This window comes from Balearica regulorum, chromosome 21 (assembly GCF_011004875.1).
Source record: "Balearica regulorum gibbericeps isolate bBalReg1 chromosome 21, bBalReg1.pri, whole genome shotgun sequence".
NCBI lineage: Eukaryota > Metazoa > Chordata > Aves > Gruiformes > Gruidae > Balearica > Balearica regulorum.
Window position 1 is genome coordinate 7,400,457 of NC_046204.1, and position 139,036 is coordinate 7,539,492.

Below are 139,036 nucleotides of genomic sequence, written 5' to 3' on the forward strand. Positions count from 1 at the left end.
TTGCAACCGCAGGGCTGGCGGCAACGGAGACTGAACGTGACCATCGCTGGAGCAAAGTCATTTCTGGGAGGGCTGGCGAAGGAAGCACAAAGCTGCTACTTTTCAGCAGCAGCAGATTTAAAAACAGGGATGTGGGTAGAAATAATGTTGTCTTGTTTCAGGGCTCCTGGAAAAACGACGGTCCTTTCCTCTACAAACCCCTCCACGTGCGAAGGCGCAGTGTGGCTGGCTTGGCCGCTGCCAAAAACACGCCAGCTCCGGGGTAAGAATCAAGTGGCGAAGGGGGCGTTTGGTGTGGGTAAAAATTTGCAGATGCCAAATATAATTCCCCTAGGATGCAGCTAGGAAGCTGGGGCTAACGCTCCTGCTCTGACGGCTGAGGTCGGTTCTGGTTCTTACACAAAGGGGAGTCTCTCCCTTTCATAATTATCACAAAAAAAGGGGGTTTCTGACAGCACGGCGCCCTTGGCAGCATGCAGGAGCAGTTGTTTCCAGCCTTTTCCCCATTTGCAGACCCGTAATATTTTCCAGGGGTCCCCGTCAAGCCCTCAGAGCCCACCGACGCTTCGGCCTGTGCAGCCCCCGGGCCAGGCAGCCCGCAGCCCCCCCAGCCCACTGCAAACCCGTGTGCTGGGGTGGCCAGCCCTCGGCTCCTGTGTCCCCCATTTTCCCCCCTCAAATGTGAAGCACCCAGGCAGCGGGAGCAGGCGTGGAGCGGAGTCAGACCCTGTTTTTCTAGGACTGGAAGAGGCTTTTTAGCACACAACTTCCAGCAAAGGTCTCCGCCCAAACCCAGGGCTCCGGGCACTGGCTCCGCGTTTCTCCAAAGCCGTAGTACCAAGAAGTAGCACGACCAGCAGCGTGCTCGAGGTGAGGAACACCGGTGCGAGCCAAGTTTGCAAATACTAACGCCCCTGTCCTCCGACGAGCCTTCTCGTGCCGGTGGGAGGCTCCCGGCCGGCAGATCGCTGCCTGTTTTGCTCACAAAAGACAAACGCGTGAGCAGCATCTCCTCACACAGTCGCTATGTCTTATCTGATAGTGATCCCATCTGGGTTTGGGAAGCCGGTTAGCCGATCCCTCTGCTGAGAGGCAACCGGGGCGGGGGGAACCCCAGCAATTAATTAGGCTAGTTTCTGCGTGCAGATATTCATCCAGCACGACTTGGATGAAGATCAACTTATTTTACAGAAAGCCAAAACGTCTTCAGATGGGACTAGCTTTTGAATTCAGTGCTTTGTTTAAAGGCAAAACGCTGTATTACCGATTGCCGAAGCCCCGAGCCACGTATTCCTCCGCAGAGTTTCAAAATATTTTTCCGCTTGTTGGTGCTGCGCTTTGGCCCTTAACGAAAGCCAGGTGCCTGCCGAGCTCAGCGTTAGCACAGCAGCCCGGTCCCAGCCTGGCCCGCGCGGCCTGCCTTCCTCTGCCCGTGCAATACCCTGCCGAAAATGAATGCATAAAGAAACGGTTGTATTCAGAACAGGCCAGGTAATTGTTCTTCCCTTGTGAAAAGTCACAGTGAAATTAAATGTTTTATTTATTTACGTAGCTTTTCCACGTTTTCATTAGTGAATGAAGCACATGATTTTGCTTTTTAGCAAAAACATCTGTAGTTTGTGTGTCTGTGTGAATATTTTTGATTTACCAGCTTCTCCCCTTGTGCTTGGCACGCTGCAGAGCGAGTTAAGCAAACAAGCCACCCAAAACCACTTTTAATCCTTTTTTTTTTTTTTTAATGTATAACAGTTATGCCTGAGTTACAGAGAGACACCTACAGGCAGCAGGTAGTTAAAGCAAATACCAGTTTCTCTTTCTACTATACTACTCCATATAGCTGAATAAATTATGGTGCGATTATATATATACACACGCACGCAGGCACTCACGCGCACGCACACATACTCACACGCAGGCATACACATGGAGCAAAATGGCTATGAGTCAAACACAGAAGCAACATATCCGCAGTTACTAGGAATAAGGAATGTCCTATAGTGCTATGTAGATATTCCCCGGGTGGGTATATGGAGGTGTTAGGGACGACGGGTTAGAAGCATTAAATACACAAAGTCTCTGAGCAACAGGAGCCAGTCTGCTGAGTTACTGGACACAGTGAGGAAATGTCCGTTTTGTGGTCTCAGGACGGCGCTGAGAGGCGAAGGCCGGGGCTCGGGAGGGGCGTGGGGAGGTAAAAGAAATCCACTCGGCGTTTTTCCTTTCCCCCAAGGGTGTCAGTTCTCGTCCGCAGGCATGGAAGAAATGTCGACCTGAGAGAACGGCTCTGGAGGGCGTCCCTTCGCTTGGTGGTTTGTTTGGATGAGGTGCGGAAGGATTTTTGGATTCCCAGGCACCCTCAGAGTCAACCAGGAGTTGAGTTATCTGCTCAGTCCCTGCTTGGGCTGCTTCGAGCGACTGCGACCGCACGTTCTTCAGGGTCCTGCTGTCCAACGCTTGTCTGCTGCCGATTGCTACTCTTCCATGCTCGGTTTTGTTTTGCCTTCAAGGCACCTCCCTCTGTTCTGTCCCCCCACTCCCCGTCCCACCCCACCCCCTGAGTTTCTCTCTTTTCAGCAGAACCGAGGTTGGCAATCCATAAAACAAAACAAAACAAAACAAAAAATGCTTTGACCTTCATACATGAACGTACCTTAAAACAAAACAAAGAAACAAAACAAAACAAAAAAATCCCCAAATCAAACCCATCCCACCCCAAAGATTCTGGAATGTATTTTGAAAACACACGATAGGCAAATTTCTACAGTTCATCCCCCCTCCCCCCCCCTTTTTTTTTTTTTTTTAAACTAGCACGGCACTCACTGTGGTTTTAGTATAAAAAAATGTCAACTTTCTATAAACATACAGCACATGACCAAATTTCCAACTAATGTACAAAGTGCGACCACGAGGGAAAGGTCAGAGAATAGCTATTTGCGCTAGCATGGGGCGTTTTTCATATTCCTCTAAGAACTCTATTTACAGCTGTGCCCAGGTGTTGACGGACTTTCTGGTGAAGGTAATTGGCAAATAGGTTTCTACAGCACTCCCTCTTTTTAATATTTTTTTTTTTTACTTTTGGGGTCCTGCACTCTGCGCTGAGCTCAGTCCTCCTCGACAACACGCTCACAGTGAGGACCGACTGTCCGCTGTTGGGGGACGCTTGGGAGACATGGATGCACACACGGGAGAATAGATAACGGCGGGGAGAAGAGAGCCGATGGGTTTTTGCGAGCAGGAGCAGCGGACAAGCAATTCTCATGACAAACTGAAACTTTCCTTCTAGTTTAGCAGGCAGCTAGGAATGCATTTGGTCAGAAATTTCAGTATAAAGAAGGGATTGCAAATGTCTGGGGCAGATACGGGGCCAACAGTCACCGCCTACAAACTCCGTCTTGCAGGGGCAAAGGAGGATGGAGATTTGAAGGTGCTCCCAGACTGGGTGATTATCGGCGTTTGGCTTCTTAAATACGATTAAGAAAACCATGTGCTCTGTTGTTTGAGCAGGCAGCTCAAAATGATACTGAGGCACAGGAGCAAATTCAAAGAGGTGCTTCGGTCATTAATCCCTACGCCAGTGTCTATCGCAGAGACGCCCGTGCTCTCACCCTCGATCCCCCAGTTCAGGTGTGGCTGAAGGTTACTGGTGTTGGGAATGACATTTATGTCAGGACTGGAATTCAAAAGGGACTTCTTCCTTAGATCAGCTCTAGAACATAAACAACATAAACCAGCATATTTGTTGCTTTCCGAGATCTCAAACTAGCGCAAAGCAGGGAGAGTGCTTCAGATAACGCGACCGGTCCAAGGCATTTTGGCTCTTCAGTCACCTCAAGAAAACTGGTGCCTTCGGCCTCACCTATCCATCCAGCTGTAGCTGCTAGATACTGCCCTGAGAAAGGATGCGAAGAATGCAAGCTTCAAGTGCTTCAAAAGCTTTTGTGGTCCAAGGAAAGTCTTTCATAACTAGAGGGAAGCTTTCTGTGTGATACAGCCGGACAAGCAGAGGCTGAATTGGGGATCTCTGGAGCATAAACGACAGCAAAACAGCCTCTGGATGCAGATGTCACCCCGCACAGAAACGTGTATGGGAGCATGTGAGAGGCAGCGTAGCCACACTAGTGTATTAATATGCTTTTAGGAATGTAGAGCAGGCTCTGTCAGAGCCATAAAGCAAAGCTGATGAAAGCCATATGTGGCTCTGATAGGATGCCGAGCAACATAGGAAGCAAAACTCTGCTGTGAGAACAGGTACTTGTCCACACGGCTCGAGAGAAAGCAGCTTGGTCGTTCATGATAAATGATGCTGGGGCAAGGCAGGGGATAGTGCCCCAGAAAAATGTTGTTTCAGCTGCAAAACCAAGATCAGATTATTTGAGAAGAATAGAAGCAGCAGCAGCAACAGAAGAGAGCACAAGAGAAGTGTCTCCTTTAACAACCTAGGAACACGTGCTAGACCAGAACTCATCTGACCATGTGGTCCCCTGTTATCACCAGTGGACGAAAGCAGACATTCATTATCCTAAAGCAGACATATAAAATAGTAAGTGTATTATAAAGCCTAACAGTCTGTAGACGACTTTAAGTAGTGCCTGTTGCCATTGGACTTGACCCACTGGCTGGCACAGACTCTGCATCAGGGGGGTTATCTCAGGGGCAGCTTTCCTTGCCCTCTCCAGGTCAAGTTTCAGTGCGTTCTTGAAGCGAGCCCTCTCAACACAGGACGGTGAGGGGAAAAAGGTCTATATCAGACATCGACTTAAGAATCATCAAGGATCATCACCACAAGCAAAAGGGAAACTACGTAAAAACCCATGTGGGTCATGACTTAGCAATAACCTCTTCTTGTTGGCTGCTTTTATCTGAGCAGTGTGATGAGCAGAATCGTGAGCCGATACAAAAGTGAGAGCGCTGGCTGCTACGGAAAAGCGGAGTGATAAATCCAGAGAACAAGATCTGGCTTAGAGAGAGAGGGGCTCTACCACCAAAATGAAAAGCAGAGGGAAAGGACTGAGAGGCTGAGTTGTAGAGAACAGTACACGAAATAAGAGGGGTGAGGGAAGAGCCAGGAGGATGGACAGGGGCAAGCATTTCTCCTGGCAGCTAAAGAATGCCATTGGTAAGGTACATCTTTTCCTGCAGTACAAATAGGTGCAACGTTGCAGCCGAGAGCACCTTTCCTTCCTAGCTGCTGTTAGAAAGACTCTTCAGGTCATCTCCCCTCTGACTCCATGGCCACATCCATCCGCAGTGAGAGGCAGCTGTGAGAAAGCACCTCAGAACAAGCCCCACTTTCTCTCAGGTGGCCCTCTACTTGTAGAAGAACCTGGCTTTGCATACTGACCTCTCCAAGCAGGCAGCTAACGAACACCTCTGACTCTTCCCTCTCTTGTCTTTGCTCTCATGGCCAGCTTCTCTCCCGCTGAGTGAAAGAAGGGCCACTGACAGTCCTCGCCCTTCTCGACTGGATGGGCAAAAGCTCCGACGCAATCGGGTGTATCTGACGCCCTTCATCTGTGCACGCAAGGCCAGCGTTCACTATTGCATCTCCTGCTGCTATCTGATGCCCGCATCTTTTCAGTGATAATCAGGTCTAAATTGGTCCCTAAGAAGAAAAGTAAATGTTGCTCGTGCCTGTGCCCATAATCTCCAGTCCTCATGCAGCAATTTACATTTACACTTTCCAAAGGTCCCAGGCTGGACGCATTTACATCCTGCCCCTGCTTAGCAGCAATCTGGCCTGCTTCGGCCCTGCTTTGGGAAGCCATCAGTGAGAACGGCAGGGTAGAGTGGGGTGGGGAAAATTTGCTGTCACTTTAATATATGCTTTTCTGGTTTTGTTTGTGTTTTGTTTTCTTTTTAAACAAGTTCTTATATTTGGTCCATAGGTCTTTTGTGGTCCCGAATTATATCACCCTTAATGATCAGCTTGGTTATTCCTTCCTATATAACATTCACCAAATTTACAGCAATGGAAAAAAAAGGAAACAAAACGAAACATTTCTCTTTTTTTTTTTTTTACAAAGGAAAAAAAGGATCAATTTGGCTTTGACTATGCCAACTACCTAGATCAAGGGAAAGTCCTTAAGTGTGGGCAAAATGCCATGGCCAGGTAAGTTAGAGGGAGGGCGTTAATAAATGTACCCGACCCGTTGTCTCTGGCCACAGGAGGAGTCAGGTCACAGAGGCCAGGCTTGCCTCTGAGAAGAGTGCTCTGGGAGGAGCTGGATACTTGGAGAGCCCTCCCCATCTTTCCCGTCTCCTTCACAGCTCAAGTTGGTGCGAGGTGGAAGGGAATTGGGAAGGAGTAGGGTCCGGGTGCAGGTAGATCCCTGGAAGGCTGGTGGTGTTTTCTCCAGTGGTACCAAGTTGCTGGAGTGGGTTGTTGGCACAGTCGGACTCTTCAGTAAGCTTGGCCTGTCTCTACTGGTAGGAGGCCCAGAACGGCTGAATGTTCTCCCAGCTTCATCCTACGCTGTGTAGACAGACTCACGTTCTTGGCCAAATAATCAACAGCGGCTGAAGAGGAGGGGAAAAAAACAGGAGGGTGAGAAAACAGCACAACATTAGCATTTAGTGGAAAGGAGGCATTCGGCATCAAAGGGTGTGTAACCAACAGACCCAGCCGACTGCCTCTTACAAAGAGAGGCCCATTGCAGTGGCTGTCACAGACACGAGGGTCCTGCTGCACTCCCAGTGCAAACAGAGTGCAAACAGATGATGGTCCTGCCAGAAACACCTGACAGGACAGACGCTGCTGGGGTTAAGCGCAGCTGCAATGTGCAGAGTGTCCTCTGCATGTGCTGCTGCAGTTCCTTGCATCCCTCCACGGACCTACTGAAAAGAGCTAAAATTCTACTTCTGCCATAGAAAATGTTGTTTCCAAGGGAGCTGCCTGAAGATGAGCCTGAGCAGAGAGCCAGAGGGATAAGCCTTCCAGCCTCACTGCCCTGTATCATCTCACAGTGGCAAAGCCAACTCCCGCACTCAGTGATGCTGGTGTAAATGATTCCAGAGATTTCAGTGGAAGCTCACCAAGTCTGGACAGGGCTTCGATCTGACTCATCTGCTGCGTGCTGACTCATCTCTGTGAGCTCTGCTGCCTGCCTTCATCCACCCTTCCTAAGGGAAACCGCTTTGCTGATCTCCATCTGGGTGAGAAACGCAGCCACAACTCCTGAGGCGATGCCTGAACCTGCATCCTAGCTCGCCTGACTGCCCCGTGGTCTGAGGGGGAAGAGGACTGGGGCAGGATGGTGACATTGCTCATTAGATGAGCTTCAGTCAAAGTCTCTCCTTTTCACTAGCTTTAATGTCTCAAATTAGATTAATAAGGAGCTGGCAGGAGACGTACAATCGGTGCCAATGAGTAAACAAATTTCAGCCATCAACGTCTTGTCAGACGCCTGCCCCAGAGGAGGTCCCTTCCAGACACAAATTCTTATTAGACTTGTCATATCTATTAGAATTCCTTTCACGCTTCTGCGTTCCATCACCGGCATCATTAACACAGCTCCGGCCTTTGGGAACCGCAAGGACCACATTAATCTGGCATCTCTGCTCCTCACCGGCTGGGACAGCGCAGGCTGTGCAAGTGCTGGCAGGCTGGCGCGCTGGAAGCGAGCAGGCTCGGCTCAGGGTGAGTTACCGGGGGCCGAAGCGAGGCCTGCTGGGGAGCACGGCTTCTGCAGGCGGCAGAGTCTGAAAGGAGCTGAGTTAAGCAAGCGGAGCTGGCACACTGGCTGGTGCTCCTCGGGGACTGGGCTCTGTAACGTTGTGTTGTGGTGCCTCTAGCTTCAAGGGGGGGTGTGCAGAGGATTAAACCCCAAGCTATGACTCTCATCCACACCTTATCAGCTTGGTCCCCTGATAATTTCAGGTAACCACATTAAATAATGGCTTTGAGAGGCTGGAGGGAAAGAGGAGAGTCACTCCTTGGACATGCTGCATGTGTGGTTGTGCTCTGGGTGAATTCAGATGGGTGCTCAGGAAAGGAGGGAGGTGAACGGTCGGGGCCAGTCATCCTGCTCTGGGCAGGACCCAGCAAAAGGGAAATCTGATGGCAATCCCATCCTAAAAAACCATGCTAAACTCAGTATTACTTTTTGTGCCAGTGGGAAGAGTTCAAAGGCACCAGGGTATCCCACGCCAGAAGTCAAAGACATGGTTTGTGGCTTTAATACAGTGGAAGCCAAAGTAAAACCAGAAACTTACTGAAAGGACTCTGGGTGTTTATTTGCTTATGTGAGAGAGAAAGTGTGTCTGGTTTTGTGTTTCTAAACCAGAGAATAAGGAGGAGAGAAGTGGGGAGAGAGAGGTTCCCTGCAGGCCAGGTCCAAATCCTACCAAAGCTACACAGCTCTTCTTTACCAGCCCTAGTTATGTCCCCAGTTATACAGAGCCTGCCCCCACCATAACAACCTCCCATCTTTATTATATCGGTGTTCACTAAAACGAGTTTTAGTTGGGGGTTTTTTTCTGCATCATAGAAGGAAGAAACATATGATTTGAACTGAACATTGACAAATGATCTTGTGGAGGTCGCCTCACACTAAGCAGCATTTAAATAGCATTTGAAAAGAAGCAGTGAAGAATTAAAAAGCAGGAGGAATCAGAAGTATCTGCTAAATACAACGTGCACTGAGAAAGACAAGCAAAAATGTTGTTATATCAAGGTCAACTTCATGTAAGTGCTCTAACAGGACTAATTACCAATGAAAACTGTTTCCTCACAGAGATTATTATAAATGGGGCTCATTATAAGAAAGGTTTATAGTGAAGTGGACTTATATATTGCCTGCAGAGAGCTGTAAATACAAATATCTATATGCATACGTGCACACATGCGGAATTTGCTGCTTAACATAGATCCCAGTTGGTTTGTGCTGCATCTGCCATGCATCACGGCATTGGCTTTGGCTGGAAGACTTGCCGTCCTGCTGGGTGTGACTCCAGCTCCCAGCACTGGGAAGCAGTGGCACTGTGGATGGCGTGTGATGGTTTCTCACCTACCTTCCTCACCCCAGCAGGAAAAACGCCTTCATGACTAGCTACCTGCGTGTCTCTAGGCATGGGACACATCTGGATTAACTCTGTCGACCACGCAAGGTTTGCTGCTGCGCACAGACCTGTTGGCAGCCCAGACTCTTGCGACTATTAACAGGGAAACTTTCCTGTTCTGAACCTAGCCTTGTAAATTGAATGGGTGTCCAGCAGAAAAGAGGGAGCCATGCGACAGAAATCAGGAAAGGGGGTAAATAAACCAACATAGACAGAGCTGCACGAGCAGTTTTTCATCAGCATAAGGAGAGGCCCAAGTAAAAATTCCTGCAGCAAACCAAGACAAACCCTTCTTTCTCTTTCCTTCTCCTTTGCTGGTCTCTCTCTCTCAGAAAACGTAGCTCGTCCTCCTTATTTTATTTTTTACACACATGGGTGTGACTAACGTCTTGCCCAAGGGAATCTTTATTGGAAATACATGGTATTGGAATTTGTTTAAGATTTTTATCAATAGCACGTGTGTCCAGCCTCACATCCAGAAGCGAGGGGAAGGTCAAGGGGTCACAGATCAAACTCCCGAAAAACAAAAAAAGGAGGGGTGGGGGGAAGCTGCTATTGATCCCGTCTGCTGCCACAGCCGGTTCTCATTTAGCAGTAGAAGTTAAAGACATTAAAGGGCTGTGACGGAGAGGGGAATAAAAAGCCACAGCCAAATGGAAGGAAAGGTCACTGAGGACAAGCTATGGGCAAGCAGCAGTGCTCCCGGAGGAAGAGGATGCACCTTTAACCCTCCACGGATCACTCTCTCACAACACCACACTTATTATTAGTTTAACACCGGCAGGTGAGCCCTTTGCCAGGCTCACTGGTGTTTTTGTGACCCAACCTTTCTGGAGGAGAAACAGACCCTCCCTGGGTCCCCCTGCCTTTGGGGTGTGAGGTTTGGGTTCAGGATTACAATTCCAGCCTCTCTTCACCTTCCGCAGAACCACGGCCCAGTTGACAGGCATTGGCTTAACATTTTTAGTAGCAAAATCCCTGAGCATGGACCCAGCCCTCACCTTACCGAGGGCAGGGGAGGGTGTGACACATACAGTTCTGCATCACTAAGAGGTGGCATTAAACTCCCAGCTTTCCTTTGGCTGAGCAGGGTGAAGATGTTGTAGGACTTTTGGAGAAGCAAGAATTGGAGAGGGAGAAGGAGAGAGCTCTGGAAGTTGTCCTTTTCTAACAGAAATGTTTTACCTAAAAACTGGCACTTTTGAATGAGACTGCAAGGGTATGGGGGAAGCTGTGTGGAGCAATCTCCATCTGTGTCTGATGAGCAGATTCCCTTTTTCTCTCTAGACGGACAGATTTCCATGGGAATCCCTTCCAATACAATATCCATACTTTCTTACATTCCCTCCCTCTCTTCTCCTGTTCCCTATGCAGGGGGAATACAATCAGTGCACTTACTTTGTCCGTACTGTCCATATTGGTAGCCAGCCACTGGGTCCACACTGTAACTGGTGGTGCTGTAGGTGGGAGGACAGTAGGACTGGGAAGTCGGGAGGCTGTCCACGGACTTGATGGAGTCGCTCCGCTGGCTGCAGCTGGCAGAGATGGAGTTGGTGGTATCCAAGCCGCCGTGAAGGGGAGAGATGGAGAAGTCAGCCTGGGGTTGTGGAGGAACCCCACTGGGGTTGCTCAGGATGCTCATCACCTGGAGAAACACAGGAAACAACCCGTCAATGTCTGGAGGAGAAAGGGTACGTGCAGCTGCCTTCATGCATACCAGGGAGAAACAGTCTATGTATAGTGGTGCTCTATCAGCATGATACACAATATCAATACAGGTTTGGCCAGGTTGGAGGATGAAGGTCTGCTTCCCCCTAGTAACCACAGACAGAGCCCACCATTGGCTCCTCTGTCTCTAATGCTTTATTTCAAAGACCTTCATAAAGGATAATTGAGAAGTTCTTTCACAGCACACTCAGTCTTTGGTCTTTCTTTGCTGACCTGCCAATGTTAGCAGCGCTGTTCAGAATGAACACTGGAGAAAAGAATAAACCTGGGACAAACCCACTCGACATGCACTGCTGTGACCTAGCACCCTCTCCCTTCTTACGCACAGCCCTCACAGAAGAGGAGACACATGAGACAGGGAGCAAAAATCTGTATTTTCAAAAAGAGACGCTGAAGACAGCCCTTTTCTTTGGAAGTTGGAGTGGGGCTTGGTTTGCAAAGGTCCCTAACCAAACCAGACACAAACTCTTTCTGGCTTTGATGCAGATTCAGCTTTAGGAACTGAAATGTCAAAGTTCTCTTTACCCTCAAATGTTAAAGGATAACAAGTCCTGGTTCGGCTCATTTCAGTGTAGTGCTTGGTTTGAAAATGTAATTAAATTTGCACACAAGCAATCTTCCTGCTTTGAGACCTCAAACAGATGAACTTACGATCTTACAATTATTTTTTTTTTCTTCTTTTGCAGAAAAAAATGCCAGATTTGTTCCTGCGGGTGAGTTTGGGGTAAGCTGCTGCCTACAGGCCTTCACACAAGGACTCTGATCCCACTAGCGCTTTAATGCAATTGCCTCCTGCAATCAGCAAAATTACCCCCGGGCTGCCAAGTTAAGAGTGTAAAGAGTTTGCAGAAGCGGGGCCGTGGCGAGGGAAGGAAGGGAACTCCTGATGCCTCTCGGTTGATCTCCGCAGCCGCCGCAGGCGTGCCTTGCCGTATTTGTGCTGGGGAAGGGCGGGGGGAGAGGGGACAGCCAGTCACCTCGGGGGGCCAGGCCAGCGCTCAGATGCCGAGCGGTTGAAAATCTCCGAATTTAGCATAACCTTATTGACATCAATTAAAGTGGCAAATTGGAAATATTTGGAGCCTGGCAAGTGGTAAAATGAGCCCTTTATCCCCCACCAGCGGCCTGGTGAGCTATTGTGCGGAGGATACATTCTCTAGAAGGACACAAGCGGGGTTGTATAGAGCGGCGTCTCCCCTTCCTGCTCACCCCGACACCTTCCCCGTCCCCTCCTCCCTCACCTTCCTGCTGGAGCGGGGGCTTAGGCTGAATGACCGGCTACGCGCTGGCCTTTGCTTTCTAAAGCTTCTCCTCCCCCCGGAAGGACTCAGGAGTCCTGCAAAGATGCTTTCTCTTGATGTGATGCCACCTCCCGACTCAGCCGGCCTGAGATCCTTCCCAGGCATTTGTCTGGGAGGGGAATTTGGGAGCAGGGGTGGCTGGACCCCCGCGGAGGGGGAGGCCGTAGGGAGGTACTGGGGAGGGGGTTAGTTAAAAAGCCTGGAAAATCAATCTAACCCTGACCACTGGGTTTGTCTGCAGTGTGGTACAGAGACACAGGAACGAGCTTGGAACAAGCTAAGTAGAAGCAGCGCAGTGGTGGCAGCACAGAGCCCAGACAGTGTTCACTTACCCTCTCCTCCTTCACGGTTTTCAGCCTGCACTGAGCTTCCAGTTTGCTACTGGTCCCCAAAAGTTAAACCTAGCTTAGCTGTCTCTACACTGCAGGGCGGACAGCGCTCAAGACAGAGCCTAAATTACCTCCAGCTCTCCAGACCCTCCGGGCACAGCTTCTTAATCACAGTGATTAAGCCTTGAGGTATCTAGATGAAGTTGTTTAGCCATAACGCTGTGCAGAACATGCCCATGGAACTCCCTGCCCCACGACAGCCCAAAGACTAAAAGAGAGGGGGATGAAGAAAGGAAATTGCATTTAAATATGCAAGACAGAGTGGCTTAATTTGAGAATAGGGCAGTCATGCTTTTCTGTGTGGATGTAATGTAAACCTCTCTGCCTCAAGGCTTATGCAGCAGGGAAATCACGGGAGTGCAGCCTGAAGGAAGGTTTTCCAGCTGCAAAGTTATTTGTAACCTTCCACTAAAGCCGGGTCACGAACTTTGATCTGGCTCAGCTACGAATCCTCCTTCTCTGCCCCTCGATCCCGCCGGCTGCAGACAGATCTCACAGCTTCAGCATCGCCTTAGCTGTAGGTGTTACACCCTGCACCCTTTTGCCCCAACAAATATTGCATATACAGCAGCCACGAGACATTATTGGATTTCATTTGCAAGCAGAATCAGATGTTTAAAACAATAAACATCCTTCTTGCATGTGCGAAAACACAGATATATGAATTATGAGTTATTTTGGGAAAGCTTCAGCTCGGGCAGCGCAAAGCTGGGCTGTTTCGCCTCTCCCTCCCTGAGCTGTCCAGGTCTGGCAGTGCTGCCTGCCTGAGGATGTGCTGCCCGCAGCGCCAGCCCCTGCAGATGCAGAAAAGAAATCGTGTGCTATAAAGTGAAGGGCAACTGGAACCACTCACAGACCGGAGGGTTTTGTAGTGCTCTCCCTCCTGGCCATCTCCCCAAAAGAGTCAGCTGCTTTATATTACTCAGAGAAAATAAAAGGCTCTTAAAGCAAGCAGAAGTCATATTAACACTTCCGCTAAGGCCCTTTTAAAAAGAAAAAGGGATGTAAAGCAACGTTGGTAAATGAAACCCAGATTCACACTCTTCAAATTCAGAGGAGCTGTGACCAGAGAAGACACTTGTGCAAATCCTACTAAAGACAGTAATTGGCTTTAATCAGTCAAAATCAGGACTGATTTCTAATCCCAGCTCTGCTACTGACTCACAAGGGCTTGTGCAAGTCACTTAAGCTAGGACTCAACTAACCTTAGCCATGTGAAGTTAAGTTTCTAGTCCCTGCTAATCCTCTAGAATCCCTCTACAGAGAGACTGATGCTTCTGAAGGACAATTCATCCCATCCTAAGACCCCTTTCTGAAAAAGACGGGCTGAATGTCCCTCTGGAAATCCATAGTGAAACATAAGGATGCCAATATTTCATCATGACGATGCCGGGGTGGTGAACGGATACTCTATGGAGGTTGGAGAGGGGAGATGCTGGAAGGTGGCTACGAGATGTACATCCCTGCCGGAGCTCCCACGGACGTAGGGTGGTCAAGTGCTGCAGATGAACCCTGACAGAGGCTGTGGGGCTCAACTGAGCCAGGACCCCCAAAGGTCTCTGTTCCCTCTTCAGCAACACTAATGGTGGGAAGTATCTGCCTCTTCCAGGCACGCTGAGAGCAACTGGGGGCTGGGGTCCCCTCAGACTCTGTTTGCACAGTTTTATCAGAGGACAGCATCGGATCTTGCCCAGCCCAGGACACAAAGGTGTTAGAAATAACAAGAATGAAATGGAGATTTCTATTTCCTCTTTGCTATGCAGCCACCCAGCACTGATAACCCTACACGAACCCTCCAGCCTCAGCAGGCCCGTGTTATCTGACTTCTTGTTTCAGCTGGATAAACTCGTTTTCCAGGCAACTTTTGAACTTAGGAAAGTCTGGAGCATCTGGAGAAATCCCCTCCTCAAGAATGCAAAGTCCTTTTACCTTTTCTTTTTGACCTTGCTTTCTTATAATTTATTACTTCTTGGTGCATTATCATGACTAACTAAAAATCAATACCCACTTCACATCTGTAAGGTTTTATCTGGAGGGAAATCTGCTACCTGTCCATCAGAGTGACTGACAGCCTTCCCTTTCCCCTCCCTCTCATCAGTTGGCGCTCTCCCCTTCCCCATCTCCTTTCCCTTTGCTGCTGTCCCAAATCAGTCACAGGAGCGGAGTGGGCTTGCACTTCGGGGTAAGTCAGTAACAGCCACGGTGCGAGGAGCCTTCAGCCTTGTTCCTACCCTTTCCGGAGGTCATTTGTCATGGGGGAGAGGGGGTAGGGGTCTTGATGTGTTGGGGAGACCAAGGTTAATGCACAAAGACACTCCTGGATGAAAGAGCCAGCCCCCCCCGCTCGCCTCCTGCTACTGCCTCCCTCCCCACCCTCATCTCTGCAGCTCCCCCCCTGTTACCCCCCCGGGACGTTTCATCACTCTCTCCCATACTTTAAAAGAAGGGGAGTTAAAAAAATGTAATTAATTCCCTCCATTTCTGAGCTGGCCCTCAGGGCCTCTGGCCGTGGAAACTGTAGCAGGGGAAATGTGCACCCTTTATGATAAACGAATGCGGCTTTGGAAAGGGAAGTGCAATTAGGGCCTTCAATCTGTGCAATCAGACCTTCAGATTTCAGGTTTGGGGGTTGGGGGAGGTACGGTTGGGTGGGTTGGGGGGGCAGGAAGGGCTCAAGGGGCAGACAAGTGATAGGGAGAGATACCGCTTTGATAGAGAAGGGTGTGAGCACATCAGGGAGGGGAGAGGGAGGGTAGCAGAGAAGTTTCATGACAAAACCCTTCCCCTGCAGACCTGGCCGCTGCACCTTGCTGGTCTCTGCGGTCCAGAGCTCTACAGGAAATACCGGGGCAAGCTCAGGCCATGCCGGACAGGCTATACATCCTCAGAGTCCCTACACCTCCTGCCCTGCATTATCAGTTTGCTTTAGGCTTGCTAAGATACCCAGCTGACAGAGACATCAGGCCTTGGACACAGCAGGCTTTAGATCTACGCTCAGTGCTGCTACACCGCCCCATGAGCAGGAGGGCCCAGAGGTGTTGTAAGGAGATCAAACCCAAGCAAACCAAACGATGGGGAGGCAGGAGCCTGCGGACAGCATTTTCCAGAGTGACCCCTGATTCTGTGGTGTCTCCATTTCTGGACACCCGATTTGACACAGCGCAAAGCATCCAAATCAGAAGCTGCCTTAGAAAAATGCTGCATTTAGAAAGTGCTGAGCCTGGCTAAGTTCCGAATAAAGGGAAGACGTAATGATCTGCAACTAGCTGAAGGGTGTTAACTCCAGAGAAGCTGCCGAGTGGTCCCAAAGGAATGCAAACTGGATACCAGGCAGAAATGGAAAAGGGAAAACTAGAGAAAAGGTCTCCTGGCAGTGGGTAGTATTCCTGAGGCTGTGGTACTGCTTTCCTAGAAATGGGTAGAAACCCCCCCTCTTTGGGAAAGGCTGGAAATGTGATCAGTTGGACTATTTGAAACAACATCAGGCAAAAAGCACTAGGAAGTTCTCGGTTGTGAAGAGTGTTTGTAGGCTGAAATCTCTCTTTGTTTCAGATTTACGCCCCTTCCTAGGGAATGGGCAGTCTGACAGGGGCCTGACAGCTGTGCTGGGAAACATGTTAGACCTTACAGTTTTATTAATGACATGGACCAAGCTAACGATTCGCTCCGAGTTCCTCCAGAAGGGCTTAGTCTCTGCCTTTGGTGGTTGATTCAGCTTCTGCTCTGGATAGGTCATGCTCTGTCCTTAGCTACTTGGTGGGTACCCAGCTTAATCTTTTCCATCTTTATTTTGAAGCCTGTTCAGCTAATCTTTTCCTTCTCTCTTGCAGAAGGCAACCCTTCCTCATATTAATGCTTTTTGATCTCTGTGGATTCATTTTCACTTGGTGGGAAGAGTCGATTATTCTATACATACATTAAATGGAAACAAAATGAAGAGGTGACTGTAGGACTACTGAAAGCCGAAGAAAGAGTTGGGAGGAGATAAATACAGTTTCCCCAAAGATCTTCACTTGAAAGGAGGATAAATATATGCAAATATGCCCCTAGGTAGGACTAAAATGACTTATGTAGCAATCACTAACACTCCACTCACAAAACCAAGCAATTAATTTTGAATATTTTCTAAATCACTAGACCCAGCTGAGTTGTATCCCAATATACCAAACCAATCCAGTAAGTACACCCATTAAATTTGATTTTGCAATCAGGCCAAGGATCCAGACAGTGCTTCACACTTCTTGCACCTAGGAAATGTCTGATCCGGGTAATTGCAGTCCCTTCCAGCTAATGTCACTTCCATCTAAATTCTGGAGCCCGGGGAGCAAACTTCATGTTAGCTGCCTTCTTTAAGGGTAACTTCACTGACTTCAAGGACAGTCCTGATTCACCTGCATAAATGAGCAGGTGACTTAACTCTCAACTTCTATTTTGTTGTGGGTTAAAGTTTAAGAAATCTGATGCTCCACTGCCCCAGCTTTACCTCATCTAGCCAGGCATTTATAATCCATCCATCAGCACATTACTAGTGCTACAGAGAACAGTGCTACAAATATGAGCTAACACAATCTCACAAGTCCTTCCTGCTACAGGACTTCAGGGCTGACGTGGCTGCTGTGATGTTTCATTTTCATAACCTTCCCTACTCCGTTGGAAAATATACGGAGGCCAGTGAAATGCCTTTCCCAAGGCCACGCGAAGTGTGTCAGAAGCAGAGCCGGGAATGGAGCGTAACGAGCCTGAATCCTTTCTGGTGTGTACAGGACAGATCATAGCAGATCCCTTTAAAGTGGTCAGAAACGGTTACTGCGGGCCTGTGCTTGAACAGTGGTACAGTTTGGCAGTGAACAATAAACCCAGAAATATCATCAATGCCTTTCAGTGACTTAAAACATCTGAAGGATGTTTCAGCGCCATAGGGGAGTGGTCTAGGACACAGCGGGTGAAATGGAGATGAGCTTTGTGTCCTAAAATGACCCTGTTCACTTAACGGATGAAAAACTGCCACACACTCATGATGGAGAGGGCTTGGGGAGATGCTGGGGATGAGATGGAGCTGGGGATGCAATGGTGAGCTGCAGCAAAGCAGACCAGTGCAGGCTGCACAAGGGGAGGATTAGAAAAAAAAAGGCGATGGGAGGTTATTACCTGATTGTTCAAGGCTATGGTGAGGTTCCACCTGGAGCACTGCATCTTGTTTTGGGCACCCTGCTTCTGTAGAGATGTACAAATTACGGAGAAGGTCTAAAGAAAAGTTTCTAAGCTATATAAAAGAATGGGAAGGTCTTAGCTATAAGGATAAGAGAAATTGCTTAAGTCTTGATGGTATGGGAAAGAGGAGTGGGCTCTTCTGCAATGGAAATACCGAAAGGAAATCAGAAGCACCATGGGGTTATACATCCATAATTTGGAGGGGAGGCATCACTGTGAATGGGAATTACATTAAAAACTGCTTGATCTAGAAACACGAGCCACCATCCCTGGTGTTAGGGCACCAAACTCTACTATCACTTAGATAAAAGCAGATGGCAAAGCTTTTAATAGTCTGGATAACCAGAGAGGAAACAAAAAGACATGTTGTGATAGTGGGGCTGTTTAAGGTAAAGGGGGGGTCCCAGTTTCACGGCCGTCGATTTCACTAACAAGCAGAATCAAAAGACATGGACTAACCCCTTCCAGAAATGGGAGAGACTCAAGCCAAAAGGCTAACTAGTGCCTTGCCACGTTGAAACTGCTGAAGGGGTCGGATTTTCATGCACTGCTGAGTATCTCCCCTCTGAAACGGGGCAGTTTGTGGTTTACTACCCATCGACATCATTATTCACCTTGTGTTACCTAAGCATGAAGTGTTTTTCCTGATTAAATTGGAATCGCTAAGACATTTTATATAGAATAACCAAAAGAAGGTCAATGCTTCCCAAATGTGCTGGTTGGCAAACTGAGCCATCCTGTCCTCCTTGTTTCCAGGCAGCAGACTGCATTAATAGAAGCCACCACAAGCAAAATCTGTCCTGATACTGTTTTCCCCATGAATATGTTTCTCTGTGAAGGCCAAGTTAATACATTGGAAAGGAAAGTTTCTATAGAAAAATCCCTTTGTTGAGATACGGAGCATCTCTGGGCAACTTTACACAGAGTATTAATTACAGGAAGATGAATCTTGCTTGTGGCATTTTGGAACTCACAAAATCATCTGGGAGGAGAAAGCAGAAAGGCACAACCATGGAAAACTGCAATTCCTAAACATTTCCAGAGTGGCAGAAGGACTCAGGTTAGGTTTGGCTTTGGAAATAGGCTGGATTGGTGATCACTTGAGTTTTTTACTCTGCACCTACTCATCCATTCTTGGGTAAGCTCGGACATGCTGATGGCAGGCAGGGAATGAAAAGGGCTTGGTGAGAGATTCAAAACACCAAGAAATAAACAAACACACACCAAGGTTTCCTGCTAAATCGGCCCTAAATCTATTGCAGTGCATCTGCCTGATGGAATAATGGCAGGATGGGGAGATCACGCAGCACAGCTAAGTCCTAGCAAATTAAAACTGTTTTATAAACTTCTGTCATTCCTCTCTTCAGCCGCCCCATGCTGGCAGAGGCTAACAAAGACAAACCAAAATTCCGAGAAAGGTCTCCTCTTCCCCTCCTCCCTTTCCATTTCTCTCCCTCTTTTTTTTTTTTTTTTTTTTTCATTTCTCAGCTAAGCTGATCTGTGCTCGCTCACTATCACAACCCCCCGCGGACACTGGTAATGGAGTGCGGGTGCTGACTTACTGCTTCGAAACAAGATTTCCTGAGATCCTTTGAGTCCACTCCATGCCCCCCCTCGCCTGCTTTTCTCTCTCCATCTCTCTCTTTTTGGAGACTGGAGGGGAGCCTCTATAAATGTGAAAGGAGCTGCACTACAAAGAATCCCCCGAGTGGCATATCCCAGCCCCAGGCGAAGCTGCTTGGTGCACTGATAGTCCTGCGTATCTGCTCTAGGACTCCTCTTTCTCTTCCCCTCCCTCTTTCTCTGATCAATCAAGGGCTGTAATCAGTTAAGGTCCAGCTTAACTGCAGTGTAAGATACACCAGTGAAGCAAAGCCAATGCCTCCAGGGTTCCCATCGTAAATACGGCGAGGTCATGGGGAGATGAAATAACCCTGATAAGTTCAGCAAGTGCAGTGGTAGCTAGGCTTACACCAAACACTTAATAACTTGAGCTGGCAAAAGAATGGAAGAAAGGGAAAATCAGAAGCTCTTCCTATTGCCAGCTCCTCTGCTGCTTGTTCGCTTGCACTCTCAGTTCCCTGCTTTCTGGGGGAGGGCTTGGTGCCTTTTTTAAGGTGAAGGTTTCTGTTTTCAGCTCACCCTAATGAATGAACAACACACACCCCGGTCCTGTCTGGGAGCGTCTCAGCTCAGTTTGGATCTTCTGAGGCTACCACAGGGATGAATTTTTAAAGTCCGGACCTCTTTTTCCCTCACCTGTAGGAAAATCACAGCTCCTGAATTCAAGGGAATGCCTTTTGCAGCCCTACATAGTGCCATGTGCTCTTTCTTCGGACTTCTCTCTGCTGCTAGGGAGCACTGTGGTATTTTCAAAGCTGCTTGCTTTTGCCAAACACGAACCCCAAAACTCCCATAGAATCTGAACTCAGGGACAATGGAGCTCCAGCCACCAAAGTGTGGAGTCCACTGGTGTGGAGGCATTAGTGTAAATGGAGAGGAGAGGAGAGGAGAGGAGAGGAGAGGAGAGGAGAGGAGAGGAGAGGAGAGGAGAGGAGAGGAGAGGAGAGGAGAGGAGAGGAGAGGAGAGGAGAGGAGAGGAGAGGAGAGGAGAGGAGAGGAGAGGAGAGGAGAGGAGAGGAGAGGAGAGGAGAGGAAGCCAGTTGAAAATACGGGCTTTAATAGAGGATTACCCTTACAGCTAAGCTGTTCTAGCTAAACAACTGCTTTCCCTGTTTTGCTCCATAATAAAGCTTTTCCTTTCTCTCCAGAAATGTCCATTTTCAGAGATGGTCCAGGGAAAAATGAGCCCTTTGTATTTATTATTTGTAATCACCTTTACACTAAGTTCATGCTGTGCTGGATCCAAACAGCTTATAGTTTCATAATGCACTTCTTGAAGAGGAGGCTGGGGACACCGGGCTGTCAAGGGGACTTCCCTGCGCAGGCCAAGCTACTGTCTGTCTCTGTTTCTGAAACCCCAGAGCTCATTTCTGCCCCTCAGATGTGAGAAATCTGGCAGGATTCAGTCACCGTCAAATCCTCCCCCAAATTCTACCTGGTCTTAATCCTGAACTCACGACTCTAGCTGAACACAACATGAGGTTTGGATCCAAATACCACTGCATCGGCTCCCGTCTAATTGGACGTTGGCCCACTAGGCATTACAGATAGGGAAAAAAAAAACATGTAGGATTTATTAAAAACGATGCAGACACACAAAGAGCAGAACAAAATCTTTAACCAGAAGCGATAAGAAAGCCCTAAAGGATTTGAGTTTAGATACATATCCCTCTTTGAGTCCTCCAGCTCTTTAAAAGCTATTTCGACTGGAGTTTTCCTGTGGTGTTATAGGTGCTTACTTAAGCAGGGGACGAGATTAATTCTTCCCTGGGTATTTTGGCACTCCTGCACGTGGGGTCTGCTGAGGACCAGCACAAACCTCGATAAGTTTGCATTTGCAATGATTATTTGAGTAGCCACCACAAACAGGTGAAGTCTTTGAACAATAAAGTGTAACAGTAGAAGCTCCTGGGCTAACACATCATTAACTGTGCTTCCTTCTTATTTGTCTAGTACAATTTGATTTTGGCTACATCTGATGGTACTCCAAAATAAAATATTTTTTAGCATTATAATATGAAGCCACCAAGAAGCGATCTCAAGCATCAGAGCAGCAAAATGCCTATTTCTAAACCTTGCTTTTCTTATGAACATCATTTACTGCCTTGAACTAAGTGATTTTTAAGAAGAAAAAGATGCACTGATGAAAGGTAACTGTCTGCTGGCAAAAGCTATGTCTGCGCTGAAGGGAAGGGTTGTTACCTCATTAAAATGAAACCTGTTCCAAACAAAAACAGCAATACATTTACTAAGTGAGTTTCTAAACCAGCACATAGCTTGCTCTCCTGTACCAATGCAAGCAAATAACTTTATACATTAACCCTCCAAATCCTGGCTCAGCTACATGCTCTCTTTTACGAAAATATCTTGATCAAAAGCCTCCAAAAAATGGCACATGCTATAATTTGCTGAGTTGTGCCCCTCACATGTCCTCCTCGCTGCAGGGCCAAGGGGAAGAGTGAAGGTATCACACTCCCGTATTACTCGAGCAGAGTTTTTAAGGCATCTCCTGCATGCAGAAGTTTAAAAGCATACAAGCCACTGCTGATCCAGAGATAAATGGTGGAAAAGGGATTAGAGATACTTAGCGGAGGAGAGGGAAGACTCAGGAAGGGCTGATTATTTTAAAGATATGACTATTTAAAGATAATGATTGCATAAATTTAATTAATGCATTTTCATGCTGCAAATGGCCGTTTTGTAATTAATGTATCTGGCCTCGCTAAGCATGGGAGATCACATCTCCCAGCCCCCCCTCCCTTCTCAATTCCCCCCTCCGCCTCTCGTTTAATGAAAGACAGAAAGCAGATGACAGAAACAATTTGTCAGCCAGTACGGGTGTCAGATGCCTAATTGGTTGCGCTGAGTTAGTGGAAAGTAAAGGGGGAGAGGGTCGAGGCTGGGGGGGGCTCTTTCCTCTTTATCCGAGGCTTCAGGGTGGGTGTCTGTATTGGTGAGGGGGAGCGAGGGGGCGAAAGTGTTTCTTGTTAATTGATGGAGATTAGGACACAGATTGGCTGTGGCAGGGACTGGGCAGTGACAAGAAGGGGACAGGAGAGGCTGGTTAACACCCGTGCAAACAAGCTGCCATATCTCACAATACGTTAAGTCCCGGCAGTGTTGACAACATCAATGGTTATCTCCCGTGCTCCCCGCTCCCGCTGCACCCCGGTACCCCCGGTCACGGCTGCCGGGGGAAGAGCTTAGTGCACGAATCAGTGGCCCTGGGCATGGCTCTCCCCCCGTTGGGTTTGCACCCTCTGGCTTAGAGAGGAATCGGGACCTTGGCAGAAAGTTTGGGACCCTGGGGAAGGGGTGCTGTGCACGGGAGGATGCAGAGCTGAGGCCATGGGCAAAGCAGAAAGACCAAAGTCCAAAACCAAGACCACTGCCTGGGTCTTACTTGCCCTAAGCCTTGCCCTGGGTTCAGACCAGCGTGTCAGGGTTAGCACCTAAGAGATCCTCAGAAAATCTGTGTGTCCCATCTCCTCCCACCCCTACCCCACTACGAGACTGTCTTAAAAACAGAGAGGTTAAGCAAAACCGGAGTTAATGTATGTACCAGCTGGTGCCTGAGCTTTGTGGGTGCATTTGGGTCACTGGTAATAAAGTCCCCATCTGATTAACTCTCCCCTGGTCGTTATGTGGAGAGAAAAACCTCCTGTCCACACAAAAAGGCCCAGGAGTCTGGAGCTTTCTGTATCAGGGAGCGGAGGCTCTGAGCCCCCAAACTCCAGCGAGAGCATCCCAACCCTTCAGACACTCCCCAAGAAAGCAACAGGACAGCTCGTGCTATCCAAAGTCACACCTACATAAAAAGCAGAAATACATCTTCTTTCTGCAAAGATTTCTGTGACCTGCTTAATGTATTTATCAGCAGCACAAGGCAGAGCAGAGCTGCCACCTCTCACCTTACAAGTGGAAAAACGAGCCAAATAAAGGCTAAAGCTCAGAAGTTTATGGAGCAGTAGGAATTTGAACATCCCAAAGCCACGGTGGATGTCCTCATTCCAGACAGCGTTACCTCTTCTCTTGTAATAAGTTAACCACAGAAATGAGGAGAACTTCAAAACGTTAGTGTCGTACAATGCTAATTGTTTAGTGTATCTACAGGCCTTTCCCTGGAAGATACAATAAAGTTTTACAAAGGTGGGAACAGTTTCATCAGCTCTGTTTCACTGCCACACACAAAACAGGTGATGGGTAGAGGGGCATTGGAGAAAGAACTAAGAATAGAAAATGCTGAGTTTCCACGCTGGGCTCTGATCAGATTTAAACATGCAGCTGGCAGTAATGAAAATACTACTGAGCTTCTGCATTATACTACAGGTCCCTCTATAAATGGCTTACAAAGGGTTGACGGGTGATGAATAAATGTGATGAAAAAGATAAACAACTTTTTCTTCTAGATAAAAGAAAGCCTTTCAAATAGCAAAAATGAAAATGGAAAGGAAATGGGTGAGGGATGCAAGTGCAAATACAAACTTTTGATGGAAAGATCACGATGCAGTAAAACATTGCAATTTGTAACAAAAACATATTGAAAATAAAATATCCAGTTGCAATAGTTTTGTCCCTTTGTTTATAAAGGGAGACAAAGAAAATCCCCAGAGTGTGTTGAATGAAATGAAACCATTTTGCTCTTTCCAAAATGTCCCAGCAACCCGTCCCCTCATCCATACTGATCTCAGCTGTCCTTTCCACTGCACCCTGAGCACATTACAGATGCACAACAGGACTTGATGATTTACAACTGAAGCCATTCCTATTGCTATTTATTTGTGTTGAAGTGCTGCAGTCAAGGAGCATGTCCCACTGCATGAGACTCTGCACAAAACAAGAAACAAAATCCAAAAGCCCCCAAACGCCAGATATTTCAGATCTGAGGACTGGCTGGCTCCTCTCAGGCCTGGTTCTCTTTCTACTCCCATCCCAAGAAAGCAAACCCAGAAGAAAAAGAAACAGGGGGAAGGCACCAGATTCCTGAATCTACTCCCTTGCAAAGTCAAGAGAGTAGGAGCCAACTCAGGTCCAACTCTAAGAATAAAAAAAGGGCCTAAGGTCCTGCAGGTAAAATGGAGGAATGGGAATTATTAATTAATCCCTTCCAAAAATTCACCATGCACAGGCACTGAGGATGTACTCAGCATTTACTTCATCCATAAACATGACATACCCTCTCCCCACACACACCCCAGCATAGTCCTTCAAACACCTAGCTTTTTCCTCCTGGTTTATAAGACGTGAGAGGGAATCACTGGACGGCAGAGCTCTGCCGGGGAGGAATATGCTCTATTGTGTATTAAACAAATGCTAAATTATTACAAGCACCATATTGGCTGAGAAAAAAAGCAAGCTGCGGTGAGTTGTGCCTGTCACGTCACTGCTCCTGCTTGGCAAGTAAGTTCTAATACACAATTGGTATTTATTAGATGACATACAACAACTGTCTCATTAAATCAGGGCTTGAGCGTAGGCCGGAAGTCTTAATTTAAAGTGTCACCAGCTATTGAAATCAGATGGTTTAGGCAGGAGCGGAGTGAAGAGAAGGGGGAAAAAGTGGGGCCTAAAGAAGTAGGAAACGGTCACTGGTTCTAACCCACCTTTTGAAATGGATTGCGATTTCTGTGCTGGTCTGGGCACTAGTTCAAAAAATATTTGTTCTGCATTTGCTTTCTCTACATGCACTTTCAAGCTCTCCCCCTAATAAACGGTTGGGCACCTTTCTGTGTGTTTTAAATGCAGCGTCGAAAGCAAAGGTTAATGCTGGAGATTGCATTCCAATTGAAAACGCGGCAACCGGTAAATTTGGTTTGTTTAGAGTGGAAATGCTTGAACTGCTGTAGATGGGTGGTGGGTGCGAGAGCGTGGGGAGAAGGGGGTGGGAGATGCTCCCCGCACCCCAGCTCCTCTCTGGACAAAATTAAATTTCAAAGTTTAATGAGTTGCGAAGGGCACTGGATTAAAAAGCCTGGTCCCTGCTCTGCCAAAACTGAAGCAGTGCGATGAAGAGAGAGAGAGAGAGAGAAAAAAAAAAATCCCACCAAACCCAAACGTCAGGGAACAGAGCAAGTGAAAAATGTCAGGGCAAATTGCTCTTGACAGTGTTAATATCTGCACCTCATAGCAATAATTACATGTAAATAAATAGTGAAATAGCTCTCAGCTGGAGTCTGTACTCTGAGTGCAGATGCCACTAACAGCCAGCTGGGGACCTTTCGCTCTTCGACTGCCGCTTTCCCCCCTTTCTTCCTTCTCTCCCCCCATTTCATCTATGCCAGAGCTGAGAGAGGAATTGCTAGCGACTGCAGATCTGTGCACAGCCCTCCCCCCTTTCTCATGGCACCGCATTCGCCCCCTCTTCATATCACCCTCCCAGCCAGGAGCTGCTGTTGGCTGTCAGGGAAAAGTACGTTGCTTTTAGCCCCTTGCCAGGGGAAAATAAGCTTTACTGGATTCACGTCTGGCCGTCGTGTGAGTAAAGCTGAGGGGATGGGAATGGCGTGGCTGACTATCCTTCCATCTCTGTGGGCTCCTAAAAATGTCAGGAGGGATGGAGCTATCTGTTTCAAGCACTGGGATTATGTTCTTCTTATCACCAAGGTTGTCTATATTTCAAAAGGACACCGGAGAACATACGGTTTGGCATCAGGATGCAAAAAGATGCTTCGTTTCCACAGGAGATGCATCACCCACTGCTATCAGTAGCATCCACAGAGATTTATAAGCCTGAGCCGGTGCCTCCAACCCTTGCCCAAGCAGAAAATGCACTTGTACAAATCCACATCGTTCCTTCCATGGGGGTCACTGCAAAACTGCCATGGCCCGAGCAAAGGGGGGGAAAAAAAAGCTACTGCACCATCAGCATTGCTGGTGAAGGTGGACTGGAACCAGTCAGCACTGTTCCTGGTTCCCCAGGCTCTGGGGATTTGATGGCAGCCTAAGAAATCACAAATGACACAGAGAGCGTGAATATAATCGACTATTCACCACCACTTCTAGAATAAGCCCTCAAATGAATGTAGCAGGGGTGAAATCCAAAGCAAATGAAGCGGTGTTTCACTCTGTGGAGAGTCAACCTGTGGGACTCCTTGCCACAAGAAGCAATGGAAGTTAAGCTGTGTGGATTGAAGAGGAGACTGGATAAGTACTTCCACTGAGGATTACCAGACAAACCACCTTTCTTAAGGAAATTCCCTGAGCTGAAAACAGTGAGAGGCCAGGAGAGCACCCTGTTCTTGATCCTCACAGGGAATCTGCTTGTGGTCGCTATGGGAGTGACCCAGTGGCTAGGCAGAGCTTGGTCAACAAGCTCTCGGCAGCTCCAAAGGAAAAATTCCCACCATCTCCCAGGCACTCGGCTAACATGGCCAAAGGGCTGTGGGCGTCTGAGCGGGGAGGGAGGAAGGGAGGACTCCAAAGGATTCAAAATAAACATACTACTGCATACAAATATGGAATTACTAACATGGAAACACTTTTACAGAGGAGGCCTTTTGGGCTAGCAATGGGCCTTGACAAAGACTCGAGCTCCTGCATTACATTTAGGCAGGATAAAACCCCTGTACCTCCATTCTTGGCCTTGGATAGAACCACCTTCCCCATGGTACTGTGAGGAGGAACACATCATAGGATGATGATACTCAGATATTACGATGAAAGTCTTAGGTAAAGTTAAGCTCATTATTTTAGTCCTATTCTCTTCCACTCGGTCAGTTTATCTCTCCGTGCCCTCAGTTTAGCTCCCAGCCCTGCAAGTCAGGGTCTAATTGTGAGCCACAGGGCTCTGCTAACCATCTAGCAGCCCTGTGATGCTGACTCCCAAATGAAGCTGGCATGTGCCCAGCCCCACCGCCGAAAGATGCCATGCTCTCACGCCGCCACAGCTCATTAGCCACTCCCTAATCAGCATCACTCCAGGGCCAAACTACTAGACCAAAGCAAATAAAAAAAATAAATAACCTGCGACTGATAGGAGGGAGACGCTCCTACTGAACCACTGCCTTGTGTAAGGGAAAAAAGCTTTGAGGTCTTTCCTTTTGGCTAATGAAATTCACAACACCACCCCACACTGCACTGAGCAATAAACACAGCTCCATTATTTGGAAAACAAATATGTTCTTTAGAGCTTCCTGGTTGTCAAACACCTTTTTGTTTAGCTCAACAACTAATCCACTTATCAGAGGATAAAGCTGCCAGTGAATCACCAGTATGATAAAAGCATGCACAAAATTAGCAAAAATTTGCCTATGGCTCCTGCACATTTAACAAACACCAGCTATGAGAAAAATGATTCCTTTTTTTTTTTTTTTTTTTTTAATAACTGAGATCCCCAGGAGAGATTCTGTCAGATAGCAGCTTTTATTTTGCTTGCAGTTTTTTCTCCCTCTTTCTCTCTCTCTTCCTATATAACCCAAGCACTGAGGCTGGGAGATGCTGGGAGCTGATATGAGATCCACGGAAATTGGCAGTATTTGAATAAGCAAGAGAGGCAGCCAGGCAAAATTTTAATAAGTTGGGATTTTTTTTAAATTTAAAAAAAAAAATAGTGCTCAGGCATTGGCTGCTTCCCTAGGACCTCAGCACCACTGGATGCTTTGCTGCTCATGAGGTTGTAACACCTATAGGATGCTGGATTTGTCCTTCCCTGCTCTTCAGTGTGTTTTGCAGCCCTTTGTGATTTTAACCTCTCCACATTCCTGCATGGCCGATCCAAGCTAACCCTCCCCGTTACATGGATGGGGAAACCACTGCAGACAAAAGTAGTTTGCCAGAGTTGGGCAACCAAGTTAGCAGCAGGGCACATGAGTCTCGTGACTTCCAGCCCTCTGCTGTCACAAACATTAAACCACCTCCCTCTCTTGAGCTTTTCAACTGAAACCTTTGGCAGAACCTTGCAGAGCATTAACTGGGTAAATGGGATTTACCTACTCTCTGAAATTCACTCAGCTACGTAAACCTTGGGAATTTCTCCAGCGTGGATGTGTGCAGAGATGTTCTGGTGATATTTCCAGCATTTCTGGACAGAGTTATAAACCCATGTATGTGAAAGAGGGAATGAGAGAGGGAAAGAGAACTCCTTAAACTTGGACTCTAGCAAAAGATTTGTTCCAATAAAGACAAAATAAATCTCTCCATAGTCCGTGGTGTCAACAAAGAGTGATTCAGCTTTTCTGAGGTCTGACCCATTTTCTGAAGATCCCTATCTCTCTGCACTCATCACATAGAGCACGTAAGATGACTGAGACCCTAATGGAAGTGTGTTAGTTAAGAGGAATGACTTTGGGTGATGTTCTCTCTTTGTTACCTTTAAATGATGACAGCGTGAAAGGGAGAATCACCACAGCGTGACTATGCTGCCTTCAAGATTACCGAAATCATGCTACCATAGCTATTACTGGTCAGGAACCAACACAAGCTGACCGACGCACTTAGCAGCGGCCAGACTTTGCACCACACAGAGCTCACAAACCTCTTTAGAGCCCACCTCCAAGGCTCAAGTAGGCTCAGATGATGAGGATGCTCCCTTGATCCCAAATCCTCATTTTCCTGGAGCGTATCAACCTCAGCTGGACATTTGCATCACTGTAGATTAGCAAGAAGATGCAGTTAGTTCAGAACTGCAGCACAGCAGCCAAGCTGGGAGAACGGGGCTCTTTGAAGGTTTCTGGCTGTACTTTGTAAGCACGCATCTTTACTTGAAAGTACTGTCAGCACGACAAGTGCTGGAGGTGAAGATCTGCAACTGTTCCAGGCCACGGTCCCATTGCAAGAGCCTGAATGGAGAGAACCTAATGCATTCCAATATTCTCCTCCTTTCCCCCCGCAACTTTGCCTAGGCTTGAACAGGACCATAGCACATGACGACGGGAGCATTTAGGGGAGCTGGGAATTAATCAAGAGGCACCCACCTGTCAGGCTGGTATCTGGAACTAAATGGAAACACTTGCTTGTGCTTGACCTCCTGCCCTCCAGACAAGCCTGCGGCTCTTGAGTGGTTTGAGAAACCCTCTTGCAGGGACCACAGCTCTGAGACCCCAGGTGAAATAAAGCAAGGGGAACAGGCAAGAAGAGACAGAGGAGCTGGGTTACGAGTGGTGGGGGAAGGAGGCAGAGGCTGTAGCTGGTTGGGGGACTGGCAATCTTCTGGCATGGCTGGGAGAATGTAGCTGGAGAGGTGGTGTAATGATGCGGATGAGATGTGAAAAACCAGAGCACACAATGGGTTGGCCAACAGGCCAAGCACAAGAGCTGTCTGAGGCTCAGTGCTGCAGGTAAAAGAGGCTGGACAGTAAAAGACACTGGAGGTATTTAGAGTCAAATATCCCCATGGCTTTCTATATATCCCCTGAATGGGGTTTGTGTTGGGTGAGATATATTTGATACATCTGTGCGTGCTGATTAGAGGTCCAGCACATGTTTCAGTGTTAAATCAGCCTTTCTTGTAGCTAATGGGGCCAAAACTCTGTACTGATGACCATTCACACAGTGAAACCTAAGGCAATGCTAACTCTGCTAAAGAGCAGAAGAAAGCCCTGCATGCATGCCAAGGGATTTTGAAATACCAATCTTAAGGTACAGGATTAAGATCTTAATTTTTAAAGAGATGTGGGGTACTTGCTCTTTAAAATGCATGAAGAGACTCTAAGCTGATGTAAAATGGTTTGGCCACTCTGATAGCATTGACCTCAGACTCAGATGACGTGACCAGAAAGATGCCACTAGTTCTGACTTTCAAATTTTCAGTTTTAGGACTTCTGGGGTGTCTGTGTAAACACCTGTGAGAAGGGAAAGGATGAATACTTCACAAAAACCAGCCCTCTCCACCTGCCCCAGTATTGAAGAGAGAACAAGATCTGAACCAACAGTGCAAAGGGTTGGGACATCCTACACCAGCAGCAGCATCCTGTAAGTTCCCATACTTTAACAAGCACAAGTCAGTTTGCCAGTCTAAAAGACTCTGATGTTTCCAACAGGCATCTGTTACACCTGCTTCCTCTGCATCTGAAATAAATACCCCTCCTTTCCTTGGCAGCAGAAGTCACTCAAGCATTGAAGTTACCGAGAGCCTTAAGTCTTGCCTGCAAGAAACCTAAATATTGGGGGTTCATTTCTACCGATGGCCCCTGGATCTATGTGGTGTGGACAGAGTTTATACTAGAAACTTGCTGGAGCTGGAACATACACCCTAACATTCTTTCCATAAAAGATGCCACTTTATAGATGGGCATAGAAGTGAGGTAGGGAAAGGGGAATGGACATTCATGGGAGCTGGGCAGAGACTGAGAGCTCACAGTGAGGAATTCATTTGCTTTGAGTTATAATGAGCCTATGGCCTAGTGATGGGAGCAGAAGGACAGAAGTGGCTGCCCAGAAGCCAAGAAAACATTTTCTGCAAGTGGTCCCTGCTTTTTCTTCTCTGTTGCTCCAAGCAGCGATGACTAAAAGTCTCAGGGCGAGCTCAAAGCCTCTGGTGTTGTACAGAAACGCACATTCCCCTGGGCTAAAAACCTAGAGCTACTGATTCTGCAGCGAGCAATGCTTTTATGGAGTCTCACACGTACACAAGATCAGGAAACAGAGCATGGATCCAGCCAAGAATGCAAAAATGCCTGGGACACAGCAAGTAGCTAAACTGAATGCCCTAGGAATATCAACCCTATCTGGCACTGAAACCACCTTGCTCCCTAGGAGAGCAGAAAGCACCATGAAACCACGCCGCAAACTAAAAGGGAGCAAATTCCTTCAGAAGCAGGCAGAATCACATGCCTTTTTCACTGCAATACCAGTGACCTCCTCCAGCCCAGCTCTCCTGCATCGCTGACCTGCTCTCACCACTGCTGCTCATTTTTAGGGAGCCCTTGTACCCCCTCAGGAAGCGGTTCCCAGGCTGCCTCAGCATCTCCTCCTTCTCGCTGAAGCATCTGAGTCCCATGGCAGGAGTTAGTGCCCACCTGGGGTGGCTCCTGCCCCATCTGCCAGGCCAGAGCAGGGCACGGAGGTGCTATTAGCAGCATGCGTGGCCCAGAGCTTCATAAGAGCCGGCGGACCCACACTCCCAACAGAGCTGCTGAATCCAGCGTTGGCTTTTAGGGTCAGGGAGACCCCATGTGGCTCCTAATTCGGGGCTGGATTTGTGCTCAGCGCGCACTCTAATCGCTAATTAAAGGTTTGCCATCATCCTCCAGCAGCTGTTCGTGTCCTACAGGTCGATCCCCAAGCACCACTCTGCTAAGCCAGAGCCACCAATTGGAAAGTTCATTGGATGGGCAGTGTCCAACCCCCTCCCCAATACACCCGGGTATTTATTTCCTCATCAAAAAAGGGTTGCAACATCAGACAATGCTCTGCTTTGCACCACCTCTTCTTCCAGTCAGCCCCCAAATATTTCTTGCTTTTCCCCTCTTGTTCATTCTTTTTTCTTTCTTTTCTTCTTTTTTTTTTAACAAAAAAATGTTATTTTGTGCCTCCTGAGCCTTGCCGGCTGGGCTCGGCGTCTGTATCAGCTGGAGGAGCTTATGAGCCTCGTCTCCTCGGATTTAGACTGAAATTTTTATTTTCTGCCGCACTCAGATAATGTGGAAATCCTGTTCCCCGATATTTACTGTTTATCAGTGCAGCACAGTGCAGTTCTGGGGGGGGAAGGGAATCTCTCCCTCCATGTGTCCCCCCTCACTCCCCTCCACCCCCCATCCTGCATGTTAATGGAGTTTGACTTCGGAGCAGACGCTACAACAATAGTCTAATTACTACGAGCAGAGGGCAAGAGGAACTCCCTGGCAAAGAGGCTCTGCGTCGCTGGGACAAACTCTGATCCCTGTCCCCACTACCTGAGCCAGCCAGAGCACAGGGCTGGTCCCTCATCCTGCCAGGGATCACTAAGCCATCTCCTCCTCTCTAGGCCCACACCTAAGCCAAGCTTTGTCACCTCAGATGGACCCCAGGTCCCCTCCAGCTTTACGAAGTTGAGAACGGGGAAGCGCAGGAGCATGGTGAGCCATGCCATATCTGCTTTCCCCCAGCTCCTCATCCGGATTAAGTGGTGCTGCCTCGTGCGTCCAAGCCAGGTTGCCCTCAGCATCACAGTCTATGAGGTCACTTCCCTGTCCCTTTTGCATCGCATTTGTCCTGGAGGGAGCCCATGTGTTTGGGGACCCCCCCTGACAGCCCAGTTGCAAGCACAGTCCCCTTCCAAGGCATGTATCCTGCTCCCCCATGTGCCAACACGCATGCCAAGTCCTGCATCCTCCAGTGAGGATTAGTGTCACTAAGCCCTTGCAAACTCATTCTTGCAAGCAACCCGGAGGCAAGAAGGGAAAGGGGGTGACACTTTCCTGCCTAAGTGACATGAACTAGGCAAGAAAAATAAAACAATAATAAAAATATCTGGGGCTCAGCAGCAGGGGAACAGCTCTAAGGACCACTTAAGTGGCCAGCGGTGCATAATGCCTTGCTATTAATGAGGCCTGCTGCCGATCCCTAAAAGGATTGGTTATTGTCAGATAACGTACAGGGCTTTCTCTCTCCCCTCCAGCCCCTCGCGGGGAAGGCAGGCATTTCCCTGTGGTTGGGATTGAGGTGAATAATGTCCTGGCCACCTACAAATGCACTGGGCTTTCTCTGTGACTGCATAATTAGAGGCAGCATTGGGGTAAGGCGGCAGAGTAACGCAGCATGTAGAAAGGAAGGAAAGAAAAATGGGAAAAAGGTGGGGTTTTATAAAAAAAAAAAAAAAAAAAAAAGAAGAGGGGGAAAGGAATGGAAAGGGAGACAGGAAACATGATAAAGCTCAGCCAGGCGCTCTCTGCTTGGCTGTTCTCTGTGCAGCTTGGCTGTTGGCTGGCTCTTCTGGTTTAAAGTGACTCCGCTTCTTATGGAAACGGAGAGGCGGTATTAAAAAAAAAAAAAAAACCCAAGACACAGAGAGCTTCCTTATCTCATGGAGACAGTTGTCAGGAATCACTTTGACTGAGTCGTTTTGTCTCCATGCTTTTTTTCGCTGTCAAGCAGGCCTCAGGACATGGATCAAAGGAGAGGCGCCGAGCGCTCGCTGAAACTTCTGATCCCTTCTCGGTACAGACGCGCGAGTGGCAGACAGCTCTCCTCCACATCAAATGGAAGGAGAGAGGAGTGGGAGGAAGAAGGGAAGGGAGAGGGAGAAGAAAAGCTGGGAGAGAGACAGAGAGAGAGGAGGCTGTGAGGGGCTCTCTGCCGCTCCAGATCTCAGGGGAAAGACAGACAACGGCAGCCTGCACTTTCCCTCTTTCCCATTCCCTGTCAGGAGTGTTCCCCCACCAACGTCCCTCCAAAAGGGCAGCTGGAGGGAGGTGTGGGGCATGCCCCCCAAACTAAGAGGTGAGCTCCCCACAGGGCCTGCCTCATCCCAGGCTTGGCCCCACACAGCCGTGGTCCCAGACCAACCCGGGAGGGCCGCTCGGACATCCCTGTTTCAGCTCTGCACTGGCTTGGTGGGTGAATTCCTACCCCAAAACAACCCCCTTGGTGTCAGCCTTCCCTCTTTCCCTTCAGTCTCTCAAAGCAGTTCCTGTGATTTTTCCTCTATCTGCTTGGCAAGCAGCTCCCCACCCTTTATCCTATGTGGCTCAAGATTCCCTTTCAGGTACTTATTCCCTGAAATAAGATCCCCCTCATCTCCAAACTGGATAGGCTTAAGGGCTGACTCCAGCTTACTGCGGCAAGCTAAGACCCTCTGCACCTTTGATCAGTTTACTCCTCGCGCACCCCAGACCCCGCTAGGATTTCTGATCTTGAGCCCCTGCTGTAAATTGATCTCGTGCACGCCTGTCTGACGGAGGCGAGAAGCAGCATCTTGCAGCAGGAGGCCTTGCCGCACCCAAGCCATCTTCCTTCGCATCCACCACTGTGCGAGGTGGAAACCCCTGCACAGCACGCACCCCACAACCTGACAGACCCCCATTATTTATCTGTTGCACGCGCAGCTATATCTCCTCTCCTTTGCAGTTCCCACACTCCCAATACACCACAGAAGCCCCTGCACAGCCTTGTAACCCCACACTGCTAAAGTACATATTGCACAGCCATATACTGCTCCCCCCTCCGCACGCAGTGCATCAAGAGTGCCGGCAAGATGAACGCTCTGCAAGCTGACGCAATACTCAAACTCCCTTCTATCTCACACAAAAGACCAGCGCAGCATCCCTTTAGGGTCCGTCTCCCCCATAAGCCCCTCCTGATGTTTCAGGACCTAACAGCTCCTCTGAGCAGCCCTCCAGGATGCTCCAGAGACGGATACAGCCCCCAAAGTCCTCCCTGTCCTCTCAGATCCACACGTCCTGCTTGCAGCCTTGGCCCCAGGATGCTGTAACCTGTCTGTCAGTGATCCCAGCAGCTGGCTGGCTTTGGGATGGGAGCGAACACCAGCTTTCTGCGTCATTAGCACACATAGATGGCAAAGCGAACAGAAAATAAACCGTACTGAATAATGACCCCTTTCAAAATACATCTATCAGCTCTGGGAAAGCTGGAGGTCACGGTGTATCGCCCTAACATGGAACTATGTGAGCAACACACATTCACGTGCCCATCTTCAGCATAGTGTTTCCTGACCTGGGGCAGGCTTGAGGCTCACAAGGAGAGCAATGGACCCATGTATACCTACAGTATACTGGCCCACCTCCTCTCCCAGCACGGTATCTCTGCTGTTCTGTCACACCCACTGAAGTTAATACACTTTCCACAACCTCTCTTTGTGGAAAAAAGAGGAGGGCAGGTTGGGGTTAATGTCTGATCCACTGCAAAGTATGTTGCTGTAGATTTTTCCTATCATAGATGGCTTTTCACAGCCAGGACACAGCTGGAGCACAGCTGTTACACCGTTGCTAGATTTTAACAGGCACACACAACGCATGGGCACACACACTGGTGTGCACACACAGAATGTACACACAGGCGTGCAAGAGCACGCACGCATGCCCCTGCCTCTGAATCCTAATTATTCCTTTTATTGCATTCCTCCCTTTTAAGCTTCCCCTCTATCTCATGTCCCTCATTCCTGGGCCGCCTTTCCCTGCTGCAGTCCCTTGATTCCTCTCACAGCTCAGCACCAGCTCCCCAGTCCCTGGGTTACTGCAGCTCTTCAAGCCACGCAGCAAAACACTCGCCTCAGTGCCAGAGGTCGCTCAGAAATGCCTGTCACCAGGCTGGATGCTGTATTAATTGTTAATCTCTCATTTTCTCTATCTGCCCTGCCTGCCTTGTCTCGAGTTCCCTTATTAATCATAAAGCAGGACAAATCCTGCATTTGAATTCTCCAAGTCTGTGTCTTTCGGCCAAGTCCCTCTTACCCTCCCGGGTGTGGAAAAGAGACAGAGGACCCAGAGGAGAGGTGTTTCAGACTGTTTCACCAGCCCTGTCCAGATTTCAGTAGGAATTACAGCTCCTGTGACACCTTTTCTACCCACCCGGCTTCAGCTTTGCTCCCACCACCCTATAAGCAGGCAGCAGGGGCTGGGTGGGAGAGGATATTTAAAGATTTTTGGGTACAGATTTCTGTGTCTTAGCCCTGGGTGTCTTAAATACGTGTTCCCTGTTCCGATGTCTGGGGGCTTGTCAGACACTTTCACACTGCCCTGCATTTCTTCTTCCTGCTGTCCTTGGTCTTGTCATTCTCCTCAATTACTTTTTCCCTGTATTTCTTCTCCTATTTACTCCTTATTCCCTTTTCTCTCCAATTTGTCTACTTCTGATGCTTGAGTTTACAAATCAGTGCCACAGGGGCTGATCCTGGAGCCACCGAAGGTAATGACAAAGCTCCTACTGAATTCAAGGCTCAAGAACCAACTGTTTGCTCTGAAATCCTTCAGTCTTTCTAATATTTTAATATCTCGGGAACACAGAGAACAACATCTGGAGTGGAAATCACATAGGAATAAACACAGTCAGGGCCACCCAGAGCATTAGAGTTAGGGTTAAGATGCTGCCTTATTTGTTTCTAATCAGTTTTCAAAGGGACCTGAGCATCCAAATCAATCGAGGAAACTTATGAAACCTCAAGATTGACAGAAAGCATTTTAGCCCCTCAGATATGAATTTTCCCCTTCCCACCCTACTCCTTCACTCACAGAAACAGAGTCATTAGGAATCAGGCAAATAAATAAGTATCCATTTTCACACGAGAAAAATGTTCCATTCTCCTCTTTTCCCGTTGCTGAGAGCAGAGGCGTCTAATTGACAACAGCAGATGGGCTTTGTTTGGTTAAATTAAAAAAAAAAAAAAAAAAAAGTAAGAAACTTTAGTGGAAAAACTACCAGCTTTCCTGGGACACGTAGGTTAAAAGTTTAGGGAGATGGGGCTGCATTTGACACCAAGCAAGGGAAAACGCCAACGCAGTCTCAGCAGAGCCAGTTTCTCCTGGAGAGAATCCTGAAGCTCCCATGCCCGCTTTCTGTGCCCCTGGCAAAAAAGGACATGGATTTTAGCATGTGTTCACCTCCTTCTCCAAAAATCCTGTGTGCAATCTGCCACAAGGTCATGGGGAGGAAGAAACAGGGTGCGAGGAATAATTGCAACTCAGCAAAGCGACGGCAGCCACTTTCTGAAGGGCAGGAACTTCCTTTGAGGGAAACGCGGTCCTCTAGAGAGATGGGGCTGCAGGAGGAACATGGAGGAGGCAGCGGGCAAAGACCACATTGGAAAAAAAAAACAGGAGTGGAAAAGGAGGGTAGAAGAAAGGGGAAGGAGAGATGGAAAAGGGAGGTAGAAGGACCCAGGAGGCAAGGTTAAAGAAAAGCCCTCGTGTGGGGTGGCACCCAAGAGCGTTAGAGGTTAAAGAATATTAGAAGAACATGTTCCTACACTAAGATAAGCCGGAGAAATGAATCCTTATCCGTCCAAAACCAACCCTTTAAAATTCGAGTGAGAGAAGGGTCTCCTTTCAGGGAAACGGGGAATCCTTAATGCTTCCTCCCTCAGCAACTGTAATGCCAGGATGTTCCCAATCTGCTTTGAGGGATGGAAAGATTAAGAATAATAAAAAAATTGCAATAAAATATGTGTGAACGAGGGGGTAATTGTGGACAAATGCAGCATTCAAATTCATTTTTCAGCTCTTTTACACACCATTTCAATCTTATTTTCTGCTTGTTAATGAGATCTTGTTGGTTGGGGTGGGCACGGCTGCCCAGTATCGCTTGGGTAATTGCACATAATTTTCTCTCTACTAGTGATTTGCATCAGATTTTTTTTTTTTTTAATTCTTTGCTATTTAAACCCCCTCCTCCCTTTCCCCCTCCCCCCCAAATCTCACCCTCTCCTCCCCCTCTTTCTTCCCCTCCCCTTCTCCTGGCCCAGCAAGACTCATTTTGAATGCTTATTATAGGCACAGTGTCTCCGACAAAAAAAAAAAGAAAAAAAAAGAAAAAAAAAGGAACCAGACAGAAGGGATCCATGTCACTGAAGGAAGGAGCGCTGTCTCGCTGGAGCCAGACGCTGCGATGCCTGCTCCCCTCTCGCCAGCTAACACTGTGTCCTTCCCAATTGCCAGGTTTCTCAAAATAAATAAAAAATTTAAAAAAAAAATTTAAAAAGGGCTCAGCTGGCTCTTCTCAGCTTCTGCCAGGATCAGTGTGCTCCTGACAAGGATTCAGATGCTCTCTAATCCCACCCCAATGAGGCTGAGGAAATTGTTACTCTGGACAGTGGAAGAGACTAGAGACCTGGGATGATGTCAGGAAAAACAAAAGCATGCTACGGTTGTGCAGACTAAGAAAGTCCTTGAGTTTAGGGTGTAAATTTGTGGGCAGAGCCTGACCTGTGGCCTCAAACGTCCCTCCAGGAACACTATCAAGAAACAGTGATAAACCAGAAATTGTAAAATCTGACTCCAACCTTCAGATACTGCCATTACACTGGGAATGAATTTGCTCATGGAGCAAAAAAAGGCACCAAAAGTCCTGAGAAAATTAAAGCAACAAGCATAAGATGGTGAACAAGTTTCTCTTGGGTCTTCGTATTTCTAGAATTGTCTTAATCTCTGGGTGATCCTGTGGGTTTGTTAAAAGATTCAAAGTTTTCAGAAATAACATGTTATCAACATATAGGAAACACCTGACTCTTAACTATACCTTAATATGTTCTCCAGCTAGACAGGGGCCATCCACAACAAACTAATGATCTTTGGCTTTTGAATAACCCCTTGCAAGACCCCAACATGCTACAGTGAACAGTCAGACACATTCAAGATACAGGTCTGGATCTAAAAGGGCAGCAGAAATTTTAGGAGGCAAAGCAGTGGACAAAATCCTCCTAAAAAACATGAAGACATTTTAAAGGGCAGAAGAGATGCGCTAGAGATGAAAGCAGCCCAGAATACAATATGACCCTACCGCTGTGCTGTTTGAAAAGCACCCAGGGAATTTCCCATCGTTGCAAACAGCAGAGGCATAGTCAAACGTGTGTCTCACTTTTCTCTTTACGTTGACTTGTAACGTACTGCTTAATTCACTTCATTCCCTCCCACCTCAGCCCGCACTGCAGCATACACGTTTCTTGAAGGGCTGCCAGATGCTGATCAGGACGTAACTGGACTTAATACTGAGTTTACCATTGTATTGGGCTATTTGTCACAAGCCTTACCCCAGCCACAGGCAGGGGCAATACTGAGCTGGCACAGGTCTGAACTTCAAAACAGACGGATGTAAAGTTTGTTCTCGCTGCCAGAGTGAAGCATGACCTGACTGAGGTTGTCTTGGTGCCTGGCCTTGTTCTAGTTGAGGTTGATAGGTAGTCTCAAATAAATGGGAAATGATTCCTCTGTGGGATGAAAAATGAGTTGGAAATATTTACAATGTATTTATGAAATCTCACCCACCCACGCACACACTTTGTTTACAACCCATTCTTGTGAGAAATGATGAGACAGAAGCTCCAGGGCCAGAAATCACACTCCGTATGACTGCTAACTGGTTACTCACTCTTCATATTTAACTTTGTTTTGAGTCTCTATATCTTTGCTAAGTTTTGGCACAGGCATTAATGCCAGCCTGGAGACAGTTACGGGCCACTGAGTCAGCCCAGCTGAATCTGTGACAGCTGCTGCTAACCCACGCAACCTTTGGGGAGCGATGAGGACCTCGCTGCTGCGTGGTCTTGCTCCCCAGAACTGAGCTGCTTTCTGATAATCCGTGACCGCTGCAGCCACCGAGAGCATCCTGACAGATGCAAGGTGACTCATCTGGCTGCAGCTGGCCAGCCGGTGAAGTTTGCTTTCTCAAACGGGCAACACTCAGAGCAAGATCTCTCTCCTACAAAGGCTGTCCCAGCACGAAACCATCACAAATGACTGCTCAGGTTACCCTGAGGTCTCTCCCTAAGGTCTGGGAAACAGTATGATATGAGAGATCATGCTAGGTAGTGGTTTAATCACATGGGACTATCCTTTGTACAACCAAGCCGGTGTTCTTGTATGAAGCGTCACAAAAAACATCATCATGGGATGAAGTAGCTGAAGACAAAATTTCCCAGTTGACTTCTCACTCCTCAGCAGTCTCAGGTCTGGAAGGGCCTCTGAACTGGGGAAACTGCCTGGGAAATGCTTTGGGGATCCAGCAGCAGAGCTGGACAGGCACAAGGCTTTGTGTGCTACAGGCTGGAAAACAAGGAAGAAATGTGGCCATTTCCCACGTGAAGTCTGGGTAACTTTCAGCAGCGCCTGCTTCTTCTGTCAGGAGGGGGAGGACTAAAGTGCGTGTGTGCGTGGGGGGACGGAGCCCGCAGAGGCCAAACGTAATCCCCTTTTCTCTGTTGTGAGAATGGAAATGCCATGCTTCTCCTCTAGAATTTCAGCTGCCAGCACCGAGCCCGTCTGGTGGATTCTGGCCGGGACACCCAATCCCGGGGTAACTGGATAGTGTGCCGAGTGGCAGCAAATGCTCGGAGCTCTCGGCCAGGCTGGCCCCCACCTCCTTGTCTAAACTGCAAAGAAATCTCCCTCCTGCTGCTGCTAAGGGATGAAACCAGAGAACTGTCTGTTTGCAGCTCAGACAAATTGCCATCATTTTAAGTTCCCAATTTTATTTTTTTTTCTATCTCCTGAACTCCCTCCTTCCCTATATACCCCTATATTTACCCCTGCAGAGAGCAACCAGACACCACAGATAGCTGGACAGGAGGATGAGAGAGTTGAGGTGCAATGGGTTTTACCTGTAATGCTGTGGAACAGCTGAATTACGCACAAATAAGTTACGCAGAGCATCCCATTTGAGACCTCGCAAAACTTTCACCCATCCCGCTACATAAAATAGGACACCTCTACGAGTTCTCGTTCATGCTGTAAGGAGTATTTCTTGCATCCTTCCACTAGGAACAGCAGAGGGCTTAGAAAGGCAGGAAGGTAGCAAGATAAGTAAATATAAAGCAGTCATCAAATAACCTGGGTTAGCCTTTCTATGCACAAAAGAAATAGAAGAATTTATATGCTGATAGCTTGGCCCTCACATGATTAAAAGCATTAGGAAAATGGGAATCTCCCCTTCTTGGGGGTGCAAAGCTCTCTTTTCTTCAGGACTGCCAGATAATGTATCCTCTCTTTCCCATACAAAGGGCTTATTGGCTCAGGACTCTATCTTCCCCTAGCCTGAGCCTGGGGGCAGGGTAATTTGGGATAGGGATAAGCATAGAAAAAGCGTTGGTCTGGTCATTTCAATGAGCTTCTGATTTAGGGAGCAGGACTAGTAAGTAGATGATGAAGCTACAGAAATGGAAATTGCATGATGGACTTGTATAATATGCCTAGTGCTTGTGCAGCTTATCACGTGGATCTCATCCTTAACTTATTCTATGGTGCTAAATTGCACTTGTGATAATCTGAATTAATCACGTGCCCTGGACCATCTAACCTGCAGTCTGCCTTTGAATTCCATACCACATGCTCGTCTCCCAAGCCCAGTGCTATTAGAAATGCCTTGTCAGAAAGATGTCTCCCTATTTCCCCCACAAATTACACTGTTTGAGGCAATATTCAGCCTCATGCCAGTCACACTTTTACATTTTCTATCTTATCACCATTCAAAGCTAGAAGTGAGATTTTTATACCATTTCAGAGAAGCTGCAAAATTTCCCTCTTTCCATTGACAGTCAATGTTTGTTTTCACACTCGAGAGATCACAGGCTATTGGACCCTAAAATCTATATACCTCTCTGATGTCCCTGTTTACTGGACTCTGCTCTAAACAGTTGTAGCCTTTTCATTTCAGATGCCTACCTAATTTCTCCCCATAGTTTCAAATTATTTTGCACTTCCTGTCTTAAATAGTGTTACTGGCCACTCTGCAACAACTGCTACAGTGCGCTTTCTGTGCCTCCATATTTCACAAGTGACTGAGAGCAAAAGTAAAACATATTTGCTACCCCTCCAGGATGGCAGGCACTACACAAATACAAGTCCTTACTGTTAATTTTCAGCATACAACATGTGCCTTGTTCCACTTAAAAGCAAATGTGCGTTTGGAAAACAGATTACATCAAGTAAATCAAGAGAAGGTTAAAGGCTTTATCTAATGAAGTGACAGAAAATTAGAATTCTTATCCCAGGACAGTGACAGAGAGAGTGGGCTGCATTCTCAGGTGGCATCTCCACCAACTTCAGTGGAGCTCACCAGCTGAGAACATAAGTCTACTCCCATAACACACACATAGCGCAAGCTCTGCTCTCTCTAGACCCACTGATGATGGAGGCTTTAACCTCTCTGCACTGCTGCAACTTGCTTTTCTGTCACACGCAGCACTGAAAAGCCATGCACACAACTGGCAGCAATCTGATCAAACCTGGGACGGGGCCTGTTGGAAGGCAGCTGGGCTGAGGCTTGGAGCACAGATCCCAGAGTCAGGTCATGGGCATTCTATTCTGAGCTGAGGCAGGGATTTTAAAATCAAGGGTGTATTACATGGGGAGGCCATGGCTATTACCTGGTAAACTTCAAATACACATGCTCCATTCTTTTACACAAACAGATAAGTGTGAAATGTATCTTTCCTCTTTTAAAGCTTACCTACACCTCTTACTCTGACCTTGGGGAAAGTATTAGCAGAATTGCTAACATGACAATTAGTTTCTCAAAAGTAAATCCCAGATGTACATCCCTGTGTTTTGAGGAAGCTCAGATCCATGGCACTTTCATAAGCAAGGGCTTCCCATGTTCCATCCAGACTTGGACAAGCTGGCTTCAGCTAATCACTAGATCAGTCGCCCACAAATCATGGACTACTTCTAAAAAGAGCCTACAAAAAGTAACTAGAAAAGTCAAACATGCTGTCATTAGGCTAAAATCCACAATCAAAGGGCCCACACCTGCACTGGAATCTTTTTGGAGGGCTGAGATGATGAACACCAATGCTCTAGGTCCTGGTGTTTGCGATTATAGTGTGCTAACCTGAATACAGGAACTAAGAGGATACAAATGCTCTGGCAGTACAGTGCTGAGCTCAGGATAGAGATACTGCCGATAAACAAATTAACTAATTGCTTTAACTAGGCTGCCTCCAAGAATTTGTGACAATAACTCCCTTGTTAATCGTAATACACTGTGATAGCCTGAAGCTTGCCCTGCTCTCAGAGGATCTGGACCAGCCAAATACTGTCATCCAAAGCAAGAGGATGGAAGCGGGTCACATACCTGTGGAGAGAGGCCATTGCTAACAGGATTCATGTGGTTGGCAGGAGCAGCAGCATTCATGAAGCTGTCCGAATAGCTGGAGAAGCTGTGTCGGGCCCCGTAGGCAGAGCCGGTGTCAGCAGCGGCGGCTGCAGCAAGCCCTCCCTGGTGCATGGTAGACGGTGGCAGGGGCTGGGGTCTGTGTACAGTGCTTCCCCCATCTGCGGAGAGAGCATTTGGAGGCAAACAGTGGCGGGGTGTTACAAATGGGACTGTGCAAAGCATGGATCGATGGTTTGGCTGTCCTGATCTCAGCTTCTCTGTCCCACCATCTCTGTGCTCCATCTGAACACAAGCATATCATGCAACAGTTTAAGCACAGTACAAAATATGCAAACCTGGGATGAAATACTTGAATTGTCTCTTAACTTTCCCCCAGATCAAAGCTGTAATTCCTTTGTAAAGGCCAAGGCCAAAGCCAAAGCCAACTGGAATTAGCAATACTGCATCCGCTGTACCCCGGTACAGAGTTTTATCCAGAACAAGGGATCGCCTATATGATGCTCACCTGGGACTGATGTGCTCTCCATTTCAAAGCTGAGCAGAACTACATTCATGAGACACACTGACACAGCAGAAAGGACCATGAAACGGAGGAGAAAACTGTGGAGTTTCCATTGACTTGAGGAAACACCTGACCTCCCCAACTAAAGGAAAACCACCTACTTATTACCAGACCTTCAGTGGGATGTCATGAATCAGAAAGGGAAGGGATAATGGGATGATGTAGGGCAAGAGAAAAGCAGTGCAGGCGAAGGGGTGCTCACCTTGGGAAATGGTGGTCGTTGGGTAGGTGGAGTCCGGCAGCTGGTACGGGGGGAGAGTCGGCATTCCTGTCGGCGGGAAGCCCCCTGGCAGCAGGTGATTGAAAGCCGCAAGTTGGTTCGCTCCCGCTTGTTTGCGCCATCTCGCTCTTCGGTTGCTGAACCACACCTGACGGGGAGAGGAAAGACTATGTGTGACTCACACGGAGCTGCTGTCTCACCTGGGTCGCTGATGGAAACTTATCCTGAATTACAGCACTGCCCAAAAATAGGTTCAGGTCACTGCCTGACACAGCCTTTGTGAGTATTTGTGTCTGTTCCTCAGTTTCCTTTCTCCCAAATGACAATACTACTACCACCCTGCCTCCTGGGTGAAGATACATGCATTTAAAATTGTTAAGGATACTACTAAGAGCGTGGGAGGGTGCTATCAGCAGCAGGGAGAGATGAAGAATAATAATTTAGCTTGTGTATTCCGAGAGAGTCCATACCAAACAGATGCATTGCTACCACCTGGCCATTCTGCCTTGTTATCTGACAACTATGTGAATTATGCTGAAGGATTAAGTACCATAATAGCAACACGGCTGCACTGTTAGGAGGGATAAATAGACAGATTAGCATCATGGTTTCTATGTTAGACAAGCTAAATAGATAGAACCAGACCGGAGGGAATACAGGGGTTTCTTAGCTTCTCTGTACTGCAGCAAATCACCGTTGTCTGTATGCTAAGACATGCTCTCCTTGCAAGAGGCACTGCAGCGTTCACTAGAATTGTACTGCAGCCAATTTAAATCTCTGTGCATTAAAATAAACCCAGTATTAATGCACGTGCAAAGCTGGGCTTGTGTTTCCTACAGTGCTAGTTTACCTGCAAGACTCAAGGGGAGATTTTTCTAAATGCATTTGTCTGCCCTGATGTGTTTTATCATGGTCAATCTCCCTTCTGCATAGTGGAAAGGGCTTCTCAAGCAGTCTCTTGGGCTTGGTTTACTTCATTTAATCAGAGAGGCTCTCAGGCCCGATCCCTGTTTGGGGTTCAGAAGTATGCGGATAAGCTTTCAAGCCAGATGAGAATGCAGCTGCTGGACTTTGTGAGGCCTAAAGGGCTAGAAAACACGATTAAATTTCACAGCAACGAGAAAAAATGGAGAAAAAATCAAGAGTGTAAAGCATTCCGGGGGGAAAAAAACCCTCCATCAGGCTTCCAAGCTGCTCAACCATCAGATCAGAAGCTGGGGTTACAAGGGTTTGAGGTGCTGCAGTTCAAACTGTTCCCACATCTTGTGAACCAAAACAAAACTCTCTGCCCCAAATACAGCAGAACCTTAGCTGATAATGGCTAGGAAGGACCTAGTCCTGGGCAGTCCTTCACTTCACGCTGTTATTTACATCTATGTACAGTGAAAACAAGAAAAGCCTCATTTTCTTTGGAAGAGCTGGTCTAAATTAAACCCCCTGAAATGTATACAGTGCTGATGTCAGGCCCTTGGCACTAACGGCGTCTTTTTACAGACCTGCTCTTACTGCACTACTGGCTGAAGCAGCATAACCTCTTAGCACCTTCCAAAAGCGTGACAGAAATAGGTCAGCTTACATCCGATCTGCATTGATCAACAAAGTCCATGCAGGTCAGAATCGCTGTGTCCATTTTTGGCACCAAAAGTCGCTAGCAAAATCTAGGACAGAGTTAAGGAGAGAGAAATGAATGAACATTAAGGGCTGTAGCACTTTACAACTCTTTTATACAGTTCAATCCATGGCACAGTTTCTAGGAGCAGTGAGCATCATGAATGAATAAATAACCTTCTGTTTGCCCTGGTCATGCAAAGAGGATGGTCCCATCTTTTTCTCATGTGTGGATGTATGCGTGATTCATGCTCATTAGGGATATGGAACTTTGCTCTTCCTCTCATATCATTTAGAATAGAATAAATTTGCTTCCACTTTCACAGTTAAGGACACAAAAACTGTCCAAATATTTCTGTTAGCTGAACATAAGGAGATAAATAAACCTTCTCTCTTCACAGAAAAAGGCCTACTCACAGCTGGAAGAGCTTCCACTCAAAAAAAAAAAAAAAAAATGCTGAGAATAACATATAAAATTCAAATACCTGAAAGGAAGACACAACCAAGCAGCTATGAATGCAGGAATCAAGACGGGAAGAGAAACTAAACTGCAAGAAAGTAAAAGCCACTCCAGTGATTTCTGACACTTTCCCGACATCGCAAAGGGTGGGAAAGTTCCTTTTTTATAACCAAGAGCCAGATGCTGGCAAATCCACTCAGGATTAGAAGTTCAGAAGAAACATGTGGAGTGAGATGCTCTAGTACAGGACACATTTCTCCAGCAATATCCCCACAAGTACTCAGCTCCCCTGTGGTGGTTTGTCAGTTGGCTTCGCTAACATATGATCAAACCACAACTTTGAAGAAATCTGTGTTGTCTTATGTCACACCACGTGAGGTTATTGTCGTCCGTGCACAAACACATATTTGCATTCACTGTTCAGAATTAAAATTCACACACGTGTGTACGACTCCTCCCGTCTTGCTTCTTCACATCCAGTTAAGGGCGTGTATTCCTTTATTTTTTAAGGGAGATAAAAGGACACTCTGGATCCTTTTACAACCAGGAAGAGTTGACTGAAAAGGCCTCTGCAGGGGCCATTTCAAGGTGTCTTGCACACTTGGGTCTACAATGTGCACGGGCTTGGGAAGAAAGGAAAGTTGATTTTCATGACAGTGAGCTATCACCAGAGAAAGAAAGTCAGTTCTTAATTATGCGATGGGCTCCTTCTGTGACTTCATGAAAACTATTGCTTTTCTGATCTGAAGTCAGTGGAAACATTGCTGCATTCAACAAATTTTGGTCCTCATACAACCCACGCACCAGATCACCACCTCTAAATTGAGGATAAAACCCACATTTTCTTCCATTTTAGTTTATTTCAACAATCAGCCATCTGAGATAGAGGCTCTCTTTAACTGCCATACCCAGCGCAGCAAGATCTCTGTCTTGGCTGGAGCATCATAGCAAAACAAATAATAAACGATAATAATAGTAAATACACATGCACCAAATGAGATTCACAACTACACGCTTAAACGTAGTGCTTCCTAACAGAGCCTGGCTGGAGAAACCAGCCGCAAATACACTGAAACCTTCCACAAAGAAATTGATAGGATTTATCTTCCCGTGCAGAGGAACGGACATTTCATGGCCCAAACAGGTTGATTCTGCCCCTTATTTATAACCCACAGAAAAAGAGAAGATACATTCCAGCTAATGACGTTAGCAACTCTTTCCCTTCCCCCGCCTTAAAGGTGGCTCAGGCCTTTATGCTTATAAATCATTTTATTGGTAGTTGAAATATAGAGGCTAGAGAATCTAACTGTAATGCGAGGCGCACTTCAAAGGAGACCTGCTTTCATTTCACAACAGTTAAGGTTTTATCAGCCACTAAAGATTCCCCCTGCCAGAGGATCCTGTTACACCATGTTAAGCCTGAGGTGAAGGCTATGGCTGCTAAAACCAGACTGGTGGGAAGATGATGAGGAAGAGGAGGAAGTTTTGAAGCTGCTGGTCTGCTTATGGAGACGTTCTAGAGGCTGCTGGGGCTGGATCGCACGACTGGAGTTTTACGCTGGGACAAATGTAGCCAGCACTTGGGGAAAAAGGCTATGTGAAGAACCCAACAGCAAAAAAACCCCACAGCATGTCAGAAACCTGCTTTTTTTCTTGAAAAGACAAGTTCTTTGCGATCATTTGTCTGTGCACAGCAAAAAGATCCTGTGCTGTGTAAATGTGCTGCTTTCCAAGGGTATGGAAGTATAATATAGGTCACTAAAGACAACAGTCTGTACCTGCTAAAGAAATTTGGGGCTTTTGTCCCTGTGAATTGTCTTCCAAAGAATGTATTAAGTAGACAGAAGATGTGCTACAGAAACTGCTCAGCTCTGCTGAGGGGAAGCAGATAGCTACAGAAATGCCCTCATGGAAAATAACTTGAAAGAAGATATCCAAGTAGGTTCTTCATGTTCTAGTCATGCTCAGGGTCCAGATAAGTCTCTCACTGTGCCACATGCACACTGCTCAGTAAGCAGGTACGCTGCTACATGGATACTGAACACTACATGTTCATCACAGAATATCACTCCATCTGTTACCTTCACCATCCCCTTCACAGACAGGAGACGGAGGCACAGCGAGACTAAGAAACCTCTCCAATTCATCACTGTCTGCCTCACAGAACCAGCTGATTTCAGAAGAGCCCATCCTCCCAGCCAGATTGGGTTTGGGGCAAAGGTTAGCACTGGTTCTTATTTAACCTGAACGCCCGCACCCAACCCTGCCAACGGCCGCCCCGAGATGTCCCAGCCACTTGTTCTCAACCAGCAGAGAAGGGCTACAGAGACAGCTGCCTGCCAGCATGGGGCTGGACTGAATTATCCCCGCAGCCGCTGAGATATGGGTCAGCTCCCACAATTTGTCAGACAAGGAGAGGAAAGGAAGGTCAAAAAGAGTCTCCTGTGGGAAAGAAAGCCTGTTGTGTTCCTGCTCAGCCTAATCAGGACTTGATGTTGGAGAAAGATAGATGGGATAAATGAGCTCATAAATGGAAACAGGGATGGAAAAGCCAAGTTGTACCTTTGCTCTCCAGTGGAATAGAAGAGATGCAACATGTGTTCGCTTTCGCAGGCCCAAGAGGTTGCAGAAACCAGGTGGAATAGAATCATATGGACATTTATGGCCCAAGCACACCAAAAAAATTCCACCAAAGTCAGATGAGGTCCCTCCCCAGGTTGCATAGAGGCGACTCTGCCAGATCAGGTTCTCCTTTCAACCAGGGCAAATCCCTGCAGTGCCTTGTCCACACTAGTCATAAACGCTGCAAATCCTGGGCTTCCCAGGATTCTTCTAATGCAGAAGGCTTTTAGACAGGAGCTCTAGCAGCAACAGTGATGAGAGTCCGAGGTAGTTATTGCTCCATCCCAACACCTTATTTCAGATGGTGCTGAGAGTCGGCCCTCCCAGACTGGAAAGGGCCGAGATGTTACAGTGAGTGGGGATCCTGTAAGTCCCTACAACAATTTAGTGATGATTACGCTTCCTCTGCCAGGTGCTGAGGAGTGCAAAAAACAGACGTCAGAGACGTACAAGCATCATTGAGGCTATTGAGGTAGTTCTGTAAAGAACAAGAGGAAAAAAAAAATCCCATGAGAGCGCACAAATTTTAAGCACGTAGATTTTTATCTGCGCACGTAGGGGTACGGCTGTATATCATGAGACTGGTTCAGTGCCTAAAACGCTGAGCCTCTGCCACTTGTGGGTGATATCGTTAAGATAAATATTAAACAAGGTTAGTGGAGCAGAACAAACGTCTCTTCACAAATGAGATTATCCAATGAATTTAGCCTATATTTCTCCTGGCACATCCAAGTTCCTGAAGGTGTTAGCTATTTATAACAATCTACTGAAGAATTTTAACAGTTTGTGGTATGTGGATTTTTTTGCAAACCACTTTTTCTTTTTTTTTTTTAAACCAACCATTGTTAGAAGTGAAATATTTGATTGTGACATTGATCACTTTACTCTTGCAATATACTTTCTAATCTTTGAGCGGCTGTCTAAGAATTAATCATGTCACAAACACTTCCTCAACCAAAAGGCCATCTCTACCTTTAAATGATCATCACAGGATGAACACTTCATAACTGCTAATGGATTTCATACTCCAGACAGGGAAACAGGAGGCAAGAGAAATGGGATAGATCTGTCCACTTTCACACTGAGACATCCTAAACCCAGGTATAAACTCATGGCTTCACAGCTCCAAGCCCAGCCCTGCCCTGCCCAGTGATGCGGCTTTACCACTTACTGTAATAGATGTTAATATTTTTTAATTATTTATAAATACTATGATCATTGAATGAAATAGCTATTGCATACGGAATGATTGTTTGCAAATGTTGTGTTTTCCAGCTCTATATTTTACAAACTAAGCTCCTCAGTGATTATTTCAGTTGTCAGAGAAAATTCTGGTAAAATAAAATTTAAAATAAAACCTCTGATTTACATATCTGTTTATCTCTTTATAAACCCCGTGTCCAAGGATGAATGGGACTTGTGGAAGCTGAAAGACATTAGGATGAGTTCACTGCTGTCAGAAAGCAGCTGCAAGGTAGAGTGGTTTATGAAGTGCTTTCTCTCTACTTGAACACTTGCTTCTTAGACGGCCAAGTCTTAATGGTGTTAGAGTTGCATTTAAACATTTTGGAACAGGCTTTGATGTTCACACCTGACGGAGGTGAATGAGATGTTGGGGAGTTGATTTCCTGCTGCTATTGTTTGGCTAGAGATACGCTGGACTTTAAGAGCAAACCAGCAGCACATCGATTGCCACTATCAGGATTTTCTTTGGAAAAGAAAAAGCTATGAGCTTTTAAAAATAGCTTAAACACGATGCGAAGCAGCTCAAAGATTAAAATACCCTGGCAAACCCTTCTCCCAATTACTAGAAACATTTTCAATTGTTGACCAAACAGAAACTACGTTGAACAAACAGAAACTATTTAATATTTCCCAGTAAACAGAAAGCCTCCTTAGCTGGGGAGATTGAGATCAGACGAGAGCCACGCATGCTGGCTGCTGGAAGCAAAGGCACGCTTCCTCACCAGCACACACTGGGTGATGTCTCTGCTAGAATCAGAGACTCAGCATAGAGCATACGAGCAAAGCGTATGAGAAACATTTTGGTCCACACCCTCGTTGGACTGGAAATTTTGTGATAAAGGTTCTTCTCATAAAACCTCTGGGAGGCCCTATTTGTTTTTAATACAATGGGACAGACACTCTGCTGCTATAAATCAGTGCAACTTCACTGACTTCCATTTAGACCAGCTGAGTGCGCAGTGTTATACACAACCGCTTCACCCAAGGAACTGGGATCTTGTTCATTGCTTTGGCCTCTGGGCCCTCTTTCCTTTGTAAGAAAATCAAATCATTACCACATTGTTTAGGGGATCCTTTTTGCAGCTTGCAACCACGAGGCTGGCAGTTCTGCTCCTTGGTCCAAAGCAGGCCAAGAAAAGCAGAATACAACAAACAATCAAACCCATCAGTTCTAGGTTTTGCATCTCAACACAAAAATCCTCAATTTTATCTAAAAATCATGTTTTACTGAACTGAATGGATTCCTCCATTTGCAGAAGCCAGCAAGTTCAAAGGAGCACTTTCTGTCATAAATTTGTCCATTTGTTTCATACAGATTCCCTGCCCCACACATACAAAACAAGCTGGTCTTGTCAAATTATGCTGCAAGTCCTGAAGTTTATATTCATTCCAGTTGATTTCAACCAATGCTTTGCCAGAAGGACTATAGGATTAGGCTTATCATTTTCATCTTCAGTAAAGTATAATATACTTAAGGAAATAGCGCTGACTCTCTCCAGCAAGATGCCCTTAGGCTTACATGGCTGGGACTGCGTCCCCTGTCAGTGGGACATTTCTATTTCCAAGGGGGTTAGTTACTGTAATTCTACTACGAATACAAAAAGTGCTGATGCTTTTCTAAGCAAACCCTCAGATACGGACATAGGACGTGCTTGCAATTTTAAAAGATCATCTCTGGCTTTGGCAAAGTTCGGGCGGAAAACGACTTGCCGCTGCAGTTTGGATACCTGGAAATTGAGTTTACAGTTTGTTTATTTTTTTATGTGACTAGTAAATAGACTGAGGGCTTATTTGGAGCGTATTAGCTGAGACAAGTACGCAACGGGTTTCTTTTTTTCTTTAATCCAATTCCATTTCGGTTTCTAATTCAGGCTGAAGAGATGTGAAGGAACAGCAGCGATGCCGTGAGACATCAAGCACCAATTCACAAAGCAAAGAGAAAGTAATGTTACAAGACTGCAACCGACCTCTCTCTCTCATTAGCAACATCCTTCTGCAGCAAGATCTCCATGAGACATGAGGGGGAAGCATCTGGACCCTCCTCACCATCTCGGCTCCATTCAGCGCTCGCTGGCTTTACCTTGCGGAGCTGCTTTTTGAAAGCTGGCTGGAACAGCGCGCTACCCTCGCCCCGACCTCTCCCGGGAGCTGGATGCCGCTTGGCATCGCACCGCTGGTCTCTCGACGTGCCTGGGCACACGCACCGGCAGCACCACTGCGGTTCTCACGGACCAGCTGCCACGGTGCCAGGGGCTGTTCTCGCTGTGGGCTGTCTATCTGGCCGCTCCGGTGTGCGAGAGCGTGGCTGGCCCCGTGCCGTGGAAAACAAAGCGTGCCAAGCCAGCCTCTGCCAACGCGAGCCCCAACTGCCGGCTCCTCTGCACAGTCTCTCAGTGCCCCGGCTGCTGCCAAAAACACAGGGCAGCTGTTGTGTCATAACCTCATCGCAGCCCTCTTCACAAGAAATGTAAACTAGTCGGACCCTCAGGAAGAAAGAAAACATTCTCAGCTGACCTTTAAGGGAGGGGGATTGCCTCAGAAGAGCCAGTTTGGACACATCTCAAAGAGTTTGGGAAGCAAAACACCGGGCAAACAGCATTAGGCTCCAGCAGCTTTGCATGACTCCAGTTAATGCCCAGAGCTGGGGGAGGCCTGCTTACCGCCATACCGTCCCTCCGTATAATACCTTCAGCTTCACAAAGCACCATCTCAGGGAACAGGATAGACCTTTGACCACAGTGACAGCTGGTGAAAGAGCACTGGGGTCCCCACTAGCCCACAACAGAGATATTTGAGGAGTTCCTGAGAAATCCATGTATTTTCTGGAAACTAGACTTCAGAGTACTGCTGGTAAATGATGGTTTTCTGCTTCTTTACATGGAAAACAGAATTGCTTTGTGAAAAATTTCAAGCAAAATTGAATTTCTCTTCTGGTGCTCCATTTGGCAAGTCTGAGCTGCTGCAGCATGATCTAGAATATGGCTGTTTGTTTACTACAGTTTGAAACTGTGTCATAAAATACGTATTATGTGAGTAGCCTAGAAATGCACCAAGACTTCAGAGACAGAATTGCTCTGAGCCTTTTTATTAAATGAAACATCCATTTTCTCTCAGGCAGAAATCACAATGGTATCCATCATAAAAATGATCAATAAAGCACTGGGTTGCGACTCCTGCTGTCTAGTTTAATTTTGTTATTGAAATAACGGTTTCTCAGTGCATGGAATTTCCTGGGGATTAATAACAGACATCAGCATCACAACGCACCCACCTCTTCGCGCTTCTTATTTATTTCTAGAAAGCACCCACTGCCCAAACCATAGGAACTGGGATTAATGTACTTGCTAGTGGTATGCGTGCTTATACCCAGCTGCCTGTGGTATGACCATCTGAATCACTCACAGGTGATGCTGAGAAGCAAAAGCTGCCATCTATTTTTTGGGAACAATTTTGGTAGATTTCTGGGAAAGCTTTATGAGATAATAGTTTGGAGCCTGCCACATCTTGGTCAGCACAAGGAAAAATGGAGGTGAGCTGCTTGTGTGGGAACCTATGCACTGAGGTCTATTTGTGAAAAAAACATTTTCAGTGCACAAATTCCTAAGTGACTTGGGACTACGGTGCTGACCTGAGGACAATTTGGGCATACGCATTGCTTTGTTTTACCTTACATTCCTTTCTGTTACCTTACATTCCTTTCTGTTTGTATTGTTCAAGTAAAAAAAAAAGAAATAAGCACTGAGGTTTGTTGGTAACTAGCCTTAAAAATGCAACACATTTGGGCAAACAGATCCACGAATGAGATCATCTAAGGAGAAGGATTAGTTTCAACTCCCTAGACCCATTACTGATGTACCTGGTGTCTCTTTGGACATTAGCATTGCTCTGAGAAGTCGCTTGTGCACCTGGACAAGAATTTCCTGACAAAACTATTTTCCTATTGAAATAACACCGTACTGACAAAGCTAAACTGTTTATGAGAAAAGGGTTGTTTTGAAAAATGTCCCTTCTCTAGAAATGCCAGAGAGAAAAGTTTCAAAATTATCACAGAATCCCATTTAGGCTTTTCTTTCCATATAAAAACTTTGACATCATCAGTTAGATAATTGCAAAAACTGGTGTAAAAACCTAAAACACCTTCAAGATCAAAATCAAAGCTTCCATTAAATTAGCTAAGTGAATTGCTTAGCTCTTAGACTTAATTTTTAAATCCATGAATGCTTGGCATTCAACAGCTTGTTTTCTGAAGGGGTGGAAATGGGAGCTTGCAGATGGTCAAGAATTTGTTCAGTACTGGACAATCAGTGTGGACACATGAGGCAAGACATTGCCTTGCACAAAAACAAGTCAGTGGGAATTTCCACTGGTGGCCTCTCTGGGCACGAGTTTGGCACTGTAATTCTGATCCTTCTGGAAATCCGTGGCAGTCTCATCCCTGGCTATGCTCAATTTGGGATTAACCTTTTAAAGGCTCAGTACCTTTGGGTATGTTGAAGTCTGAATGCGGGAATCCTGCATCTCAACCACACAGACACCGCAGTGACCTTGCAAAAATATTGCTCACCCTCCCATGATCTTCCTAGCAGATGAGAAACCGGAGCTTGGAACTGCTCCCCACACCACCCCCTCTTGTTGTCCAGCTTGAGAATTTTATTAGCTGTCAACGTGTCAAACTTCCACTTAGCTGGACAGCTGCACAACCAGCCAGACTCTGAGGCCTGCCAATAAAGTTTAACAGAGCTATCAGCTTTTCACGTGGAAGAGATTATGGTACATGAATACTCAGGTACCAGAAAGAACGAACGAGGCTTAGGTAAATTCACCTTTCACATGGTAAAGCAAAGAGGTGAGAAGGAGAAAGAAGCAGAAAGAGAGACAGGCCAACTTATTTTTGTTCAGTGCTTGCACAGCGATTAGCAAAATGGGATTCTCATGCAGGGATGTTGTGTATATGCAACACAGTAAGAAAGCCCGATAGCAACACCTGAGCTGCGATTCAGAGACTTGGTGTGATCCAGCTGCGCAGCAGACAAGCAGCGCTGAGATCCAGAGATTGATGAAGCAACGAGCAGATGCTGAGGAGCAGCAAAGGTTGCTCTCGAGTCTCTTTTGTGGCTATGGGTCACGAAATACTTTTCATACATCTGTCTGCCATTTTACATGTTAACACGATAAGCTTTTGGGGACAAGACAGATGAGTGGATGTTGGCATGGCCCTGAACACCCAGAAACCCTGATCTCGGCTGTTATTACAGCCATTTTTAATCCAAAGCATGTCTCTTGGCCTTAAAAACTCTGAGACGGGAATAAAACTCTTAAGGTGGTAGAAGATTCCCTGCTGGATGGGTACATGTGTGGATGTGTGTGGCTTTTTTTTTTTTTCCACAAGAACTTGATTGACTAATGTTTGTAGGTCCCGAGAGCCAGTAAAAGATCTGCTCTGATATCCAGAAAATTTTACAAGGGGCGGCAGGCTTAAAAGTGGTGGGAAGAAGCTGACTCTGCCAGGATGTCGGAATGAGAAAGCCATCAGGAATGTGCCTCGGAGAACAGCTGCTACTAGAGCCCTGGCAGGAACCTCCACGCAAGCTGCCTGGGAGCAAGTAGGGGGATTCGGAGATCACAGCTTGAGACGAGGGAAAGGTTCTCTTTATTTATTTATTTAGCTTTCCCTTTCTGTTTTTTGCCTCCCTCCTTTCTCCCAAGCCTTGTCACAGTGAGGTCAGAGCAGCTTGGAAAAGAGAGAACCTGCCTCTGGTTTTAGCACTCCCTGGCACTTCAGGGCTTTTCCCTTCCTCCCCAGCATGCCCACATCACGGCTCATGCAATGCAGGTTTTTCTCACCCCATAAAAAGGTGTTACCTAAACTCTGTTCTCCCCTAAACTCCTTTTTTTTTTTTTCCATCTGTTTGCCAGAGAATCATCTCTTTTTATTTCCTCCTCAACATCTTATGTCCATCTACAACAAGCAAGACCAATTAGAAACAGAATATGCAAAACAAAAATGGGGGAATTTATGCTTTCTAACTTTTGGTAGCTTCATCACCTAAATTAGCCACTTTCCCAGGCTCCATCTGTCTATGAATCTACATGGCTAGCAAATTAACGCTATTACTGTTGAACACTCTGGCACGGTCTTTTGGCTAAGATCAAAACTAAATGAGTTTAAAGTTTGCTAGATTTCCTTTTTGTGGTCTCCATAGCCAAATCTCGAGGGATGACGGATTGAAGAAAATCTCAAGAGAAAGCTGGAGGAGGTGGTGAGAGGGCATCTGCTGCAGTGCTGTGACTGGCTTAGCACTTCTTTGGGAAAGAGGGCTAATGGGAAAAGTCCTTAACCAGCGAATGTCCCAGGTGTGGGGGAAATATCCATTCCCAGACAGCTGGGGCAAAACAGCAAAAGCTTTTGGCAGTTTTGGCTTCTCAAGCATGTACATCAAGCTCATTATCCTGAGAACCGCAGAACAAAAAAGTCTGTTTTGTTTCGGAGGAGCTAGTTAATTGACTGTTTCCTTGTCACAAGCCTGGAGTACTCTTTCCCTCCTCTCTCAGTGCCGGCAATTCAACTCTCGGCTGCGTGCAGAGACCCCTGTGCTTAGCCTGAAACCTAATCACACTGGCCGCACGGAGGACGGACTGCTGGGGTCTCCATTTCACTTCTTTAACCTAGCACAATCCCCGATCCCTCCCCCTTTCCTTCCCTTTCCCCAAGGGACTCTATTATACCCCCCGATCTGTTCACACTCCTTATCCCTCTGCGTGTTTGCACACACTGCTGACCCAGCCTTTATCTGGAAGACATAAGGGTCTCTGTGTGGAGTTCCCACAAGGGCTATTAATCGTGTAGATGTCAGAATCCCCCAGCTCCAAACCCTCCCTTCCTGCTCCTCCCCTCTTCTTCCCTCCCCCCGCCCTTTTTGTACTCTCTGGAGATCGAGGGAAAAAAAGTTTTATGAAAATTCACACACAGAACTTGCAAACTTTGCAAAATATGATCTGCTCCCCTGGGCAAGGTTGGTAAATGGTGTGATTTCTCCTAAAACACCAAATACAAACATGCACACACACTGCTTCCCTCCTAGACAAACGGAGGAATTTCCTCCACCAGAAAACAGAGAGCTAAATGCCTTGCCAAGTTAGGGAAAGTTTGGCTCCTGGTCCCAACCTGGATGGAAACCCTCCAGCTGGTACCTCTGCAACGGGCCAAATCCAAAAGGCATATCTGCAAATCCATGGGAACGTGGGAATCTGCAGAACTGGCTTTAAGTCTCAGATCCTTCTGAATGTGGCCCCAAAGAGGAGGCACATCCACATTACCACCTCTCAACACCCTCAGCCCCAGCCCTGCCATCTCCTTCCCCAAGGTAAACAAGAAGCTGAGTCACCAGGCTGACTCGCGCTGGCTCTAGTCCTTACCTGAACTCGGGCCTCGGTGAGCTTGGTTCTCTGAGCTAGCTCCTCTCGTGTGTAGATGTCTGGGTAGTGGGTTCTCTCAAAGGCCTTCTCCAGCTCCTCCAGCTGCTCAGCGGTGAAAGTGGTTCGACTGCGGCGTTGCTTGCGCTTCAAAGGCAGGTCTGGTTCGGATTCGACATCGGAGCCTTCGTCCAGCCTGTTACCTGGGGTGGGAAAAAAGTGGGAGATGAGGCTTGTGTGGTTAAAAACCAGAGGGAGAAAGGCTGGATGGAAGAGGTAAGCAGCCCAGTGAAGTAATTTCGGTTCTACTGTGATGGTGTCCATCAAAACAAATACTCTGTCCACGTACAATACATCTACCAGTTTTACGCTATTTCTGTAGTTTCCTACTATTATTTTTTCCACATTGTAAAAAAATAACCTATTAAAATCAGAACTCTTTGCAGGAAAGGGATGGTTCAAAGTCCACTATTCAAACTGTTACAGTGAAAGAACTTACAGTTGTTGACTTATTTCAAGAAATTGCCAGGGTTTATTAGAAATGACTGTGAGTTGCACATTTTACACTGAAAAGATGTAGAAGCTGAAATGAGCACCTAAAAAATTCAATACATGATGCTTTGACTAGTGCAGCCTAATTTCCTCTTGCATTTTGTCAGGTATCAGTGTTTGAGAGTTCAATTTTTTTAAACCACCTCAGGAAGAAAAAAAAAAAAGAAATATTAGGAATTTTTAGAGCTGGAAAAAAAACCTTTCCAACTCCACATCACCTGTAGGTTGGGCTGCCCGCAGGATATGGTTCCTCTTAACTTCCCAAGTTTCAGCAGGAGTTTTGCACAAAGCCAGACTTCTACAGCATTAGGATGCCATGAAAGTCCTAATTGATCACTTCCTCCACCTCACTTGCCCTGGACCTCTGCCTTTCCTTTCTCCCTGCCTTGAGCCCTGGACCACATCTATTGCCTCCTGAGGCCTGTACCAAACCCAAGTAAGTATAGCTGGGATAAGTAAGCCCAGTTTTTTTTTTTTTTTTTTTTTTTTTTTTTTTTGCCTGGAGGTAGAGCAGAAAGCATCACATTGATATTCACCAAGTCTACAGTCAGACCCAGTGGGTTTTAGAGGGGACAGACCGAGAACAGCATTGCCTGTGAGTCTCATGTTTGCCAGAGGCCTCTCATGGAGCAAAGCTTGGGTTTCAAAGATGTGCGATGTGCGGGTTCCCTGTGGTGCAGATGTTGACGTATGGAGGATCTCAGCCAGGCCCAAACTTTATGTCTGCCTTTGCGACATTGAAAAATGTGCCACTGGTTCATGGCAGCAGAGAAGGAAGAATATGATATATGAAACCTTTCAGCTAGGTGAGAGATCTGGCCTCTGTCACCTTTTCCTTCTCTCTCATGAAAACAGAAGACTCCTTAAATATGTGCTCATTTTTCTTCCCTAGCAGGTTTGACTGCTATCTTTCAGAATAACTGCACAGCAGGCTGAGAGCCAGAATCTGCTTAAACAGTGCTTGCAGAGAAATGTTTTTTCTTTTGGCTAAACCTTTGCTAATTTAGGATTAGACGCAGGACTTACATATGCTCATCTTGACGATAAAGTTCCCTAAAGTTACTAATACTGTTTTTCAGTCCTCTCTTTTTGTTCAGCTCCTATACTATCATCATCCAAAAATCTGCCTTTTTCTTTTCAGAGCTGGGAATGGCAGCTGTGACTTCCCCAACAGCTGCTCGAGAACGGCAGCAGTTTGAGGAGTACGAGGCCAATATCTCATCGGAGCTCACTTGTTTATACTGAGATCACCACAAAATGCCATTGCACTCAGCTTGCTGCAATACAAAAATGCTTTTATGTCTTGGGGCTTCACGGGGAGGATGCGGTGTTGGAACTCAGCTAACTACAGTTGTGCTGGAGTCAGAGAAACTCTGCTGCAGAGGAGTGGGTGGCTTGTTTTTGGGAAAACATCACCTCAAGACCCTTCTTCTAGCTCTGGCTTACCAATACACCAGGTCTTTACACATGTTCATCTTTTTAAATCAAGAACCTTTTATTTCTCAATGAAGTCAGTGAGAAATTCACTTTTTTATTTCAGAGGAGCAGCATCTGTCCCACATTTTAAAGACAGTTTCACGATATAAGGCAGAAATTTGTTAGTAAACTAGCTTTTTGGTTATGTCCATTTTCAGGAAAGGTCTAGAGTCTCAAGTGGTGTAAAAGGAACATCTGTACTTGAAAATAACAGCCCTCCACATCTGGGTCCCAGATGATTCGGGGCAAGCAGAAGCACATCTGGACCTTGGAGTATCATGCTGTGCAAAAGCACATCTGGAAACCTATAGCATACAGTAAATTTCTTTAAGTTAATCACTTAAGTCACCGACTATTATTGGTTTAATTAGTTAGTATCCTTTCTGGAAATATCTGATATGAAAAAAATAAGGATGGAGGTGTGTTTTGGTCCTGGATGTGAGAGTGCCACTGTGAGGAAGGGGACGGAAAATATACTAAGTTAAACATCATTTAACTCTGCAGCTGAGCATATTTCTTTATAGTATTATATTCATTTCTATATAGCTAGTACACATGCTTAGTAGCAACTTCCAGTCTGCGAGCTCTTTAGCACAGAAATTGGCATTTGCAGCATGTTTCATACCTCATGCAACAAAGCCCCAACCTGCTTGGCGAGTACTATGGTGACACCAATGTCAAAATGGCTTCTTTTTTTTTTTTAAGATCTTCTCCTGCCCACTTGATAGCAGTGCTGTACCATCTACCTACAGCTCATCTGCTTGCTTGGTCCAAGTGCCTACACTGTATACGACAAACCTGGACCCAGTATCTCCCCAAGTGAGGAAAAGAAGTCTACAAGAGGATCTGTAACGCGCTGGCTACAGGGTTAAAAAGGTACAGAGCCAAACCTTGCCACATAAACTGACGTAACACTTTCTATCCACAAGTCTCCAAACAGCTCCCAACTGGCATTATTTCCATTTTACAACCGTGGCAGGGATGGCGGAAGTCATCCACCTACGGTCACTCTGTGAGTCAGGAGCAAAGCTGGGAAAAGAAGCCACAGCTCTTTGTGCCAAGTCCAAGGCTCCAACAACCCGACTACAAAGATGAAACCAAGAGAGCAAGAAAAATCCCAGGGTATGTCTGGAACCAGCTGGTCTTTGTACGATGCAGCTGCTCCTGTCAGACACAGATTCATTAAATAATATAGAAAGTCTTTCAGCTGAGACAGACTGCACTACGAGCCTATTATCTAATGCATCCCCTGTTATCAGGGGAGAGCCTCCCTTACCTGCCTAAGATGCAACTCAAGGATCTAACAGGTCTCCTCCATTCACAAGCAGCTGAAACCTGCTAGACAAACCACTGCCATAATCTCTGCAAAGTTTCTGTGCAATGAGAAGTTTTACAAAGCCGTGGGAGTAACTCAAGGAGACTCCTCTGCTAGGCAAGTCCAGGGGGATTCATCCAAAGGTTGAACACCTCATTTTTTTGCCCCACATCCCTGCACAAAAAATGGATGCATGGCACTGCCAGCAGCATGAGCAGGGGGAGAATCCTAGTTTGCAGCCTCCAGCACAACAGGGCTATTGCCATAGAAATAATCATTCGCATGTGCTGGTAGCATTTTACACTTACTCAGCACAGACAGCAGTGAACACCCTGTAAATACTAAGGTGGAGAAATATCTAGCAGCAGCTTCTTGTGTGGCTTACCAATCACTAGTTGCGATGAAGGATGGGAAACAGCTAGCTGTCCGATACGCAGCACCCCTAGGATATCATACTGGCTCAAGATTGACAGAAAAGAACAGAATGGATAGGTGAATGGAGGGGAAAATCTCATGGGAGGACAAGTCAGAGAAAAGGAAAAACTCAGAAAAAAGTATGTGTATGACAGGATACGCACACTGTTCCAACTGTATTTTTTCTTTTACGGCAATTCTATTTTTATTATTTAGTGTAACTGCTCTGTAGCTCAGAAAGAAAAATCCCTAGCTGCTCAAATCTCTTTGTTTCACAATACTCTTAGAAATAAAGAGACATAGGCTTCATTATGGGAATGAAAGCAAGTATGCCAGTGTGAAAATTCAGAAGCTCTTCCCTCTGCTCAAAGGGGGCTATTCAAATGTACAGGCACCTTCTTGAAGCAGAGATACAACATGGCTTGTGCAAGGGAGGAGAGACGACTGTGTGAAGGGACTTGCTAAAGGTTTGTGTGGACCAATGTCAAGTCCCACATCTTCAGGGAGCATCAGCTGGGGAAAACTGGTTTGTTTTCTCCCCATGGAAATCAGTGTAGCCAGAGCATGTGTGCAGGTGTGTGTACAGGATGGCATAGGAAAGGTGACAAATATAAGCCTGGGCTTGTCTTGGGACCCATTCTAGCATGAGAGAATGTGTAAATTATGGCCCACAAACTCGCATTCCTGAATAATGCTGCTGATTCAGGTTGGGGTACAATTAGCAAGAGCTGGGCAGAGCTCTTTGGAGAGGTTTGAAAGGAATAGAAGTAGACTGGAGCTCGAGGAAAGGAACAAGAAAAACCCTCCATAATTATGGACTGGATGCATCCTCCCTCTCTCCATTCCCTTTACTCCTCTATTTCCCTTCCTCCCCCTCTGCCTTTCTCCTCTCCACCTCCATTCACTGCTTCTGGGCGCCTCTTAGCCCTGAAGTTAAATTAATCAACAGGATTAGGTGGAATCGGTCACAACAAGACCCTCCAGGCTCAGACTGAGCCCTTGATGCTCTACAAGGACCTGCTGCCTTGTCTTGAAGCACCTTGGTGCCGTCTGGAAGGATTGGCAGACAGGACCAGACATGAAAACGCATTCATTAAAGTGGGGATCGGATTTTGTTAGAGGGTAAAGGGGAGCTGCACATTCTCTCCTTCAGTATTTCTCATCTCATTTCCTCTCTTTCTCTCTTGCTTCCAGCTGCACCATCCTAAAAATTAAATGTGTGTTGGAGGGGAGAGATGAAGAGGGGGAAGGGAATGGTTTTGTGAATAGCTTAGCTATAACTGCACTTTTTGTGCTGCAACTGGCTGTAGCAAACTCACCCATACTGCTGGAGCAACAGCAATGCTCCACCAAACCAGATCTGGAGGTGACTGGCCGGGAAGGTAATGCAGCCACAGGGGAACTTGGATTTAATGGCATGAGAGAAGTAAGAAAATCTGACTTTGAAGGTAGCAGCAAGATCCAAGCTACCCCACATTACAGCCCACACCAGGTCCCCCCTTCTTCACAATGCTCTCCATCCACCAAAGCTGTCATGCTGCTACCCCTGCATAAACATACGCATGCACATTTTTCCAGTCCCATATGTACCTGAAGTTCAGGTACATAAAATAACTTCAAGTTATTTTATGCTGGAGGACAATTAACGAGTCTCTCAAAGACCTTGAAAAGGGCAGTCTTCACCTGCCACGTGAAGCTTTTGCTGCCTGCCATTGCCTTAATAAATGGAGCTTCATTGCCACGAGACAGTGAAGAGGTACCCATCTCACAGGTGAAAATATTTCCGGATTCTGGGTACCTTGTCATGAGGGCCTAAAGTAATAAGATATGTTATAGCCGAGATCCTAGCCATGGACATCGGCTATAGTACATCTGTGGAGAAGAAGGGTGGGACTGCACACCTCGCACCTTCTACTCCCCCAAATGGGTGGGATGAACAAGGATCACAAAGATGCAGCTGTTTATTCACAGAGCATGTCCCCTGTGCTGGACCCTGCAGTCGATGGCTTCAGAAGCAAGAGCTGAAACTCTCCCTGACTTCTTAGCATCTGCCTTTCCCTCTGGCAGAAAGCAAACAAAACCCATCAAAATGCAAACAAGACTAAGAAAAGCCTGAGAGAAGGGCGACACAGTGGCAGCATCACAAGCACAGAATTGTATTGCCTTGATTTTTCTTTCCAACATGAAAACCAGAACGTCCTTTTCTCTCTCTTCTTGGAACATGATGAAGTCCTGAGTTCAAAATGAGAGAGAGGTGTGTACGTGCGCGCAGAATAACCCCTGCTCACCTCCAAACCTTTTCAACAACAGGTGGGACTGCAAAGGGGGACAGAGGTGTTTCAAATTCATCTCTCCCCTCCCTTTCCCCTGTGCAAGCACATTCCCAGACACAAGAAAACCAATAATCGACACAGCACATACAATAAAGCTTGGGTTTCCCCCTCCCTCCCCTTTCCAACCTGTAAACTCCCCATTCTCCAGCATTTGCTCGTGCCTGCGCAGCTGTATTACAGTTTAACATAGTTTAGAGGGCTGTGGTGTGGAGCAGCGGCAGAAAACGAATCACATAATAGTTGATATGCGTTTTAATCAAGTAATTCGGCCCAAGCAGAATGATAGTGCCTGTTGGTGGGGTGCCCTTGAATACCAAACAGACCGGGTAGCCGGCCTAGGAAAATGAAAAAGTCATTTACAGCTCAGCTGGGGACTGCAGTGTTCAGCAAAGCATTAGTGTGGGGGCCTTAGGAGATAAAGGTTTGGGTATTTTTCTATTATTTTTTTTTTTTTTTATTCAGGCACTGAACTGGCCAGCTGTAACCAAACCACAGACTGAGGTAATGTCCATTATGAGCTTTACAACTTGGAAATGATACTCACAGTGGAGCCCATGCTCTTGAACAGGAAGGCAGAGACAGTGTGTGTGTGTGTGTCTGTCGGGGAGGGGGAAGATAGAAAGGGGGGGTGTCAAAGAGAGAGGTGTTTCACAACTGGATAATTCCCTTAGGTCAAGATCTCTACTGAATGGGTGAGATCATATGTGGAAGGAGAAGCTGTAGGAAGGAGGGAGACAGGAAAGCTGGAGGTTTATGCATTAAAAGGGAGCATATGCAAAAGGCATCCAAGTATGCACACCTGCCCACGCATGGGTGACAGGACACAGCCAGCCAGCAGGATCACCACAGTGAGAACCACACAACCTGTTCTGGCGTGGAACATGGTATCCAACCATTTCTCCATGTCTGAATCCCAAGGAGGAGCCCCAGATTCACATGCTGGGCTTGAAGGCTCAAAGGTGGTGCAACATGTTTTTACCTGGTTCTGGCTGTCCTACTTCCCTGAGCACTCACTCCAAACTTACTTTCCTCCCAGCTATGCCTGAATTTGCCTCCTAACTCATGGATTGGTTTGGGGATTTTAAGAAAACTCTTATACAGGAGTATCTCACCTGGCACTTGGCCATGAAATACATATATGTCTCCAAACAGAAGAATATAAACTTCTCTTTGGTTAGAGTGCCAGTTTGGGATGCACAGAGGTACAAAATTCACTTCCATATAAAATCCTTACATCTCCTTGAACGAGTACCTTGGCCTTCTTGGCTCAGTTTTAGCTGGGTTCATAGGCACATCTGCAAGTGGGTCACTACAAGATTTTGGAAAAAAAAAAAGCTAGAAAGACTCTTTTCCTTGGGACAGTCATCCATCACCAAAAGCCTCTTGCCAATATGAGGACTTGCACTGAGTGAAGAAGACATAGCCAACATCTCACTCCATTCCTCCTGAATTGCGGCTGTTCCAGGTAACTCCATTCAGATTAAGAACGTACCTTTGCCTGGAAGCTCAACTAGATGAGGGGTTTTCCAAGCCCACAAAGAAGAAGGCATTGCATCCCTAACCAGATGCTCTTTCATAATCCATGCCACGCATATAGACCAAGCAAACTGCTTTGCTGACATGCAGTTCTGGTAAAAGCCAAGAAGCCGTACTCATTTATCTCGGTGAAGGGATCTGGTCCCGGAGGCTCCATCTACTCTGCATGTGAAAGTAGTAAGAGACATCAGGGCCCCAGCAAATCCTACCGCAAATCAGAGTCTGGCAGCATAGGTACCAGCTGCAGTGCCCCCACGCAAAGACACATGGTCACAAAAAACACAACATATTCTGTTCTTGCGAATAGTGAACAAAACCAAATCATCCAGAACATTTGGAGGAAGATAGGGAGGGAGGGCAGGCAAAAAGGAGCCTACGTCTCCAACAGCCTTTGTTAATTCCCAGCACTGGCCTGAATATAAACAGATGGAATATCCATCAACTCCAGTCGTCTTTTCTTTTCTTTCAACTTTTTTCTAGTTCTCGCCTCCCTGCCCCCTCCACCCCTAACACTCTTTCTTCTGGCTTTTGTTTGGCCTTTTAAAGAACCCCGAGGTAATGAGGCCTGCCCCAACTCCCAAGCACATCTGTGAAGTCCATAAAAGGCCCCTTTTTCACTTCAATATTCATAGCCGCGTGCTTGTGGCAGGCGCAGGATCCAGTGGAGGGCTGCACGAGAGGGACCGCAGGGGCTTGCTGGCTCCTCTACTTGAATTGAAACGATGTAGTTAGAGAGGCATCAATAGCGCTCCCAAAACTGGGAAGCAAAGGGAGACCAGCTGGGATACAGGGGGAAGAAAAGGTCTGCTTGCTTTCTCTGGAGTTTTCCTTTTTTTGCTTTCTTCCCTTTTCAGCTTCATCTCTCCAGCTCCCTTAAAAGAATTTCTCATAGACGTGGGGAAGTTGATGGAGCAGCAGAAATACATCCCACTTAAGGGTCTAAGTTGCACAGGAGAACTGGGGATAGGTACCCAGGATGCTGGAAGCCTGCTAGCATTAAGGATGAGAGATCTGATCCTTTGATAACTGCCTTGACTTACAACTCAAAGAAGCAGGCAAACCCAAGACAGATTACCTGGCCTGCAGTGTATGAAGCCAAGCCCTTTATCCAGGCAGGAAGCACTAGTATGTATACGGCACCTGGGGCTGAAAAAATCAGTGGTCAGTGACTGACCACAGGGTAAAACTAAATGTACATGTTTAGCTTGGTACTCTGTGTTTTGTTTCAGCACTGTTCCTGGCAGAAGTATTTAGCACTTGCCTGGGGCAGCAATATGGCCCGGCCCCAAGTCAGCATGTAGCCTTTCTCCCCAGTGCTCAGCTTGAGTCCCTGACTCTCACCCACTAAGTTCATGCCATGCCTCGACTAGGTTGAAGCTCCAGCTAGGAGCCAAAGAGATGCAAGGAAATCCCGGTGATGCCCACCTTGCTGTAACCTTTTGCACTCCAGCCATGCCTGTTTTCTCCCAGCAGCAAGCGTACATAACATCACAGCCACTACAGTAACAGGGTGAACCTCAGGAGCCTGTTACACCAGTTTGCCGCCTCATTCTGAGCATAATACAATATCTAACTGCTCTCCACGTGCGTTACGACCACCCTCTGAGGGTGTCTGGAGGTACAAATACCGTAATAGAAAAGACACTGTACTATTCAAACACCTTTGTGAAAATAACACTCAGATCCACAGGAGAGAGACTCAGAACTGACCCCAGCCAGACAACAGGCATCTCTGGGCAGTTTTGCCTTTATACCTTGGTTGTCATCTTCAGAAACCTGTGTTGTTCTATGCCAGTCCCAATCCCCTGTCCTTGACCTACTCCAGTACTTTTTACTCGGTAATTTCCTCAAAGCTGACGCACCAAGAAGCACCATAGGGTGATACCTAAGCAAAAGCTACCTTTCTCCAGTTCTGGGCTGGAATCCACTCGGTGTAACATGTTCATCAGCATGTCACGTATGCACAGACATGCCATCTCAGATGTCTAGCATCCTAGCGAGGCGCACTAATCCAGGTTTCACAGTTTCTCGTCTGTGACAACCTCTGCTCCTCCTGGCTTTGTCCCAGCACAGCTCTGCTCATGTACTTGAAGTACTGCCACCCCTTCTGTTCCAGTTCTGGGCCCCACATGTTCTGCCAGCACATCTCAATCTTGGCCGATAGCTGCCTTGCTATTCTTACTCTGGGGTCCCTGCACAGCTCTATCATTGCTCCTCCATCCCAAATTGCAACACCCTCTTTTATTTTCATCCTAAACACCTATATAGCTCTGCCAACAGCCCTTAATCTTGTCCTGTAGTTCCTCTGCTGCTCTAGCCCTGGGCCTCCCTGGCTGGATACATCAAGTTAAAGACCTTTCAATATAAGACTCTTTCAGGAAAGATAAACAAATTTAACCTCATAAACCTTTCCCAATCCTGAAAAACCAGCCCGTGAGAATGAGGCACCAGAGACCACTTAACCACACATGAGAAACACATTCCTCCTGCTGTTTGCAAGCCCTGCTTCATTTATCTGAATGTCAGACCAACCGCCTGAAGCCAAGAGGTGTGTGAGAGCGGGCACGAGCAACCACTTTGTTTCCTTTACTCTGTCCTCCACCGTGTCTGTGAAAACAGAGGGATGCAGCAAAAGTCGTTAAGGCAGGTGTCCTTGGAGAACATCCGATTCTTTTGCCCCTCTTCTGCTTCCTTCCCTTTCCTCTGTCCTTATGCTTTTTTTATTTACATATATACATAGACAATATGTATACATACATGTGTGCATATACACACACATCCTCTCTTGCTTCACTGCTACTTCCAGTTGCTTTCCTGTTCTCTGTGCTGCATTTCTGCAGGCTCCTCTGTCTGTCTCTCCGTATTTATGCTCTTCCCCTGCCTGCTTTTCTCCCAACAAACACAAACACTCACTGCTTTACATTAATTTCAGCCCATGGAGAAAACACCAAAGTACGTGACTGTAAAGAGCTTTGGGAGAAAAGGATCCACAAGCAGAGCATGTCCCTCGTCAAGTTGGCCAACAGCAACTCTGGCTGCCACTGAAAATGTGTTGAGAAGCTGGACTGTGACATTCGCCTGCAATTGAACCCCTCTGCTTGTCTCTGCTGCTCTCTGCTAGCCGAGCCGGGAGAAGAAAGAGAAGAAAGAAAAGTGCAGGGAGGAGAGAATGCAAGTGACAGAAAGAAGGATTGAATGAAGGAGTGAAAAGAAAGAAAGATATCCCTGCGCCGCTTGGTCCTTTATCAGCCCTGTCATCTGGTGCAGGGCCCTGTTCGCATTGTCTCACCTTGGACAAAACAAAAAGGCGTTTTTGTGCAGATTCCTTTAGAGCTGCCAGAGCCCGCACCTTAGGGGGTCGCTAAAGGCTGAATGTGCAGCTGACAGCCCTGCGCAGCCCGATGTGATATCAATAAACTCCGACACGTCAACTCTTCAGCACAGCTCATGTGGAAGGTACGCCTTGAATATTAAAACCTCCAGCGGCCGGGAAATAAGCTTGGGGTGGAGAGGGGGGAGGAGGTGGCTCAGAGCAAGACAAGGTCGACGAGCGAGGGGGCTGCGCTAGCACAAGCTAGGGGCAAGGCAGCCAAAAAGAGACACCATTACAGATCTGCTACCTGCTGTCTCACTAACTGTTCAGTGTCTTTTTGCTTTTATTCTTGACCACCAGTGAGGACAAGAGGCTTATATGACAGCTTTCACTACAGGTCCTGGGACAGGGATTCTCCTCGAGAACCAAACTGGACAGGAGCCCAACAGCCAAACCAGAACCTGCGTTCACCTGCTCAGTATTACATCCTGCCTCCTGCTTGGCAGACATTTGCTTCAGGGCAGGCATAGTGTATGCACAAGAGAGCAAATAAACCACCTCTTCACACGCTGCTGTTTATTACATGATGGTGCTCCAAGGCATCCACCAGTGACAGAGCCTCAGCTGTGCTGCCAGCAAAACTTCCAGTCCAGAGCAACAAGCCAGGCAACAGAAGTGCCTGTTTTGCTGATGGGACCCTAAAGCTCAGTAGATATTCTTTTGCCACTTCTGATACAAGATGCTTTCCCAGAAGAGCAGGCACAGCATCGTGATAGAAGTACTGCTGCTCTTTCATGCCTGTTAGCACTGACTATAAAACATTCTCCTCTGCTGACACTGTCCATCACTGGGTTCCAGAGTGAACATGCCCAGCTGAAATAAAAGAGACAGCTCGCTCCATGAGAACTAAATTGTGTTAAGCTCAGAGCCAAGCTAGGCTCTCTGAAGACTACACAATGTCCACAGCCTCCGTTTCCACTCAGATCACAGCTCTGAAGTTTTATTTTTGTCGTAAAAGTTAGAACATGTGCCCAAATTAAATACTTGCAGCCTCAGATGCTAGTTCCTCTGCCGGGGGGGCAGGGGAAGGCCAATCCCACCACCAGAGCAGAGCTGTGCTGAACACGTCCTTCAGCCCTGATCACGGCAGGACACAACTGTCCCATGAGGCCACGATCCAGACAAATTAGTTTCAAAGTCTCCAGCCCTATAAAGGAGTTTTTTTCAGGAGGTAAATACCTATATATGTGGATTTTATCTGCCAAGTATTTCTCAGGATACATGACTTCATTGTTTAAGTATTTCAAAATGTAACAAGGGATCTTTCAGGAGCTTGTGATGGTCTCTTTTCCTCTTGGATTGTGATCCTATGAGGCAACTGTGCCCTGACAGACACACAGCATAAGCTGAAACCTTTCACAGCTACTTCTTGCTTAGGAATTCAAGATGAACAGCAAAGTCAAAAACATTTCCCACCATCATTAAACCAGAAGGATGTGTGCAGCAGAGCTCTGCTCTCACCAAATGGAGAGACTAAATACGTGCAGAATAATGTTTTAGCCTGTCAGTCACAGATGGGAACAGGTATTTCTACCACTAGATCTATTTTTTGTTAGAACTGTGCAGATCTTGAGTTTTCCAGTTTGACACTCAAATCCCCCAAATGCAGGGAGGTGAGAGTGTTTCAGGATAGCTTCAAATAATTTCTGTTTGATGGGGCCATTTGGCTTTTTTAAACTAAAGAATCAAAAGATTTTAATCTAAGGCAGTAGAAACATTTCAGCTGACCTGAAATGAAAAAATCTTGATTTGTTTTCAAATTATTTGATTAATTTTTTTTTCCATTAAGAAGAGGCTCCTTTGCAAGATGAAGTTGGGATTTGAGAAGACATTAAAAGCTCTTTTTTTTTTTTTTTTTTATTCCCCTCCCACATGTGGCAAATGGGTCTGGGATCTTTGCAGAGGCCTCTGGTCTTGGTTTAATTCAGTTTTGACCATGTGCCCTTTGCCAGTCACAGAAATCAAGAGAGCCCCCTGAGTTGTTTAGAGATGTGATGTCTCTAATGTCAAACTGTTGGTTCCCCCATGACCACTACTGTGTAAAACAGAAGATTTGTGTGCCTGGCTCTGGGACCTACAGAGACACATGCAGTATTCTGTGGCAGGAGCTAATTTCTGGCAGTCAGGCCAGCAAGGTGGTGGGCGTGTGAAAAATATCCCATGAGCTACACACAGGACTGGCACTAGCAGTTAACAAAAACAGATTTGGAGCAAAACCAGCAAATAAAATAGGTACCAACAACTCTCACTCGAAAAAAAGAGTCAGAAACCCAAAGAAACCTACTTGAAAACCAAGCAGTGAAGTGTTACAAGAGGAAAATTCTCACCCTCAGCTTGAACAGACAGAGCAAGTGCACAAAGTGTCACAGGAAAAATATTTGTCCAGCTACTGATGAGCCCACATGAGAATCGCTCACCCTTCAAGGGGCCCAGTAATATGTAAGTTAGTTCCACGCCATGTACAGTTTTGAAAGCTGAGCACTGACCATGCAAAAGCCTAACCCCTTTCATCCACCCCTTCTTCCCAACCAAATTTTACAGACCAGAGAAAATTAGCTGGAATGTTTAATGAACCTTTTGATATTCATACTTCTTCAGCTGGTAAATAATTTCATTCTGCACGCTGAGGACATTCAGGGTGCAAGCATGGAGATTTTCCTCTTGGGATAGGGTAAGTTGGCTTAGCTAAATTAAGAAATTACCTCCCCCTGAAATTTGAAACACTTCAAAAATGCAGTTGTCTGAATTGTCCAGATTCTCTGTGTTTCAGAGTGTGAAACTGTATTAACTGTTATTTGTACTTCTGTAGTTCCTAAAGCCCATAACTAAGGTTAGGCAGGGGGTTTGCTCTGTACCAAAGCAAACACGGACAAACAATGGCAGGAGGACAAGGTGAGGGACCTAGGTGGTAGAAATTCATTTTTACATGTCTGAGTCAATACTGGAAATAAAATTTGCATGTCCTGACTCCCAGGCAGCTGCTGGGTCCACTGCCTGATCCTTTTTAGATTATAATGCCAAAAAAATTCATGACTTGTTCCAATTCTTTGCACCTTGCCAGATGTGCTGCACTAACTCCTATATCAAACTCCAGGTTAGGTAAAAACATACCTTTTTTGCAAGACATCACTCTGCTGAATATCACCTGCAGCTCTAACACATTATTCAACTAATTGATTAGCCTGCCCTTCTTACTTCAACACTTTCCTCCATGCCTAAAGATTCCCATTTCATGCTTCAAAAATCCCAGAGAGAACAAGCTCTTGGGTTGCACGATTTTGCTGGACAACCCTGGAGCTGTCAGCCGCAGTAACGAGGTGGACCCCTCTACTAACCAGCAAGCGGAGCATCCAGATGCCATCTAGCAAATCCAACAGGTCAGCGAAGGTTTGAAAGCGAAGGTGCCTTTTGAAAACGAGAGTGTTTATTTGGTTTAATGGATATTTTCTAAACAGCAGAACAGACAAGCCAATATCAGAACAACTTTCTCCACAGTGCAAAATTAACTATGCAGGAGGACAGTCAGAAGAGTAAGCAACAAACCTAGATTTGAAGCCTCAGCAAAACACATGCCAAAGAGCTAGACGGTGCTCCCTGGATATTAATTTTAACCCCGCGTGTGCTGTGGCTTCGGTGGGGAGAAACCCCACCAGGATATTCAAGCATTGGGCTCCGATTGGCAGCAGCGGGAGCCAAGCCCCGTTCTGGGAATGGCAGGGCTGCCCTGGGTCACGTAGCCACCGTTCCACTCCCCACTGCGAGGGGCCCCAGCGCTGGATATTTGCAACCGGCTTTAGCGTCACAGTGGGAGCTGGAGAGGACTTACCAGCCCTTTGTGATGGATACGCTTTTCGGTCCAATGCTGCCAGCGCTATCGCTATTAGAAATGCCACCAGAATACAGGATAGATTTTCCACTCCCTTCTCATCCATTATCTTATCTGTCTGTATTGTCCCCCGTTTGGTATTGGGCTCGGGGACAGCTGACACACACAGACACAACTCAAGAAGTTCCAGCAAGCCTTGAACCTCGTCGCGCGGGCCGCAACTGGGTCTTTTAAAGGCATGCTTTGCACACTGTGTCTCTGCGATCTGCGCGAGATGCTGATATTTCTGGGAAAAACTTTGGAAGTGCAGCATTTGCCCCACACCTACTTAGTATTAGGTGGAGGCACCCATCTCAAACCAGTGGAGATTGAGTACTCCCTTTGTACCTATGAACAATCTTCCCCTCGCATTGATTATTAAAGATAATGCTGACTCCATGGGAGTTTTGTCGCGATAGGTGCTGTACAGAGCCATGAAAGCACGTGGAAGTACCTGGTCCGCAAGCAAATACCAGCAAAATCGAGCTTATATACATTTTGACAGCTGGGTCAAAAACATTTGCACTCAGTTTTACTTAAGTTCATAACAACCATCCATAGCCAGTCTTAGAAAACCTGTAGGAACAGCACAGATTTTTCTTTACTACAACCGCAATCTAACATTTATATTATATTCTTGCAGAATTTCACTTGGATCAATTTCATTCCCAGAGGACAGAAGAATTTCTCTTCCAAAAAACTGAAGTTTCCATCAAAAACATGTACAAACTTAGAGATGCATCTTTTTTATATTTAAAAATGTAGCAATATTTCTAAAAATAAGAATTTTTAGGCACATTTAGATTTAAAATATTTTCTTAGTCCATAGCAATGCTACATTAAAATAATTCCTTATAATTTGTTATCAATTTTCACAAAAAAATAACTTCCTTTACTATTCCATACACTCAGACTTCTAAGTTTTTGTTGATGGTACTCAAGATATTTCCCAAACCTGCACAATGTCACCCTCTGCTGACGCATTCAAATAGAAGTTTTTATAACAAAAGAGATAAATGGTCAATTTAATCCAGTATCCTGCCCCTGACCGCTCCCAGTGCTGGATACTTCCCCATGGAACCACAGGCTACTCTGTAATTATCTCCTGCACCATTACTTCTGTTGAGCGGAGGGTAATCTTCCCAGAGCCAGTTAATTCATGTCTGACTTGGGCAAAAATCTGGATTGCTTTTTTCATTAAAAATAGTTATTTGGTAGGTAAGATCAAACTGGGGTAAGTACCTCAAAGTTCAGCTGCTATCTGGGACAATGTGAGCCTGAAAACCTGGGCTGGAAAAAGTCTCCCAAGAACCACAGAGAATTCAACATTTGAAAGACATTTACATAAATAAAGGGGGGGGGGAACCCCACAAACAGTTCATTACTGGCCAGCAAAATTCTGCTATGAAAACTTAAAGTCTGAGAGGAGTTAGAAGCTATCCAAGTAAGGCCACGAATAACTATTCTTTATTAGAAAAGCTGTTATATTCATGAGACAAAGCCTGAGTCCCCTTGCCGATCTTCATCCCTCCTTAGCTTACTATGCAGAGGTGCTCACTTAATTATTTTAACAGTTCATGTTTAAAAAGCACTGATTTAGAACCGGTCTCTTAGCACTTTCTAAGCCTTGTTCCATAAGCTTTAATTTGAGATGGAAATTATACTCAAATGCTTTCATCTGGTACTTACTGGGTCCAAACAGCCAGGTAAATTTAAACACAGCAATACATACGGCTTACTAGCAAAGGTACACACCTAAATAAAGATAGTGAAAAGCATGCTAAAGGCTAACAAGCTGTATACCAATAATACATGGACCTTCTTAATGTGTGCACGCGATATACCTAAAGATCAGGACAGACACGGAGAACAGAAACAGGACTGGGGTAAGTAACAAAAGGGATAAATATAAATTACAGGTATGTGAATGAAATTGTGCCTCCGAGGTTCTTTGTGACTTCTAAGTGCCGTTGACAGAAGCATTTATAGCGCTCGTCTTGTGTCCTGCTAGTGTTGAGCCAGTGGGCTCTGTGCTGATGCTTGTAACAGAGAAGTGAGATTTATCCTAATAAATGTGCTGGAGTTAGAAAGCCCTGCTCCAAGATAGCTGTCACTTATCAGGTGTGCAGTCAATGTAGGCAGAGACAGAGATACAGGGGACTACATGCCTGGTGGGTTGACAAATTATGGGTGAGTTTGCTTCTTAACCAAAAAATTGTCGCTAGATGGAGAAGAGAAAAAGTGGGAATGACTGAAGGCAAGAAGTGTACTTTCATCAATATGCTAGTACCTCAAAATAAAACAGGAGGAGAAAAAAAAGGGGGGGGGGCGGGGAGAAGTCTGGAAGCCCTTGGGTATGAGCTCATCTGTCACCACAGGCCAGCAGCGCTGTCATGAAATAAATAAATGGCCTGGATTGTCTGCAAGAGTGGCTACAAGTCAGTGACATTGATCCACATGTCCATCTGGGCAAGAACTTGTTTGTGGGCAGAGCCTTCACTCGGTGAAAAGTGCCTCCTATCGCTCCTTCTGCCCATCACTGCTTTCTCCTTTCCCTAAGTCAGAGATCATGAAGTTACAAAGCTCGCTAAAAAGCAAGGAGGATTTTTTCCCTAACCCTTCAGCTTCCTCTGAAACAAACCCAACAACAACTCAGCTGGTCCTCCTCTACTATTTTTGTTGGAGAGACTCCCCCTGCCCCTCCTTCCCTATGGATCTGCTGCTAATAAGAGTCGTGTAAGTTTGTTGTACACCTGCCAAATTTTAGGATGGAACCAGGAGCCAGCTCGTATGGTTGTTGTTTTTCCTGGACAAGAGAGCCTGCAAGGGCAGGCAGGAGTGCAGCAGCACCTGAACACTGGGCATGGAAAACGTGGCAGCAACTGTCCTACGCTCCACCACTGTAGTGGGAAGGAATGAAAGGGATGGAGAAGGATGGAAGAGCACACAAATATTAGCATTTGGTGAAGAATGCCCTTGGAGAGTATTAAAAAAGCAAACCTAGCCCCTGTGACACACTTTGGGGAGAGAAGCAGAGGCTGAACCTAATGCAGTATTTACTGTGCACTGCTTTTATTGCAAAGCACAGACACTTGGGCTGTGGTAGCGCCCTGGGCTATACAGATAGATGAGCACAGCAGCACATAAAGGGAAGGAAAGCCCAGAAAGGGCTGAACCAATACACCAGCAAACTCAAGACACCTCAGGGAAGCACTGCCTGGAGGCAAACAGCAATTTCAGCACAGACCACAAGAAAGGCTCTGACCTTGCCAAGGCTGTAGCAGGCCGCTGGGTCCCTGCAGGCTGCTGGAGTAGCACAACGCTATGGCTGGCTGGCTGTCCTGACCGCTGGAGCACACCACTCTGTGTGGGCTGACCACAGCAAGGCTGCTCTGCTGACTCACACCACCACAGCCACCTGACAGACCAGCTAGGGCCACCCGGACTGCCCACACCAGGGCTACCCTGACTGGCTACCTGCCCATATTAGGGCTGTTTTGACTGATTAATTGCCCAAATCAGGGCTGACTGACCCTGTCACTACCACTCTACCATACTTATGTACTTACTTACTAACTAACTCCACCAAGGTGCCTCAGCCCACAGCTGCAGCCCGGCTGCCTCTTGTGAGCAGCTCGGATCCCCTCAGGTGAGGGGGGGATGTGCTCCCATTGGCCCCCTGCCCTGCAGGCCCGCCCCCTGCGGGTAGCCCAGCCAATCAGAGCTGGGCAGGCACTGGGGTGTGGTGGAAGGTGCCAGAAGCGGGAGGTACCTCGGGTTCCCTGGCGGCCATTACTGTGGGGACTCGTGGCTGTTCCCTCAGGGACTTGGTGCCCGTGGTGGCCTGGAGAAGGGCTGAGGGGTAGAAGGAACTCTGTTTTCCCTTAGCTAAAAGAAGGCAAGGTCCTGCCTTAGCTTCCTTCCAGCCTGAAAGCAGAAAGGGGTTGGTAGCGCCTGAGGCGTCCATTAGCTGTGAGGGAGGGGAGGGCAGCCTGTATGTGCAGTACCTGACCTGGAGGGTGACAACGAAAGGGCCACAGCATTTTTATTATACGCACCTTATAGCGTCATACCTGTGCTGTTTCACAAGGTTGACTTGTGTGCATAAACCGTGGCCTCTGGGCTGCCACTCACATCCCAGTGGGGCTGGGGGGGGATGGGCAGCCATGAGCCGATGGCAGCTTGGGGGGGGCACGCCAGGTGAAAAAAACAGAGCAGGAAGAGCTTTTGGGGAAAAGCAGGTTAAGGGATTGATCTCTGAGATTTGGGAAATGGTTCACAAGGGGTGAAAGAAATGGGAGAGGAGAGGCTGGGGGGTGCAGGGAGCAAGGACAGGCGCTTATAATCAGGGTAGATTACACAGGTCCTTCTGCAGAAAGAGCAGGATTTGAAGAAAGAGACATGTTCGCACGAGGGCTCGAGGAGAAGATGGATTTTAGCAGAATAACTTCGAATAACCAAGAAGCCAGGGAGAAAGAAACTCAAAAGCAAGAAGAAGACTTAGTAGGTCATCTCCTGCACATGTCAGTCAGCACAGGGCTGTTCTTGCCAGTAGGAATTTTTTCTCCAAAAGTCGATAGTTCAGTTTAAGTCCCAGCGCTTTCTCTAGTGTCCAAATGCCACAAGAGAGGGAAATCCAGGCAGTCCGACTTCACTAACCGCTAAGTACTAAAATCTTTTTTTTTTTTTTTCCCCCCTGTCCCTATTTCTATTGATTCAGACAAAACTCCTCTGAAGTTGAGTGGACCAAATACGACGGCATTTACTCAAAGCTCAATTCAGATGTCACTGGGGGTAAATCTCCATAATGCCAGCTGGCGCTTGCTTGAGTGAGCAGTCATTACTCTCTAAGTCAGCTGCCCAGTAAAACCTGAATCGGGCCCACTGGAGATGTAGTGGTAAAGGAGCAAGATATTGAGGAAAATGGGGTTCAGAGCATCATAGACTTTTATTTAATTAAAGATAAACAGTTCAGTGTCTGCGTTTGCAAGCACAGTCCCCAGGGGAAGGCAGCTTGCTCCATAAATTGTACCAACTAAGATAACTCAGTCACAGCATCCCGATCTGGTCCGTTGAGTTGTCTGCAGAGAGCTTTAATTATAATTTACGGAGGCTAAGTGGCTAATAGCGGACCGGTTTAAAAATCACAAGCTCTGTTGAAATTAGCGGTTTGCTGGTTTGGAATGGTTAAAAATGTGTATCACAGGCTGCTAGGAACTGAGTGAGATGTCCTTGATGTTTTGTTTGGTTTTTTTTTCCACTCTGCAGGCAGGACCTCGTGGTTATTTCTTCCAGTTTAAGCAGTATAGGACACATTAAAACAGAACAAAGCAAAAAAGCCCAAACTGAAAACCTCGATGGTAGGAGGGGGGGAAAAGTTAGCGAAAACTCAATGAAGGCAACAGCCGTTTCTTCCCGCCTCAGGTCTGATTCAATCAGGTCTTTCAAAAGAAACTCCTGTCACCACAAACTGCCTTTTCATGCCAGATTCCTCCAGCTCCCCCTCTCTGCCCCATCCCAGCGACTTCCAACAGCACCGATCAATCTCCAAGCGACACCCTGCTCTCCCCCCTCTCTGCTCCCAGCTGCCTCCAGCCACCGCCGTTCCCAAGCAAAAAGCAGCTTCACCCAGGAAGGTGGTGGAAAAAATGTGGACAAATTTCTGATTTGCAACACTCTGGGAATGGGTTTATTGCCATTGTTTGAGTGCAAATGTATAAATAAAGCAAAACGAAGATTCCAGGGTGAGTCCGATGAAAAGCAGAAAACAAGAAATTTTATGGCCATAAGTGGCGTGGGCTAATGGTGATTTTTGAGGCACTGGACCATGGTAGTTACTTAGCTAAATGATTGCTGTGAAACCGGGCAAGAGGCTTATTTCTTAATTACTGTTACATATTATGTCAAGCTGACACTTCAAGGCGTGCTCGGGCACTGATAAAGTTAGCCAAAAAAAAAAAAAAAACCCAAACGCCAACCAAAACACCCTTACCATTCTGAGAGGCTGTTTTTAAAGCTTGGGGGTCACGGCTGGTGCTGGGAAAAGGCCAGTCTGGCCCCAAAAAGGGGTGCAGTGGGCTCAAACCCTCCTTACCTCTAGGTCCATAGGATAGGAGCGGATAAATCCCTGGGAACCTGGCAGCCTTTCAGCTGGCTGTGCAGGAAATCTATAGGGGACTGCAAGGAGCCAAGAGGACCAGTGGCACTAGGACAGAGGAAGGGGACAGTCCCTGCTGTCCGGCCGTTCAGAAAAAAGAGCCAGATTTTTCCTCTGGGTCGCACGGAGCCAGCCCACCGTTTTCGGAGCCCAGACGCTATAACCGGGAGCATAATTCAGCCCTGAGGAGGAACACGCCAGACCACGGAGGAAGGCAAAGCAGCGTATCGTCCCCGTCTCAGCGCAGCTCCTCTGATTTCTAGAGGCCACAGAGCTGACTCGGCTTATGCACAAAGCTCTCCAGAGTCCTGCCAGGACGCCAACCCCCTCCTTCCTCTGCAGGTCCAGATATTTGAATTCAATTTCCCCGGGGCCACCTCTTTGCTGCTGTGCCCCGAGAGCCGTCGCTGACAACCGCTTCTCTTTTGATCGCTTTGCCCTGATGTAACGTCGTGGGTAACATGGGGCATGAGCAGTTGAGCTGCTAATTCCCTGCTCCCAGATCTATCTATCTAGCCATCACCAATTACATTATACATATGCTTTGATCATGTATAGCCCATATGTAAAAAAATCTCGCTTGGAGGTAACCCAAATTTACAGTTCCTTATGTATCCCATAGGCTTACAGTCCCACAGGCTGTAGTTCTGTTACTTTTAAAGTAAATATATATGTACAGAGTTCCCAAGACACTGTCCTCTCCATCGCTCTTTGCCTAGTGCAGCAGGAGGTGTACAAATCCTGAGCAAAAGCATGGTCTCTGCGCTAAAATCTTATAATCTGAGTGCGTAGTTTTATCAGTGTATTTTCCTCCCAGTCTAAACCAGTGCACTCCAGGAGGAGAGAGAGAAATTACACATTTGCAATGCCTCGAAATAATCGGCTCACCACTGCCATGAGTTGGATATAAAAAAACCAGTAGAGAATATTAAGCTAGGAGAGATGAACAGAGCAGCATCATGGTCCTACATGATCCCTGGTTTTAATTTGATTTAATCGGCCAAATCAACACCTCTATCTCCATGTGACCCTTCAATTTGTGGCATGCAAAATCCAGATACTAGATTTACAGCTAGGTCAGTTTTACCCTATGTAAGCTGATTATACCCGACATTTAAAAATAAACCCCAACAAACCTCACTGTGCAGGAATGCTAATGGCAAAATGTATTCACAGGTTATTTAATAACCCAAACTGCATAATTGCAACAACTAAGCTCGTCCCGAGGTGTTTAACTTATACTTTGTGAGCAGAAAATTCTTCTCCCTGAAAAAAAAGAATGGAAAATGGAAAGCCCTCGCTGAGACTCCTTCTCAGACTGAGAAATTTCATTCCCTTGGAATCAGTTTCTGTCCTGAAAACTCCTCTGAACAAATGTAATTGTTTGTAAATCGTGGGGTTTGCTTCGCAGCTAGCTGGCCGTGCTCCCGAAAATGCATTGGTCGCCCATTGATGTTGCAGAACAAGTAAGGGCACTCTTTCAAAACTTTGGGATAAAAAAAAAAAAAAAACAACCCACAAAAAGTCGGGCTTCTTTTTTTTTCTTTTCCTTTCAGCTCTTTGGAACAATTTGCCTTCAAGAGCCCTGGATTTGCTCCAGTATTTTTGAGGTAGGAAACATGCAGAGGTTTAATTCTTTATTGACTTCATCAGGTTCAGGTTACATGTTGGGTTATAAAATTATAAACAAATGGGCGGCATTTCCATTTCTGAAGTGTTTCCAGTCCCCTCACCCTCTCGCCCCTCTGAAAGGTACATCAGAAGCAGTGCCGCCTGGGTAAGGGGAGCCAGGTGGCTTCCCCGATAAACAAGGCATCCTTTCTACCTTCTTCCTAGCAATGGACCGCTCTCTCCCTCAGGTCCCTGGCTCGACTCCGAGCTGAAACCCTACGTGCACCGAGCAGGTCGGTCTCAGGTGAGCCCCGAGGAAAGGAGACTTGTGTCTCAAACCCAGAGGTCTGAGCAGTTAGAATTTTATAGTCTCAGTAATGTGGAGAATAAGCTGTAAGTTGCCTGGTTTTGTGAGCAGGTCACCCCTAATGGGGACGAAAGAGAAGGAGTCCAAGAAATGGGACAGGAATACGCCCTTTGATTTTTACTGCAGCTCCCTCTGCATTTTCTGGGGAAACATTGATTCAGATCAGCTCGGCGAACAGCCCCAGAGGTGTTTTTTCCCTCCACTGAAAAGAATTGCCATCACTCGCTCTGTTGTCATATTTGTGACTGGGAAGTGAGGAAATGGAAATTGTAAAGTCGCACAAATCTAATCGAGGCTTATGGTTCCCGGAGAGAGGAGGGACAAAGTGACACCAGTGCCGCCGATGTCACTTTTTGTTCTAACGCGTTTCAAGTAGACAATCCTGCCCAACCCTCCGAGCCCCCCGCAAAGATCAGAGGCTTGAATGGCAAGAACACGCAGGCAACTGGAGGGAATGCTGGAATCAAAGCCAGCCAAGCCCCGTACAAATCACCGACAGCCCGAGTTTTTCCCTTGATATCACCATTTGTCATTAGTAGTCAGAAGTGCGGCATTTCTCACGACGATGTATAACCTTGATCATGAAACGGTAACGATGCCGCTTCACAATTAATATCAACGTGCTCCTTGCACATCGCTGCGTGACTGCAAAGGCAGCACAAGTTGTAGCAAGGGCTCATTTGAAGATCCCGACTGACATGTAGCTAGTGCAAGAAGCAAGAAAAGGAGTCTGACTGCAAGAGGGCAGCTTTCCATGAGGCAGACTCTTAAATACCCAAAAGGGCAACAAGGACCGATAATTATTAAGAGTGATCTCCTTGGAGCCTTGACAGGTACAGCATCGCTATTTCTGAGACGTGGTGAAGAAGTACTAGTCCAGAGTTGGTTCACATTCACCTCCTGAATTATTAACAGCAGCTCTTGCAGCACTTAGATGTTTCTTAGACATCCTGCAGCTTCAGGAGACTTTTAGCTAAACCAGAGCAGCAGTGATATGTGTTATTATTGCAAGAACAAGATGGCTTGGTCATTTTGGTTCCCCATTACGCCAGGCACTGAATGAATAAGAGACTACCCTTGGTCAGATAAGACGGAGGTGGGAAGAGAAACAGAGCCATGGAGAGGTGAAGCGGCTTGGTCAAAGGCAAAGGAATGAATGGCAGAGCTAGATTTTAAAAGTCTTCAGAGCCACAGCTCAGTTCCATACCGGTTAGACAAAACTGGGAGTGCATACAAAGGAGGGCTAGGTTGCATGTTTGCAGATTGACTAAACTGGTGGTGGTGAAATAAAAATCAGGGTTTGGTTTTTTTTTCAAAAATCAATATCTAGATTTAGCAGATGAAGTTCCTTACTTGATGCAAGCTAAAGTAAGTCCGTCAAATTCACTGATTTATGACAGAGTCTCTCCTTTAAACCTTGTATGTGAGCACAACTCTGCTGCAATAAGGATATAAGGAGATCCTGCACCCTGGGGAATGCTTATTGCTAACTGAGCTAACGGTCCCTTTTTCAGCTGTTCACTTTTATAGGAGGTGGTGATGGAAGTATCTTCTTAATCATATCTGTGTTTCGTACCGTGAGGCTACTCACATGTATAAAGTTAAATACGGACATAAGTAGTTGCAGATTTGGGACATGAGACAATAAGGACCAAATTTTCAGTGGCTAAGCCTAGGCCTCCAAAACTGCATGCCTGAAATTGGGAGATGCAGTTATGAATGATCACGTTTTCATATGCCCCAGAGCTCTAAAATACACACAAACGTATTTTGCATGCACCAGCCTAAGTTCTGAGCAATGAAACCCAGACCAAAAATGTACAGAGATGGAGGGGGAGAAGTAACCGATCCCTTCTCTGATCCAAATGAGGAATCTCCTATGAAATATCCCCGTTTCCTTGCACGTAAGGAACATATTTCTGTATCAGTCCTCCTGAGATTTCTTAGCTGTATCGGCATGGACAATTCTTACCAACACAATTGGGCAGAGAGGGGAATCATTTGCCAAATAATCGAAATGCTATGCCTAGAAGTGTATTGAAAAATAGGAGATGCAGAACTTGTGGATCACAGACCCCAAATACCAAAAGCCCCTCCTCAAATCCGCAGTCGGCGATCTACTCAATTTACGAAACTCCGTGAAGTGAAGCCCTTTGACGTAAGTTGAGAATGAGTGGGTTGAGCCTCGGCACAGAGATGATTTGTGAAGATGGAGGAGGCCGTGATGGAAGAGGGGAATTCCATGAGACACACATTCAGCTCTTTCTTTAATTCTGAGCTCCAAGTGGGACATTAAGTCCTATCTAGCCAGGGCTTTAATTTCCTTACCTATAAAATACAGATCATACCACCCTTCTTCTGGGCTACAGTGACCCAAAATCCAGTAACGCACTGGCAAGTATATGACATTTGTGTTCCCAGATAGATTTTTCCAGCTGGTCACATTTCACTGTGACCTTTTAAAACACTTTTCTCACTGCTACAAAATACGAAATGCCTGTTACTGACTAGAATAAACCAACGGACATCTATTCAGTGCTTGCTTGCAAATGAAAAAAAAAAAAAAAAAAACACCCACAACATTCAGAAGAGATACAAGTGCTCACAGGAGCCTTGAAATATATATTTTTTGGTTAACTGTGATGTTGCCTGTAGCTCTTTATAGCACTTTTAAAGCATCAAAGCTCAGATTTGTTATATTGAACCTGGAAAGCTTCAAAAAGTTTTTGTAAATTAAAATTTATAAAAAAAAAAAAAAGATACCAAAAGCTATGAAGTGGTATTTTTCAGATGGGAATGTGCTTTGATTTCAGTGGTTAATGCAAATAATACTTTCTCCTCCTCCTCTTCCTTCCCCCTGCACCCCCAACAGAGTTTTCAGTGCTGCAGACGGAAGGTGGGGAAAAACAAATATGACATAAATTGTCTTGGTAAACAAGTAAATAGTGTCACTTAACTCTTCCCCCTATGAGTCCTTGCTGGAACTCGGAATTACTTTATGGCAGGGCTCTGTCAAAAGGCCCCCCTCCCTGGAAACAGAGGTGAGACCTCAAAAGCCATTGTCTCTTTAGTTAATTAATTAAGGTAATATTGAGTAGAGCTTTGCTTCTAAGTTCAAGGAACCCAGCTGGGGGCAGCAGCCTCTTGTTTGATGCCATGAATACGAAGGAATGAGCTCCGGGCCCTGCATTAAAATCCAAAAATCATTTAAAACATGCCGGGGAGGAGGGGATGGAGGGAAGGAGCTGGCGGGGGGAGCCCGGTTTACAGAGCTTTACAGCAGGGTCCAGCCTTCTTCAAACGACTCCAGGGGGTCGCTCTGCATTTTACACCACCGCCAGCTAAGTGGCGACCAGTTCCTCGGTTCATGACTCTTGTCTTTCAAGCCTAAGACAGGAGAAGACTGTTTTAAGTTTTGCAGGGCTGATTTTTTTTTTCCCCTGCTCAGCTTCCTTTGGCTGGGGAATGCTTCTTACCGGTGCCTGGCCCAATCCCTATAAATGTCGTATTGGTCAATTTTGCTTACATGGGGAATCCTCTCACAGCCATGGGATGGGATGACTCATTTGGATAAAGTCGCCCACAAACGTAAGCCTTTGCAGGCCTAAGCTGGAAATGTGTTTTATTTCCAAGTAGTATCTAGTTGTTTGCTCTGTGAGCTGATTTGCCTCTAAAGAAAAAGCAAAAGCCAAATCTCCAGGTCCCTATTCAATCTTTGGGTAAAACTCCTGCAGATAGCGTGGGAATTTTCCTGCATAAAACCACCAGGTTTTGGGGGGGGGGAAGCTGTGGATGGGGCTCTGCTTAGTAATTTTTACACAAGGATCCAGTATTGGCTTTGCCACTGATACGCCATGTGAACCTGGGCAAGCTGCTTCACTTCGGTTATCCCCCGGCTCTTTTCTAGGCTGCAAGCTGGCTCTGGCTGTGCATCCATACACTGCCTAACACAACGGCTGCAAATCTCGGTCCCAGCCCGTAAAGCAAATAGTATTCATCCATCCCATCCGCAAAGCAAGGCATGATGCCCTACCTCAGTCCCTACCCTCGTGCCGCTGGCTCCCCGCGCGTAAACACAGATATATTTCTAAATAAAACGGGAACTAACAAGCTGACGGGTGCGGGATTTAATGCCTGGAGATTGCACGATCTTTGTGGATTTGAACCTTTCTTTTTCCCCTCATCCCCATATGCTGTGTATGAACGTCTGCCGCTGTGTTAAGTCTAATTTAGTTTGGTATCTTCTCAGGGGAGAGGTTGGCTCTCATCTGTACGTGGCTGCCGAGCACCAGGCACACCAGTGGCACTGTATAAATAACAGTGATCATAAATAGCTGACAACACCTGCTGGTTTTGAATCGGCAACAAGTGATAATCCTGCGAGCAGCTAAATGGGACTTTGGGATTGCGGGTATTGGCCTGGTTAACTGGCTCCTTGGTTTGATTATGTGATTGTGTTTTCCCATTTCTTTTTTTTTTTTTTTTTTGCCTTTGAAATGCCTCAGGGAGCCACTATGGGAACAGGAACGACCCAAAATCTGTTGATCTTTCATCGCGTCAGCTCCTCATCTGTTTCTTTTTTTCCTCTCCCCAGCCCCATTTGTGATGCTTTCAGGCAAATTTACCTTATGGAGACCCTAAAGGGAAATAATAAAATATTCCCACACTTGAAGGGCTGCAACGGGTCCCCTGTCCTGCAAAAACCTGGGCCCATCAGTAGATCCGTTGAAGCCAATGAGATTAGTCGTATCAGTAAAATCAAACGTGGATGCATTTGCTTGAAGGGTCAGAGGCTTAATTAATTCTAGCATGGGACTAAATTGTCGTGCTTCCCTGAAAACGCGGGCTCGGGATTGAGCACGTGTATAGGTTTATTCTGGAGCTGGTCCGAGGCGATGGGATGCTGTCACTGCGTGCATGCGTACGCATGATGTGAAAAGCATCACCGCCACCGAAACGCAGCTGAAGATGGGGATGCTCAAGTCCTCCCTTGGGGTTGGAAAGAGTTAAATGGAAGGACCATCACCAAAACCACACATCGGGCTCCTACAGTTCCCTGCAAACTATTGCCCTAGCTAATTAAGCAGGTATTTCCCTAATTGGGAAACTTCTAGTTTGGTGGTTGTTTTTTTTTTCTTTTTCTCAGTGTTTCTTCTCCTCCCTGTTGCTGTTTTGGGTTTGGGGTTTTTTTTTAACCAGATTGGTTTTGCCCTTGTGGCTCTGTCTTCATTCAGGTCACCTCTCCAGGAGCACATCTCCTTTAGAAAGTGCAAAGTACAGGTTAGGAGGGTCATAAGTCACATAACCCCCTTGAGGGAAGTTTGGCTTTAGCCAGCCATGAAATAGCAACTCTTCCGCTGCAGAGGGGAAGGTGAGGCTGGGGAAAGGGGGGTAATTTTATTATTATTATCATCGCTTGACCTTCCAACCCAGTCTCTCATTAAGGAGCGTGCAAAAAGGCTCTGCAAGCACCAGAGACCAGCTACACTGATCCATCACACGAGTTATCAGCCCCCAAAACACGCTGTGGCAGCCGGGCCGAGATGCTCCCACCTCGGAGAGATCCCCTCGATGTGACACAGGGACGGAGGGGACCCACAAACACCCAGGGCTGGGATGTGAAGGCGAGGATCGAGGTGTTTGGGTGGGCTGGAAAATCTCTGCGTTCAGGTTTACAGCCTGCCTGGGCTATTTGTTGCAGTCTGCACCTCTAGAAGTTATTTTGAGGGCCAAAGCGATGAAAAACTCGCTCTGTCCCTATTTTTTTGCACCATCCAATCAACGACATATCCCGAGTTCATAAAACTAAAACACAGTCAACTGCAAACACACATTAATACCCCCTCTTCCCTTCCAAGGCTTTTTAATAAAACTTTTCTGAATTAACCTCAGTGAAGGTGGAAAATGTCTGAAAGAGGTGAAGGGGAGGAACCAGGCGCTCGTACAGCTCATTGTGATTTTATGGGAGAAATCAAAGCTGGTGGGTATTACCCAAATTTACCCAAACGCTGCTCGACCCCGGCCCCTCCGGCTGCGACACGAGTCTAGAGCCGGCAGCGGTCGGTGACAGCGAACGGACCCGCAGCAGCAGGTTTGGGCATTAATTTTGAGACTTTTCCAGGCACCCATTGCCGGGTTTGCCATCCCCTGCCCCTCTCCGGGGGATGCTCGGGGCATTTCTCTCCACCGTGTCCTGACAGCGCAAGGCCGATATCCCGGGGAAAGAAAAAAAAATAAAATAAAATAAATCCATCAAAGCCTATTAGTTAAATTGCTCTGTGCAAACCTAATTGACCACGAGGGATCTCCTAGACAAGCAGGCCGTAAATCGCGATTTTAACAGCGGCAGGGGGAAGGAAAAGGGGAAGGGGGGGGTATAGAGAGAGGGAAGAAAGTTTGCGATTGCTGGGGATCATTTTAGGCGACTGCCTGGCTGGAGGCTGCGGAGAAAAGAGGGCTGATCTGCAGCATATGGTGCAAAGAGCCAGTGCTGGGGGTGGAAGAATAAAAACCCCCGAAGGCCGCAGATCCTAAGGAGCTATTTATTCCTCCCCCTGCAGATGTACATTAATGCAGGAGGAGTAGGGGGAGCAGATCTTTGGGTTGGAGAAAGAGAAACAGCGCTCCTTCCTTTTAACATGCTGTTGTCTGGCTTGATCTTGTCACTCCAAAGGGACCCATTCAGAGGTATTCATGCATCTGCCTCAGGGGGACAATGGGACCTTAGTTTATAAACTGTCTGTCCAGTTGCCTGCGGCCTTTAGTCCTTTTGTTTTCGCTTCTCTTAATAAACTTTTTGGGGGAGTTCATCAATACGCTTGAATAGCTGATGTTCTCATTCTCAGAGAGGGGAATAACAGAAGGTCTCGAAGGGTTTTTTTTTTTTTTTAATAGGGGTGGGGGTGTTTTGGTTTTTTTTCCCCTTAAAAGGGAACCGAGGCTTGAAAAGCGTCAGAATAAACCCTTTAAGAAAAAAAATCTGAATCAACCCCAAACAAAACCTCTATTCAAAAGAGACGGAGAAATGCGCAACATTTAATTGCCCCCTCCCCGAAAGCAATTTTCCTCCTGCCGACAGAATTAAGACGATCTCCGACTAATTTTACAGCTCTCAAAATATTTTGGGTAGGGGGATTGGGAAGGAATTTCGAAGACCAGGCTCATTTCCAGGGGATTTAGGGCTGAAAGCTGCCTCTAACCTTCCCCCCCCCCCCCCCCCCCCCCATTCCCCCGGCAATTGCAGAAATTATAGCCCAGCAGATAGATTTTCCCCACACGCTCTCAAATCACAGGGAATGTCCCCAAACCGAAGTCCCTCGCCCGGCCCGGCCCCTCCGGCAGCCGGCGGAGCCCTCCCCTTCCCCGGCGCCTCCTTTGTAGCCGAGCCCGGAGGCGGGGGGGGGTGCGGAGATGCCCCTATTTCTAAGGCACAGCCCCCTCCCCGTGCCGGCTCCCTCTCTCCTCCCTTGATTTCTCTTTTAAGGCGTTTATTTTCCTGGCAGCCCCTTTCTCCCGCCCCGCAAAGCCGAGGGAGCCCGGCTGCAGCCCGGCGCGGAGGCGATGCTCGGCTGCCCCCCTCCCCATCTCTCTTTCCCGAGGCAGCCCCCCACCAACCGCTCTCCCCAGTGACTCCAGTTCAGCGTTTTAAGGCCCTAATGAGTGTTGACAAGTTTAATGAGTTTGTTTTAAAGAGGAAAAAACTGGTCAAGTCGAGATTTCCGAGTCAAATCCATTAGGAGATCCCATTCAACCCCCTCCTGACAGCTCAGCCGCTCTCACACTTCCCCAGCCAGCGCAGGGCCGGGCTGCTGTGTGAACCCCATCCCCCTGCCCCACAGCGGGGGGGACACACACACACCCCACGGCCCCCCACGGCCCCCCACCCGGGATGCGGCCAGCCCGGGGTATCACTGCCCGGGGAGAGCAGCCCGTCCCCGGAGCCCCTTGGAGGGACGGACCCCGGTTTGCTCGGGATGGAGGATCGGGGGGAGGCCCCCCCCACCGGGGGAGGATGATGAGGATGGAGGGGGGTCACACACCCCCCCGGAGGGGGTAGAGAACCCCCTAAATCCGCCCTACAAGGCAAGGACCGAGAGCACCCGGGGGCCAAAGGGGACCGTCCAGCCACGCAATAACCTCGCATTTCTATAGGAAATTTCATTAAACGCCCCGCTATCCCCCTCCCGCTCCCTTTCTGTCTCCCCCCAACCTTCATATAAGCAAACAGCCCTGTGAAGCCGAGGTGGAGGTCACGTTAAGTCATGCAGTCTGACTTGGTGAACTTTGAGCTGGGTGATTAGGAGGGGGGTTCTCCTTTTTCAATTTCGCCACTTCCTAGGTCTTTCCATTGTTCCAATTCCAAACAGCTGCTGGTGCTAATCTTTCGGTTATTTGCAATCAGGAGGAAGAAATACCCACACCCTAGAGTGCTCCGATATTAGCCCTGCCAGCGGAGTAAAGAGACCACTGGAAGCTGGGGAGATGGAGGAAAACAAAACAGACCCAAGTTATTGAACTCAGTTTGACTCTGAGCCTTTCAGGTACCTCTCAATCCCAAATCCACGCTGGCAGAAAGCCATGGAAATCGGGCTTACAGGTACCACCACATCACTTAAGGCCAGACCCGATTTTTTTTTTTTTTTTTTTTTTTCCCCCCTCTCCTTCCCAAAGGTTAAACTCCTCCATCCACCCAAAGTCTGGCCAGGGCTGGCGGCGGGGGGGGGGGGAAATACCAACCGAGGGCGAGCTGGGAGGAAAAGAAACGACCATAAAAGCCCAGTTGGAGGCAAACCTGGAGAGCTACGCCCAGGAGGGCTTTGCTCGAGCTGGCTCTGAAGGATTTTATATTTTTTTTCCCCCCCAAGCTATTATTAAGAAGGGATGGAGAAACCGAAGGGTTGACGGAACCTGCGGTTTCCCTTGTGCAAAAAGAAATCGTCCTACTTACATGTGTGGAGGTGGCGATACACGGGAGTGCTCTGCCCCGTACGGGTGGGTAGGAGATGCCCTTCTAAGTCATTTATTCCCCTAATAAATAGGGCGATGGGTGCCGGGTAATGCTGGGTGCCTACCTCGAGGCATCCCAAAGGAGAGAAGGAAATCACCCCTCGCTTCCCAGACAGCGCGACCACCACCAACTCAAACCTTTGCCAAGAGCCTTAAGAACCCGGGCTCCTAAAATTGCTGGGCTGACCCCCCACGCGTCCGGGCCGGGAATAAACCGCCGTTTTCTCGGGGGTTTATTTAATATGCTGCCCTGGCTCTGCCGGGGGGGAGCCCATTAGGCCTTGATAGTCTTACACAGCCCCTGCCTGGCCCGCAGCCCTCTCACCAGCAACGCGGAGCCTTTATTGGTTTACTTAGGTGTTAATCCCTTAACAATCGAGTTGTCTGACCACGGAGCCCCGTCTCTATTCTTGTTTACATCTAATTACGGGGCTGAAATGCCACTTCCCTTCCCAACCCCCTTCACTCCCGAGCCTTCAAACCAACTTTCCTTTCACCCCCTTTAAGCAGGTAAAGCCCCTTCTCCCGGGGAAGCAATTGAAGATAATTACAGCAGCGGTGGCTCGGCAGCATCTCGGGCGGCTCTGCCGGGCGCAGATGGCTGCAAAAAAAAAGGAGGTTGGCCGGGGGGGGGGGGGGGGGGAAAAAAAGGGTATGAGCACCAAAAAACCCCCTGTGTCCCCTCCATAGCACAGCCCACCTTTGGAAATGGCGAGCATCCACCCTCTCCTACACCCCCACCCCCCCCGAAGGGGCTGCGGTCCCCAAGATCTGCAGATGAAAGGAAGAGCTCTCCCATCCCGGTGTCACAAGCATCTCAGAGCTTCCCTTAATTCAATTAAACCTCGTAACTCCAGGAAACCAGCGGAGATCCACCCAAGCAAGCCAGTAGCCTGGACTAACAAAGGACCTTTCTTTCCAGAGGGTGTAGGGACCCCGCTGGCCCCTGTGTCATCCATACCCGGCCACTCCTGCCTCTTCGGGGTTAACGATTCAGACACCACTGCGAGCTCTGGGACTGCAACTTGGCTTAGATAGCGTCTCAGCCCTGGGGCAATTCCTCTAAATCAATTTTCAAAACAATCAGTTTAGGGGCTTTTAATTAAGCTTTAAACCGGTGGTTAAAAATAGCAGTTTACTTCTTTGGGATGCAAACTAGGCTAGCGTAAAAATAAATCAGAGAGACGGGCCCGCTGCCTTTTGGGATTCAGGGAGACGTAGATTATATACATCCCAAGATTACGAGGGTTTGGTTTTTTTTTTTTCTTTCTGCTAATACTTATTCTCTCTCACAGCAGCTGCTCTTTCCCTGCCATCCGGTGAACTGTCCGTAGGACCGCAGAGCCGGGGGATGCCGCGCAGCTTTCCCAAAACAAAATTTCGGTGAGGAAACCTCGCCCCCCCCCCCCCCCCCCCCCGGCCCTAGGTCAGGTTCCCTGCCTTTTTCTATATATCATGGGGGGGAGAAATAAAATAACATAAAATAAACTATCCGGCTGGGTTTATCGCAAGGAGGAAAAGCCCAGCCAGCCCCTCAGCCCGGAGATGGGAGCGCTGCAAAGCTGAATTTCGCTTAAGAGATGAATTTCGGCTCCTTTTGTGCCTTTGTAGTTTAAATCGGATCCTCCAGGTTCTTCCCACCTCCCCGCCACTCTCTTGCTTTGTTTAATACTTTTGTGATTCCAGGAAAAGGGATGCTCGCAGGGCCCAGCCCGAAACACACGCTCCACACCTTTAAATCTCTTCAGCTGGAGCAGGTTTTTGGCTCCCCAGCCTCGGCCGGGAAGCAGATGCTTAAACGCAGCTCTTGCACCAAAAAGCAGCTCTTTAAAGGGACCACTGCGTTCGGTTGATTAAAGAGTAATTAAGGGCGGTGGGACTCCTTTGGTACCGCTTCTAGGAGTCTCCGTACCCGGAGGATTTCTCCCTAGGTGACCCAGATAAATTACAGATAGGGCTGAAATAACTTTTGTCCACGACGGGCCGGGATGAGCCTGGACCGTAAATCCCTGCCCAGCAGTGGCTAATGAGGCAGTCATGCAAAACGCAGCCAGTTAAACCTGAAAAGCAGCGGCGTGGGGTGACTTCTCCTCCCTGCCAGACCCCCCGGGGGTTTCGCAGGCAGGTTTTCCACCCACTCCCCCCCCCCTTCCCCATCCCTCGCAGCCCCTAATTCACAGCCCTTCTTGCGGGGCCGAGCCCGGGGAGCGAGTGTGGCTCCTTGGCCAAACGCGCAGCCGAGACCTTGACCCAGTTTATTCCCAGTTTGGGGAGAAAACCCGGGGTCTGACCCGCCGGGCTTTTGCCCCGTCTCCGTACTGCGGCGGAGAGGGGGGGTGGGGGATTTCCCCATGTCCTGTGCCCCCCAAACTGTGGTGGGAGACTATCTTTGGGGATACCCCCAGCTTGGGGAGACATGTCTGCGCCCAGTCCGGGGAGGATGCGCAGGTCGGCGGGGTGGGGACCCCCCACACCATCCTGGCCGTGTCCCCAAAAAGCAGGACTGGGGTTTCTCCCTCTCTTTTCCTCTCTTAGCGGGAGGAAAGACCCAAATTCCCCAATGAGGAAGAGGGTGAAGAGCTTTAAAAAAAATAATAAATCTCACCACGAGGGAAGACACACGGAGAGACAAGGGGGGTGTCGGAGAAGGAGTGGGACCTTTCCCCATCAACCTGCTCCTGGGTGGGGAAGGAGAAAAACCTTTCCGCAGTTGGATTTATTCCCCCCCCAAACTCTCTCCTTGCCATTCCCCGCTACTTTCAAGGACTTGCTGCTGCGGCTGCTTTTCCTCCGCTCCTTCCCTGAGCATCCCCCCCCCCTCCCCTCTCCCGCAAGCGCCTTCCCCCCCCCCCCCCCCCTTTAGATCTCAGCGTGTTTGCTCTTGACTTCATCCACTAAGTCAATAGTTTGGAGATGCCCTCATCCTCAGAGGCCCGAGCCCCCGTGTCCCCTCCCTGTTTTCTCCTGCGGATAATGGCAGCCTTTTGTCGTGTAATCAAGCTCCCGAGGGGTTGGGAGACAGATATAGATTCTTGGCATTTGTCGGTGAAAATGAAAGCTGGATTAGGCAGAGGCGGCTGCACACTCCATGGTAAAGGACAACAACTATTCCCCCATTGAAAGTCCCATTCTGGTTTGGTTATTTTATCTTTAAAAGTTGTTTGTATTTCTAAAGTGGCTATTGATGCACTTAGAAAGTGTAGCAAGCTGTAAAGCCGCGCTTCAAATGAAAGGCGGACAAAAAAAAAGAGGAGGTTAAGGGGAGAAAACAGAGTGAGAAAAAATACCGTCAGAAAAGGAGGGGGGAGAGAGGAGGGGGGGGGGTGGCAAAAGAGTTAAAAAGATCAAATTCAGCCTGGGTAAAGTTTAAAATCGGAGAGAAAAGTCACGAAGTCACAGCAGCCGGGAGAGGAGCGAGGGCGCGGGGGTTTCGGCTCCGCTTTTTCCCTTCCCTGCCCGTTTCCCTCCCTCGCAGGGAAAAAAATATTACAATAGTTAGGTTTCCCTCCTGCGCGATGAACTGACGGGGATTTTTTTTTTTTTCTCCGCGGGGGACACTTGACTCTTTGCAACCGAACTCGAAACCCGACCAGCTTTCTGCTCTGCGCTGAAGTTATTTTACTCTTTAGCAATTGATCACAACCACCACCCGATTTTTCTCCTTGACAGAGATTTGCTGAGACGCTCTTGCCAAGCAGAAGCTGGGAAGATTGTCCATCTCTGCACTATTAACCTTAGAGCAATTTCCCTTGAGAAGAACGGTGATTTTGACAATATATGTACATCATTTTCTCCCAAACATCACTTGGATTTAACCATCCTGGATCCCCTCGTCCTTTAGATGTATCTTAATCTGGGGCTGTACCGTCTCTCCCTCTTTACATACCCCCCAGTGAATAGGGGGTGGCAAGAACTGGCTTATTTTGTTTGTTTAAAAAACAACATTTGTTAAACTCCCTCCCAAAAAAAAAAAAACCAAAACAAACCCCAAACTTTTCTCCTCCTTTTGCTGCAGTTTCAGGGATGGAAATTGCAGTTTACCCGCTGCGAGCATATTCAGCCGCACGCACAAGGGAGGGTTTGTGGCTGGAGGGAGATTAAGGGGAAAACTCCAGGAAAAAGAAACAGAGCAACAAGGTACAAACCAAATATTCATATTCTCAAAAAAAAAAAACCAAAAAAAAAAAAAACCAAACCAAACCAACAGCTTCAAATAGCTCAATTTGCTGCTATTTAGCATCAAACAGGCATTTTCTCGAGAAGTGGGGCAAGAATTTAAAAGAATTAAGTTACTGCAGAGAAATAACGAATCCCTCTGGAAAACGCCAGCTTTTTACTAAAAACGCGCGTCTATACGTGGGTGTATATATGTGTGTGTGTATATATATAGTCTTTAAAATCACCGGCAGCTCCGGCTATCTGCCATCTCTTGGATAATTTACACCATACAAAGGTTGGGGCTATTAATCCCGTCCCCCCCAGCCCCCATTCCTATTCATGTCAGTGTTTCTTTCTTTTTTTTTTTTTTTCCGAGCAATCAAATGTGCCGGAGACAATTGTAGGGAATTTAAACATGACTGTCCCCTGAATATCCCTCGACATCGAAGTGTCCTTTGTACCTTCACCCTCTCCTTTTAAAAACGTTTATACGTTTAAAAATGCAAAATAATGCAGCCAGTGGATCTTTATTAAAGCGCAAGACGAGGCTTTGGTTGGGTTGAGTTTTCACAGGGAAAAAAAAATAATAATCTTTACGAAGTTGTTTAACAGTGGGAAGTTTCGCGGACGATTTAAGGACCCTTCTAACTTTAAACCAGGCGAAAATCACCCGAGTGTTTTTAACTTCACTTGGAGGGGAGTTGCTCAAAAGCAGCTTCTCGTTGAGCAATCCTGTCGAGTCAACTTTCCTCCCTCTCCTTTAATTCCCAATAAAAATGCAAATCAATTCGTCCCCATAATGGCAATGGAAAATAAATAAATAAAGAAATCACAGAATTGCGGTCGCTCCGGATTTTCCCCTCCACTCCAGATTTGGACGCAAATGGAAATGGCAGGAATGGAAATTCCCTTCGAAAATAGCAAAATAAGATGGGGGGGGGGGGATTCGGACACACACCCCCCCCCCCGCCGGGTTTGGGGACCGCAGTTTCATAACTGGCTTCTCCCCCCCCCCCCCCCGCCCTCTTCTCTCCCTCCTTTAAAGATGCCACCAGGTCACTTTGATCCGCGGTCTTTAGGGGCTCCGGACAAAGGCGGCAGTGAAGGCTGAAGGCTGCCGGGTGTCCCCCCCCCCCCTCCCTCCCCAGCTGCCCGCACCTCGCCCGGGAGGGAGCCCCGCCGGCCGCCCTGCCCTCAGCCCCGCTCCCCAGGGTCAGGCAGAGTGCTGCCTTCCAATTTTAGCAACAACAAAAAAAAACCCAACCCCCCCAAAAAAAACCCCAACAAACCATCCAACAACAAAAAAAAAAAAACCAACGAAGAGAAGAGTGAAAACCAAGAAGGGTTTTTCCTCCCTCTTCCAGAGAGAGCGAAAGCCAGCCCGGGGGCAGGGGACAGCTAACTTGAAGGGGAGAGGGGGTAAAAATAGTTAGCGCTTCCCCTGTCTCTGCCGAACCCCCCCGAAACCTCCCTCGGGGCTGCGGAGCATCCCTCCGTGGGGCTGCGGAACATCCCTCCGTGGGGCTGCGGAACATCCCTCCGTGTCCTCCCCGCGTCCCCCCACCCACCTCCGGCGGGGCAGGGCAGGGCAGCGGGGGACCGACCAGCCTTAGAAAGGCACCCCCCTCTTTGAACCCCAGCTTTTCCCCCCCAAAAAAAATACTTTTTTTTTTTTTTTACGTTGACAGGTAGAGGTGCCAGTGGAGCATCCCTCGGGTGGGATGCTGTTGAGGGGAGGGAAACCCTCCATTTCCAGCACGACCTCCTCGCCTCACTTGCCTTCTCTTTAGGAAAAAGTGGCTAGTCTTTTTTAGCTTTTTTTTTTTCTTTCTTTTTTTAAACAAACGCTTTCCCTCGCCTCAAGCCCCAAACCCTCCCGTAGCCCCAGAGCTGCTCAGCCCGGCCGGGACCGCAGCCGCACACAAAATGGATGAGCTAAGATGTCTCCCCAGCTACAGACTTCATGAATGAGCGACCCCCTTCCCCATCTCCGGCTATAGATTGATAGATATAGATATATTTCATGAATGAGCCGAGGGTCCTCCCCGCCTCCCCCCTGCCTTGGCTATCCCTGCAGAGCCTAGAAACAGCAACGGCCCTTTACAACAATTCATCACAGGACCCAGAGCCATCCAAGCAAGTAATACGTAGCCTCAGATCTGGTATGTCCCACAAGACAGAGCGCCTGCTAATTAATAGACAGTGATTCCTGCAAGCAGCCCTAGCAGTCTGTAATATGATGAACTTCCTTTGTACCGGTGTCACCACAAATGTTTCTGATAAGAAAAAGCATCCAAGGATCAAAGACTATAAGCTTCTCAATTTCCTCAAGCTGCCTCTACTTTTCCTCACCTACTTTTTCTTCCCCCCCCCCTCCCCCTTCCCAGCCCCTCCAAGGAGGTGCAATCTCCCCTCTCCCGACAGCCCTGAGGTCCGCTCAAGTGCAGGGGTCAGTCCCAGACCGTGCCCCCAAAATATCATCATCATCATCATCACTTGCACCTTCGTATTCTGCCTTAAAAAAAAAAAAAAAAAAAAGCCCCGATTCTGGTTCTCGCCATCCCCCGCACCTCCCCATCTCTTTCCCACTTCTCCCCAACTCCGGATGACAAATGTCTTTATAACCAGGCATTAGCTGACATCTAATTTCTTTTGTGGCGAGATCATGCGAAGTGTGAGCGCAGAGCCCAGCCCTCCCGAGCGAGTACCACCATCCCCGGGTCGGGATGAGCTGGGGAGGAGGAGGGTTTTTTTGGGGAAGGGGAGATGCGGGCAGGCTGCGGGGGGGGATGCAGCTAACCTCCCACCCCCGGGCACGCCGGCAGAGCCGCATCCCGATCCCAACCTCTCCTCCCTCCGTGAGCTGCACCTGCGCATCCCATCTCCTTAATTTCTTCTTTTTTCCTGGGTTGACCGGGGAGGAGGGGACAGAAAACCCCCCCCCCCCCCCCCAAAACCCACCCCCCGAGGGCTCTGGTTCCTCCACCTGCATCTTCATCCCTCCTGGGAGGGGGGGAGCGGTGCCCGGCCGGGCAGGAGCAGCTCCCGCCCGGGGAACGCGGGGGTTCCCCCTCCCCGTTCCCCCCTTCCCGGGGCTTCCCGGCCTGGGACCACCCCCCCAGCGTCTCGCCTCCCAAAAAACAGAGCCCAAATCAGACTGAAGTTCAGATTAAATTAAAAAAAAAAAAAAAAAAAAAAAGCCACTGGTGGAGAGAAGAGTAATGTGGCAGCTGATTGAAATGGGCTTTTTTTTTTTTTTTTTTCAGAATAGTCTCTATAAATATATAATATCTCCAAAGCTCAGGTCTTAAGAGGGTCCCTTATTTGCTTATTTCTTTTGTAGCAAACGTAATTTTCAGAAAGATACTTCCCCCCCCCCCGCCTTACCCTAATGCTCGAGTAAGTACCTTACAGCTTTAAGGCTAGTGTTATATGTGCTTTAAAATCCTGCCATGTAAATTCCCCTGAAAAATTTGGAAAGCTTCTCGGGGGGGCTTGGGGGGGGGGGGGGGGGAGAACTGGGAGAGGGGGAGGGGGAGAAAGGGGAGGTTAATCCGGGTTTAATGCTATGATGCAGTCACAGGACCAGGGCTAGGCTGATTGTGTTATCTCTTCCCAACATTTGGGTCTCCCATATTTCACCCAGCCAAATAGCTGCGAGAAAAAAGTGCGTATGGAGGCACTCCTGACGCCTCAGGAAAATATGTTATTAATATCTAAATAACTTCCCAATACTGTCTCTAAATCTCCCCTTCACCACTCCAGATGATGAATTCGTTTGAAGTGTTCTCCCGTCTCATCTTTTCAGTGTCTCTCTCTCTCTCCCCTTTTTTATAACCAGGCTTATTTCAAACTGGTAAATATCTAATTCCTTTAACCACACTGCAGACACGTCTCTCCCCTCTTATATACAATTCTCATTTGGAGAGATCCATATATACACGTCTCCATAAAAGAGAATAAACCCCAACACAGCCTTCAACTACTTCTTTAAATTATTTGGGGGTTAAGAGCGGTAGGTTGGGGCGGGGGGGGATCTGTTTGTTTCCGAACAACCCCTGCACACACCTGGATCACACATTTGCCTCACAGCCTTCCTGCCGCTTAATTCAATCTCTGCCTCCTCTCTCCTACCCCAATTACGGGCGAAACCTCGGATTAGAAATCGACCTTACAGCTTCCTTCCTCTTCTCCCCTATCACGGCATCCATCTCCCCCGCATCGCCAAATATCTACTTCCTAACCCTCCCAGTATAACCTAATCTACCATCCACCTTCAAATCAGAAATCCTAACGGCTGGAGTGTGTTTCCTTTCCCTTCCGAGCTGAACCCCGGGCACCCCACCTGCCAGCCAGCGCTCCTGATTCCAATATTTGCCTTTTATTTTCCCCGGTCTATAATTGAACCTATTCTTCGCCCCCAAAGAAGCAAGGGGGGGGGGGGGGGGGGGGGGGGGGGGGGGGGGGGGGGGGGGGGGGGAGGGGGGGGGGGGGGGGGGGGGGGGGGGGGGGGGGGGGGGGGGGGAATGATGTAGAAAAAGAAAAAACCACAAACAAACCCTGGATCACAAACATCTCCCTTATATTATTTCACTTCCTACTGTATAATTGAACCTCTCTCCCCGCATCCTTGTCTTAAGTTTGTTTTTTAAAACGCCTTGTATTAGATTATACTCGTTTATTCCCCCTTCCAACCTTATCTCTCCTCCTCTCTTCTCTCCTTCCCGTCACACTTGATTTAGGAAGGAGTTTATCTTGCAAACATTTGCCTACTTTGTTTATGTAGACCAGGTTCTGCAGCTACTTGTTCCCAAAAGCCACTGTTTGCCTTTGTAATTGTTATCTGTGTTTATTGTTGTACCTCATTTGTCTCAGCTTTTTTTGTGACATGTAAGCTCCGTGTGTGCTCACATCCAGCCCCCCCTTCCTTCTCCCTCTCCCTTTTTTTTTTTTTTTCTCCCTTTCTCCTCCTTTTCCCTCTTCTCTCTCCCTGAAATATGCACAGAATAACTCAGCCTAAAGCCAATGAATTGCTTGACACTACCCTATCTCTTTCCTGCCCCCCATTATTAGAGCTGATCCCACTCGCAACACTCACAAATCCCGCCTGGTCTCTGTTTGATTAGATTGCCAACCTTTCGTAATCCCCTGATTTGATGAAGTGTCTATTCCTCCCCCCCCCCCCCCCATCTCCCTTCTAAACATACATTTACAGAAAAAGCGCTTGTTGGTTTTAAATCGATGCAGATTGTTTGCTGATAAATTGACTCCATAGCCCCTCTCCCCCCCCCCCAGCCTGGGAAACAAAGCCCCTTTCCAGGTGTGTGTGTGTGTGGGGGGGGGGGTCCCCCCTCTTTCTCCCTATCCCTTCCCTCCCCCGAGCCTAATTAAATTTGGCAGGACCTTGTAGGGCTGGTCCAAACATCTTCCTCCGGTCTCCAGCCCCCGCGAAAACTCCGCAGAAGCGGCAGCGACTGCTACTAAATTAAATTGTTATCACCTCCAAGTGTCCAAATATCCCCCCCCCCCCCCAAAAAAAAAAGTGTTGTTCACACCTGTACGCGCTTCCCACCTCCGTTAAAAATAACCCCCTCTGCTACCCTCGGCTTTCACACTCGGGTTTCCCCCTCCCACGCAATATTTCCGCGGGGCGGGGGTGGGTACCGAAGCCAAATCGTTCGGTGGAAGAAACTCCGTGTAATAAAGCAGGGGAGAAAATGAATAAACCCCCTCGTGTTTTCACCCCAGATAGAAGGCCACGGGCCCCCCCGCTGCCCCGTACCCTGCGAGCACCGCACCAAACCCTGAGCATCCTCCGCAGGCATCCTGCCCTGCATCCCGGGGCGGTACAGGGGGCAGGACCGGCTGCCCCCACCCGTGGCCGTGGGGTGACACGCTGCGGGAGGGGGTGCGTGGGCGGGGGAAGAGCTGCTGAACTTCCCTCTCGTCCAGTACAAGCAGATCGCCTTCCCCATAACCCCACCGCTTCCCCCCCCCACTTCACCCGCGTCTGGTTGCAATTAATGCCTCGCCAGGATGAGGCCTCGCCCCTCCCGCATTAAACGCTGAGCACCTTCCCCAGCACCCCCTTAGATTTGGGGTTCCCCAAATGACACCCCCCACACACACCCGCCTCCATCCCCACCGAGCACCTCGAATCTGCGGGGTACGGGAGAACAGCGCATCACCCACGCGTGACCCTCCCTAATAAACCCCACCAGTCATAATAAATAACAACAACCCAAAATAATAATAACTCGGCCTTAACAAGGATAAAAAAAAATAATAATAAAAAAGAAAAAAATAAAGTGAAGCCTCATGAATATATGCCCAGGGCTAGCTGGAGTGAGCCGTTTAAAGATGAAAGTGCAAAGAAATAAAGGCTCAATTTAATCTGCCTTAAAACCCTTCAACTTAACGTTTGTGCTGGGAACTCAGAGAGTGAGTACTGATTGGGGATAAATACATTTCTTAGCATGCCTTGGAGCTATTACACCCTTCTCCAACACAGCTCCCTATTCAACAGCCACAGTTTTCATTACCAGCTCTAATAAGTCTTAACATTATTAAATGCCAAGCAGACGATAGAAAGAAACAGGCGCAGGGTGGAAGCTTTCTTTCCCACTTAAAAAGAGAGAGCATTTAGGGCTGTCTTCCTCCGGCTCCCCGCAAGGAGAACCCGCAAATGGAGCAAAGGCGTTTGTCAAGAGGAAAAAGGCCAAAACAAAGTTGGTTTTTTTTTTTTTTTTCATCCCCCCTTTCCCCCAGCCATAAGAATAATAAAAATGCGTTTAAAAAAAAAAAAAAAAAAGGCACAAACCTACACACCCAGGCAGTAAAAGCAGAGCTGGAGAACAAGTGTCAAGAGGACGGTAGTATTTTTATTTTATTGTAAACCTCCCAGGAAAATTAGTAAGGTGTGTGTGTGGGGGGAAGAGATCTCGGAAGAGTTGTATTATTTCCGAGCGAAAAATAAAAGGAAAAATACACAGCGCACGCTCACCGCCTCTGAGTGTTTTACAAGTTAAATCATCAATTACCTTAATTGGGGCCGTTAAAACTTTTCCAGACGTGAAAATATACATTGACGGCGTTAATATTTTCTTTTTAATTATTTTTTTTTTTAAATTGCTCTCGATTTCGTGGCGATCGCGCCAGCGCTCGGATCCAACCCGGTGCCAAATCCCTGTTTCTGCCCTTGATGCTGCGGCCCCCCCCCCCCCCTCCCGCTCCCAAACCCTAAATCCAACTCTTTTGGGGTGTTTTCTCCGCAAATCTACGGAGTCAGGACGCGATTGCGGGGGAGGGGGAAAAAAAAAAAAAATTAAAAAAAAAAAATTAGGGAGAAATCGGCCTTGATCTCAAGGGATGGGAGAGGGAGCGGAGCCCCGGAGGTAACGCGGCGCTCCGCGGGCTCCGGCATCAGGAATTTGCCCAAATTAGCACTCGATTGAAAACGGGCTGGTTTCATAAAGAAATGGGGGCTCGTGTTTTATTTGTCGACGATATTACCCATGAAGGAGGAAGAGAGCGTTTTGTTTTGCTTATTGACACGCACTTCTGCATGTTATTAAGGAATAAAAAGCCTCCAGCTCCTTCGCTCTGTTTTGGGGGTGGCGATGGGGAAAAGACGCGCGGACAAGGGGGGGGGGAAATAAATTCATTCCGCAGCTTAAAAATTATATATATTTTTTTTTTTTTTTTGAGCCACGAGGCTCGAATAAAATAAATCTCAACCCCCAAAATCTCTTCCCCCCGACCCCAATAAAATTAAAAACACCCCAAAGTGATGGGGGGGGGGGGGGGGGAAGCTTTTCGCGGACACAATAGCCCCGATTTGCAAATGAGCATCGCCTCTTTCCAAATCACAAGCAACATTTTGCAACGTCCAACGGCTATCCTTTTTCCAACAGACGGTCCTATAATATTACAAAACTATCTAACAGCAGGGAGTTTTGAATAATTTATCTCCCTTTCTTCCCTTCCTTGGCCCTTTGTCCAAACTTTTTCTCCTCCTTGCAGAATTTTGAATGAGAATAGACAAGCCCTCCCTCCCCCATCCCTTTACTCCATTTTTAAGGCAGCCTAGGGTTTTCCCCCCTTTACCCCCCCTTTCTTTTTTTTTTTTTTTCCTCCCTTTTTTCTCCCCCCCCCCCTTCTTCTACTGTTTGCTTTTGTGGTCAGGAATCTTTTGCTTATAAAGCTTCAATAGACTTGAAGGTCTTTGTAAGTGAAGTTCATCTTCAAGGTTGGAAAAAAAAAAACCCCAAAAAACCAACAAAAAAAACCCAAACCAGGATCGGCTCCTTAAGAAACCCCTTTTGTGCACCTTCATTTAAAACTCCCAGTAACGTTTGATGGTGACACGGAGAAGCTTTTTTTTTTCTGCCCCAAATTCCCCCCCATTTCAATATTCCCTCACTCACCCGGCTTTGTCCCAAAATGGGGAAAACTTCGCAGCTAGTGAGAAACTCGGTAAGCGATCCCCCCCTCCTCCCCAGCCGGCCTGGGCACCCCCTCCGCACCGACCCCAACTCTTGGCCCGACCCCGACGATATCGCAAATCCCCCGAAACTCCAACCGACTCCACCCCGACAGGCCTGGACCATCACCATTTTGCCATCAATTTTGGAAAAAAATACCAAACCCGAATTCCCTGAAGCCCATTCCCCAAGACTTCTACAATTGCTGTCTTCCCCCCCCCCCCCAAAAAAAAAGCACTGAGCTCTGTGACACGAGGAAATAATTTTCTGCCTAAACTGAGACAGCAGCTCCTCCCTCCCGTTGCTTAAAACTTCCCCGTGTCTGAAAACGCCCTCATTGACAAACCTCAGTTGGGCACCCTAAAAATGTCACTTTTCCGCCTTTTTGGGGGAGGAGAGCCCCCAAAGCCCCCCCCCCGAGCTTGCCAAAACTAAAATTACAAGCGCCGCAGTGGCCGGCTCCGGCCGTGCCTCGTCCCCCACCCCCCGTTTACAGCACAAGAGCTTTAAAAAGTTTAATTTTCCCTCGCACGAGAGGAAAGCGCCAACCACGGGAGATGATAACAAGGCCCCCCGCTCCCCCCCACCCCCGCCTGGCCTCAAGCCTTTCATCAGAAACGCCAGATTTCTTTTTCCTGATTTTATTTCGGGGTGCAGACCCCCCCCCCCCCCCCCGTTCCCTCTGCTCCCAGGACCCCCCATCTCCCCTCGGCACCGCTGGCTCTGCGGCAGCCCCAGCGCAGCACCGATCCCGGCTTCTCTAATTGATATTGATTGGCCAAATCGGTCAACTGTCAGCCAGAGTTTCAGGGGACCACTTAGAGAGCAGGGGAGAAATCTGTTTAACAAATTCATTTAGGAATCAGAGATGCCTCCCCCCAGCCATCTCCTTTCCCTCTTTATAAATAATTAATCCAGAGGAAAAAAAAAACAACCCAAAAAACCAAAAAAAACCCCTAACCAACAACTCTTCCTCCTGGGAAAGCATCCTCAGCCTGAGGGGCTGGGTACCACCTTCCCCTCCCAGGGCCCTGCATCACACCTTCGACTCCTGCCATCAGTCATTTTCGGAAAGGACAAACGCAAGAGGCTCTGGAGCCATCCCCTGTCTTACTCTTGGTCGGGAGGGACATGTCCCCTCTCCCAAATGTCCCCTCCAGCCCACCTCCGGGGCACGCACGGCCACCTTTACCTTTGTCGCCCAGGATGCCGTCTATGCTGTGCTTGGCCTTCTTCTCCCCGTCTTCTTCCTTCTTGTCGCAGTCCTCCTCTTCCTCTTTCTTCCCGAATTTGATGCGTAGCACACGGCTAATCGAACTCACTAAACCTCAGACAGTCAAAGACAAAAAGGCAAGTATAAGCTGCCTGGGAAGGCAAGGTGGGAGCCGGCCGGGAAAACCCAAGCTGGGGCCGCATGACTTGGGCAGGAGGCCTTACACACCCACAAAGGGCATCCGCACCCCCTTTTCCCTGGGGTACACACCCCTGTGTTCACCCTCACCATCGCACCCAGCTGCCAAGCTGGACACCCAAAGTTGGACGCGCTCGTCACCATCCCGCTGAGACACCCGGCACCAGCAGCACCCAATTGTGCACAACACCCCAGGGAGCATCGCAGCTGGCGCAGCACCCCGGGGTGTGCACCCCCAGCGTTATCACCTGCTTTGTAACAGGGAAAAGGCCCCCCCGATCCCCAGCTTTCACCCCAGTCCCATTTAGACCTGGATTTAGACCTGGACCCTGTCCTGGATCCCGCTTCGGGGGGAAGGTGCACCCTGCAGAGACGGCTCAGCCCCCCGCAAACCAGAGGGGAACTCTCAGCCAGGACATGAAGAGCACACACCCCCCCCCCGCAGACCCAATTTTGGGGTACAAGGTCACTTTCCAGGGGCAACGGGGATCTCTGGCTGACAAACACTGCTCAGCAGCCCCCACTGAGCCAGCGAGTCCCAACAGGGCAATGGGGGTCCCCTTTAACCCTGGATTTGGGGTCTGCCTCAGGGCCCCCCCTGCTTTCAAGGGAGTTGGAATAAAATTGGTTTGTTTGTGTTTGTTTTTCCACCAGACCGCAGCGCGCCCAGGGCACAACCCCCCCCCCTCGCCTGCTGTTTATTTTCTGCTGTCAGTTTGCTTGGGGTGATTCCCCCCCCCCCCCCCCAAAGGCCAAGAGGATGCTTATATCCCCTGGAAACATTTTTAGTGGTGAGAATAATTTCCCTCTGTCTTCCTCGGAGTGTCCTTCTTGCCAAGCTGCCTTCTCACCTGAAGGCACGGTGCTCCGGTCGCAGTGCCCATCCTTCAGGAGCCTGTCTCGGATCTCCCAGCTAAACATCCCGGGATTTTCCCGTTTGTATTCCTCGATTTTCTTCTCCACGTCGGGAGTCGCAACCTGCTTTTGTGATCAAGGGACACCGGTGCGTGCCCGCGTGTGCAGAGAGAGGGAAGGGGAGAAGAGAGAAAAAGAAAAAGAAAAAGCGCTTTTAATTGAAAAGAAAAGCTGTTCGGCTCAGTTCAATCTTCCTCATCCTGGCTGGTAGTTTTGGGGCTGAAAATAGGGATTTGAAGGGGGGAAAAGGAGGGAAATAAAGCTGGGGAAAGGCCCTCCTCTCCCAAATGTTGGCCACCTGAAAAGTTGAGTCTCCGGGGGCCGAGGAGATCAGCCAGAAGGGGTTTATCCTCAGCCCCAGGGGGGCAAGGGGGCAGGGAAGGGGTGCAGGGGATGCTTTTGGGGGGGGGGTATTTACACCCAGAGATTTATTATTCCCCCAAACACCCCGGATTGCCTCTTCTTCCCCACACACCGGGGCCGAAGCAAATGCTTGAACGCACGCCACTTGTTGCACATGGGGAAAAAAAAAAAAAAAAAAAATCATCACTTTAATTTATTCATAGCCTTCAACTCGGCACCAGTTTCTACCCATCTGAGCCCGCAAACCGCAGCTTTATTAAAGCCCCTTCCCTTCCTCTCCCGCTTTCCCTGAAAAACTTATACCCCCAAAAGAAATCTTAATTTTTTTATTTTTTTTTAAACATAAGGAGGGCGGTTTAGCACATCCCCCGCATTGCACTCACCCTGGGCTTGCTGCCTCCGATGGCTCCGGGACGGATGGAGCCTGTCTCCTGGTACCTGCAGAGGATTTTGGAGACGCAACCGTGGGAGACCCGCAACTGCCGGGAAATCACGCAGGGCCGGATCCCGTGGTGAGCCATCTCCACGATTTTATGACGGATGTGGTTGGGCAATGGTCGACCGTTGATGAACACCCCTCCGAGCTGGTTCACCCTGCCCTGGCCCAGCGGGGTGGAAACTGGAGAGCAAGGAAAAAAAAAAAAAAAAAAAGAAAAAAAGAAAAAAAAAAAACAACCAAACCCACAAAAAAAAAAAAGGAAGGGGAAAAAGTTAAAAAGGGGGAAAAAAAAAAAATCCAACAAAACGGGGCACATCCCTCCCTGCACCTACAGCTTCTCTCCCGGTATTTGAAATTTTAAAAAGGGGAGAAATCTCTCGCCAGGCTCCCGGTCTCGGTATTTATTCCCCGCATCACGGGGAAGGTTTTTGCCCATCGATAGTGGAAAATAAAACCAGCCCGTGACCCGCACGCCCATCACCCCGCTCTCCGAGGTGGCCGCTGTGTTTGTGTCTGTCTCTACATATTTTTGGCATTTCACACCTATGCTTTAAATCACAGCCGACATTTTTATAGGGAAAGATTTAAAACCGCATGGCAAAACCCCCGAAAAGTTCCTGTTTCCCCCCAAAACAGCGCACTCCGCTTCTTGCTTCAAATTACGGGGCTATCTGTTTTCCAACAAACTTTTGGAAATAACGCCTTTAAATATCCTCGAGGGCCTTTTTTTTTTTTTTTTTGGGTATTTGGGGCGCTGCTTTTTTTTTTTTGTTTTTTTTTTTTTTTTTTTTTGGTTTTGGAGGATTTTTTTTAAGCGGTTCGGGGAGGTGCGGAACGAGCGCGGATTCCCCTCCGCGGCCGCGGCCGCTTCCCCGCCACCTTGCGCGGCGCATCCCCGCCCGGAGCGGGGAACCAGCGGTTCGTTAATCCCCCTCCCCAATTTATTTAATATCTCGCAATGTAGATCTTGCAGATTAATACGATTTCACAGGCTGGAAATTAAAAAAAAAAAAAAAAAAAAAAAGGCGGAGGGGGGGGGAAGAACTCAGCTGGGTAATTTGCAGAAAGGCTGGAGGGGGCGAGGGACAGGGAAGGCGAAGGGGGTGATTTTTCTCTTTATACAAAGAAAAGTCGATTCCAGAAATTGCCTCGCGATTTAACAAGAATCATGCACCACTAATTCCAAGTCACTTGGCCAGCACTCCCTGGATATATCATTATCGACAGATAACACTCGAGTGGCCAATTTTACATTCAAGAGGTACTAAAACCGCCGGCCGCTCTCTCTTTTCATTATTCCCAGTCATGTTGTGCAAATATTGTTGTAATCCTTTGATCCTTTCCCTTGCCGTCTGTTTTACTTCATTTGCTACAGAAAAGCACTTCAACAAATCCCCCCAGCTTGTGTGTTTTGCAGCCTGCGTGGTTTTCCACAGGTTTGAGTTTCGCCACTTGATCACGGTCAGGATGAATTTTTCCTGTTTAATAAATGCGGGGAGAAGGGTCCCGCTCTAATTTTGCCCCCCCCCCCCCCCCGCCGCCTTTTTTTTTTTCTTTTTTCTTTTTTTCTTTTTATGCCTAGAAATAATAACCCCGTAACACAAAGGAAGAAGCAGACGATGGGGAAAGTTGATGCGCTGCGAGATGGGGATGACACTTAGCGAGGTGACAGCTACAAAGTCCCCCCCCTTTCCCCTCGCCAGTCCCGGCCAAGGACATCTCGGCTGCCCGCAGATAGCGGATCCATCCAGCTTAGAGTTATTTTTCTTATTTTCCCCTCAAAAAAAGTTGAAAACAATCAATTTGGTTGGTTTTCCCCACCTTTTCGGGGACGTTAAATCGTCGGGACATTTGCAGGTTTAAAAAAAAAAAAAACCAAAAAAACCCCAAACAACCCCAAACCATGAGAACCTGCCCCCCAAAAATCTGTGGGATGAGTGAAACTACTTTAAATAAGGGGTGGGAGGGGGGGGAAGGCAGAGCCCGGTAATTTCGCGGGGACGGAGCAGCTCCAGCGGGAAGAGAAGGAGCTAAATATTGGGGAGAAGTTGGATGCTCAGATCGGGACCCCCCCGTTCCCCAACTGCAAAGTTTAGCTGCATCCCCACCCGGAGCAACCCAACCCGAACCCCCCGGGGGTTTTACCGAGGGAGAAGAGCGGTTTCAAGAGGGTTTTCCCCAGACCTACCTTCCAAGGGGAAGCCTGTGCGAGGGTAGTTTTGCCCCGGAGCCGGGCGCATCATCCGAGGCACCGTCCCGGGCAGAGCTGCCATGGTACGGGAGGGTTCGGGGCGGCGGAGAGGGTCCGGTCCAAACCGGGGGGGGGGGGGGGGGGGGCTTGGGGTGGGGGAGCACCCCTTGGCCCCGGGAAAGCCGAGAGAATCGGGGTGGGGATGGGGTGGGGGGGTGGGGGGGGCTGCCGGGACGCGTCTCCTCGGAGCCGAAGTCGCTTCACTCTTCCAGCCCGCGGCTGCAAAACAAGGGAGAAATCTTTGCTCCAAGGGGAAAATAATCATGATTTAAAAAAAAAAAAAAAAAAAAAAGTAATAATAAAGGGAGGGGATGGGGAAAAGGGGGGGGGGGGAGGAGGGGGAAATCACCCACCAGAAATTCCTCTTAAAGTTTTAGGGCTATGTCACAACCGGCCTGAGCGGGCGCTCCGGAGGAATGTAACCCAGACTGCCGGGAGAAGCAGACACATCCAAAGTTGCCTCGGTGCTGGGCTGGGCTTAGGGCGGAGGGGGGGGGGGGGGAAGCCGAGTTTCCCCCCCTTATTTTGTTATTGCCTTTTTTTTTTTTTTTTTTTAAGTGGTTGGTCCCTGTCGCTTAAGGGATGCTCGTGATGGGGGGGGTGGGGGGGGGGGTGGCTGGGAGGAGGAGGAGGAGAAGGGAGGGGTGTGGGTGGTGGTGGGGGATGTCAGATGGAGGGTTTGGAAGTTGTTAAAGCGCCGAAGTTGGGGCCGTGGGGAGGACGAGCGAGCTGTGATAGGCTCCGGCTCCTTTCTTTTATTCATGGCCGGGGAAGGGGGTACCACGGCGGGGCCGAGGGACCAATAAGAGGCAGCAGCTTCCCAGCGCTCAGGCAAAGCTATGGGCTCGCCTTATTTTTTTTTTTTTTTTTAAGATATTATTCATTACTAGGCTTGGCTTCCTTTTGATGGAAAGCTGGGGTCCCCCTCCCCCGGTTTGAAAATATATTGGGGTGAAAGGAGCGAGGAGAAAGTTTAGGAAAGGTTGGTTTTGGGTTTTTTTTTTTCCCGAAGTTGGGCGCGCCTAGAGCATCCGTGCGGGTCCCAGGGGGGTAAGGCCGGCCGGGGGGCTGCAGCATGGATAAAAATAAATAAATAAAATAAAATAAAATAAAATAAAATAAAATACCCTCCTCGGCTGCCCGCCCGAGCCCGGCACTCACCACCTTGCAGCCCGCTCCCCCGGGAGGGGGTCGGAGCCGCTTTCACCCCCCTCCCGGCAGCTGATGGGGGGCGGCTCGTCCTGCCCCGCTTGTACCTGGGCCGGGCCCCCCCCGACCCCCCCCAGCCCCGCTACATGGGGCCGGGTTTGGGAGCAGCTGAGCACCCCCCACCCCCCCTTTACCGAGCCCCAGGTATCTCTCTGAGCGCCTCCCTCGTTAACATCACATCTTTAATTAAGAGACGGGCTCCCAGCTGGTACCACTTTTTTTTTTTTTTGGGGGGGGGGGGGGGGGAACAGCCTCGGGGGGTGACTCCGGTGCTCCCCGCGGTTCTCCCGCAAACTGTCCGCTCGCTCGCTGACCCGGGACGGGCTGAACAAATAGCCAGTGTTTTCCCCCCAAAACAGGAGCGGGGCAGGAATCCTCCTCGCAGCGGGGCATGACGCCAGGGCTCACGAACCCTTTTGTTTGCAGCTGTAAAAGGACTTGCCGTGCAAACCGCTGGAAACTTCTCTTCCCCCTCCCCTAAAAGCATCCTGAGGGGGGAATAAAGCAGCCAGCGACACTTCTGACCCGTCTGGACCCAAAATACGGTCCCTAAATCTCCTCCCTGTCCCCGTCGAGGGCATCGTCACCCCTAATTCCCCCCCCCCCCTCCCCTTTTCTCCCGGTGTTGGTGGTTTTTGCTTTGAAATTAAAGCCCTGGCTGGAGCCCTCCCAGTCCGGCCACATCTTCATCGCTCACCCTCTTCCTCTCTCCCCGCAGCCGCAAAGCTCAGCCTAAACCCGCCTCGCTGCACAGCCCCGATTTGGTTTTTCTCACGTTTCCACACCTAAAATTTACCCAAACACCCACCCACCCCCCCAAAAAAAACCCTCTATGGACGAGGAGAAAAAGAAAAAGCAACACTGAAATTCTTTCCAAGGTGTCAAGTTGCTCCCAAAGTCCCCAAATCTCGGCGCAGCCCCGACTTTGGGGCTCCAGCAAACGAAAATAGAGAGACTTGCCTCCCATCCGCCCCAAAAACGCCAATTCCCGAAGTTTTAGGCAGAAAAATAACGGGCAGAGCTGAGCGGGACCAGGTCGGAGCCCCTCACAACCGCATTCCTCCAGCGCGGCAGTAATTCAATTATTTGCCTTTCATTTGCTTAGATGGGGGGAAAGAGCCTGGGAATAAAGTTGAAAATTAAATGTTTCTGCTCTCCCAGCACCGGGGGAAGATTAAACTAAAGAACCCGAGCCCGGAGTCCCTGCCTTCCCCGCCGCTCTAGGGTTACCTCGCCGGGAGAAAAATCTCTCACATCAAACACAGCATTTGTTTTCCCTCGCCCCTCCTCGAATTGGGGTAAGATTTGACACTTTCAGGCAAAAAAAAAAACCACTTCACTTTCTCCTCCAGCACTTGCTGCTAGCTCCGGGCAGCCACTAAGCAAAGAACTACCTTTTTTTTTTTTTTTTTAAATTATTTATTTAAGCAATGCGGTGGGATGTGGCAGCAGCCCCTAATTTTGTTTGGGGAGGGGGGGATGGATAAGGGGACAAGGGGGTGACAGCGGACTGTCACAGCCGGGGGGGGGGGGGACGGGACACGACACTCCTGCTGGAAAGCAATTTCACAAATCATTTTTCTAACAATTAAGGAGTGTGCAGGGGTGAAATGGCGATTTCACATGCAGATCTGGGGGCCGGGGGGTGTTACCTGCGCACCCAAGCAGCCGGCTGAGAAAGGGGGAACCCCTTTTTTAATTTTTTTCCTTTTTTTTTTTTTTTCTTTTTCCCCCTACTGCTCTGCTTCATTACCCATGTTCACAAAAGAGAGACCCCTTCTTTTCTCTCCTGGGAGCAGCGAGCAATAGATTAAAACAAGCATCAATCAGGAAAGGAGCAAGTAACTGCTTAAAGGAGCAGGGGCAGAATTCCTCCCCGCTTTCCCCTTTCCCTGCGCATCTCCATGGTTTCCTAAGGTATGTTTCTGGTTGATAAATGCCGTATATCGCTATTCCCTTTGGAGAAACGGCTTGTAAATCAGCGCTGAAAGCCAACTCATAAGCAGAAGGGAATGGGGTTGGCTTTTATTTATTTATTTTTTTTTTTTTTAGGAGCATCTCTCACCCCCAGCATCCATCCCCTGCATCCTTCGTGGGAGGAAGGGTGTGTTGTGTTTTGTTTTTTTTTTTTCCCCCCCAAGTGCAAGGTGTTAGTTGTCTCCTTGGAGGGGGCTACCACCACCAGGTTGGGGGAGGGGAAAAAAAAAAAAAAAAAAAAAAAGGGGGCTGTATATCCAATTCTTGACTTGAAAAAGATGCACACAGGTTAGCTAAGCCTGCCCGGAAAAATCACCGGGGCATGAGCTGCACCAGAAACGAGCAGCCCCAATCATCCATTATTATTAATTATAATTCTCCTCAAATGAAAACCCAACTTTTTTTTTTTCGGGATATCATCCCATTTCTAGAGCAATACAGATCTAGAAAAGAGAAATCTGCTTAGAAGATAAGCCAGATGCACCTCATCTGGTCAAATAAAACCTGAAGAATTTGATCACGATTTCCCCCCCCTCCACAAGTAGGATGCAAAAAAACCCAAAAAAACCCAAAAAAACACCACCCGGGGATGAATTACTTAATGAAAAGTTGCTACCTTCTGCAATTACAAGAAGATTACTAATGTGGGAAGGTTTTCCATTTGAGATCCTGGAGTAATAAGCATTATTTTTTTAAGCGATTATCCAATAAATCTCTCTTTAAAGGGCGATAAATCCACCTTGAAAACCGGGGATTTAAAAAAAATATTTCTGAGGGACTTCTGCATTTTTTAAAATGACCATTGAAAAAATCGTGAAAGGAAGAGTAACACATTCAGCCTGAAGTGTTTGTTTTTGCAGAAAACCCATAAAGGAGCGAAGGAATATTTGCAGCAAAGGCAGGCTCGGGAAAAACGGGCCGCGTGGTTAAAAAAGTGGCTGAGAATTGGAAAACGCAGCTCCCAGTCCAGGAGCAGAGAAGCCAAGTCCACCCACCCTCAACATCACCAAAAAAAATTTAATTTTTCTTATTTGCATTAAAGCCCAGAAGCTGCCAAAGAAAGCAGATGGGATTTGAGTGCAGATATTTGGTACCTGATCCCGCTCAAGCCTCTTGCGGCATCCCCGGCCCGCTGATGCAGAAGTGCCCTCTGATGTCGCAGAAGACCCCGAGCGTCCCCAGGTATCAGAGGTCCTTGGGCAAAGCAGCTCCTGAAAGGGCAAAAAATGAACTGTGTTTATTGCGAAGATCTGCTGTGGGTTGCAGGTGGGTTAGAAGAAGCAGAGGCGGGGTAGGGAAGGGAAATTTAAGGTCTTTGCTCGGTTCCCCAGCTGCAGAGCACGGCCCTCAGGTGGCATGGAAAGCATCGTGCTGGTCTCCAATTCTCCTCCTTCCTCCCCTTTCTTAGGGAAACAATCTCTGCTTATTTGCCGGAGATGCTCTTAACTTCATCGCTAAAGAAGGAAAAAAGTTCAGTGCAATCAGACCATGGGGTTTTGGAAGCCCTAAGTCAGGAACAAACCAATTTCCACTTCCAAGACTATTTCTAAAGGAAAAGGTTGCACTTTTTTTTTTTTTTTTGATGCAGAGTGCTCCTGCACCAACACAGACCCTACAACTTTGCAAGGAACCAGGTTAGCCTGCTGTTAATTTGTGCATGTAACAGGAATTAAATTTTTTTTTTTTTTTTCCCCCCAGGGAAGGCAAGACCCAAACCCAAGAATAAACCTCCTCCAACTCCATTCCCCATCAGGATGCCGAACAAAAGGCGGAGTGTCACAACACCACCGGCCTCCTCGGCTCTGCCTCTCCACTGGGTCAGGTTTAATTTGCCCAGAGTGCAGTATTAATAGGATGTAAGCTGCGCCCTTGAACAATTACCTTATCAAAGCATAACATCTATGGAATGAGCAAAGTATTTCCATTAAACAAATCAAAATAATAAGGCTGGCAATGGCCTTGTTCATTCTTTGAACCCATAAGTGGCTTTAAAGATATTCAACAGTACCGCACCAACTTCTATTCCACTGGTAGTCCCTGCTTAGTTTTTCTAAAGAAGATTAACTACTCCTGGCTAAAAGGCTCAGTTCTACTTTTGTCAGGGTGCACAGACTAATTGGGTTTTCCCTGCATACAACGGGATTCCTGTACTCCCGCTACTGGTCTCGCTTCCCATTTCACGTGGCTTTTCGAGACAGGGAGAACACTTTTCTCCGAGCGTTTGATTTGTTCAGGCTTAGGAATAACACACTAAAATAGGACCTGGCCGCGCAGGGAGAGCGATCGCATCGAGATGCTGCTGGAGCAGAGTAAGGGTGCAAACGAGAAGGGATTTTCTTAACTCGCACCTTCCCGGAGTTCAGCAAATTACGTATTTCGAGGGAACAGGTTGTAGGAGAAGGCGGCGAAGGACACAGCTAGTCCCAGGGGAAAATACCGATGCCGAGCAGCTAGGGGTCAACGTGCTTTAGGAGGAGACTCTGGGAGCAAGGGGGATCGCGACTTTAGGGTGCTTTTGAGACACCCAGCTTCAGGCATGCAAAAGATGGATTTGCAAAGAAGAGCAGAGCACCTGCCCTCAAATAATTCAAGCTGCCTCCACACTGGCTATACATCCAAATCCCTTGTTATCTGGCTCATAACTCACCTGTTCCCAGATTAGTCCCACTCCAGTACTAAGGGCCAGAACATTTCTCACCCCCATAAAGACATCACTCTTCCTTCCTTCCACTGGGGGGGTTAAAGAAAGTACACCCAGATGCCTGTACCTAACAGCCCAGTTACTCTCAGGGCTTCCACAGCTGTCTGGATTTTCTGGGAGCTGAATCTACTGCAGCTACAGCCCTTTATGTAGGCAAGGAGGACATCAAGCTTGATGAAGCCCTTAGAGCCCTGTGCTCCGGTCTCCCTGGCTCTCCATCTCACAGCCTGCTCTGGCCCCAGGAGGTTGCCAGCATGAGAAGATCGCGGCAGCGGCGAGAAGTCCTGGAAGAAGTCGTGAGCACGGAGGGAAGGAAACACGAAGGGTTTGGTTTGGTCTTTCCTGAAGTGGAAGGAATCAGATGGAGCCAAGCTGCATATTTGTCTGGGTGAATTAAAAGCACAATCCTCTCTTCCCAGAGGGAGCAGTTGCTTCATATTTATACATTTAGTCTTACAGGTGTAAAATAGCTTCCCTTTATGCTTATATAATAATTTTTTCATTTGAATTTCAAGGCTTTATTCCCTTCTTTGGATTCAAGTCTCCTACCTGAGCCTGATTCTCCATATTGCCATTAATTCCTTCGTGACAGAAATGAATTCCGTTTAATTCTCTATAGCAGTTGTTAAGGTAGATCAAAAAGTGCATTTGCAAAGGTTTCTTCCCCTTCTCCCTCATAGTTTCCAGCTCACCTGTGTCCTGAAAAGACTTGAATTTGAAGGCACACCACTCTTCACCATCAGCTCCTCTCGTTGCAGGGGAGAAAGGGATGGACAAGAGAAACCCATTTTTTCTCTCCCCTCCCAGGTCACAGCTAGGCTATTTCAGCCTGACTGGTATTAATGAGGTTAATTACTGATACCAGCTGCAGATACAGCTTACCTGTTCCACCAGGTGAATTATAACTAGGTAAGAGCTGACCCCAGTTGAGCTGGAAAGCTGAGACACCAGCAGAACCCTGGGTTTCCACGAGGAAGAGAATAAAGAGAAGGAAAGGGAGATTGAAGGAAAAACTTCACCAAACAAGCAGATGGATGGTAGCAACACCAGATCTGCTCTCAGGAGCCCCATTTAGGCAGAGCATCTCCAGGCAGCTCGTAGTGAGACACCAGGTAAGGCTTCCCTGACGGTATCAGCTGCTTCCCTTTCTGCTGGGGAAAGGCTTTTCTCAAAAAAAAAAAAAAAAAAAAGAGAAATTAATACACAGACAGCGATTCAGGACAGCTAGTAAATGAAGGAAGAAGTTCAGTGCTGTGTTTTTTCACATCTACATGTGTGTAGCACCCTGAAACCAGCACATTTTTACACCGTGTTGTACAGAAGCACAGCGGGGACCGCTCGGCACACCAAGGCATTGATAGAAATCGAGTGATAACGAGAGTCTGAGGCTCACACAGACCTTATCAGCCTTCAAGAAAAATCACATAATCGTATCAGGCTTGCTGCTGTAACTCCAGCATTATCTAAACTAGTTACTCAGAACTTCCTCATTTAAAGCCCTCTATTTAAGATTGCTTGGCATCTCAGTAGAAAATTTGCTTTTTATTTCTGTTTCCGTTTAGGTCAGGCATTTAGCTCCAGCATTGTATAAGCAGAACTGCTTTATTGCTAAATCTAACACTGTGCAAACATATTGCTATAACAATAAAAAAAGAGCCAGAAACCCTCTTCTAATGCTTAATTACAACATTAAAAATAATAATAAAAAAATCCCCACAACACAACTTCGCAGCTCAACTACAGCCAATAAACCTCAGGATTAGCACATAAGAAAACAACATTAGGATATTATTTTACTTAACTAGCTGAAGGTATAGAGCAAAGCACATAGCAAGGGGTGCAGGGTGGGATGGGGAGCAACTGCTGCTTTTTCTGTCGCCGGAGCCCCCCCCAAAGGAAGGGGCACGGCACACCTGGGCTGCGTGAACCCCGTGCGTGGCTACTCGGGGGGCTGCTCGGGGCCAGGCTCCGTTGCTTTGGGGCTTGCAAGGAGCACAAGTAGGTGAGGAAAGCTCTTGAAGAGTGTTTAGTATAGTTCTCAAATTAATTTTTAAGCCTGTTAGAGAAGAGGTATATGTAAAGCAGCAGAAGTGATCAAGCCTTGCAAGTTCTGGACAATTTTTTTTTTTTTTTTTTTTTTTTTTTTGTGGGGCTGGTTTCTCCAACCTCAAGGTACATGTAATTGCTTGGATTTTTTTTCTTCTAAAAGCTGATAATTTTACAGTTGTGTTATTTGTGTGTTTGGCCTCTGAACTTAAGGTAAACCTTATATAAAAACTCTGTTGAAGTTGTTAAGAAATATTATTAACGTTTCTTTTGAAAGGGATGTATTGTTCTTTTGTTATCCTGAATTTCATGTGGCTGAGCTGGATGTTTATTGCCCTCCCCTTGGAGGGGTTTCTGGGGCGGGTGGTGGTGGGTTAGTGCTGGGAGGGCAGCTCAGGTGAGGGAATATGTTGTAGTAAGTAACCCTACCGTGAGTAAGGTAGTAGTAAGTAAGGTTAGGTCTCTACAGGTGACATGACTTCAGACAGGCTGGAAGAGGGTGATCCTGAGCATCAGCAGCACAGATGGAGTTGTGGATGCAGGAATAGACCGAGCTCCCTAGGGATGTTTCTTCTATATCAGCTCTGTATTTTTAATATTCCGCTAAAGATCACTGGGTGAGTAGCGTGAGCCAGAAACAAGTTGGTTTTAAACCACCGCAAGCGGTTGTTGCAGAATGTGATTTACTTCTAGGGATGCTGGTTTGCAAACTTCCCTTGTGGTGGTAGGAGAGAGTCCTTCTGGTCGAGGGATTTGACTTTATCCTTAAAATAACTGGTTTAATTCCTCTTTTTTTTCTATAGATTTTTTTATTTAGCTTTTGTGGGACCTTTTAGTAAAAGCAGGGTAATATTTCTGTTATCTCCTTGCTGTCTTGCACATGAGCTCTATAGGGCAATGATGGTTTGCAGATCCTCCCAGGGTCTGCTCCTGAATTTCCAAAGAGTTGTAATTCTGCAATTTCCCTGGTGTGATTTACGCAAAGCTATGCATCCCTTCCTCAAAGCCAGTTTAAATTTTCAGTGTGCCGAGGAAGAGAGAAGCAACAAGCGCAGGGAAAGAAAAGGTTAAATCCCACTGTGCAAACCTCCAATTCCCCTCTTTCATTCCCACCAGGTAGCTTCTAATTACTCCAAAAGGAAAAGGGTCAGGAGGTGGGAGGAGGCTGCCACAATAGGGAGGAAAATGTTTTATTAGCTACTAAGTTAAGGGCTCCCACCCCCTGCCCAGCGAACCCCTGCACCCCGCTACTCTCTGCAGGCTTAAGACTCTCAGCAATGCCGAGCTATTTCTTATAGGTGATACCTTTGATGGCCAGGTAATTTTTGAAGTGGGGCAAAAAAAAAAAAAAAGAAAAAAAAAAGTCTCTATATCGGTTGGCTTTGTGTAATTTTAATGCTAGATCCTGATTTCCGTATCAATTTGGATTAATGCAATGCCATTAGCGTGGGCAATATTGCATGGAGCAGGGCAGCTCTCTCTGGTTGTATTAAATGGTGCACGTGGAGCCTGAAAACTCTGTCTTCGCCTCTGCCCAGAAGTGCTTGGGACAAGGGATTATTTTCCTCCCGTGCAGGCGGTAGCCGTACGTTCTGCTTCTGTAAGGTGTTTTCTCCGAGTGCCATTGTAAGACCCTGCTAAATTTGAGATGAAGCTGTTTGCTTTTCTAATGTGAGACTCGGTGGTGTTTTGTCTTCCTTTTTAAAATGTATTTTTTCTAGCCCTTTTTTTATCATCCTATAATAGTGATTACACCAATTCACAGTGAGACAAAACATTAAAGGGGGGGAAAAAAAAAATCCTGGTCTAAGAAATGCATAATTTTTTTGTCTGAAGGAGATAAGTCTTCAGAAACACAGAAAGAAATTTGCACGCGGCTCAGCCTTGTAGTGCTTAATCTCATGCAATAATCGCTGCTGCTTGGGGTGGCAGAAGAATAATTAAACAGATATTAAAATTGCAATCGGCTGTCACTGAAATCTAATAGGAACCCTGGGAGATCAACATCTGAACTGCTGTCTGGGGAAGAGAAGTCCAGGGGAGCTTTCCCTGGGTGGGTTTTCCCCATCCCTGGTCCAAGAACCTGGATCTGGAGTTGGAGAGCGGTGGTGGGGCTTGCGTCGGCGCGAGCTCTGCAGCTGTGGAGTCCGTGGGAGCAATCAGTAGGATAAAACCTCTTAAACCATCTGAAGTTTATATATATCACTGGGTTGCTTGCGCGTAGCCAGGCGTGGACGCGAGGTCTCTGATCGGCGTTACGCCGCTGGACTGCACGACATCAGAGATGCTCTTGACTTAGTTGAAATCTCAGCACCGGACTCAACTGGGTACAAAGTCCCCGAGATCCTTTGCAGACTGGCTTTAAGTCTGAAAAAGTGTTTGGAAATGGCAAGAGAGGGAACGTTATGTTATATTTAACATTAAGGAAGCGAAGGATGGCCTTTGGCTCAGAAGAGCCCCTTGGTGCGCGGCTTATGGGGGCTTGCTTTAATTTGGTGCTGACTTTTAAACGTTATTTCTTTTAGTCGAGACCAATTCAGGGGCCTGAGATGAAAGACAATCTGGTCACTAATGCACCGTAAAGCTGGGGAAAAAAATCCACTGAAAAGCCCAGTAAATAAGGCAAGAGGGTATCTTTTCCAAGAGTCAATTCTAATTTCCTGAATTTTCATTAGAAAGGAGGGGAGAGGTTTTCTTCTTTCCTCTTAATTCCTCTCCATAATCAATTGTTTTGCTTTAATATTTGACATAGGTGACAAACTGTTGAAAGCAGGTAATTTAATTGTTTTGCTTTCAATATGCTTAAGTATTTGAAGAGCGGCCTCCAGTTTCTGGCACCATTAAAGCCAATGGAGATGTCCATCCCTGCGCTGGGAGAAGTAAACCGGGGCACGGTACTACGTGACTCCTTGGACAGCAGCGATGCGGGATCAGGTTCCCATAACACAAACACGGGAGGAGATTTTGATCTGAATTATTTTGGCCCAAATCCAAAGTAACCCGTTGACTTCAGTGCAGTTCCACCGGCTGGATGGACGCCCGGTGTAATGGAAAGCAGGGTCGGGGGCCCTCTCCTAAAAGCAGATATTTAACATTCACAAGTTACTTCTCAGCATTAAGAAAAACAAATTAACAAGCCTCCAAAAGGATTTCTTCTCCTGGAACAGGAAAATTGCTCCTTCCCCACCCCCCCCCTTTTTTTTGTCCCTTAAAACTAAAATCTTTACTTCTTCAAGACACTTTTTTGGGGTTTTGGATTTTTTTTTTTTTTTGGAAGCCATTACCTGTATAACTTTTTAAGCCCATGATAATATTAGCCTTGGATGATGCCGTATCTGTAAAAGAAGGGTCTTTTGCTCTAACACGCCGGCTGCACTTGACTGTTTCCTATTGATAGGAGATAGAGCAGCATGGAAAATAGCCTGTGCAAGGCCAGGTAAAGGGGGGGGGGGGAGTTAGCAAGGCTGCTCAGCGTATAAACCCCCCCCCTTTCCCTTATCATAATCCATAGACCCACTTTCCTAACATCACCTCCGCTCTTCTGGGGAGAGGTAGAGCTATCTTCCCAGGCTGGAGAGAGCTAGATAGTAGACGAGCCGCACACTTATCGCCCAGCGCAGCGGGTGTAATGGGAACCGAAAATTGCTCTAAAATAAAGTTGCTGGGGAATTAACTTCTAAAGGGTGGAAATCCTTGGAGGAGGGGGGTTGGGATCCGTACAGAATTAAAATCAGGCTTGTGCTTGGTCTTGCTCTGTTCCTGGGGAGTTGAAAGCCTCAGGTTGGCCAAGTATTTTTTTTTATTATTTTTTTTTTCTTCCCCCTGAAGACTTCAAGCTTTTGTGCGGTAGCTCTGATGGATCAGGCCCTGGCAATGGGCTCCTGATGGCGGTGAGAAGGGCGGTGCGATGCAAAGCTGCGTCGCAACCCCTGGCCGCTTTGGAGCGTGTCTTTGGGCTGACCTTGCTGGGCTGTGCCAATGCAGAAAGCATCCAGCGCCTTGCTGCGTTCCTCTTCGCTGTTGAGCGAGACTGGCAGAGCTGAAACTGTAGCGCAGCTTTAAGCTGAGCCTTCTAAAGCCGGCTCCTGGACTTTGACGAAACCACGTAGACCTCGCACGGACACTAGAGACTTCTGCCTTCTCCTCGCGCTGGCTCACCAGAGCGTTCTGCCTCCATCCCTGCTCAGCCAGCAGCTGCGGATGCCTCCAGGGTGTCCTCTGAAATTCATGGGGGTTTAAGCTGTGCCTAAAGCAATTTTAACTGAGCAGTGGAGGGAGGGAGGTATTTTGTGGCTGCGGGGCATGAAGGAAGGAGCGCTGCTGGGAGGAGACAGTCATGTAGGGCAGTCGGGATAGCCAGCTGCTCCCTGTAAATCCAGTTTTTTCCCCAACTTTTTCTATCTAGAAGGTAGGCTTGCTTTGTTATCAGTTGGCCTGGCTCTATTGCAGTCCAAAGCTGACTTAGTCCAGCATTTCATCTGTTTTACTTCCTAAGATCAGGTTTGGAAAGAGGTCTAGAAAAGCACCCTGAAGTGTAGGCTTAATTCACTGGAAAGATGCTTTCTTGTTTCCTGAATGGGACAAAGAACAATGTCTAGGAAAAAAAAAAAAAAAAAGAATGATCTGGGAGTACATGTACCATATTGTAATCTCAAGGAGGTCTTGAGATAGAGCTGGTTTCAGCACTGGAGCTGCTGTGATGCTCCTTTCCCCTCCAGCAGCAGTCGCCTAGCTCCAGCGAAGCCAAAAGACGTTGTTATAACCAGTGCGTTGAGAGCGGAATAGAAAATAAATTGCGAATAAAAACTCTAGGGGATGCCATGTGAATGGGAATGGAAATAGAGCCTGGCATCCGTTTTTATTGACTACAATGGCATTGCACCGTGTTGTCCCCACACTTGCTTTTGGTAATAAATTACAGCGCGTTTCTGACAAGGGGTGGAATGATTAAGCTCAGATGTCTTATTAAGATCTCTCCTTTCCAAAATGTCACGTTGCCTTGATGTTTAAAGGTCTCTGTTGTGCAATAAGCACGGCATTGTGGCGAGCAGCAGGCTCGCTGGTGCGGGCGGGCAGGACCCGCGTGGGTCTGTGCGGAGGGGGAGGGTTGGCAGCTCCCCTCTTGCAGCCAGGCTCTTGGCTGCTGGGGTCCAACCCCACCGGTGGCCCCGAGAAAAGGACCAAGGGGATGAGTGGTGTGGGGCCTGGGGGGGAATTTCCTGGTGCCTCCACGCCTCTGTCTTCTCTGCTGACTCGACCACCGGTGCCTTCAAGTACACAACCGAACTTCTCAAAGCCGGTGTGCAGCTCCTCAGTATTTAATGTGACTGCACAGGCCATCTCCAGCCTGATGTCCTTGCCCTGTCCCATATAGCTACCTGAGGGATGCACGTACCTGGAGCTGCAGCTCGTGCAGGACCAACGTGTGGTCTGAGAGCTGTGCCCTCAGACACAACTCTCCATCAAGGGATGGAGGAATGTCTGAAAGCCTCTGTGAGCCTCCTGCCTATAAGGTCAGCCCTTTGCAGAGCCTGGGACAACTGTAGGCTGCCATAGTCTTGCTGCCGCTTGTTGAGCGGTGACGACGGGGCTCTAGTTCAAGTCCCTCTGTAGCATTAAGAAAATATCGGTGTCCTTTTAATGGTACAAGCTTAGCACATGGTGAAGCACCTGGGGACATCAGCTTGTCAAACCTGCTCCTGAGAGCAAACTGCTCCTCTGTTTCTCACCTATGGATTTTTTTCGGAGGGGAGGATGAGCGGAGTTGGTGCAGAGCATCTGCTGGTCCTCAAGGGCGCCGGTCCCCGCCTGGGTGCTCGGCTCTCCATCAGCAGATGCCTGCTGCCACCCCGTGGCCTCGGCCGGGAAGTTTCGGGGAGCGATGCCCTCCTGCCTTGCTCCCAGCCATCCTCATCCTCCTGGGCAGCTTCAGGCTGGACCTGGGTCAGTTCTGGCCCCACCACTGGGACCCAGAGCTCTGGGGTGTGCTGCTTGTGTCTTCCCAGGTGTAGGGAGTCCGTAGCGGTGAACAAGGAGATGTTTTGGAGAAAGTGGATTTCACGGAGTTCTTGGCATCTTTGGAGCAGGCTTGGTGGGCGTGATTTAGATTTAAAGCTGAGCTGTCTGGGGGTCCCATGTGAACCAGCTCCTTCAAGGCTTATTCTTGTACTTTTGCTCCAGGTGATTCCTGCAGTCTGGAAAACAAGTGGAAAAACAAACAAACAAAACAGGCAGGGAAGAAACCTGATGCTTTCTATATATATATATATTTTTTTTTTTTCTCTCCCCTGAAATTTTAGTGTGATTTGGTGACTTCATTTGCTCCAGACTGGTTGAGCTTTTTCTTCTGCCTCTGGCTTGTCTGTCTCCTCCAGCTGCAGCCCAGGGACCTTTCCTTCTATTTAACGGGTTCTTTGGGGTGGCAACAGGGTCAGCTGCCCCCAAGCAAGTTTTGGGGGAAAGGGAATTTAGGCTGACTACCCTTGGGACTGGGATGCAACTGCTCCTCGGTTAGGCCATTGGAATAAGGACGTGTGAATAGCCTGGTGACAAGGTTTTTTTCTTCTCTCCCCAAGGATTTTAGGGGTTTGGGTTGAGCCTATTTCTATTTTATGCTTTTTTTTGGGTAATGGAGCACACATTGACTCCTAGCTTTCCTTTAAAAGCAGGTCCTCGTGTGCGTTGCTAAATTACAAGCCAGGCAAATAATGCTATTGTTTGGAGCTTTTTATTTCTGCCAGTTGCCATGCGGTCTCCTCTTGCATGCTCCATGCTCCCTCCTTGAATTTGACAGAAGAAAACCTCGGTGCTTTTTCTGCTTCTCACAGTTTGATGCACCAAACTAATACTGCGGTTCAGAATAGAGGGTGGGAGGGGGCCAGGACCTCCCCTGGTCCCGATGCTTCTCCTTCCATGTGCCAAAATCAGCTTAGAGGGGCTCTGTGTGGGTGCTGGGTGCTGTGGCATGGGGTGGTCACCCTTCCCTCCGCCTCGGCTTGTAAATGAGGAGCTGAGAGTGCAGCGAGTCCGCGGACGAGCCGCGAGCTTGGCTCACGTGCGGTGGGAAGTCACTCATTTCCTGCCCTGGGCTCTCCGGGGAGAGAAGCCGCTCTTTGACAAGCTTCTTAATTAGCCAGAAAGTTGGGTCATAACCACCGCTGCGTCTCCCCTTGTCATGGTTAGACTCCAGGGTGTGTGAAAAATCAAAACAGTACAATGAGCATTTAGAGGAACTCATGTTAATTTTAGAGAATGAAAGGAGGAATTTATTCCTCCCCCCCCCCCCGCCGTTGATAATGATTTTTCAATACCCTCAGGAAAGGAAGAGAAAGGGGTCTCTTTCCAAAAGGCTTTGGAAACTTCTCCCTCCAAAGCGCCGGTGGTTTGGGAGGGAGGCGCTTGGCTCCTGGGCTGGTGCAACGGGCTCCCGTACGGGACGTTTGGGGCTGTGGAGCTCGGGCTCTGCTTGCTCCGTCTCAGGGCAATGCACCGGAGCCAAACGCGAACCATTTAACCCTTCCTCATCCTTTGGCAGCCCAGAAGTGGTGCATTTAAATCATGACGCAGGAAGGTTTGGGCAAGCTCTTGGCTTGGGATCCAGGTCAGCAGCTTCCTACAGACCCTCATGCGTGGTGAAGCATGTGCTGTGATTTCTGGTTTGATCCCACTGTATTTAAAGTTGGGGTTTTTCCCCCCTACTGGCATTTTGCAAGGTACGAGGCATGCTTTCCTTGCAGCCAGGAGTTTGTTGGCAAACCTGAGGACTCACTGAAGTCTGTTCTGGTCTAGGAGGGACCAGTTATGACTAGAACAGGGTGGATTTCCAAGGTAATCATCCAGACTTGACCGGTGACTTGCTTCTTACCTTTTTCTTAGCCTGTCTTTTGCTGAAAAGAAGCTCCTTAAGACCGCAGCAGAAACCTGAGGTCACCGAGCCATTCGTGGGATGGGTAGATGGCTCCTTTTGCACTTTGCAGTGCCCTTGGTACGTCACCTGGGTATTTCCATCACTGATGTCCCTAAGTGTTAAAACATGCTCCTGGTTGCTCAGCCCCTTCCTGCAGTGCCTGATAGGCTGGGTGGGTTGACACCCATGCGCAGTGAAGATGGGCCAGGGCTGCTCTGCGAATTGTGGGGTGCGGTATGCAGCGAGGATTGCTCTGCCTTCTCCAAGATTGTTGTTACCAGAGTATCTGACTGCAGTAGGTGATAGTGAAGAAACGTGCTTGGATGTGCTTTAAATCCTCTCAGTGACCGTAGGTATGCGTGAAAGCCCTGAGAAAGGGTGTCTTAGGCTAAGGGTTTAGTATTTTGGGTGTGAATGAGATCCGTCAGATTTTCCTGCGGTGCCAGTCGCATTGTGGAGCTGGAGGATGCTGGACTTGGTGTAATTTGACATGTTGAAGCCTCAGATCTTCCTCCTCAGAGCATAAAGCTCCTGGTTTTGATGGGCTAAATATCACTTAAGTCCTTAGTCCTTTGGGCATCCTTGTCTGGGTGACCTGGAGAGCACGTTGTGTGGCCTCAACTCTTCCCCAGACCCTGTGTCTAGGTAATGAGACCTTGATATCAAGGCTGACGAGGCATCACTGGGTGCTGAGCGTAGTTGTGGCCTCTAGCAGGAGCTCCAAGCAGAGTTTGAGCATGCATCAGCATCTGATGTACTTGCAACACGGAAGGGAGCTGCGGCTGAGAAGGTGCCAACCTCTGCAAAGTGAGGAGCTGAGTGTTGTGGGACCTGTTCGTCCAGCTTAGCTGCGTTACTCTTGGCACGGATGGCTGCGCGAAGGGTTGCTACAGGTTGTTTGCAACCCTGCTCTGTTAGCGGGTGATTTGGAAAAAAGAGAGCCAGTTCTTGCTCAGGCCCTTTAGAGATGCAGGAGGAGGCAAAGCATGATGCATGACCAAGCTTTTATTCACCTAAGCCCCAACCCTCTTCTTAAAGCGTCTTAGCCGAGTTATTTCTGGAGCTTGTGCCTCATTTAGCTGCTATAATGTTGAAAGCTTTGCTTATATAACAAGAGCAGTTAAAATAATGGTAAGAGTTACGCGTGGATTTTTCCTCAAAGGCATGGGAGTCCAGAAAAATCTGTGTTCATTCAAAAAATAATAATTACACGGAAGGTTTCGGCAGCAGTGAAAACAACCCTGCAGTGTTTCAAAGCTGGAAGTCTGTGCCAAGCTGCTGAAGGTGAATGAGTCAGGTAGAGCGAGGCTGTCTCATTGCATTTCTGTTATTGGCTTACCCTGCCCTGGGCACGCTGCCATGCCTCTCTGCAACGTCAAGCTCATGTTCCCTCCGTCTCCAGAGCCATCGAGCTGCTGTGAGCACGTCCTGCCTGCCCTTGGGTCTTCCTGGGTCAGATTTGGGTCAAGGTCAGGTTTGAACTTTCTGGATTCATGGTCAACCTCCACCAGTTAACAGGATTCCTTAAAGCAAAGTCCACGTACCAGGAGGTGAAATGCTGCTGGCTTCTCCTTGCTTTCTGGATTTTATCTGAGTGGGAATAGCTGGGATGGAGCGTGCTGGAGAGCCTTGCTTCTCTGGCACAGCAGAGCTCTTCAGTGCTGCAATGAAGGCATCAACACGCAGGAGTCATCAAAACTGATAGCAAAAAGCTGCTTACACTAAGACACTGGTTTTTTTTTTTTATTTAATTTTTTAGAGCAAGTGTATCATAAGGTGCACAAAGCCAGAAAGCAGCTTTGTGGTGTAGAGTGCTTAAGATCCAATAGATATATCAGCTATGGGTGAGGGCTGAGGCTCAGAGGAAAGCATATCTGTCCAGAAAGCCTGGTTTGGTTGGAGGAGATACAGGTTCATTGCTCCAGCCTCTTCTGGAGTTAATGGGTTGACTGATGCCACTGTTAATGCAGTAAATGTCAGACCCAGAAGGTCTTATGTAGAAGCTAGCTCTTCGTTAACCTCCTTTAATGGGGTTGGAGCAGGAAGAGAGCTGCCTTGTGATGGAGCTCTTCTCTTTGGCACATGGAGACGTGTATGAGTGCCAAAAATGGGTGGGAAGTCCATGTGGGTGCTCTGAAAGCAAGTCACACCTACTGCATCTCCATTGTGTAAGTTTTGGGTGCTATCCCCTGACTTGAGGAGGTCTCAGCACATGAAAAGGCAGAGGAAATGCCCCTTAGGGCTTTCCAGTTATTTCAGGGGGAGATTATTTTATACTACATAGGAAAAGGGGAATTCCCCTCATCTGGGTAGACCTTTTCCTCTATTAAATACAGGAAAATGAATTCAAGGGGTGAAACCTTTTGCCCAAGCTCCCAGTGTTAACAGCAGAGCAGAAAGCATCTTGTGGGTAAATGTTAAGAGTGGAAATGGAAGAAATGCCCACTTACCTCTTGCACTGTGGGCTAAAAGCCCTCATGTGGGCATTTCCCTTCTCTGAAGGCTGGCTCACATGAGAGCACTCTGCTCAGGGAGGTAGTTTGGAAAGAGAAATGTAACAACTAGTAATGAAATGGGACTGGCTTCCAAGGGCAAAGCTTCTTTCAAACGATGTCTGTATGTGCATCTCTTCTCCTGCCTCTTTTTGCTAGAAACCTCGCTTGAGTTGGTGCTGTGCATTCAAATGATGACTTTGTCTCTTCAATTTCTGTTAAGAAATGTCCTAAATACTGGAGAGATGTCAAAGGCGGAAGCTTTGCCTGATACCCCTTTTCCAGACTGACCTCACTTTTCCTTGATGGTCACCAGATTGATTTTAAAACCTTCATTCCGTCTTGACCTTTCAACAAAAGCCAAATCGTGAGTCCCACAACATGCTTGTGGACCAACACCCGCCACCAGACCCACAAGTGCTCTAGTGCAGGAAGCCTGGCTTGTGCTCGTTGCTTTCCAAAAGGCCGAAGTTCAGCAACTTTTGATGCATTTGAGATGTTCGACCTAGTGCATTTAGGAGCTGTGTCCTTCAGTGTGCTTCTGTCGCCTTTTAAGATGGATGGCGCCAAGTGCAGTGAAGAAATAACATAGATGTTGGTGAAAACCCCCTCAAACCTTGTAGCGAGCCATCTGTGTGGGTGTACAGGTAAGGAAGGAGCAAATGAGGGAGGTGGATGGTGGTGGCAGCTGGGATGGAAAAAGGGCAGCTCCTCTGCCAGGAGAAGTGGAGCAATGGAAGCCGTGCAGCAGAGCAGCAAGGCAAGTCAAGGAGCAAGGGCCTGGAGCCAAGACTGAAGTGGCTGGGAGGGAGCCAGCTGCCTCAGGGCAGGGGCTGAGGGAAACTGGTGGATGAGCTCCCTTTGCAGTGGGCCAGGAGACGCCTTGCTGGTGCATTATCTCCATCGCTTGCCGTCAACCAACGACGGAGAGAGGCCTTGGGGGCAGATGTTGCTGGAGATGCAGGACTTGTCGCCTTGGGTAGCTCCATGAAGGAACGTGCATCAAGGTGCTGCTAGCTTTGGAGGAGACCTGGCGAATCCTGTGTCTTCATACCGGGTGGCCTCAAATCACTGCAACGCACAAAGCCCCGATAGGCTCTGATCTGCCGCAGTGCTCAGCATCATCAAAGCACCAGGCAGGCGCTGGGAAGCTGGCCACCTCCGGAGCTGGGCTTTCACGCAGGGTGGGTGCTTTGAGCTTCTCGTTGCCTCTGCTGTTGGGGAAAAACATCTGCAAGGACTTTATCTGCTGGGCTGGGAACTGTCCTCCTCGTGTCGTTCCCGCTGCTCGTTGCATCCTGCGCTTGAAGCATCTCTGCAGGATGGAGAGGGGGGGAAACACGGTGGAGAGGGGCAGTTGTGTTTGTGGTGGGGCAGAGGGGTTCCCATCTGCGGCTCAAATCCCACAAGTGCTTTGTCGTCTTTCTGAATAACTGGAAGTGTATTTATAGCCGGCCCCAGGATGTTTACTGGTAACGAGATGCACACAGGGCTTCAATCATATGAGTCAGTGTTGGCATTCTTCGCTCAACTGATCCGTGTTTGTTGCTGTTAGCGGCATGCAAGGGCTTAAACAAGGGGGAAAAAAACCAACCCCAAAACTCTGGGTTGCATCTTTGGAAGAGCTGGTGGCCTAAATAGATGAAATAAAAAGCTTTGAGGGAAGTAATGGAGGTGCACGGAGGGAAAGGGACGTGTGCCAGGTCGCAGCAGAGGGTGGTACTGGGTGCAGGATGGGTGCATGTGTTCATCACCTCCCCTCCTTGCTGTCAGAATTGCACGGAGGTAGCACAGCATAGCATGGGGGTCTCCGAGGGTGTGTTGCCAGGAGGTTCATGTGGATTCAGTTAGGGGCGTGAAATAGCGATGCTGGTAAGAGAGCTCCCGTGCCATCTATCACTGTCTGCACGGAGGGGTGCGGGAGATGGGTGAAGCCAGCTGACAGCCCTGCTTGGTAGCCGTAACCCGGGAGTGAATAATGACAAGTGAAATCCCACCTAACACGCAGCCCCGTTCTCCCCCCTGCTCACCACAGGCGTTTCTCCGCTCGATCCTGTCCTCTGCTTAGCACCTGCAACACCTCCAGCCCCGGACGGAGGGGCCGGGGGTGTTTGTCAGCTGCTGCCAGAAATGCCCTTCATTCCTCCTCGGAGCTCCTGTTCCCGGGCAGAGTCATTTGTTTCTCCAACGGAGGATTTTTGGGTAGGTTTCCCGTGCCAAGATTATGTCAGAAGGGAGGTAGGGGAGCAGGCGACTTTGGAAGACAGATGTCTCACCTGCTATGTCATGTTAGTGTCAGGGCATAGGGATCAGCGTGAATGGATATTAAGCTGGGAAACACAAGGGGAGGGGGGGCAAAATAAGGTGCAGACGTAAGAAAAAGGCGCTGTCACACTGTCTGCTTGTTTGATGCAGAAGGCTTGGAGTGGCTCCGGAGCAGCTTATGACCTCTGCACGCTAGGCTGCCGTTTGGGTTTTTATTTATCATGATTTAGTATGATAAGGGTCACTTGAAGGCAGGAAGCAGCATCGCCGCTGGAGGATGGGTGCCTTGTGCCAGACAGGAGTGCTCTGGCAAGGTGCTGAACTTCTGGTGGGCGATATCCTTTGTATTAGCCTGGTCCGGTCAGGAGGGGTGAAGGTTAGGGCTGGCTGAACATCAGAAACTGAGCTAAACGGGGACCACTTGTGCTGAAAGCGAGAGGCGGTAGGGCTGGTGGGTGCGTGGAGGTACCTCTGCCTCGTAAGAAGGAGCATCCTCCACCTACGGTCCCACAGTGGGTTTACTTGTGTGTCCCTCATGCGCTGGGGTTGACTAACAAGGTGTCACCTCTCTAACCCCCCAGCAGGCAGGTGGCCGGGGATGTGCATCTGTTTGTGCTCTGAGCAGCATCTTTGGGGATGGAGGCAGCTGGAGGTGGGAAGATGTTTTGGACTTCCTACTTCTTGGGGGGGCGGATGGTACAGGGGGCTCTTAGGTTGAGAAAACCAAACCCTCAACAAGAAATACTTGGGGCAGGGCTGCTTGACTTGGTGTTTTTAATGAGGCTCTTGTGCAATTAATCACCAGTAAACCAGGCTCTAGCCCAAATTATTGCCATCAGTCTTGTGCACGCTGTGTAGAGAAGATTCCACTGACACGGGAGGGAAAGTTTATGTCCTGCCCTGGGGGACTCTGAGTCTCAATCTGGGGAATCAAGCTGATGGAGCCAGAGGCCTGAACTGCAGAGAGAACATCAAACACCAGTTCAAAACATCTTGGGTAGGAAACCAGCTGGAGCTGGGCTAGGGCAGTCAAACTAGTTGAGACTAGCTGATTTACAAAGGTCACACTTGTGGCTTTTTCTTCCTTCTAGTCTCTTGCTGGACCACAAAAGCCTCTGAGAAGTTTGCCCCTAATTAGCAAGCTGTTTGTTGAACAACCAGCTGTTGGGCCCATGGGTCTCCAGAGGCTCGTGTCGTGCAGCCTCTGGCTCCGGGGTGTGGGAGACAAACATCTCCCAAATGAAATGGTTTCTATTTCAGTCTCAGAGGTAGCTGTGACCGGCTCCAAGTTACGGCCAGGGATGCTTGGCAAGCGTGCGGCCACTGAAATGAAGCTTCGTGGGTGCGATGTTGCTGCTCAAAATGCTGTTGGGTCCGGAGGAATCAGCAGCAGGAGCTGTCAACGAGGGTCGCTGAGGTTGTGTGTGAGTTTTTCACACCCGTGAACACTAGAAGTAGTCGTGTTCATATCTGGTCTGCGGTCGCACTGCAGAAATAAGCTGATTTATCTGTGTGTTAGAAGTTCTATATGTAAATGAGAATAACTTGAGTCGTTGTCTGGCTCTGTGGTGGGTTGACCCTGGCTGAGGGCCAGGTGCCCACCAGAGCCGCTCTATCACTCCCCTCTTTCATTAGACAGGGGAGAAAAGGTACAATGAAAAAAAAAACGTATGGGTCGAGATAAGGACAGGGAGAGATCATTCTCTAATTACCATCACGAGCAAAACAGACCGAACTTAGAGAGGGAATTCATCTTATTTATTACTAAGCAAAACAGAGTAGAGGAATGAGAAATAAAACCAAATCTTAAAAACACCTCCCCCCACCCCTCCCATCTTCCCGGGCTCAACTTCACTCCCGGCTTCAACCTCCGCCCCCCCCAGCGGCACAGGGGGACGGGGAGTGGGGGTTACGGTCAGTTCCTCACGCGGTGTTTCTGCCGCTTCTTCATCCTCAGGGGGAGGACTCATTGTTCCCCTGCTCCAGCGTGGGGTCCCTCTCACGGGAGACAGTCCTTCACGGCCTTCTCCAACGTGAGTCTCCTCCACGGGGTGCAGACCTTCAGGAGCAAACTGCTCCAGCGTGGGTCCCCCACGGGGTCACAAGTCCTGTCAGCAAACCTGCTCTGGCGTGGGCTCCTCTCTCCACGGATCCACAGGTCCTGGCAGGAGCTTGCTCCAGCGCGGGCTTCCCACGGGGCCACAGCCTCCTTCAGGTGTCTCCACCTGCTCCGGCGTGGGGTCCTCCACGGGCTGCAGGTGGAATCGCTACACCCCCTCATCCTCGCTCCATGGGCTGCAGGGGGACAGCCTGCTTCACCATGGTCTTCACCACGGGCTGCAGGGGAATCTTGCTCCGGCGCCTGGAGCACCTCCTCCCCCTCCTTCTGCACTGACCTTGGTGTCTGCAGATGTTCTTACATCTTCTCACTCCTCTCTCTGGCTGCAAAAGCGCTCTCTAACTGTTTTTGTCTTTCTTAAATATGTTATCACAGAGGCGCTGATTGGCTTGGCCTTGGCCAGCGGCGGGTCCGTCTTGGAGCCGGCTGGCATTGGCTCTATCAGACACAGGGGTAGCTTCTAGCAGCTTCTCACAGAAGCCACCCCTGTAGCCCCCCCCACTACCAAAACCTTGCCACGCAAAACCAACACAGGCTCTAATTTCTTTAAGTCATGATTCAGCAACGGAGTGCACGTGCTTAGCTCTAAGTAAGCAGCAGCACTTGTGAGCTGCAGGACTGGGGCAGACAACCTGTCTAAAACCTGCCACGGTGATGCGACAGCACTGATTTGTGCGCAGGCACTTCATCACTAGCTAGGGACAAATACAGGACCAATACTCAAAGTCTGGCATAACCATTTACGTTCAGGTGTCGCATTAATGCCACAAGACCTGTTTTTTGCATAAGTACTTGTTGCTATGTGTGAATTTTTCAGCAGTGAGGGGTCCCGAAGAAAGCCTGGCCTTGATGCTGATCCTATGGGACGGACACGCACGGGCTGTTTGGTGCTAAACTGGGAATGGATCATGCGTGTCATGGGGGGAGGCCATGTGATGAGGAGAAATGGCTCCGTAGGAAAAGGTTGTCCCCCTTCTTGTTACTCAAGGCTATAAAAAGTTGCCCTGACCCAGCTTTTTCCTTGCGTGTATCCTCTGGTCTGGTGTCTGGTTTTGATAAATGGAGCTTGCATATACATAAGTGTAAGGAAGAGGAATAATTAGCGATCTGAAGATATTTATAATGACTTTGCTCTTCATCTCCTCTCCCTGCAGCCATGCATGTGACCCAGCCTCTGCACTGGATAGACTTGTTATTGTCGTGCCTCGGTCATGGTGGATGCTGCTGACACGTGATAGAAAGATGTCAGGGAGACCATCAAAGCTGGCTTTTCACAGGGAGCCCTTGTCTGCGTGGAGCCCTTTGGAGCGACATGAAATGAATTTGGGGCAGCAGGAGGGAAGTCTTAAATGGGCAAGATAAATTAGAAAGCCTTCTGGTCATTAGATAAAATAGCATAGTAGGAAGAAAACCCAATCCACGAACACAGGGGCCTTTGCTAGATGATGAGGTGGGTTATTAGACCGACACGTGCGGAGGGATGCACGTGATGGGGCGTAGAGGGAGAGCAGAGGCCGTGTCCGGCAGGGACGGGGGGCATGGGCAGATGGGGTGAAGCCCTTCTGCCCATGCGGCTTTAGGCAAAGCCCTTCCCTTGGAGAGAAAACTCTGGGCATGGACAACTGGGTTAAACCCCTAAAATTCAAATATGCCTCTAAGCGTGGCCTCGTGTGGCTCCAGGAGACCTCATTTTATTATTATTTATGACCATATTTTCCAGACGGGTGCTGTAATCCCTCCTTTTTCCTCCCGCACTGGGCAGCTCTGTGTATTCCTCTCCACAGCCCAGCACCAGTCAGTAATGTCCATCTCAAGTCTGTCCAGATAAGCAGAAAGACTTATTTCTATACACTTCTCAGCACGTTGCAGTTTTATTTCCTATTTCTGACCCCTTCCCACTCTGCTGTGCATTGCTTAAGGTTCATATCCAGGCAAGGAAAAAAAAAATTCCCCCTTAAAAGCAAAAAAAAAAAAAAAAAAAAAAAAAAAAAGAAGGGAAAGATGTCTTTATATCTTCTGTTCAGTCGGAGAGCACGAGATGTCCCCACCTCCTGGGTACCTGCGTGAGGCTCTTTATCGCAGCACGCTGTTATACATACAGCTGGTGGAGATCAGTGGTTGCAGGGATGATAAGGAACCGAGTCTCAGGGGCTGTAAATTATAGCTGTGCTTGCAAACTGGCTGGCTGGTGAAGCAGCGTACTCGAATATGTGAACTGCAGCCAGGCAGATTTATGCCACAGGCTGAGGGTGCCAGATCCGCTCGGTTTTGCTCCGGTGCCACTGAGGCATGCCTTGCCGCAGGAGAATAGCTATTCAACAACTCCCCGGCCTTTAAATTTCCAAGGTCAGCCATGTGCTGCCACCCTTGCTTGAATCTCGCTTTCACTTGGGTGGTTAGTGATAAATGTCAGGCAAAGAAGCCGCCAGCTGTGCTTACAGGCAGGAAGGCTTTGTCCAGCTCAGGAAAAACCTTCCTGATGGTGCTCAGGCTGTAGTCATTCTTGTACAGGAGGTCCTTTCCTCTGGTTAGGAGCAGAGTTGCATTGCTTTATAGGGAAAAGAGTGGGGGAAAGCTATCTGTTCAAGCAGATTTTTAAATCCTGATTTTTTTTTTTTTTTCTTTAAATGAGTGCTCTGCTGCTCTAGCTCCTGTGTAAGCATTGGGTAGCTCCGTGCTTGGAGGAAGACAGTAAAGCAAACAGAAGTAGATGTCTAATTGATGGATCACTTGAGAAAAGTTAGCTGGTTAAGATGTGCTCCAAGCAAGTTATTCTGTGCAGGCAGGAATGGTGAGGAAATGCAGCTGCTGGTTTCCATACGCATAAAACTCTCTAACCTTTGGAATATGTAGCTTAGTTAAATATAATACTGCTAGCATCACTTTCCCAGCTTGTAACATGCTTTTTCATGTCTTCAAACAATCTCACATTAAAGGCACACCAGGAGGCATGCATCCTCCCCCAGGGAGGATGGGAAGTTCTGAGAGCTATCTCAGATGCCAGTGTTAGAACCTATAAATAGATGTTTTGGATCCTCCTGAAATACATCATGGACATAAACAATGCCAGACTGTATCCAGCAGTGATTCTCCCGATCTGTCCCATCACTGGTGAGGGCTTGCAGCTGATGCTACAGTAGAAGCTGCTGGCCCCAAGACCTTGGGGATGTCAAGTCTCCATAATCCTGTGAAAGAAGTTTGCCTCTTAAAAGCGTTGGGTTGGTAATAAAGATCAATGTTGTCTTTAGTTTTACTGTGGAGGGGTTTAGAGGTCTGAGTGTCTAGATCTGGCACTGGAGTTGCTCATCTGGCATTTGGGAGCCTGGTAGCCAAAGGATAGGTGACACACTGGAGAAGACTATTTTAACAAGATGAGGTGACCAAGATGCTCTTTCCATCAGTGCATCCTAGCTGGGGTCAACATATCTACCTGGCCTTGGCTAAGGGGTCATCTCATCTGTAGCAGCTTATCCGAGGTCTCTTCTCTAGGCTGCACTGGGGAGCCTTCTGCTTCTCTTCCCCAGTGACCTCCTCTGCGCCAGGGACTGCAAGCACAGAGAAATGTCACCAAATGTCATGTGTCTGCCCTGCTGCTCTGCCAGAGGTTGCTTCAAGGCTTGATTTCCACCGGAGTTTCCCATCAAACCAAGAAAGAAGAGCCAGCATGACCATTGCTTTCAAGATGACCAATAACTTGACATTTTGGCTAATTCCTAGCCCTGGCAACTAAAAAGAGAAAGGATGTGGGGAGAGATGGCATTTAGAAATGTCCAGACAAGACTGGCTGGGGGTTTTTCCCCCTCTTGCCTTCCCCAGTATGTTGTGTGATGGTTTTTCCCCCTCTCCAACTACCCCAGGCGATACCATCTGTCCTTCCATGTTGCACAGAGATGCCCTTTGATTCTCAATTATCTGTCTGTGCCTCATCAATTTGCTAAGCTGCATTTTTCTCCAAGCTTCCCATTCCTTGTACTTTAGTGCTTGTTTTCCTTCTAGAGAACATCTGCAGCAAAGTCATATCTATTTTTTTCCTCCATGACAGCTTTGGAAGATGAGGATAAGGGGTTAACTGTTTTCTGGCTGCTTAAAAGTGAAAATACACAGAGAAATTAGCGGTGAGGTACGTGACACCGAGGAGGAGGAGTATTCCTGCATGCTCACTTAGCAGCAGCAAGTATTATCTTGTTCCTAAACATGGTTTTGAGTGGATTGATAGGAAGAATATGCCACTGAGTAAGCACTGAGCCTTGTCAAATAGTGATTTCCAATACAAGCTACATGATGGCAGACTAAGGCAAGTTATTGCCTGTGAAAGGGCTTATTAGTATGCTACGAAGTGCTCTTTCTGACAACTTCTGGGCTGAACGGGGCTCTTGGGAGGCATGAAATCACACAACATACTGTGCGTGGGGTCTCATGGTCCTCTAAATCAGTCTTACCCTGCTAGAGCCAAGGGTCAGATCATAAATTGGCCAAAATCCATGGAAATGATAGTGGGTTTGGGGTTTTTTTGGTTGTTTTTTTTTTTTTTTTTTTTTTTAAACAGCTGTGCTCTACCCTTTCCTTTTTATATGGGGTGAACAGCATTAAGAAATGGGTGTCCTTCTCCATTGTAGAGTGGAAGAGGGAATAAGGGTCTTGGCGTGACCAAGGGTTTGGGAGCTGTGGTAGGACACAAAAATTACTGTGTGGTAATATAGTTTTATGGCCTGTCCTGAGGGTGTCGTCTTGTACCTTCAAGTTTTTCCTGCAGAAACATGCAATCCTTTGCTGCAGCAGTAATAAACCTTAGAAAAACACCGACTATAGCAAGATTGAAAGAAGAAAAAGTTTGAAGGATGCAAGGTGCAAATAAAGTAGGAGAAAATATCATAGAATCATAGAAGCTTTAAGGTTGGAAAAGACCTCTAAGATCATCAAGTCCAACCGTCAACCCGACGCCACCATGTCTACTAAACCATGTCTCACAGTGCCACGTCTATGCGTTTTTTGAACACCTCCAGGGATGGTGACTCCACGACCTCTCTGGGCAGCCTGTTCCGATGCCTGACCACTCTTTGGGTGAAGAAATTTTTCCTAATATCCAATCTAAACCTCTCCTGATGCAACTTGAGGCCATTTCCTCTTGTTCTTTCACTAGTTACTTGGGAGAAGAGACCAACACCCGCATGGATGGATGGAAGAGCCAAAAAAAAAAAAAAAAATTTAAAAAATTGCTGTGTGTCCTCTGCTCTCTTGCTGCTTAAAGATGGAAATAGTGGAGTGAGGGGGGGGGGAATCCCCCTTTTTAGTGTTTGCACTCAAGTGAGGAGCCACTAGATGGCAAGAACGCCCTGCCAGCAGTTGGCAGCTGGGCTGCATTGCGAGGATGCTCAGAATGGTGAATTTTGGGGAGCTCCTGAGCCACGTTTGATGTCTGGATGTCTCTTCCCCTCCAGCACCGTCTCTGAGTGCATCCTGCACATCACTGCGACATTTAGCTTAGGGCTGTTGCATTTTTAGCGTCTTTAATGTGTGCATGGGAGGGCTGGGGCAAAACAGTGTTTCAGCTTCTCTCTTCGATCAAATACTTACCTGGGGTGGGAGAAGTCTTCATCTAATGCTGCAATTTGTCATAGTCACTGGCCAAAAAAAGCTCTTTGGAGGAAGATGCTGAGATGGAGGGATAGTTTGTGACTTGGTCAGTGGTCTTGGCAAACCTTAAAACCTCTTTTCATGTTTATTCTCAGCTGCCTGCTTGTTTTTCCTTTCTTCCTTTTGCTATTGTTTCTGTCTTAGGGAAGATCCTCCATTTAAATCACAAATCCCACACTGCTAATGAATCTGGCCCTGATAAAGTCTTTGGGAGCATCCAGGGCAAGTTGTAGGTCAAGAGGGTCCCCAGCTCTGCTTTAGGGTCTTGACCATCTGCAGGAGACCTCCCAGCTGAGCTAAGCTGGCTTTATCCAGTTATATACCCTGGTTATAAAGTCCAGTTCCCTTGGGGGAGGAAAAGAGCATCAGCCCAGGTCTTCCAGCCTCATCTGCTGGCTCCAAAAGCTCCATGGCGGAGTGCTTCAACCCAGGGCCGAGCGGTACAAAAGTACCTGGAGTTTGGTTAAAAGATACTTTGACCTTGGTAGTTTTTTTGTCTAGGACCTGTGTTACTCTGGGGACAGGATCTTAAGCGTGTAGTAAACCACAGCAGGTATCTGCTTCTCCCTAGAAGAGATGCTTGTGGCTTCATTTTTCCCCCCTTTGCAAGAAGGTGCTCTGCAGCCTGCCTGGAGGGTACGCCCCAAGCCGGGTCCCTCTCCTGCACCGCCCCGTGTCCCTGGGGAAACACAGGGATGCTCAGAGTTTGCTCTTCCTTTTGAGGACCAGTGAGAGCAATTGAATTTTCAGGCGTCTCCTCTTCAAGGCACATTCATTTCCCACTGAGGGCAAGCGCTGATGTGTGGAAGGGGACGGTGCGGGTTTATGTGTTTATAAACTACTGAAGCCATCTCCGATCACTGCTCCGTGCTTTTTATTGGCCATAAATTCCCACTACTGCAACGCTTTATTGCACCATAAGCAGACAGGTGGCTGTCCCTTTTACAACCCTTAAAACGCCGTGTTTCTCACCGGCTCTTGGTCTTTGTCCTTTTACACACCTCCAAGGAATGGCAGATGTTGGCTTAAAGCAACTTTGACCGAATGGTAATAAATGGCAACCGGGAGTCACCTCTGAGACCTCGAACTTGAATTTGGTGGCATGTGGAGAAGGAAATGGGTTGCTCTACTTGGAGGTGACAAACTCCTGGGTTGCTGAACTGTTTTGCTGTCCTTAGTGTTGTCTGCGGGAGAGGGAGGTGAGGGCATTGCAGAACTTGTGGGGCACCAGGGACGGGAGGAGGGAAGCAAAGCAGCCGTGTTTTGGGCGGGTCCAGGGCTGAGAGGCGGTTGTGGAGCTCCATAGGGAGCGACCTGAGAGTTTGGGCTTCTCCGTGCCACGTGCGAGAGGTCTGCCCTTGACTGGCACTCGTTCATCAGGGGGTCTCCATGTGGCTGCTTAGCTGCTGGGCATCCAGCTGATGCTAAATTTCCTCTGCAAGCAGCAGTTCACTGGCGAGTGCAGAAAGGCTGCAGGTATGGATTTAGACTTCTTCTGCAACTGATCTCTGAAGTCCGGTACTCGCTTTTAATGATTTCTTCGGCAGCCGCGGTTAGAGCTCTCGTTGGAGCGCCTGCTCCTCGCAGCACTGCGCTCGGGAGTTCGTTATCTCGCTGGAGAGTAATGACTGAGATGAGGGAGTCAGCGGTGGGGGGTCTTGGGAGATGGAAACTGCGTGTGTGCCCGTTGTTAACTTCTACATCCTTGTAGCAACTGGCTGCTTTGTGCTGTAGAGGACACAGTCTCCCCTGGATTGATGCTCATCCAGTGCTGCCCAGCGCCTGGTGGTGGTTTCTGCGGGATGTTGTCCAGGGCCATTATCAGTGGATGCTCTTCTATTCTTCCTTTTATTATTGCTTTGGGAAGGGGGAACTAGAAAACCTGATGAACGTCTTACCTGCCCCGTGGTCTTCCCGGTATCTTTTGGTGGGTGAAAGGCTCTCCTGCCATCCCTGGGATGCATCCAGCAAGCTGGGAGCATCGATGCTGAGCAGCGTATGGATGCCTTGGCCTGAAGGCAGCCCCTGGATGCTCTCTGGAGAGAGGGAAAGCGCTTTTGGGATCGGGTTGGGACTCAGTTTCTAGTTTCTAACAACGGGAAGGAAGGAGAGGTGGCTGCTCGTGCAGGCTGCAGCCCAGGAGGGGTCAGCACAGCCCAAGGATTGGGAGGGGAGCAGGCGGGGGATGCCCGGGGAGGGGGGACCGCAGGGCACTGGCTGCTCCGCACCACCATCACTCAGGGCATCGCTCGGTGGTGCAAAGCGCGGGGCACTGGCCTTGGGCACCACATCCGTACCTGTTAGGATGGTTAAGGTGAGCACTATCAACTTTCCCGGGGGAGCTCCTACATCCCTTTGGCCCTGCAATAAAATAATTTAACGCTGGCCAAAGGTGCTAATTAGTACCAGCAGCGGTGTGGGGTAGGTTGGTGATAGGGCTGCTTGGCTGCTGGCTGGTATTACCACCACAGTACCCAGCGCACGGGTTTCACAATGCCACTGCCTTCCAGCATCGTGGCTGTGACACCGGCACTGTTAATTACTAATTACTGGGGAGTTCTCAGCTGCCCTAGATGACTCTTGCTCTTGTGGTGCTGCCCGCCCCAGATGTGTGCTTCCCTCTGCCAAGATCCAGCAAGGCTTCAAAGGCTTTAGGATGCAAATCTCCATCACCAAAGCATCCGGAGAGGGAGAGATGTCTCCTGTCTGTCTGCAGCCCGTCTGTCCTTCTGCAGGCTGGGGGGGGGGGTTGAGCACAAAGGTGGCTCTTTCTTTTTCCTCTCCTGCAGAAACGGGATGCGGCGGTGCTGAGTTCGGGGCCTGAACAGATGGCTTGGACCATGCCAGACTTTCGCACCGGTGCTGGCTGGCGAGGATAGGGAAGTGACACAAACCAGTTGCTAATTAGTAATTAATCAGCGAACCGTGCGGAGAGCAGGAGGCTGCAGCAGATGATGGGGATGGGTGTGTGTGCGGACAAACGGACAATGCCTCAGGGAAGGTGCAGATCAGGTATTTGCAGCCTCTGCTGATAAACCAGACTTGGGATTTGCTGCTCCACATCCTCCTCCTGTCCTTGCTGAGTTTTTGCCCAAGCAGCTGATTTTTAGGAGCCCAGTCTGGGCCCCTTGCAAGGGGCTTGGGCACAAGATCTGGGGGCTGATTTGGAGCAAGCCTCCTGCTATGGCATCCATCCTTGCTCTGGGCTTGTGCGCAAGGGATGTCAGCAGCACAGAAGGAGTTTTCCTTCTCTTTGGTGAAGTGAAACCCCGAAGGCCCCATTTTGGAATAGGAAATGAATAAATATCTCCAGGCTTGGCCCTTCAGATGGAGGCATGGCCGTTGCACAGTGCCTTAGTGGTGGAAGAAAGTGTCAGAGGAAGTTTTGCCCACGTGCAGCTTCCCCCATGGAGCTCTTTCAGCGCTTGGTAGATCTCCGTGAGATACGTGTTCACCTGTCAGGATGGAGATGAGAATTTCTATCTTCCTTACATCCTGATGTAACACCTTTAGAGATATCTTGCCCATC

At 48.0% G+C, this 139,036-nt stretch overlaps 1 protein-coding gene across 4 annotated transcripts; it reads right to left on the bottom strand.

The window, feature by feature from the left end:
- Nucleotides 1-1,740: 1,740 nt before the first annotated feature.
- PAX7 (paired box 7) lies at nucleotides 1,741-107,685 on the bottom strand. Of its 4 annotated transcripts, none has more exons than XM_075773141.1 (10): nucleotides 107,512-107,685; nucleotides 107,096-107,377; nucleotides 104,852-105,087; nucleotides 104,042-104,168; nucleotides 102,972-103,106; nucleotides 57,137-57,336; nucleotides 43,768-43,933; nucleotides 42,962-43,161; nucleotides 10,456-10,702; nucleotides 1,741-6,516 (listed from the first exon to the last, which is right to left on the bottom strand). In XM_075773141.1, exons 2-10 carry the CDS (start codon nucleotides 107,178-107,180, stop codon nucleotides 6,401-6,403), a joined length of 1,512 nt encoding a protein of 503 aa, XP_075629256.1. In that variant the 5' UTR covers nucleotides 107,181-107,377; nucleotides 107,512-107,685; the 3' UTR covers nucleotides 1,741-6,400. The 4 variants fall into 4 exon arrangements, with proteins under 4 accessions (XP_075629256.1, XP_075629258.1, XP_075629254.1 ...); XM_075773143.1 differs by having other exon boundaries at nucleotides 102,972-103,100; nucleotides 107,512-107,683; XM_075773139.1 differs by having other exon boundaries at nucleotides 104,042-104,171; nucleotides 107,512-107,683.
- Between the last annotated feature and the right edge of the window lie 31,351 nt (nucleotides 107,686-139,036).

Coding starts and splice junctions, on each gene's coding strand:
- PAX7 (XM_075773139.1), bottom strand. CDS start 107,180: ATGGCAGCTCTGCCCGGGACGGTGCCTCGGATGATGCGCCCGGCTCCG. Junction 104,172..104,851: donor TCGGAGGCAGCAAGCCCAGG/GTGAGTGCAATG, acceptor TGATCACAAAAG/CAGGTTGCGACTCCCGACGT. Junction 43,934..57,136: donor TCACCGAGGCCCGAGTTCAG/GTAAGGACTAGA, acceptor TCTCCCCGTCAG/GTGTGGTTCAGCAACCGAAG.